The following is a 144,179-nucleotide window of genomic DNA, read 5'->3' as shown; positions in this document are numbered from 1 at the left end:
CGCCTTTCGCTTTTTACATCACATGTGGGTTTTTTTTTTTCACTTGTCGGGGCTCTTTGAAATGCATTAAAATTTCTTCTGCTTTCAAACTACCTTCACGGCTTTCAGAATTTGATCTAGGATGCTCCTAGGTTCTCGCGAGACAAGATTGATAGCATAGGCGTACTGCGAAATAAGGAAAACTATACTGAAACCATTTCTTTCCACGTATTCATTCCTAAGGATGTTAGACCTGCTTTCCCCTCCCGGCATGCTACGGCGCCTTTGTTTGTGAATACGGTGTTGGTCTATATACCAGGTGGGTGAGTGAGGAGGCCGCAATTCTTGCAGAGACCTGAAAAGCCCAGTTTACATAAGACACCGAGGCTATAAAGAATGAATTCCTCTACTAGTAGCGCCATGTATACATAGGACGGCACGTGTTCAACTGCTGAGCCCATATCCCGGCCTCGGCGGCCGCTTTTCGATGGAGGCGAAAAGCAAGGAGCCCGTGTGCTGTGCGATGTCAGTGTACGTTAAAGAACCCCAGGTGGTCGAAATTTCCGGAGTCCTCCACTGCGGCGTCTCTCATAGCCTGAGTTGCTTTGGGACGTTTAACCCCACAAACCAATTAACCAACCATATTCCTAACGCTGAGGTTTCACGCACAATAGATATGTGCATGTCTATCTGTAGAGGCATGACTTCTTTCGGGACGTGCCGGTAGAAATATAAAGCTTGTTTATTCACGGTGAGTGGGTCGTTCAGTTACTTCACTCCATTTTTTTTCATTCGCATGCACCTTTTGAACTCCGTCGCCTCCCCCCGTCATCGCTTGTTGCTCCTGGAAACACCGAGACACGGGAGCGAATGGTACGGGCTAATACAGTTCTTATAGAGTAGCCTCACAGACGTTACTAGCATTCTATCCACAGCTTACCAAAAAATTGTGACCGCAAGGCGTGCTTAAGGCGCTGTACAAAGAACACATTGGAAAGCGTGTCCTTAGTACTCCTGCTTTAAATAGGCTCACGCAAATATAAATGTATATCGACATTTAGACTAATCTATAGTCAAAAAAACTAATAAGAAAAGAAATCGACGCGGATATATCATTCACACCTCGAGTGAGGGTGACCGGAAAATAATTATTTTTTTTATTTCTGTGCCAGCATTGAACACCATGTAGAGCCCAAGGTAGTAGTGGGCACTCTACACTTCATGGAATATCAAGTCTTCAACAGAAACATGAAACAGCTAACAAGGAATAATCTAGAGGCAGGACAGATAAAAAGCCTAGAAAGCAAATTTGTGAGTGTCCCTTATGTATAACTATCATGAAAAATATTTCTTTTACTTGATGGCGCGACAAAAATTACAATCTGTAGCACTATAGTGATCGAAATTTGATATTATTTCGAGGTACCTTGTAATGCACTCACTTTGTATAAAACGATCTACAGCCTCGTCCACTTCTAGCTATAACACAGTCGCTGCTATCAAATCGCCATTGTATCCGACCCGACCACGCGGTAAAGCTAAGAGGCAGGCCATGTGAAGCAGTACGTTGCATCGCTTTGCATCAATATGCGCCTGCGTCCGAAGCAATTTTGCTTTGAAAGGAGTGGCCGTGTTATAGCTAGAAGTGGATGACCCTGTACGTGCATGTAATAAATGTTCAGTTGAACGTCAGGGCATGTGTTGTCTTCTTCATGTTGTTCGTGTTTCCAAGTGCTACGGTCTTCATCACGAACAACCACCTCGCCCAATCTGCCACCCTCATTAATGACAGGTTGAGCAATGATTGCCTGCAAAGCTTAGTGGCGCACATTTCGTTTCCAAGCTTGTCATTTCTCTGCTGTTCCAACATAATTGTCTTTTATGTAATTGGTTTCGAAGCTCACTCAACGCATATTTCCTTTTTCACACTGAATAGTAAAATAATGATTTCGTCAGAAAAGCCATATGCAGCTGATCCGTGCTAGGTGGCTATCAGTCCACGGCTGACAGCGACCTGAGCAGCCCATTCAATGACCCGGGTTTGAACCTTTTTCGCACTCTGCTTACACAAGTGACAGTTTAAAATGCAGGGCACAAATTTCTTCGTTGAAATGTTCAGTCATATTTTACATATTTCATATTCATATATATAGTCATATTATTTTCGGGCACGTAGGGGAGATTGGATATTACGTTTTGATCTGGTTGATGCTTTATGTTATGTAAAGTCCCCAGCGACTCAGGCTATGAGAAACGGAGTAGTGAGGGCTTCGTACATTTGACTACCTTTGGTTCTTTAACACACCGACTAGGCACAGCACACGGGCGCCTTGCTTTTCGCCTCATCAAAAAGCGGCCTCCGCGGCCGGGATTCAATGCCGCCTCCTTGGGTGCAGTAGTCGAGCGCTCTAAACAGTTCACCACCGCGACCGGGTAAGTTTTGATGTTGTTGCTTAAGTTACGATGGAGGAAACCGGTGCATTTTATACGCTCGCTTGAGCATAAAGCCATAATGGCCCCAAACTTTAACGGCGGCTTACATCTCTGCATGTAATGACGCTAGCACGTTATAAATCATGAAAAGCCACAATATTTTTGTGAGACAAAGCGTTTCGTGCTCTAACCGTCGAGCGATGGCTGTAATGTCGCAGAAGCTTTGGTCACGTGATACATGCGTTAACCACTATGTTATACCTGCTTTCAATATTTTAACCCCATCTTATGTAAGCCTGTCCAAGGGCTGGGAACAATAATGAATAAATATGCAGTATTTCATCGCAGTTCTCATCTTACTTACCCGGCCTGAACTCTGCTGCGACCTGATAGCCGTCGTTCGTGCATTGAATGCATAACCACAGCAACAAAGTAAAACTCCAAATTGAAATTATTAACTAAGCATAGGCCTAATAGTTCCGTGCCATGAAAAAAAAGGTGAAAATGAAGGGCATTGTGAAACAATTTTCTTGTATATAAATTTTCAACCGACCCTGGCGCAACATATATATCAGAAATGTAGTTATTCAAATCTAACCTCTTCAAAGAATGAAACTAATAATTGAATGAATAAAGCATGTGTGAGAGTGGCATCGACGAACTTTCTGCCTCTAAAGCGCGAACGCGAATACAGCGAATCTTTGGGCGGCCATCACGGTCGAACAGTTTGTCACGTAGGGTTCCGGGTGGTGTCAAATGATTTTCCCCATTGAGATGTATATATTTTTACAGTGTAATACCTGACATAACGAATATATGTTCCCGATATAGCGAATGTGTTTGTGATTCCCAATATTTGGAATACCCAATCCCCATACCAGATGGCGTTTCTTGTGTATTGGGAGGGATGTTTCCCGTTTGACGCAAATTGTTCTAAGTGCAGTCAAATCGCTTGGGATTATCGGGAGCATAAAATTACTATTTGAGAAGAAGATCAGACATATGTTGTAGCCGCACCGAAGAGCTTTCCGCCCCCAACCCATGCAATCCGAGGAGCCTCAGACGGTTTTTATGGCCTAGCGATTTGTTGCAGTGAAATCTGGTTGGTATGAAACGATCTACCGTGTGTAGATGCACCTGCCTATAAAATTTTATAATTTATATAACGAACCTGTGGACGAAATATATCGAAGGCGGCTGTGATTCAGAATAGCAGTGCAAGGTCCATAAAGTATATTTGCGCTGTTTGAAGCTGCTGTAGGTATATATATATATATATATATATATATATATATATATATTGTGCAACCATAGTTCTACATAAAGAAAGCAACAAAATTCCCATAAAGAAAGGTGTTAGGCAAGGAGACACAATCTCCCCAGTACTATTCACAGCTTGTTTAGAGGAAGTATTCAGAGACTTGGAATGGGAGCAGTTAGGGATAAGGGTAGATGGAGAATACCTCAGTAATCTGCGATTTGCTGATGACATTGCCTTGCTAAGCAACTCGGGAGATGAACTGCAAATAATGATTGATGACCTAGACAGGAAAAGTAGAAAGGTAGGCTTGAAAATCAATATGCAGAAGACTAAGGTAATGTTCAACAGCCTCGGGAAGGAACAGGAGTTTACATTAGGTAGCGAAATACTGGAAGTAGTAGGCGAATATATCTACTCAGGACAGGTAGTAACCGCAGATCCGGATCATGAAAAAGAAATAACAAGAAGAATAAGATTGGGATGGAGCGCATTTGGCAAGCACTCGCAGATTATGACTAGCAGCTTACCGGTATCGCTCAAGAGGAAAGTATACAACAGTTGCATCTTGCCTGTACTCACCTATGGGGCTGAAACGTGGAGGCTAACCAAGAGAGTTCTACTTAAGTTGAGGACAACCCAGAGGGCTATGGAACGAAAAATGGTAGGGGTAACATTAAGAGATAGAAAGCGTGCAGAGTGGGTCAGAGAAATAACTCAAGTTACCGACATTCTAGTGGAAATTAAGAAGAAGAAATGGGCATGGGCAGGGCATGTAGTGCGAAGAGAGGATAACCGATGGTCGCTGAGGGTAACAAACTGGATTCCAAGGGAAGGAAAGCGTAGCAGGGGGCGGCAGAAAGTTAGGTGGGCGGATGAGATTAAGAAGTTCGCAGGGGTCAAGTGGATGCAGCTAGCACAGAACCGGGTTAAGTGGAGAGATATGGGAGAGGCCTTCGCCCTGCAGTGGGTATAATCAGGCTGATGATGATGATGATGATATATATATTGTAGCGTGTGCAACAGCAGCCGCTAGGCGGCAGCTCATCGAGAGTCTCGTGCGCGGACTGGAAGAAGTGGTCTCGTGGCGTTTTGAGAAGAAGCTGAAGTCGGCTGCTGTCTCTCAGTGCTCTCTGGACCTACTCTTCTGTGCCTTCTAGGTCAACCCCCCTATTAAAACCAACCTTCTGGTTACGGGCCTAAACGGCTACGTGACACTGGTGGAGGTGAGGCATTGAATTACATGTCTCGGGCCTCTCATCGAGTCCCAACCGGCTTCCGCTCGTGTCGACACCCGTTCATCGCTGCAGCCGTCGCCTCCGAGGTCTGGCGCCGGAGTTCGCTCCTCTACCTGAACCGACGCCAGCTGATCAGCAGTTCGAGACTTCTGTAATGGCAAAGGCAAGTCAGCACCAGTTGCTGCTTCAGCAGCCTCGTACGCCCAACAGTTTCCATGGCGCTACTGGGGAAGATGTCGACGACTGGATCGACCAGTTCGAGCTAGTGGCGCAATTCAATCAGTGGAGCCCTGCTCAGAAGCTGCACAATGTGTATTTCGCCCTTGAGGACTGCGCAAAAACATGGTATGAGAATAGGGAAGCCAGTCTTCAAAGCTGGGATTCCTTTCGCCAGCAGCTGCGGGACACTTTTTCCAGCCATGACCGCCGTGATCGCGCACGCCGCCTCCTAGAAGCTCGTGTGCAACTACCAAACGAGAGCGTGGCCATGTTCGCTGAGGACGTGACGCGTCTTTGCCGACGGGCTGATCCCGACATGACGGAATCAGCGAAGTTGCTCCACCTGATGCAGGGCGTAAAAGAACCCCTCTTCGCTGGTCTGGTTCGGAGTCCACCTCAAACCGTCGCGGACTTCATCAATGAAGCTACCCTCACTGAGCGAGTCCTGCAGCAAAGATACCGGCGCACGGAGTCTGCCTGTGGTCAGCCCTTCAGCAGTGTGGCCACATTGAACGGATCCACTGACGATCACTCTCTGCGTGAGCTGATCCGCGAGGTAGTTCGCGAGGAGCTCCTCAAGTTCAACCTTGGATCACCTAACCCGACTGCCGTGGCTGTCACCGAAGCCGTGCGGGAAGAAATACGTCAGACATTGTCCCCGCCTGAGTCACCGCCGGAGCCAAGTTCTATGAACTACGCAGCGGCTCTTCGTCGGCCTGCAGTGCCTCCTGCGCAACAGCTTCGATTCGAAGCACAGCCGCCACCCACTTTGCAGCCACCGTTCTACCAACCTTCCTTCCAGCCTCCATACCAGCAGAGCCTCGTCATACAGCCGTCCGCTCCTCAGCCACTATACTACCAGCCTTCCTACCAGCCACCGCCCCAGCAGAGCCCCGTCATGCAGCCACCGGTTCGGAAGGCAGACGTCTGGCGCACTCCTCGCTACCACTGTGGAGAACCCGGCCACTTGTACCGTCGTTGTCCATACCGTGAGCTCGGTCTTCGGGGTTTTTCTCGGGATTCCCCGCGTCCTCGGGTCGGCGAACGCCCTCCAGAAATCGAGGAATACCTCGCAACCCGTGCAACCTCTTCAAGCAACCGTACACAGTCTTCTCCCGCGCGCTACTCGTCACCTAGCCGCCGTGATTTTAATGATGCGCCGAGGCGCCGGTCGCCAAGCCCACACCGGGGAAACTGAAGGCGGCGACCTCAGGGGGGCAGGTTGCTGACGAACGGAACCGATATCCCGAAGACCCCCCCGTGACGACTCAGTCCGATGCTGTGACCAGGATGCCGCCGCCGCCACATGAATCCGAAACTCCCAATCAACCTCAAGCCGATCAAGTTGTTAGCGCCGACCTTTCCGTTCTCGTCGACGGACACCCAGTAACAGCTTTTGTAGACACCGGAGCAGACTTGTCAAAAATAAGCAAAAATTTCGCAGATCGGCTCTCTAAGGTGAAAACTGAATGGCTGGGGCCGCAAATTCGTACTGCTGGCGGTCACCTTATGACGCCGATCGGACGATGCACTGCCCGAGTAACCATCGCCGATTCAGCCTTTGTAGCCGTTTTTGTTATCCTGCCACACTGCTGCAAGGATCTCATACTCGGCATGGACTTTTTACGTGAGCATGGGGCGATTATTAATGTTCCTCGCCGTACTGTAACGTTTTCGACGCCTGAAACGATGACCGCTGACTCAGAAAGACGCCACGCATCTTTACGCATCGTTGACGCGGATGTATTCATGCCGCCGCGTTCGTCTGCTCTCGTCGCAGTCAGATGCGACGATCAGTCCTGTGCTGCCGGTGTTGCCGAACAGAACATAGAGCTTCTGTTACATCATGGAGTCTGTGTTGTACGCGGTATAGTTCATCTGACTAATGGTCTAGCTCACGTACTGATTACGAACTTCGGGAACGAACGGCAACGCATCGCTAAAGGCACCACGGTAGCTTACTTTGAAGGTGTCGCAGAAGCAGCCCACGGCTGCTTTGTTCTTGAGACCAACACGTCTGCCAGCCAAACGCCCAACTTCAACCCTGATGTGAATCCCGCTCTATCACCGGCAGAGAAGGACAGACTCGTTGGGCTACTCTTTCAGTTCCAAGAGTGCTTCTCATCCGCCTCCGCGGTTAAACAGACGCCCTTGACCAAGCACCGCATAATAACCGACGACCGCACCCGACCAGTCAGACAAAACCCCTACCGAGTGTCACCGCGGGAACGCGAAGTCATTGCTCAACAGGTCGACGAGATGTTAAAGGACGGTGTCATCCAGCCATCGAGGAGTCCCTGGGCTTCGCCTGTTGTCCTCGTTAAGAAGAAAGACGGAAGTTTAAGGTTCTGTGTGGACTACCGTAAGCTCAATCAGGTCACAAAAAAAGACGTCTACCCGCTGCCACGCATTGATGACTCATTAGACCGGTTGCGCCACGCGCGCTACTTTTCATCGCTTGATCTCAAGAGCGGTTACTGGCAGATCGAAGTCGATGAACGTGATCGCGAGAAGACAGCGTTTGTCACGCCCGATGGACTTTATGAATTCAAAGTCCTACCTTTCGGATTGTGCTCCGCTCCAGCGACATTTCAGCGAATGATGGACGCAGTTCTATCTGGTCTTAAATGGCAGATGTGTCTAGTCTACCTGGACGACGTTGTTGTGTTTTCACCAACGTTCGAGGAACACCTCCAACGTCTCTCCGCTGTGCTACGGGCTATCAGATCTGCCGGCCTCACGTTAAAACCACAAAAGTGTCACTTTGGCTATGAAGAGGTCATGTTCTTGGGCCACGTCGTCAGTCATCGAGGAGTTCGTCCCGATCCCGCTAAAACAGCTGCCGTCACCAAATTCCCTACTCCATGTAACAAGAAGACAGTTCGCCGTTTCTTGGGCCTCTGCGCCTATTACCGCAGATTTATTGAAAACTTTTCACGCATTGCCGCTCCGTTGACACGTCTCACCCGGGATGATGTCACCTTCACCTGGACGGACGAACAGCAAAAGGCATTCGACGAGTTACGGCACCGCTTGCAGACAACACCTGTACTTGCCCATTTCGATGCGAATGCCGGGACTCTGGTCCACACAGATGCCAGCAACGTGGGTCTAGGCGCTGTACTCGTCCAGTGGCAAGACGGTGCCAAGCGAGTTATCGCATACGCAAGCCGGACTTTGTCCCGTGCCGAATCAAACTATTCAACCACCGAAAAAGAATGTCTGGCCGTTGTATGGGCGGTGATGAAATTTCGGCCCTATCTTTATGGCCGGCACTTTCGGGTTGTGAGTGACCACCACTCTCTGTGCTGGTTAGCAAACTTGCGAGACCCCTCCGGACGCCTTGCACGATGGAGCTTACGGCTACAGGAGTTCGACATGACCATCGTGTATAAGTCTGGACGTCAGCACAACGACGCTGACTGATTGTCCCGTTCACCTGTCGAGGCTGCGCGGGAAGACGAAGAACCAGACTTTCCCCTTATCGCAGCCGTCGACGCGCTCAATGTTTCGCAGCAGCAACGTAATGATCCGGCTCTCGCACCACTTATTGATTTTCTAGAAGAGCGCACTACAGAAATTCCCCGTCTCTTCGCCAGAACGCATTCGTCGTTTTGCATGCGAAACAATGTTTTATACAAGATCAACTTCGCTCCGACGTGAAGAGATTATCTCCTCGTCGTACCAGAGTCTCTTCGCGAAGAAATCTTACAGGCATGTCATGACGAGCCCACCGCGGGTCACCTGGGGTATGCTCGAACTCTGGCCCGAATTAAGAAGAGTTATTATTGGCCAAACCTTGCGGCCGCAGTACGCCATTACGTGAGAACATGCCATGATTGCCAGCGACGAAAAACACCGCCTGTGAAACCGGCCGGTTTACTACATCCTGTTCAAGTGCCAAGATACCCATTCGAACAAGTTGGCATGGATTTGTTGGGTCCTTTTCCAATTTCTGATTCCGGCAACAGGTGGATAATTGTCGCTACAGATTACCTTACGCGTTACGCTGAAACGAAGGCCCTCCAGCGTGGTACGGCAATCGAGGCAGCGAAATTTTTCATCGAACGCACAGTCCTCAGGCACGGCGCCCCGAGAGTTATAATAACGGACCGAGGCACTGCTTTCACTGCCAAGCTACTGGAATCTGTCATGCAGCTAAGCGGCACTACCCATCGCAGGTCAACAGCCTACCATCCACAAACTAATGGCTTGACAGAACGTCTGAACAAAACTCTCGCCGACATGATGTCCATGTACGTGGATGTTGAACATCGGTCTTGGGATGACGTCCTCCCGTACGTCACGTTTGCGTACAACACGGCGCAGGAGGAAACAACGCAAATGACGCCGTTCTCCTTATTGTATGACCGCGAAGTTTCGACAATGCTCGAAGCCATGTTGCCCCACGACGGCCGTGACCTCGAAGTTGGCGTCGAGGAGTTCACTCAACGCGCAGAACAAGCGCGACAGCTGGCGAGGGCACGCATCCAGAACCAGCAAGGTCGAGACGCCCAGCGGTACGATCACCGCCACCGTGTAGTGACTTTCGAACCGGGCGACAGGGTGTGGCTCTGGACTCCGATTCGACGTCGGGGACTATCCGAAAAACTTCTTAAACAGTACTTTGGCCCATACAAAGTGCTCCGTCAGCTGAGCGACGTGACTTACGAAGTGCTTCCGGACGGCTTTTCTTCTACTCGTCGTCAGCAGAAATCCGAGGTTGCTCATGTCGTGCGCATGAAACCGTACTTTTCGAGAGAAAATTAGCGCACCGCCTACCGCATGTTTCTTGCTTTATTTTTTTTCTTTCTGCTTTTGAATTCATCAAACTCGCATTTATTTTTTTTAGAGAGGGGGGTAATGTAGCGTGTGCAACAGCAGCCGCTAGGCGGCAGCTCATCGAGAGTCTCGGGCGCGGACTGGAAGAAGTGGTCTCTTGGCGTTTTGAGAAGAAGCTGAAGTCGGCTGCTGTCTCTCAGTGCTCTCTGGACCTACTCTTCTGTGCCTTCTAGGTCAACCCCCCTATTAAAACCAACCTTCTGGTTACGGGCCTAAACGGCTACGTGACAATATATATAGGGGAAATGAGGGTGCTCGTTATAATACATGAAGGAATGAAGCCAACAGTCGGCGAGGCCAAGGAAAGCGTTGGGGATGGTACTTTGTCTTTTTTTATTATTATTATTTTTTTAATGTTTACTTGGATAATCACAGAAATTAGTAATGAAATCTGTTTAGGGGAAAGATAATTAGACACAAAGTAGAAGAAAAAACAACGTGCCGATGGTGGGATCCGAACCCACGACCTCCGAATAACGCGTCCGGTGCTCTTCCAACTGAGCTACATCGGCCGCTGTCCCCCCTGCTACTTTCTTGGGTATTTATGTTGTCTGTATACGAACCTTGAGAGTGCTCACCAGCGCCACCCTCAGCCATAGCGGCGGACGTGGGACGTCCTTTGTTACCGCCAGCGTCACGTAGAACGTGATCAAGAGCGAGGGCGAAAGCTGTGCTAGAACCCTCTTACGCTACCTATGGCTTCAAGACTGCCAGAACCGAGACCCCCGTAAGCTACAAGCAGATCAATCAAGGGGAAATGAGGGTGCTCGTTATAATACATGAAGGAAAGAAGCCAACAGTTGGCCAAAAAAAAAAGGCAAAGTACCATCCCCAACGCTTTCCTTGGCCTCGCCGACTGCTGGCTTCTTTCATTCATATATATATATATATATATATATATATATATATATATATATATATATATATATATATATATATATATATATATATATATTACAACTAGGTAAATAAACAACTATAATACTTATGTAGCGTTGGCAGAATGTATCTTTTTTTTTTGCTCTTTTAAGCCTCACTATACTTAGCCACTTACTACAGGCACATGCCACCAGATCAAGAAATCACACCGGACAGACACTATTACCTATAAAAGATGTCGCAGCGAGCACAAATCCAAATAACTACTTGGGCAGCATGCTTGCACTTATAACGCTTTGTACCATCAAATTAAGTCTGCATATGTTGAAAGAAGCGCCGGCGTTTTTAAAGCACCCGTGTAACAAATTTCATAAGACTGGAGGGATAACGAGTTGTAATGTTCATCGCGCAATACTCTGACAACATGAAGGCAACGTCCTGTAAAGTTTCGCATGTTTTTGCCTTGCCTACGCGGTTAGCACATTGCCAAAATGCATAGACAGCGCATCGGCCATCTTCTTGCGCAAGAAAAAAGTTGTATGGAGGAAACTTCAGCAGCTGTCTTTAGCGGTGAAGACGGCATTATAGTGAATAGAGTTAAGCAACTCGCAAGTCCACTGCTATGGATAGTGCAGGTGTCTTTCCTTGGCGACCGACACTGTCTGTTCATGAAAACTTCAGTGCGAATCTGATCGTCTATACAGTAGTGCTGGCTGAAGTACGATGTAAAATTTCACTGTCATTTTTTTCGATTTCATTTTTTTCTTGCCTTTTTGTTCTGCGTACCTTCTGGCGTGAGCGCAAAGCTCAACGAATGAAGCGCGCCGCTTCAGCAGTTCAGATTAGGAGCTTAACAGCGAGTTCTATAGCGGGTGAGTATGACAAAAGGCTCGCAGGATAACATGAAATAGTTAAACCACACTGAACAGATTCTGAAAAATGCTTTACTGGTGTTATTTACGTTCACTGAGTACTATAAAACTGGACAGCGGTACCAATAATCATGCTCAGCGGTCACTGTTGAGCAGAATTCGAGCGTCTGTCGACAGCGGCAAATTTCACGCCAGAGCAAGAGCTTCGAAATAATGAATCGCAAGCAAACTACAGCCATTGGAAAAAACGTGGGATTGGAAAGAACGTGGGATAACTAGCTCGCGGCTGATATCATTTGAGATACTTCTGGGCGCATTTCGCTTCGCACAGTTCAGTTCAGTTCAGTCGTTCAGTCGTGTCCGACTCTTCGTGAACCTATGGACCATGTCACGCCACGCTTTCCGGTCTCTCACTATCTTCCTAACATCACATAACTTCATCTGCAGTGCCTCGCGTTCGCTGCCTACCCCTTCTCCGGCGACGCTCAACCTTTCCCAACATCAAATCTTTCTCCAGCGACTCCTCTCTTCTCATCAGATGACCAAAGTAGCTGAGCTTTAACTTTAGAATTTGACCCTCCAATGAGCAGTCAGGGTTTATGGTCGACAATATCGACTGATTTGATCTTCTGGCAGTCCAAGGAACTCTCAAGAGTCTTCGCCAGCACCACAATTCAAACGCGTCAATTCTTCGGCGGTCAGCCTTTTTCACAGTAAAACTCTCGCATCCATACATCACAACTGGAAAGACCATATCACGAGTTATACGGATCTTGGTTGGCAGACTAATGTCTCTGCTCTTTACTAGGCGGTCAAGGCTAACCATTGCTCTCTTTCCCAGAAGGAGGCGTCTCCTAATTTTAACGCTGCAGTCTCCTTCCGAGGTAATCTTGGAGCCCAAGAACAGAAAATCTGTCACAGCTTCCACTTCTTGTCCATTGATGCTCCAGGACTTGATAGGGCAAGACGCCATGATCTTTGTCTTTTTAATGTTCAGTTTAAGCCCAAACTTCTCACTCTCTTCTTGTACGCGCATCAGAAGTCTCTTGAGTTCCACTTCACTTTCTGCCATTAAAGTGGTATCATCCGCATACTAAGGTTGTTGATACGTTTTCCAGCAATCTTCACTCCAGCTGAAGACTCGTCAAGACCGGCCTTTCTCATGATGCACTCTGCATATAGGTTAAATAGGCAGGGCGACAGTATGCAGCCTTGCCTCACTCCTTTCTCGATCGGAAACCAATCAGTAAGGCCATGCCCAGTTCTGACTGTGGCCTCAGGCCCTTCATACAGGTTCCTGAGGAGACAGATGAGGTGAATTGGAACTCCCATCCCTTGGAGAGCTTGCCATAATCTGCTGTGATCTACGCAGTCAAACGCTTTCGCATAATCAATAAAGCAGAAGTAGATGGGTTTCTGGAACTCTTTTGCTTTTTCCATGATCCAGCGAAGGCTAGCAATTTGGTCTCTAGTTCCTCTGCCCTTGCGAAACCCAGCTTGCACGTCCGGAAGCTCCGGATCCACATACTGCTGCAGCCTACCTTGGAGGATTTTCAACATCACCTTGCTAGCATGCGAAATAAGCGCGATCGTGCGGTAGTTAATTGGAATAATCTTTGGCACTGCCTTTCTTTGGAATGGGGATGTAAACTGACCTCCTCTAATCCTGTGGCCACTGCAGGGTTGTCCAAATCTTCTGACATAATGTATGCAGAATGTTAACAGCGTCATGGTTGAGGTTTTGAAGCAACTCAGCTGGAATGCCATTATTCCGTTAGCTTTGTTCTTAGCAAGGCTGGCTAAGGCCCATTCAACTTCACTCTTCAGGATGCCCGGCTCGAGATCAGTAATCACAATGTGACAAAGCGGCCTACCAGGGTATTTCAGCCACAAACAACAGTACACAGCTTTGCGACATTACTTCCTCCTGGAAAAAGAAATGATCGAATTCATGATCTAATAGAAAATGGAAAGATGGCCATAAAGAAAGAGGAGCTTCAAATAAACATTGTGAACGAAGATACAAAGCGTCATTTATTACGCCCAATACGACTTTCGACGAACGACATGAACTATTTTTCGTCATTGGTGACACTGATGGCAAGCAGTCATTCCTCTAGAAACAAGTTTGCCAAGTCGAATAAGTGCCTTCTACGCTCTTAAATACCGGCATGAATGTTTACAGCACGCGGTGGTAAATGACTGACTGAAAGGACCAAAGTACCTTTAATCGCTTAGCATACAGAACGTCCACGGCAAGGTTTTAAACAATGTAAAGAAATATGTGTCAGTGTTAGCTTTCGCAGCGGCAAACATCATTCACTTGCATCTCGCACAGGAGTTAGGTAATGTGCTTTGCAAGGTTCGCAAATACCAACATTTCAGACGTCCTTTATATAAAGCAGAGCCAACTGGCAAATACTAGATGCTGTTTTTATTGCGTCCCGTGCGTTATAAATACATCTGAATAATTTTCATGCCGCAAGCAATACACAAAACGTAGGTACACCAGCTGAAAATGTACGACCTCAAACATTCGTCGACAGAATGTTTCGAACAATCCTGCTAATTTATGTGATCGAGGCAAGCCTAGCCGGCTGGGTCAACGCCGGTGCTGTGGTAGCTTAGTTTTCTGTGAGCACAGTCAGCAGCTCTATATTGTGGGTGTGCGCATATTTTCCGTAGTGGAGGGCTTCGGAGTAACTGCGACTGCCTGGACATCTTTACCGTGCACTGACACAGCTCAGCACATGAACGCCTCTCCGTTTCGCCTCCATTCAAACGGAGCCGTCGGTGGTTGGTTCCGAACCGGGTACGCCACTTCAATAGCCGGGCGTCTCAAACCCTGCGCAACCGCAACGATGCTATGCTATCGGGATAAGCATGCGTGAATGTCTATAACATTATTTTCAATTGCAATAGCTCGACTGTCGTAACCGCATCGGCATTGCGGCTTATTTTGTTTCACTTCGTTTCAAGAACGGGCATCGGATCCTCCGACGCCACAGCATCTGCGTGCTTAAGAAAATTTAATTGTTTGAAGTGACCCACAGCACAACGAGGGCACTTGCTTCTTCTGGCAATTGAATTATACAGATGGTGACAAAGAGAATGTAATCACTGGTATTGTGCATAGACATGGATACTATCATTCATTTACAGATGCTGCACTGTTGTCATACGGTTATTCCATTGTTTAAGTTTGCATGGTTTTGCCTTATTGGCATTACCGTGCTATCATAAATCTAGCTAAATACAGGATCTGCAAACACTTTCCAACTTTTCTAGTAGGCAAGGATGGGCATGGTGACACTTTCATCATCAACAAAATGCACATTCTGGGCCATGCGTAGGAAAAAAAACTTCCTTTTAAGTAGGACTACTTCCTCATTGAAGTTTAACTGTAATTATCATGGTTCTTAAATGGTGCAGTAGTGAAAACCTGGCTTTCTACAGGTGTGCCTGCCATAATTCCAGTGCTCTCTTTTTTCTATAAGACATGTTTCAATGTACATTCCAATTCAACAAAGATATCTCTGCCCGACGGGGTGGTGCTGTTGATAGGGCACTCGACTGACGTGCCTAGGAAGCGAGACCTTATCTCAGCGGCGGCGACCGCTTTTTGAAGGGGAAATAATGCAGATGGATTAACTCAGCTAATCACAAAACGTCGTGCAGCATTAGGGCGTTTTGACAGGATTATGGTTGAAGTGTTTCTCATAATAAACGTTATTTTGAGGTGTTAATCAGGCGGCCACCCTTCCAGATCACACATTGCATGTGTGCTGTAGCACAAAATGTTCCCGATGCGCTACATCTGCAGTGAAGAAATGCGAAAGCCTGTGGGTTGCTGATGCAGATGATACATCGCGCGCCCTTTGTCGGACAGAGTGGAGGTTGCTGCTGCTGGCCCTATTGGACTGGGACTGGTAGGTTCCCGCTGTTTGTGGGGGGGAGGGGGGCTAGCCTGCTACCGGCGATGATATACCTGCTGTAGGCCGAATTGCACCTGTCACCGCTTCAGTTGCAGACGACGGCTGCTGCGACGCGCGTCCTTTTCTCTCCCACTTCTTTTATTGAGACAGCAATACTACGCCAGGTCTAACCGCTCGTCGCTGTGTGTCATGTCCGCGTACGTGTCCCTGTCCGTGGTCCCCTGGCAGGAGCTTTCAACTTCGGTGTCTTGTTTCACATGCACAGGACGGTTATGTCAGAATCAGCTTGCCAGGACCTTGGCATTCACGTTACCCCTATAGGCCACTAAGGCATGTTCATACAGCTTGGGTAAAGTGGTGGTTTATATGTTGGCTGAAGAAGAAGACGAAACAGAAGAAAAAGGAGTAGGAGAAGAAGAAGAAGGCTCGTCCAACCGCAGCTAATGCGTTTGTTCCATATTCGGTTAAGCAGCATTGAACCCTTCAAATTTTTTCTTTCCTTTTCTATTTTCTCCTCTGTCCCCATGAGGCAGCTCAGGTGGCTCAGCTACAGAGCCAGTAGCAGGCCCGTGCATCTCCTTTTCTTCTTCCTACAGTCGCAACAACACAACCAGGTATCCGTTGAACGCCCAAAGTGGTTTTCCGCTAGGGGCGTTCGCGAACGTGGCGTGGCGAGCGGACGCGTGTCACGCTGGCTCTGCCTTCCTGCAGTAATTTCTAGCGGCAAAGGTTATCGGATCGACCAGAGCTGAATAAAATTGTCAATCGGAAGTTGAGAGGACAACATGGTTGACGACTGGACAAATTGGTAAGGGTTCATATTTAACCAGCCAAAGGACCTTGCGGACACCATTTTTTTATCTGTAAGTGGATTGTTCGTCATTTTAGAGCCAAGTCTGCCAGCCATGAATCCGACGCGTTTACTGGAACGCCGGCCGCTTGGCCTAACAAGGGCTAAGGGTTACCGAAGCCCCCGGTTCCGCCAAGTCAGCCGTGCGGCAGCAAACAGGAGGTATGAATATCACTGTGGAAGGTCGCAACGCTGAAGAGGGCGAGCTCGACGCCATGGTTTGGATCACAGTACTCAACAAATACAACCTCGAGGAGAAATGGACACGTAAAGCCAAGCTGGCCTCAAAAGAGGTGAAAGTGATAAACAGCCCACCACCATCACCGAAGCGCGAAGGCAACAGCAAGTGGAGAAGTCTATCGTCTCTAACCAAATGAAGCTTCTAGAGAATGGCCGGAAAATCATATTCAGTTCCAAGGGAGGCGTGGTAGTCAAACAGTGCAATGGACCGAGCACGACCAAAGCCATACGTATAACTGCGAAAATTGAGTAGAACAAGGCCTGTCAGCGCGTCAATAACGAGAAGCAAGGAATTTTTGTCTTCTTCACCCCAAGCGTAGAGGCAAGAGACAAACTGCTAAGCCTCATACACCTGGACATTGAAGGGAAAGCATACGACTTCACAGTTAGCTGGCAGTACCTGACGACTTCTCGAGAGGAGTCATCCACGGAATCGAACTTAGTGCATCACTGCAAAGGCTCAAGCAGGGGATAGCAGAACATGAGGAGAACCCCAAGGTGCTGGAGATCAGATGACGAGGACAGAGCAAGGCTATCATGCTTACATTCACCACCAAGGAGGTACCGGGAAATATCAAATGCCTAGGTGCCATCCTGAACTGTTACTTGCCCAAGAAAACGTATGACGTATGCTATAAACGCAGAGAACTTGGGCGCCACTCTGACGTATCCGAGAGCAAGGAGAAGTGCAGGGCTGCGCCATCCCCAGCCCAACCAAGGGACACGATTGCAACCCCAGCTTCAAGCTGTGCCGTAAGGCGCACCCCAGCGGTGACAAAACCTGCAAGGTCTTCAGATCAAGATACATGGTTAAGAAATGAAAATGGGGGAAGCTCCCGCAACAAGAGGAGGAGAAGAAGAAACTACCAGAACAACACAGCAGGCGGGACGAGAGCAAGACGCGGGCCACGAGCAGGGAGTCACTCCGGTCCACATCCTTACCGAAGTACCGCAGCAGGCCACCACCCCCTCGCCCAAGAACCAAGGGGCACCACCCACTAAATAGGTAGGCCGGGAAGCTGGGAATTCTTATGACTCACACATAATGAGGGAGCTCAAAGAGCAAATGAAACAACACGAAATGAAACAGAAGCAGGCGCAATGGTAGCTTTACGAGGAGCAAACACAAGCTCAGATGCAGGAGCTCGTAATCGCGTTATCGAGCTACAAGGGAGGACAATGAGCTAAATGCTCAACTCAACTTGAAGAGCATCAGGAGGCCATGGACGATAAGTCGTCTGAAACAGAGCCAGAGGCACCTGCACCAGCAAAGACCGAATCAGGTCTTGAGAAGACTGAGGGCAAGGTAGACAGAGTGTAGACATACAGCAACTCAAAGAGGTAGTACAACAGGCGGCCTTTCCTACCCAGCTTAACGCGGAGAGGATAGACCATCTCTTAGCCGAACTCAGCCAACTAGTCATCCAAATGGGAACTAGAATGGACCAACTAGCAGAGAAGCAAAAACAAATCCTTCTGCGGTTGCATCATGGCGAGAATCAACGCTAGGGCAAACACAATATCGCATTGGTACGGCAGGGGCTTCACAAAAAAACAACCTTCTTCAAGCCTACCTTGCGAGGCGCGATGGTCCCGATATCATCATGCTGCAAGAATGTGGAAAAAACGCTAAATTGAGCGGATACAAAACGTACCCAGGCCGATCGCCAAACACTCAGACAGCTACCCTGTGAAAAAAAAAATATCACCGTCATGCAGCATGAGCTAGAATGCACGCAGATTGACTACGTGTTAACGGATTACCGCAAAGGCGGAAAGAATGTAACCTGTTAGTCCTGAACGTTTACTCCTCTCTTAAACTACGGAAAGGCTGTGGCTTCAGGGAGCTCTTTGTCAAAGTGCAAGCATTGGCACAAGGGCAGCAGCATCTTGTAATAGTATGGGTCTTTAATGCGACACACCAAGCATGACGATACGCCCACTACCAAATAAAGGGGATGAAATTATAGGATGCCTTGATACAGTGCAATTTAACACTTCTTAACGATCCACTCGCGTCAACCAGGGAGGGGAACAGCGTGTCACACGACACCTCACCCGACCTGGCCATAATTGGAGCGGACATTGAGGCTACATGTCAGAACACGAGAGAGAACCTAGGTAGTGATCACAGAATCATAAAGCTCGTTGTCCAAAACAGGGTCAAAGACAAATGTGAGACGAAAACTCTCAAACACATCAATTGGCAGTCCTTCCGCAACAACGCAGAGGTTCGCGGGGAGATCACCGACATAGCTGAATGGACCAAAGGCATCAAGCAGGCGTGCAAAGAGGATGGGGAGGAAATAAAATTAGATGATGTGAAGAACATGTGTGTGAGTGGGGAGAATTTGATAAAAGAGGAAGAAGGAAAACCAAGTTTGGAGAAAGAAGAGGAAAACGTGGAGGTTGGCTCGAGGAGCGCGAGGCACGAGCAGGGGAGAACAGGCGAGCAGCGGAGCCGATCGGTTGTGCACGGGGCTCGGAGCGGTGCGTCTTCTGCCAGGCCTGACCCGGGGATCCAGACCTGGGGCCTACCGGCCGCATCCTGTCCTGTTCCTCCTGCTGTCCCAGGCGATCGGGCCCGGGAGCACCACAGCTTTAGCTCATCACCGCTGCTTTAAAAGCAGTTCGTCACAGGCACGGGCGTTCAGCGCCGTGCTGGACCCAGGCACGTCGGGGAGACTCGCCTCATCGGCCGTGGAAGGGCAACCCGAGGCCTCGTGGCTCCACTGGGCCCCATTCGGTGGAATAGTTTTTCGCTAAGCCTGCCGAGGCCCTACGTCAACGACCCCACACGCTTGATCAACCGAAGCGTCTACACCGACTTTCCTGCCTACCCAACGAACTGGTGACTGTAGAAAATTTTGTGTTTAGTCTTCGTCCTACTCTCGTCCCGTCCATGTGCGTGCATAAAATTATTCGTCGTTAAACTGGTCGGTCTGGTCATCTATTTAGATTGCTGTCTCTGAATAAGCCACAGAACAAGGTGGCCAGAAGATTTAAAGAAAATAACCTCACAGATAAGCAGATGAGGAACAAAACTGAGTTCATTGCCTCTTGAGACAATTGTGGAAAAAGAAAAAGGGAGGCTGAAACATAGCTCACGCAAAAAGGGGGCAACCGCAACCTGAGTAGGAGAATAGCAGCTCTCAACAACGACATTGAGAGCCATGTCCAAACACTAAATAGACATCACTTGATTGACATCTGCGACAGACTAGATGTGCAGACAAGCTCCGCCACCACCTGGAAACTACTGTGACACCTCCTGAACCCAGACAACACCAAAGCTGAGACCAGGAGGAAAATGCGGACCCTAACACACAATTTTCGAGGGTTGGAGGAAGACATGATCAACCAGGTAATAGAGAGTTACATAGGGGAAACAAACACCGAAACATTCCCCGACTATACCGGCGAAAACAACGAGGAGCTAGACCAATCAATCACCACAATAGAGATTCACGCTGCCTTAAACAAGCTCAGCGGAAAAACCGCGGCTGTCCCAGATGGGGTCAGCACTAAGATGATAACTCCCTCCAGCCACAAACAGCATTCATTCAAATGTGTTGGGAACGGGGCGAGATACCCGGGGAGTGGAAGAAAGCGAATCTAGTCCTCATCTCCAAACCAGGAAAACATCTCAAACTAGAGAACCTTAGGCCAATATCGTTAACTTCCTGTGTTGGCAAGTTCATGGAGCACGTCATAGAAAATAGGCTCAGCGGATACTTAGAAAGTAAGGAACTCTACCCAGACAGCATGCTTGGCTGCAGACAACTATTTACAAACGACGTCATGCTACAACTCAAAGAATAAGTACTGGAAATGAAGACTAGCGACTAGATAGTTATAATGGGACTGGACGTGAGCAAATTGTTTGACAGTGTAGAGACTCGCGTGGCATGCGCCCGGCACGTGTCCAAGAGAAGGAAGCAGCGCTGGCACGAGAGCTTAGGAACGCTCGCGACCTTCGCTTCGGTCGGACGCTGCCGTCGTCCGCTCTTCAGCTGTTCCTCAAATAAATGTGGCCGCGGTCGCCCCTGCCTGGAAATCTCTTCATTTGTGGTGACCCGGAGAACCGTGCCTTCACCCCGGTGGCATCCTAGGATGGCATATTGGCAAGGCGCGGCTTTCGACCCGCCGCTTCCGATGTTCCGGCCTGCAGGCGTCGGCGGGTGGTTCGCTCAACTGGAGGCTGCGATGTACCAGAACTGCATCACCATCCAGCGGTTCAAGCACGCAGTCCTCTCCGAAATCCTACCACCTGACATCCTCTGCCAGCTTTCCTGCCCTGCCTCGAGTTGCCGGCCATATGATGAGCTGCGTGCTGCCGTCCTGGCATACTTCAGCGAAAGCTACTGCCCGCTGCCGCTCTACGACGTGGTAGACCCGCTTTCGCCGCCGCCAGCATCGGCAACCTCACCAACATCACTCTCGTCTACGGCTGCATCCTCGGGGCACAGCACGCCGCAGCTGTCTCCGGCCAGCTCCCTGCCACTCCTACCTAGAGCATTCGGCCCGGCTACTCTCCCACACGTATCTATCGTCTACGACACAGTAAGCGCAGCCTCAGCTGTTCCGTCCTCCTGTGCCGTCACTTACACTCCCATTATACAAGTGGCAAGCTTTGCCGTCATTCAAGTGCTGGCATGCGAGCCGTGTGAGGCAGCAGCACCGGCCTTCAGCACGTGCCCCGATTTCTAGCACCAAGCGTCCTGCTCATCCTCTGCAATCGCGCTCCATTGCGATTGCGTATCAATGGACTGCGCAGCCACCTCGCTCGAACACCACGCGCTATGCGACGCAACATCTCTGGTTCATGTCACAGAGCCTATGGCCACTCATTTTGCACTTGTTGTGCTCCTCCCGTTTTCCAAGCCCCTATCAAGCAGCAACAACATGTACACTTATGCCTACCGCAAGCGACCCGTGCGTACGTACATCGCAGCCCATAGCCACTGTCTTCATCGTGGTTAATTTTGCCCTGTCGTTCTGCAAGCTTAGGATGGTACATAGTTCTTGGACACGTTCCCTCCCCATAACTGGCTCGCCGCAGTGCTTTGCAGCATCCATTCGGCCAGTTCGTTGTGAATACAAAGCTTGCCTTCAGCGCCGTCGCATGCACCACCGACACCCTGCAGAACTTACCACAACTAGTCCGCCCCGTTCAAAATCAGTCTTTGTCAGCCGACCTTCGCAGCAGGAGGAAGCGACTGAGAGTATCAAACTTCCATGAGAGACACAGCCTGCTTAATTGCTTCGGATCTTGGATACGCATGCAGCGTCCTAGCTTTTCCAGTCAAAACTTCAATTCTGACAAGCGGAGGATTCAAGGTGCTGCCGCACGCTCCTCAACAGTCCCGCTTCCTCTACCGCTACGTTTTACTCAGCCGCGACCTCCTGAACAGCCAATAATGAAACCTGCTGGCCCCTTGGACTATGACTTGGACACGAACTTAACATGTACTTAAGTGTATGGCCTTGTGTGTGTGAAACACTTTATTCGGAGGAAGCTTGAGGTAGCCGGGGCCACCTCACGCAAACACTAGGTAGGCTCCTCATTACAGGAGCCCATTGGCCACCACTGCGGCTCGGGCTCGGTGTACCAGGGCCTTATGGCTTGCCAGATCGGAGCAGCCGAGCAGGGCTGCCACCCAGTCTTCCCGAGTGGGGTTGTGTTTGGGGGTGAGGTTCGGGATTGTCTGACATGCCCACACCATGTGGAAGATGTCCGAAGATTTCTCCCCACAGTGCGGGCACTTTCCTGTACAGGCAGGATCAAAGGTAACCCAGGAAGATGTTGACATTTGCCACAGAGTGCCAACGAACAAATCTAATGAAAAGAACATTGTTGTACGCTTTGTGCGACGTGACAAGCGAAAAGCTGTATTAGCTAAAGCCAGGAAGGCACGTTTTTCCACTACAGACATTGGTTTCGAAACAGATGCTTCGGTTTTTGTCAGTGAGCACCTGACTAGGCAAATCGAACAGCTTTTGGGAGCCGCAGTAGCACAGAAACGAAAGGCAGGATGGAAATTTGTTTGGACACAGGGCAGATAAATTTGCGCAAGGAAGACAGATTCATCAGATATGGTAAGAATCTACTGCCAGGAAGCTTTGAGCAAAATGCAATAGGACCTAAAATGCTTTTTAAACTCCCTTTCGCGCAAACAGCGATATGGCTACCGCACCAGAGTGTAAATACTATAAACCTGGCAATTTCAACAAAGCACTGAAAGTGCCGTCCCACTACTTCAGGGCATTTCACCTAAATGCTCGAAGCATTAAAAATAAAATGGACGATCTGCGCATGTTCTTTGATGACCTACGGGATAAATTTGATGCGATATTATTCACAGAATCCTGGCTTTCTGTTACTGATAGTCCACCGACAATACCAAACTATATTTATCACGGCATCGTGCGGCCCGCAAACCGAGGTGGTGGAATGGCTATGTTCATCAAAGCCACAATTACCTGTGAAGTTGTCAGCGAATTGACATGTATTACACCAAATGTTGAGTGCTTTGTGGTACGGTTAAAAATATTCTTATAGCAGCTGTCTATAGGCCACCATTATGGAAACTTTGCTGTCAAGCCTCCATTCAATGCAAGGAGCCTTCTTAGTTATGGGCGATGTGAATATCAATATGCTTGGCGAAGATTCATCTTCTGAACGCCTAAAAACGATACTTCGCACTTTCGCTTGTTCAAATATAATTTCTTTGCCTACCAGTGTTACCGATACCAGTGCCACACTTCTAGACATCTGCATCACCAATGTACCTTGTGACCAGTGCTTATCAGGTGTGCTTTCCCTTGATATCAGTGACCACCTCCCGATTTTTACATGTTTGCCGACAGTGATCGTCAAGCAGAAAGTCACTTTTAGCTCTACTTATCGGGACATTAGCTCTGCTTCGCTCGAGAAATTTTACACTGAAATAGAAAATATTCAGTGGGAAGCTGTCTACGCCAAATGCGATCCTAGTCAAGCATACAGTCTTTTCCTGGGTATATTCAAGGCCTGCTATGAGAAACATTTTCCCTTGGTGCACAAGTCTAACCGAAGAAAAAAAATACGCAAGCCTTGGATTACGACCACCCTGCATAAGAGAATAAAAGTAAAAAACAAAATGTACCATTCTTTTCTTCGATCACGTGACACTATCCTACTAAAACAATACAAGACATTTCGTAATAAATTAAATGCTGATTTAAGGACTGCAAAAACGTACTACTATCAGTGTCTGTTTGCTGAGATATACAACAACCCAAGAAAGCTATGGCAGGAAGTCAGTAATTTGACCAATAACCTTAAAGCTAAGTGTCCTCTTAATATTGCAGCTTTTGCTCATGGGAAGACTGATATAGAGGCGTTGGACACAATGAATGAGTTTTTTTCTAATGTTGGCGAATACGTTTCCCCAAACAGAGACTGTACTAATTCGTTTTCGAGACTTCACCCAAGGCTTGAGAATTCAGTTATGCTCTCCCCAGTTATTTCCCAAGAAGTCATCAGCTTCATGGCCAGAATTCGAAAGAATGTCGCGGCTGGACTAGATAGCCTGAGCAGTGTCCTTATTAAACATATAGAACCTATTATAGCCAAACCACTCGCATTCATAATCAATCAAATGATTGAAACTGGTATATTACCTTCTGACCTTAAACAAGCGCGTATAACCCCGGTCCACAAAGGTGGAAGTGTTAGTGATATATCAAACTATCGCCCAAAATCCGTTGCCCATATTTTCTAAGGTTTTTGACAATGTTATTAATGCTCAACTTACAAATTTTCTTACTAAATACCATGCTATCAGTGAATCCCAGTACGGCTTGCAGAAAGGAAAATCAGTTGAAATGGCCTTATTACAAATCAAAGACGAAATACTTAAAAATATGGATAGCAAAAAATTCACTGTAGGTTTATTCATTGACCTCAGAAAAGCATTTGACTGTATAAACCATAATATATTACTCTCAAAGTTGCAAGATTATGGCATACGTGGTGTTGCTCTTGATCTTATCACAAGTTACCTCTCAGACAGAAAACAGTGTGTAAAAGGTAATGACCTGACTTCTTCGATTACAACAGTAAGACATGGTGTACCTCAGAGATCGATCCTGGGACCTTTGTTGTTCATTTTGTATATTAATGATATGTGCAATTTGCCTCTTTCACCGAAACTGGTCATGTTCGCTGATGACACAAATATTTTTTTCTCCGCACAAACCGTAACCCAATTGAACACTGTCATAAATAGTTATTTGATCAAAATTGAAGAGTGGTTGCATAAAAACAGATTAACCTTGAATGTTAAAAAGACTAAATATATTATTTTCAAGCCTTATAACAAAGCCTATTACACTGAGCTAGTCCTAAACTTTCAAGGTACACCGTTGCAGCGTGCAACTTCAGAAAAATTTTTAGGCGTCTGGTTTGAAGAAACCATGTCGTGGAACACACATGTTAGCAAGCTGGCGATATAATTAAGCAAAACAGTTGGCTGTCTCTATAGGCTGAGAGAATTACTTCCAGTGAGGCTCAAAAAAGCAATATATTTTGCTAATTTCTACTCTCGTCTTTCATATTGCATTTTAGTTTGGGGAGTTACAACCATCCATAATTATAATAAACTCGAGCGGCTACAAAAAAAGGTGCTACGAATTCTTGAAAACTTTTATGGAAACCCTAGCCAGCTATCTACTGATCCCTTGTTTACTAAATATAGTATACTTAAAGCAACTAAATTATATGATTACAAACTGTCTCTCTATATGCATAAACGTAACCTTCCCAATGATACGCACCGTCCCTTGCATGCTTACAGCTTACGCAGGGAACTAACGCCAGTGCCACATACACGAACAAATTATGGCCGGGCCACCCTTGACTACCGCATACCATCACTTTATAATAAACTTAAAGCCCACGTTGACTTTACTGCCCCGCTTAACACATTTAGACACGAATTAACAAATTTTATGATGAGGCAATGAATAAATACTGCGATGTTCATATTCATTTCTGATATCTGATGTGTGTATAATTCTTTTGATTTTGATCTCATGTACATATCCATTTTTGACTGTGTTGTGAAATCCTCTGCGAGATGCTGCCTGTAGGCCCCCAGGGCCCAGTCAAGCTGTCTGTGACAGCTTTTTCCCTGGGGGCCTCCAACTTGTAGGTTGGAAATAAAGTGGATTTGGATTTGTTTTAAAACCTTCGGGCACAGCAGCGTTTCGGTGTAAAGGCGGAGGAGTGTGCGTTCCTCCACCTTTGTAAGGCCCTTAGAAGGCTTAGGATAAATTGCTTGGCCGAATTGAAATAATTCAGTAATTTCTCGAAACGTGACAGCCGGATTGGGTTCGAGATCCGTATCATAAGGGTCTGAAGGCCTGAGAGTGAGCGCGCGGGCGGCGGCGTCTGCCGTTTCATTGCCTTCGAGGCCCATGTGAGCTGGAGCCCATACAATTGTTCGAGACGCGGGGGCCCCGAGGTAGTCACTGTTTTGAAGGATGCGGTGCGCAAAGAGAGCAATGTACTGCTGTTTAATATTTCTGCAGGCCCCTTTTGAGTCGGTGATGATGACTCGTGAGTCCTTGTCTGCGGCGGCTAACGCGATGGCAACTTCTTCCGCATGTGTTGTGTCTTGAGCTCGGAACGTTAGACCATTCACCGTGATTTTTTGATGGACGACTGCGGACCACCCCCATGGTGAGGAGGCGTCCGCGTAGAATATTCCGTGTTTGTTCCCATAGTGATGGGCCAGTGCCTTCGCCCGCATAAGGCGCCTGCCACTGTGGTCGTCACGTGTCATGTTGGAAAGAAGAGGGCGTACGTGCAGGGCGTATCTCCAGATTTCAGGAATGCGTACGCTCTATTCCCCAAATTCTTGGTAGTTTTTTTAGAGCAGTGCCTTTTGCTTAGACGGCGAGTTTCTTTTCCTTTTTCTTTTTTTTCGACCAATCGTCTAGGGGAGGAACCCTGTAGCGACTCGCGTGGCATATGTCCGGCGCGGGCCGAAGAGAAGGAAGCAGCGCCGGCATGGGATCTTAGGAACGCTCACGACCTTCGCCTCCGGACGCTGCCGTCATCACCTCTTCAGCTTCTCCTCAAATAAATGTGGCCGCGGTCGCCCCTGCCTGGCGATCTCTACAACAGCATCAAAAACCCAGCTGTGCTGTTACACCTCAATCGTCTAAATGTGGGAATCAACCTGTACAACCACATCAAACGTTTCCTCATGGACCGAACCGTGAATATAAACATAGGGGGCACAACAAGAGATAACAATATGCTAGGGAACAAGGAGACACCGCGGGGATCGGCTCTGTCCCCTACCCTTTTATCATTGCAATGATCGGGTTGCCAGAACGACTCGGAAAGATAGAAAGCCTCTGCCACACTCTCTACGCTGACGACCTCACCTCTTGGGTCGACAGAGGGGGGAGTGATGGCCAGATAGAAGACGCTCTGCAAAGGACAGTCTGGGAAACAGAAAGCTATTCGAGACCCATGGGGACAAAAATGCTCACCGGGAAAATCGGAGATGCTAATCATAAGCAAGCAGCAGATCAATATCTCGCTCCAGGTCAACAACATCCCGGTCCCAAGGGTGTACAAGATCAGGATACTTGGTATGTGGATACAAAAAAGGGAAGAAACACAGAAACAGAAATAGCCTAAAAGCCACGACGAGCCAAACTTGCAGGCTTCGCAAAAGGATAGCAAACAAAGACGCGGGGATGAAGGAGGCGACCCTACTTATGCTTACACATTCTCATCATTAGTCGAATCACCTACGCTATCCCGTACTTAAAGACAAACAAAGCAGAGAGAGACATGGTACACATCCTCATCAAGAAAGGTGTCAAAACTGCCCTAGGTTTACCAGCGTGGACATCAACTAGACGATCCTCAACCTAGGAGTGTGAAACACCCTACAGGAAATGTGCGAGGAGACATTCAGAGCCCAATATGTCTGACTAACCGGCAGCAAAACGGGCAGATCTATCTTTAGGAAGCTGGGCTACCAAAATCCAGAATCGCGAGAGGGGATGACCGCCATCCCCAAAGAAAGTGTCATCAAGTTAAGAATACCCACCATCCCAAGAAACATGCACCCCATACACAACGAGGAACGCAGGAGAAGCCGAGTCCAAAGACTCCAAAGCACCCTTCTCCAAAAACCAGGGGTAGTGTACATCAATGCGGCAGAGTACATAGAGGGGCACTACGCTGCAGTAGCAGTCAGTGACAAACGCGAGCTAATCTCGAGCTGGAGCGTAAGACACTCTTCACGAGAGGAGGCAGAGATGGCGGCGATTGCCCTGTCAATCAAAAATCCATCAAGCAGAACAATCATCACCGATTCTGAAACTGCAATCAAAGCCTATGACAACGATAAGGTGTCCAAAGAGGCCGACTAAATTCTGCAAACAGGCAAGAAGAATGTACCGAACGACCTACATAAAATAATATGGGAACCCGCTCATAGTGGACTCAGGGAACTAGATAGCCAACGAGGTCGCCCGAGGACTCACACAATGGGCCCCCGCACAGCCAGACAACTCCCTGTCCAAAAAGCGAGACTTAACCACATACAGAGAAATTCTAGAACACTAAAGAATGGCCAGGAAAACCCTCCCTACCCCCCACAGATCTCTCACAAAGAAGGTTGGTTGGTTGATTTTGTGGGGTTTAACGTCCCAAAGCGCCTCAGGCTATGAGAGACGCCGTAGTGGAGGACTCCGGAAATTTCGACCACCTGGGATTCTTTAACGTGCACTGACATCGTACAGCACACGGGCGCTTTGCTTTTCGCCACCAAGGAATAGCGACCGCCGAGGCCGGGATTTGATCCCGAGCCCTTAGGAACTGTAATCGAGCGCCGTAACCACAGCGCCACCCTGGCGGGGCTCTCACAAAGAAGGTAGCAGTAATCTGGCGAAAACTGCAGACGGGCACCTTCCCAAACCCTTATACTCTACAGGAATGGCATTCTGAGGTGCTAACTTGAAATGCAAAAACTGTGAAGGCATAGCAACCCTAAATCAGATGCCCTTGCCTTGCTCAGCGCTAAATAGGATACATGGAAATAAATAATAATAGGAGTCCTCCCTTCATAGCCAGGAAGAACAAGTCATCCGTCAAGCCCAGGCCGCCACCGGAAGTAAACTGACTCCGGCCGACATCTAGGGTGGAGATAGACGGTGAAAGGGAGAGCTGCATCTTACCAGAATATCATACTTTCTGATGGGTGCAAATAAGGTGTTTTGTCTCTCTCTCTCACAGGAGTTCTATAATTGGTTTACTGCAAAGGAAAGGCGCACCATCTGCAATACTTTATTCTAACACCTGAATCCCTCGGAAAAGTCCAAGCTTAAATCCGCTTGAGACATCGGGTATTTCGAGAATGCTGGCAGTAGTGATGCTGAAATACAAAGCAAGGCGCCCGTGTGCGGTGCGATGTGAATGCACGCTAAAAAAAAAACCCGGATGATCAAAATTTCCGCAGCCCTGCCCTACGACGTCTGTTTATAACCTGTGTCACTTTTGGACGTTTAAACCACATAACGCAAGCAAAGATGACTCTCTGGCGACTCTGTCACTCAATTTTGCACAGCAGGTGTCAACAGTGCGTGTGTTCATATACAAGTACCTATGTGTGTGAGACAAATTCCCTCTAGCATGTCCAATAAAACTTTTTCTGAGCACTTTTGTACCTTGGGGAGCGAAAGTTCCTTCATCATTGGTCTTGTCCTTTTGTTTGCGTGTCGGATGGACCTGTCCGGGTTATTTTTAACCCACCTTGGTACCTGTAATATAATGTAAATATTTATGTTCACATCGCGACCCACATGTGCAATACATACTGTACATGCGATTGTTGTGTATCTTTATATCTATTTTATTTTATTTGGCAAATTTTTCTACACTCTTTATAACTTCATGTATATTGTCATTCAGAATTGTAAATATCATCATCACGAACTGCCAACTTTTATTCTGTGTGTAAATACTGATTTGTGATGTACTTGTTCCTTAAAATCACTTTCCTTTGTTGTTAATCATCTGTATTTTTGTTTTGGTCATTTGTCGCAGCTCATGTCAATCTCTAATGTGAACGTCTAAATAACAAAACTTTTTCTAAACACACAAAGCTCTGATTACCGTCATAAAAGAATAACCTGCACTACTATTACAGTGGCTGGAAGGAGACGTGTGAGGAGCACGCCCAGTCAGTCGAAGCGCTTCGGGAGGATTCCGAGAAGCGTTTCGGGGTGCCTCGGCTGGAAACGCTGATTGGTGGACACGCCGCGGCCTGGCGTGACGTTTTTATGCGAATCATATTACTAGAGCTAAGCCTCAGCTCCTCGAGCGCGGCGGTGTCGCCACCATTGACGTTTCATGACCTACCACGTGATGCGTGACGTCACGACAGAGGAGAGACCGGGCTGCATCTCGCGCCGTCGAGCGCGGTGTCGCCACCAAGGAGAACCACGTGATGCGTGACGTCATGACAGAGGAGAGACCGGGCTGCATCTCGCGCCATCGAGCGCGGCATCGCTACCAAGGAGTACCACGTGATGCGTGACGTCAGAGCAGAGGAGAGATGGGCAGCCGGCTCGCGCGGTCGAGCGCGGCGTCGCTGTCAATGCGCTTCCCACTTCTACCGTTAGGTGCGCTGTAGTAATTCGGTTTTGCGTGATTCGGTTTTGAACAGTTTTGGTAAGGACCGCTTTATGGGCTTCGGTGGTGTAATTGAAGGACCACCGTGGCGGTGATATGGCTCGAAGGGTATACATGACGTGACCTCACAACTATGCCTAGTAAAGACGAAACGGCCGTTGCTGCATGTCAAGCCAGCTGGACATGGGCAGTTTACGGAGAGGCTTTCCCATATGACCGTGTTGTTGCCTAAAAATTCATAATCGTTGATCCCTTCAGCACGTCGATGTTCTAAGAGCTTTTGGTACGCGTACATATTCGCGTAGTGATAATCGATCAACGTTGGCCAGGGGTTCGTCATGTTCGTTGTATGTCTGTAACACAGGTATACTACCGTATTTTCGAGATGAACGAGTCATGCTATTCCCGAGTTTAACCAAGGAAAAACCGTGCATTTCCAAGCCTAGCCACCAATATGCTTCGCATCTGAATAGGCTTAACCTTAGCTAAGCCTCAGCATTTTTTTTTGCGTCGGGCTCGATTCTTAACCGGACGTGACGTCGTCAAAAACTGGGATTGCTTGTTTTTTTTTCGTCCCTAGATGCTCTAGGGAGTCGCTAGGTGCCTCCCCCGCTCTGGCAACGCGCGCGATTCCGGCATTGGGTTCGTGGATCTCGCTGCGGCATGGCTGCGGCGCGTCCGGTCACCGCGGTGCTCGACGATGGCGGGCCTGCACGTTTACGTGAATGCGCTTTTGGCACGCCGATCCGTGCTGTACGTTGGGCGGAAGGACGTTGATAATGGCGGCGACCTGCGGGAGATTGCAAGCACCGTCAAGGTAAGTAAAAATTGAGCAAACTTCTCTCGCATTTTGCTTATTTATAAGTGCTGTGTCGCTTGTCTCTCCCCACGTGCTTCCAGGACCTCGTGCAGCAGCAGCTCGTGGCATGGACGCTCCTCGTGTTCACAAAAAGGAAGAATCGGCCACGGCTATGGAGACCTCCACGAAAACATCCGCCGTCGACAACTAACCGCTGCCTGACTGCTATGCTGAGGTGCACGTCTGCCGTGCGCATTCTCAACCCTGATTAAGGTGCAAGAACGCAGATTTCTTTGTCGAAATTTTTGTCATATGTTGCGCATTCATCAAATCGCTATGTTCATAATGCAACTTTTTTCTACTCTTTTACAGCACCGTTTCCTGTATGCTACGAAGAGGCCGAGGATTTTCTTTGTACGCAGCAGCCATGTCAGGGATCGCGGCATCGATCAGCTCTCCAAGATCATCGCCGCAACCCTCGTAATTGTCTACAGTGGAAGCATCGCTGCAGCATCCAGGGCAGCATAACCAGGCGCTGTATACGACGTAGTGCACCACTGTTGACGGTGCACGGCAAAGGGCCACGGACGAGTGCAGGGCATTGTGTTCGCCACGTTGTCACGTCGCTGCTCATCCAAATGGCCCTTTTCAGAGCCGCCCCAATGTTTCCTGGCAGACCGCAGACCTTCACATTCCGTACTTCTCTTCCCTCTCTATGTTTCACGTGGCTTCGTATCAGTCGCCGCGGCCACCAAAATACCTTGCGCGCTAGGCCTCTTTACCAGGTTATAAGTTAATACACGCATGCATAATCGTGTCAGATTTGATTTATTAAGTGCTGCAGTGCTTATTACTTGCTTCCCACACGCATTCTTCCGAGTCTTCGTGCAGCAGCTGCAGAACACTTGGCAAGCGTCACTCTGCTGCCGCGACGAACGTTAACAGCCCATACAACAGGGTTAACAGCTAGAGTATTTTCAGTGTGGTGCGGCTTTGTTCAGCGATGTTAATAGAAGTATCGACATTTTATATAACAACTGCATAATCGTCTTGAATATTGCTTCACAAAGTACTGTACTGCTTAATTCCCACTTACTTCGTGAATTCCACAGCTGCTGCAGCTAGCACGTGGCCACCGTCGTTCTCTGCAGTGACGACAAACTATAGGCCTCGCGATAGGCTACAATATACAGCGCGGCTTTGTGCCGCTGTGTATTTTTTTTATAAATGCATCACATTTCGAAGGTTATAGTCGTCATCCAAGGATCACTTAACTGGAGAGCACGGGAAAAGGCAGAAGTGTACGCACCTGGATTCGATGCCGTGTACAACGCCGTTTTATTTTTTATTTTTTACGAAAGCATCCGATGCGCTAGGCGTCCTAGACAAGGTTCAAGTGCAGTGTGCCTTTGTATAGTAGCCATGCATGGGCGGAGCAGTTGCCATGTTTTCAGTTAAATTTTGTTGGCTGTTTCTTAAATAAAAATTGTCATTGGTCTCTGTGTCTGTCACTGTCTCTAAAGAGCTACATATTGATGGATTGCACCGCGGCAGTATGGCTTTGTTCCAAGTTTAACATAACAGTTGAGGCCAAATCAAAATTAGAAATTACTATTTCCAACTTGGGTATTGGCCCCCAGTCATCAATTTCGAGTCCAATTCAATGGCAACAGTTCAGCTCTGTGCCAACATTTCGTACAATTAAGAGAGTCGAAATTATGGAAATGGCATGCATTTGTGAAAATCAAACATGCTTCACATCCAATTCACATGTCACGCAATGCTAATATAAAAGCTCAATCATTCTATCAGGGAACTCTATTAAATCTGCTAGAGTATGGAGCACACGTTTATAGAGATATTTTATTGAATTACCAGCACTCGCAAAGGTATTGGAAATAATTTAATCCAGTCCCATTCAAGGAATCAGATGAACAGTAACGAAAACAAATCATACTTTATATATTTTGTTTAGTACCTCAATGAAAGTGTGCCTAATACTAGGCACGCTTTTGCTGAATTTGTAAATAAATGACATAATTCATATTGACAACAGTATTCAGCTCATCATGTATGCTGATAATAGTGTGTTTATTACTGGCTTTGATCTCAATGAGACTGTTTTACATTCAAATTATTCACTTAACAAATCGTTTTCCTGGTCCAATTTTATGAAGAAATAAACACAGAAAAAGTATTTTGTTTTCAGCCTGAAATAAGAAAATGGTGTAATAGATGGCTACCGATCTATAATAAAAATATTGACCTTGTAGAAACTCGCATAAGTCTTTGTGTGAATTTTTTCATTTGAGATAGAAAATTCATATAAATAACGGCAAAAAAATTTCTTCAATGTGTGAGCTTTATCTTGATGTGGTACTGTCCTTGCCTTTAATTATGCAAGTCCCCACAGATGTGGTATTGCAGTTTTATGTGGGCAAGCACCCCAAGAGCAAATATCAATAAAATGATAATTCTCAGTAAATTAAAGGTGTGTTTCTTACATAACCGATATTGACCGCCGGTTGACGACATGACATCTCCTTGCAGAATACAGTATAATTATCTTTAACTATGAGTACCACTTGTTGCATGTTTACTATTTTTCTTGGCAGGACAGTAAAAGCTTTCTTTACTCGAATGCACTACTGCAATTTAGAGCCACTCCGTTTTTAACTCAAAACTCCGACCTCTGGTTTCTACGCACTTTCACACTCGGTGCAACCTGCAATCAATAAAACACAATCTAATGATCTCACTGAATGAACTTAAACAGGTATTCCTGAAATTGTGAAAACAGCTATGAATACACTTTTTAGGGTTGTAAAATTTGAAATGTTACAAAAGTTAAAAAGCGCTGCAGAATCTGCACTCGAGCAATGCAAAAGAACGAATGCTGCTGTAACATTACATCACCCTTCAGCGATGGACACCACTCATTATCCTCTACCACTTCTCAAATATTCACAACTGCTGCGGACATCATTTTGCAGACAAGTTCTGCAGATGCGGTGTGCGGACGCGGTCTGCGGACAGAAATCTGTGAACATAGCGAAGTAATACTTTCGCAATAATAGACCTTCTAGACACAGGGTCTCTAATTCTTGCACTTTTTTTTAAATAATGTGTATTTTTTTTTATCCTACTCTGCAGCTAACGACTGCTGCTCCTTTGTAAATGGGTCCAGGACCTAAGTGCATGAGTTGCTCTTTGAAACATTTAATTTAGCTCTCCAGACTATCTAATATGCTCGAATTGAAATCATTGACTCCAGATAGGACTTTGAAATTAGTTGCAAAATTTTTAACTGCATAGCCTATTGAAATCTAATATGTTTGGGTGTATTTTTACTAGGGAGCGAAATGCATCAGCTTCCTTTAGCACACACACAATGCATCATTGAAATGTAGTTTGAAATCCAGTTTCACCATTTATAAAAATTGTCCATTCAGGTTGGATGTTCATTAGGAATAACAATTCTAACCTGTGAGATGACCATAACTTAGCAGCCCATAGTAAAAATCAATTGCTTGTTTACAGAGAGTTAAAACTACGCAGTTGCGACTAAATATCTTGCTGGGAGGTCATCTGTAAACAGGAAGACATTTGATTATGGAAATTAAATTAGGATTGAAAATTCTAATTGGATGGACTGAAAAGATGCCTAAATGGAATGAGGGCTTCTAGAGAAAGTGTAAATTCTGGAAACTCAGTTGGATAATGCAAGACTCTTTAGCAGGATCTAGAACACACCTTTTACAAATGAACACTTGAAACTTAAAGAGCATTGGCTGATGCTCACCGCCGCAGCTCTCAGAATAACTGACAGCATGGGCAAAACTACAGTAGGTGTTAGTGCAGTATACACCAGTGTTGTCACGGTGAAGTGAAGAGCCACAAAGCTGAGGACTTGTCCTCAGCTTTGTGGCTCTTACTACTGCCAATATAAAAATCGTTCTCAGAGCCACCCCATTGTTTCCTGGCAGATCATGGGCCTTCACCTTCATCATCATGTTTTCTCATTTTTAGTCTTTTGTAGGATGTATTGGGCCTTCGGTGGTCTGTCATGCAACACTGCATGGCTAATTCATTGATTGCAAAGCCGTTAACCAATAGAGATATCTTTTCACTTCATGTGCGGCACAAAAACATCATGGATAAAAGAGGCCACATGTCACTATTCCATCTTTCTTTACCCTTTCTTTCTTTAGCACACTCTTAAACCATTCCTGCAGAAAGCTATAGCTTCTTTTACGCAAAGCGACATGACAATTATTGGAGCTTGAAACATTTTCAAAACGAAAAAATAAATGCATGAGGCGGCTCACAACCATAGTTTTTTGTAAAATTGTGTTGCTTCATAGGCAGTAATTTGAAGAAAACTGACATTTCTACATTACTTTGAAACAACCCAGGCAAAAATCCTATCTGGTGTAACTGGTTTAAGGAACAAACTTCCAGTTCACACCAGTTGGATAACAATGGGCCCCAACTGGAATTCAACTGTGATCAACGTTCGTGCGTATAAGGTACCAATTGCATGCGAGCCTTGCTACCTGTTGATGGTTTACAACTCAGAAAGAACACAAAAACGAGGGCACAAGTGCAGATAATGTGCATGTTTGCAGTCTCTATGACCGGTTGTATTCGTTCCTCTGTATCCTATGAAAGCACTCCATTTCTAACCCCCAATGGTTTAGGTCTGCGACACCTGGTGCAATAACGCGGGGCACCCCCTGTCCTCGTGAACACACCTGAGCGCAATACCATCACCTGCTTTGTCGTCAAGGCTTTCTTCGATGGAGGAAGTTCGTTTTTCGTATCGCACAACATTTTGCAAACCGAGGCATTTTTTTCCTTCATTTCTTAAGACTTCAACGTAACAAGCATACCCCATAACTGAAAATAAGCTATATTACGAGGGGCATGTCATATTTTTTCTTTTCTTAAGGAAGGCGCATTTGTGAACAAATAAGTAGAGGTTTTTGACAGATTAATTGCTAGATTGGGACCACACAAATAAAAGGGCATTAGAAAACCACAATTGATTTGCAAACTTTGAGCATGTAGAAATACTTGGTAACACGCACAGTAACTAAAAAGTGGCAAACTGGCAGATGCGACCAGGATTATAACACGGTGTCATTGTGAACTATTTCGTTTACATCAGGCATAGCGCAGTGCCAGCAAAAGCCTCGAGAACTAGCCAATGTGCTGTATTGCAGTTCATATTTTTTATGTTTCCATAAAATCTTCATAAGGACTGTTGACAACATGCACAAGACAACTGCAATTACGTCGGCCACAGTGACAAAAAATAAAGTAAATACGAACCAGCTAGAATTTTAGACTGAGCGTTCACATGCAAATGTGGGCATAAAAATGCCATTTCAGAAGTAAGCATGCTAATAGCGAAAGGACAACTCAAACACACTGAAAGGAACTGAAGTTACAAATACAAACAAGCAGTCATAATTGAGGCCTTCAACGACTACGCTGTAAAAGACAAAGTTTGCAGAGGGAGAAGCGCATAGTTAAGCCTGCCGCACAAACGAAATAAGCATACCCCTCGATCGATTATAGAAATCGCTTGTGTACAAAAAGTGGGAAACACTGAAGTCATCTTGCTTTGCACAGCTACTCTCAGATATTATAAATCTTGTTTTCAAAAGCGGGTATTGATCTAAAGAGCATAAAGCAAAAAGAAAACGACTCGGAATGCCAACATTTTCATTTTCCGGTCTTTAAGGCTTCAAAGCTGCTACTCGGTTTGTCAGAATTAATGTTTTTTGCCAGCTCACCTTCGAGAGATCATAATGCAAGATCTGAAAGCGTGCACTGACCCATCATATGTCCTCCTCCTCACAATATACAACCTCCTCCTCTCACAGGATAAGACACTCATATATTAGAAATAACTGCAGGCTGGGGAGAGGCTCTACAAAATATCAATCCGGGGAACTCCAATGCTGCCCAACTGTTGGCCTCTTCGTGTCCAGTGCTTGCCACTTTAATTTCAGGTGTCTCCTCAGCCAAGGAATTTCGATGAAATGTGCTTTATCAGACAGGAGGTACGCTTCAGTATACGTACTTTAAGGCTTGAGAGGTTCCTCAGTAGAATAAAGAAATCTCTTCACTTCAAGTGGACCAGATATGTTATGCGGCTTCTGAAATCTCTTTTGATTTAAGGCAGAGCTCGGCATAAAATCTACCAGGGCAGTCAAGCATCACCTCTTTTATTTTCTTCCTGCAATGAAAACCCTCAATCTCAGACACATTCCCCTACCATACTCTTTTTTAACTTCTGGGGCCTGTCTACTGATATTCTGAGCTCATTTGATTTTATGAATTTCTACTCAATAGCGTTACACACTGTGGCCACACATAATCTTTGAGAAAGAGCTTTAAATAATCTAACTTTGCCACCACTTTGTCAAGGTATAGGTGCTTTGTCTGCAAATGAAGTTATGCAGCATTTACTACTTCAGGCACTGTATGCTATAGGTGCAAGCAACATAGAAAAGCAATGTCACAGACTACTGTAGCCTCCATGCAAATAAAAAGTTACCAATTGGCAGTGATGACTTGCAAACATAATACATTTAGTCTCAAAGTGGTCTTCATCAGCGGAGTGATAGTGGGGGTCGTCAGGTTTGATTTCATAGTGGACTGACTTGTATCTCTCATTTTAACAATAACCTTCTCTTAGAGTAACAAAAGAGAGAAAGCATTCTCTTGAGGAAAAGAACTTAGGGCCCACAGTATAGCAGCATGTCAACTGTCTTTCATGTATTTTTCTAACTGCACTTCGTAAAAAAGCATCCGTGCCTACTCATTTCTGTTTGCATTCTCACTCTCTTCCCCTCCCCCCCTTCCCAGCAACACTTCCCTGAGCACTGCACTCGGTGCAGTCCACACACCCCTATGGATAGCAAGGTTTCTAACCCCTCCTTTATGCTAAAAATGCCTTTTTATATCGTGAAAAGCAACACCGCAATGTCTGGACAGCCTGAAATTCAGCAAATACTCGTTTTACTGATCTTTGCACCTTAGTAATGTATAAGAAAGTTTTTACTTATTTTTTTTTTGCTGTTGACATATTGCATAAAAGGTGGCATATGCCCAGAAAATTTTGTTAAAAATTGCCTATATTGCATGCTACCTTTCTCTTTCATAAGTGTTTTGCAAACTGAAGTGGTGGACCACATTAGTTTATTCTTCATTGCATTATGTCATCATTTTGCAATTAAAAAGTGTTCACTTGGATATATTCACAAGTGCTGCTTGATAAATAATTGCCTTTAAATTCTGAGGTTGTCTGAAAGAGATACTAAATGGAAGGAAAAATAGTGGAGCACATATATAACTTTATATGTGTTTTCATGTGTAAGGTATAGCCAAATAAGAATGTGAAGAATTTCTGGACTGCAAGCAATCAATGTAATGAATGACAAATATTTACTCAAGGCAATGAAAGTTATTAAAGCATTTTAATGTTTTTATGAAAAAAATAAATGCAGTGTTTGAATATATAACAAACAGATGTGTGATGGCAGTCAGCAGTCTGTTTCAGGCTACAGGTCCAGTTAAAGATCACAATTGACATATATGAGGATGCAAAACTTGTTGCTGTCAAAGAAATGCAGACGTAAGACACTGTTTATTACATATTACACATGCGAAGGCATGACAAGCTGAAATGCTCCATGCGTTGCATTAGAACAAGCACTAAGTCAATAAAAGATGCATGCATCACATGGATCTCAATTTGACAGCAAATATATGCTGACAATTACAAAACCTATAATGCCATTACTCTTCATGTGAGATACACAACAAAATTTTCATGTTTTCTAAAGGCTACGCACAGTTCTGTACTACTTAAAAAGTACATATCTTATAATGCGCCCCTATCGTTAGCGAAATATAACATGACCGCCTTACTAACAATGTACAGCATTTCTTCTCGTTAGCCTGAAATCCTGAGGCTGAATGTTCTGAAATCAGGTTGTAATAATTGCGCCTTTATGATATGCTTCATCAACTTTATTTGAGGTATGAAGGCATGCTCCAAGTGCAAGATGGGGATTTGCTTTATTAAACTTAATCTAAAACAAGCCCTGATCAATGTGAAATGACTTACATAGTTTTATAATAATCATAGCCCAAATGAGAATAGGATATTCATTAGGCATCTAATTGTTTTTGGCAACAGGTTAACCAAAACAGTGAGAGGTCATCCTTTAATACTACAGCTTATTTAATTTTTTTTTTCCTAATCAGCATATCACTCCCAGCATCACAATTCTGACCTAAAAAATTTGTAGAGTTGAATGACCTAGTATCGTATCTCTATTCCCTTTGTCCTCAAGACTCTTTTTTTTTGCCCCCTACAGTCATCGACTAGCTAGCTATTGCAGCTAGGAAGTGCTTATAATAGCGCCGGCCCCGCGGTGTTGCCGGCCGGCATCATATGCATTCCCCGGCGCATTAGTTTGGAGTGAGCAAATTAGGCCCTTTTTAGCCAATATGAGTAGACTCCGAGCGCATTTCTGGTTAAAACGAATCATAATGAACTATTTCGCTTAGAAAAAGACCGAATTATATCGGAACGCTTGGCAACGGGACGGGCAACCGTTGCCGAGAGCCCGCGCGCCTGAAAGACGTCGCACCGAGAAAGCTATTTTGCAAGGAAACGTCTTGCAGATATACGAAATGTGCAGAAGAACAGGATCACTGCAAACATGGTGTACAGTTGTCACTGGGAAATTCGCCCCGCCGGCCTACGAACAGGTCAAATCGCGTTGGCGAACCGGTCGATTGTTTTTGTCGCCGAAAGGTCGCACACAGATCTAGATAAAGGAAAAGCAATTAAACTGTGATTTCCCCGGCAATTCATGTGCTGTGACAAGGTGGTTCGGAAACTTCTTCGCGGCTCGAAGCGTGCATATGTTATTTGACGTCGCTACCGTTTCCACGGTGTCCGCACCTCACGCAAGCTAGGCCTCGCGCCTCTCCGCCGACGGCCAGCGGCTAGGCACACCGCCGGCCATGCCGCCGAGTTGCGTCCGGGCGCTCTCAAAAGCATTGGAAATCCAGGGACAGTTAGGGAAAACACGTGCGCCCCCCGTCCGGACATGAATCATAAAATATCACGTGACCCATGACGTTGTTTGTTACGTCATATATGACGTCACAAAATTTGGGCCCATCAGCGTTCTCAGCCGAGCTACCCCGAAACGCTAGTGGATTCCGCGGCTATGCGGCTTCAGCGGTGGTAATGGGCGTTTATTATGTCACGGCCCGGGCTTTTTTATTGCGAAGCAATAATACTTTAGCTACCAACTCAGCCCGTACCATGCCGCGGTCGCATAGCCACGCTTGACCTTTCGCGTGACCTCTCTGCGTGACGCATACCATCTTTATAAAAACGGGGCCCCATCTCACGCCGGTGCCTTGCGCGGCGCATAGCTACGGCCGCGGCCTGACTCCCGCTCCTCTCACCAGGGGAGCTGCGCGATATGTGACGTCATACCATCTGTGTAAAAACGGGGCCCCATCACACGCCGTCATCTTGCGCGGCGCATAGCCACAGCAGCGGCCTGACGCCCACTCCTCTCACCAGGACCGCTGCGCGCTATGTGACGTCGTACCATCTGCTAAAAATGGGGCCCCAAACCACGGCCGGTCTCGACTAGGGAGGTGGTGGTAACTTTTATTGCCACAAAATGAAAGGAATTATTTCAGGCTGGGGCGAGTCTAGGGTGGCCTCCAGTCGGGAGCGACCTCTTGAGCTCGCGGGACGAGGGCCAGTTGCGTAGTTTTTCTTGGGCTGGCCAACAGCTTGTCCCATTCCTCCGCTGAGGGAGCTGGCAAGAGTGTCTTTGAAGAGGGATTGCTGGCGCATTCCCACAGTATATGGTGTTGAGTGGCCTGCGTCCCGTCACCGCAGTGCCGGCATGCAGGGCTGAATTCTCCGTTCGTAATTAACGATAATCGGTAGGGGCTAAGCATGGCCTTTGTTTGTAGGCGCCTGAGTGTCGTGGCTTGCGAACGGTCGAGGTCGGGGTGAGGGGCGGGGTACGTGCATCTTAGCTCGCGATAAAAGTTTGTTATCTCCGCGTATGTGCGCGGCGCCTCGACAGGCGCGCCCGTTCCCGATAGATCTCCCGTCTCCCGGTTGGATAAGCCTCGGGCTAGACGGTCGACCCCTTCGTTTCCGGAGTTACCCGCGTGAGCCGGAACCCATACGAGATTGATGTTGTGATTGAGAGATCGGTTGCGCAGAATCCGCGCCCAAAGTGCGCCTAAAAAATTTTTGGCGAATTTTGAACGGCGCTTTTTGAGTCGCTTAGAATAGTTTTGGTGCGGGGATCCGCGATGGCCAGTGCGATAGCTACTTCCTCTGCCTCGAATATGGAGAGAGAGAGAGAGAGAAAGAGAGAGAAAGCAGAGAGGTTAACCAGGAAAGCTTCCGGTTTGCTACCCTGCTCGAATATGGACCTAGCATGAAATGTTATGGCGTTAATGAAGGTTGACTTTGGAGTGGCCATACATGCCACGTATGCTTCGTTTTTGATGTGTTGAGCTGCATCCACGTACACTGCTTGTAGATCGTCCTCGTATAGTTTCTCAAGGGTCTGTGCCCTTGTCTTCCTGCAGGCATCATGTCTGCCTGGTAGCATGTTTTTGGCTATTGGTTTAACAACTAGTCTACTAGTTATGTCCGCCGATAAATGGGATGTTGCGCACACCTCCTCAGTGGGGTGTATGTGGAGCTTGTCGAGAATTACGAGTCCCGCAAGGCTGCGTGACAAGCGGGTCACTTGTGCTGTCTTATGGGCTTCAATTAGTTCAGATAGCGTGTTAAAAGTTCCCAGCTGCAGTAGCCGATCTGAGTTAGCGTATACTGGCAAGCCAAGGGCCGCTTTGTATGCTGTTTTAATTATGCTATTAAGTACGTGTTCGTCCCTACGACGCAGATGATAGTACGGACAAACGTACATGATTCTGCTTATCATAAAGGCTTGAATGGTCCTGCACAGGTCGGCTTCTCTCATACCCCTGCGACCTGTGGCAATGAGTCTCACCAGCCCACGTATCTGGTGCGCCGTGATGCGAAGCCGGCGTATAGCTTCTGTGTTCTGCGTATTATTCTGAATCAACATTCCGAGAACTCTGATCGTGGCTACCGGGGGTATCGGATGGTTGTCAATGTGTAACTGGATAGGTTCTCGAGAATCTGGTTCTGCTTGTGAAGCTTGTTTGTTCCTTATAACTAGTAGTTCTGATTTAGCCGGTGAACAGGTAAGGCCGTTTTCATAAACATATGACTGTACCATGTCGATAGCTCGTTGTAATGACTCTGTAATATCTCCATCGGAGCCAGAATTGGTCCATATGGTGATGTCGTCGGCGTATATGGAATGATGTGTGGGATATCATCTAACAGACGCGGGAGGCCGCTCATAACGATGTTGAAGGGAAAAGGTGAAAGTACGGCGCCTTGCGGTGTTCCTTTCGTCCCTAGTGTAATTTTGTCGCTAGCTTTGTCAACGAAATGAAGCGTAGCCGTACGCGCATTCAGAAAGGCAGCCATGTAGTGGTATGTCTGTTTGCCTACGTTTAACTGTGAGAGGTGAGTGAGGATGGAAGCGTGGTAAACATTGTCGAAGGCCTTACTCACATCGAGTCCCAGGATGGTTCGCGTGGCTCTTATGCGATTTGCATCTAGAATGTCTTGTTGAATTTGCCACATAATTTCCTGAGTCGAAAGACCTGCTCGAAACCCAATCATGGACGGGGGAAACGTGCCCTCCGCATCGGTGTGCATAAGGAGCCTGTTTAAGGCAACGTGTTCCATTACCTTCCCGAGACATGACGTTAGCGAGATTGGGCGGAGGTTCCCCGTCTCGAGTCTTTTGCCCGGTTTAGGTATGAAAATAATTTCAGCATGCTTCCATTCCTCAGGGACGCTGCCCTCTGTCCAGCACCTGTTGAAGAGGTCCGTAAGAGCCTCTACTGACTGGTCCTCTAAATTGCGCAACAACTTTTTGGTGATGCAATCCGCCCCCGGTGCCGAGGTGGTGTTAATTTGGTTAAGAGCAACCCTAATCTCTGCAACGGTAAAGACGCTATCCATGCGAGGATTATCCAGTCCTGAGTACCCATCTGGCGTGGGTATATCCTGGGAGGTGTTAATGTAGTTATCTTTTAATGTGGTCATGAGCTCTTCGTCGGTGCCTTGGAAAGATTGCGAGATCCTTTGTAGGTTCTTGAGTTTGAGTTTGAGTTTATTTTGATTTAGACAAAACTGTCTGGGTGAAGAGGGCTAAAGGTGACACGCGTGGTCGCCTGACTGGGCCCTAGACACCCTGCATTCATGCAGACAGAGTTTGGAACACAGCAAGAACACAGCAAGTTTGGAGCATAGCAAGAGCACAGCAAACGATTTCATGTTGCAATATATACATAGGAAAAAAACACCTTTGTTACAAAACAAACAATACCCACAGATAGGTTTGCTTGACAAAAAAAACACATTTGTTTCAAAAAAATAATACGAACAGATACGTTAATTTGACAAAGTGAAAAGAAAGACATTCCAGAAGAACTTGATCTTGCAAACAGTGTATAATATGCGAACATTGCATTGCTTACACACACCAGCTGGTTTAAACTTATTCACGTGGCATTCTCTGAAGAAAATGACTAAAGAAGAAAGTCTTTGCCTCCTTCCGGAAGGCAGGCAGAGAGGAACAGGTTTTCATGATATAAATCAGGTCAGGATAGAGGTTCAGGAGGTTAGGAATTTGCCAACTGAATAATTGTCTACCATAATTCGTCCGGCAGTTGTTCTTGATAAAAATGGTTTTCCTAAATTAGTAATGTGGCTCATGTTTTGTATATTTGAATATGAATAGTGCTGGATTGCTTTTAAAATCTGAAAAGGCAACCTCTGACAATCGCAGCTTAAATAATGATTCAATGTCCAGAATTCGATTTGGCCTAAAATGTAATGATGTCGAGTCACGTCGTGATAGATTTTCAATAAAGCGGACACCTTTCTTCTGTAATAAATAGAGGCTTTCCATATTTATCCTTGAAGTTCTGCCCCATACAAGCAGGCAGTAATGTAGCCGCGAGTGAACAGTGCTGAAATAGAGCTGATGCCGGAGATAAGAAGGCAACAGTAAACGGAACCGATTGAGCATACGAATGCATTGTGCAACACTGCGTTTAATGAAGCGAACATGACAAGACCAACTCAGGTTTTCCTGAAACTGAACGCCTAAAAATTTGATTTCTGAAACCCGTTCTAGTGGTCGCGACTGAAATATCACTTCATTACTAATATTAACAGCCTTTTTAACTGGAGTAAACAAAATGTACTTTGTTTTGTCAACATTTATTGCTAGCTCATTTGCAATAAGCCAATCAGATGAATTCTCAAACCATAAATTTACATGTGGAATTAAGGAGTCTAAGCTTTCTGCTGAAAAAAATACACTTGTATCATCGGCATAAAGGATGATAGGAGGAGTTTCCGGTAGAGATACAATGTCGTTAATATACAGACGAAACAAGGTAGGTCCTAAAATTGACCCTTGGGGAACCCCAAATTTAATCAACTCAGACTCGGAGGTGAAACCATTGACAACGGCATACTGAGAGCGGCATGAAAGGTAATTCTGCAATAGTTTAAGTGGATGAAGATGCAAAAGAGTGTTTGTCGTGTCATGGCCCGTTGCCTGAAGATGGCATGTATATTACGTGCACTGGTTGCAAATACTCGTACCATCTAGGCAAATGCTCTGGGGTGGAGAAAACTTCCGTACCAAGGGTGCTTCACTGACGTCTAGTTGGATCTGTCCAACCTGTGAACTTGCACAGAAAAGATGTAGCACCGTCCTCACACCAACTGAAGACTCAAATATTTTGAAGAGGTTAAAAGAGTTAGAGGAAAAGGTTACCCTTATCCTCCCCATCGTGTCCAAAGTGGACAATTTGACACAACTATTGAAAACAGTCAGTGACATTGAAACCTCGATAGAATTGCTTTCTGACAAATACGACACTATTTAGAACAAGTTAGACAAGCAGGACTCTGACATTGCAGCCTTAGAAAGTAGAGTCGAGAGCATAGAGCATAGAGCACGAACGGAATCGGTCTTAGTTCTCGTAGGATCCAGTAAATGTCTAAGTAAAAACCACGTGTTCTTGTTGCCCAGAGAGAGAGAGAGAGAAAACTTTATTTCCAAAAGAAAAAGAAAAGAGCAAGGAAAAAAGAAAAAAAAAAGGGGGGGGGGTCAGTAAGTGGAGTCCATTTCAAGACCCCAGTGGCCTGGGCTGCCGCTCTTGCCTGAGTTACCAGCCTACGCTGGGTCTCTAGATCATAGCATTGCAGAGTGGCCTTCCACTGCGCCTCCGAATGGTGCATGTTTATGTGTGGAGGTTTGGGGCCTGTGCACCCCCATGTGACGTGGTAGGCGGTGGGCTGGTCGTTGCACCAAGGGCATATGTCTGTGCAGTGTTCTGGGAATATTATGTTGTATTAATGTAGGTTGGGGTAAGTGTTGGTTTGGAGCTGTCTCTATTCCCGCATTTCTTGTGCATTTAAACCCTTGTGTGGAGGGGGATAAATCCTACGTTGTTCCCGTAGGTACTTAAGTCGCACGCCGTAAGTAGCTGGAACAAGAATGCTGGTTGTGAGATCGGGATTGGTGGCCGCTCGGTTTGTGTGACCTCGAGCTAGCCTATCCCAGTTGCCCATTGAGGCGGTCGCAAGTCTGATGCCACTGTTCTCGGCTAAGTTCCCAAGAGTAAGCCTCGATTTCCTTTTCAAGCCGGGTTAGCCGAATTTTTAAACGTCGGTTGTGCTTATTTTTACGCCATCGAGCATGGATACTTCCTTGTGCTTCAATCATGTGCACTAGCTTAGCGTCCTGGCTGGGACTGCTGTCCTCCAGGGTAACAGTTTTTGAAGTGTTTGCGGCGTCTTGCAACACAGCTCCTTCCATTGTCTTAAATCTACTATACCTTCCGCTGGCCTTTGCGAGCGGACATATCTAAAGGCGTTCCAGTTCAATTTGCTTCACTTCCTGGCGACGCAATTTGCAATGCGTGGCTCGGAAAGTGGTACATAGTACATAGTGGTCGCTTCCTATGTTTGTATTTAGGTTTTCCCATCTCGCATCGGGGATATTTCTGGCAAAGGTAAGGTCAGGGCACGTATCCCTAGTTACACTGTTACCAATGCGCGTAGGTTTATCAGGGTCGACGAGTAAGGTATGCCCTAGCGCCTGGGCTGTCTCCCACAATTTAGTTCCCTTTCTACTGTTATCTGAGTAGCCCCATTCTGCATGGGGTGTGTTAGTCTCCAACAGTAAGCAACATTCGATTATGAGCGGCTACATGCGCCTTACGGAAGAGTGTAGCTATTTCCGTGCTGTTTTCTTTAGGTGGACTATATACGTTTAGAATGTAAAGGGGAAATTGTGTTCGTTTGTTCGGCAGGATTTGCATAAATGTATGCAAGGCCTCCGGTGTTTCCAAATCTAGTTGATTTGCAGTTAGAGTACGGTGTACAAGTGTAGCTGTGATCGGCCGGCAGTCAGCCGACACTTTCTCATTGTATGCTGTATACCCTGCAAGCTTTACTTCTGTATTCGTCTCTTGAAGTGCTATGACTACCGGTCTGTTTGTTTGGGCCAAAACTGCATATACCAGAGCCTTGCGCTTGGCTCGGAATCCCCTGCAGTTCCATTGCCATACTATAACAGGTGTACTAGCCATCGCGTATCGGGTAAGGTTCCGCTCGCGCGGGTTGCAATACGCTGGGTCGGAGAATGCTGCTGGGGGACGGACGCGCCGAAGCACCGTCAGCTGGGCGTGAGAATGCAGTGTTGGCGGGAGGCGAAGAACCTGCATTTGGCGTTGGAGATATCAGATTGCTGGGGGATGCTAGTGTGTTAATCCTGGTTGTAAGCGTGTCGAGTTTAGCTAGGGCAGTTTCGAAAGTAGTCGGAAACTTTTCCATTGTGTCAGTTACTTTGTTAAGCTGTGGTATTAATTTCTGGATAGTTTCCTCCACCTTGGCTAGTCTTTTGTCTATTTTTGAAAATCTCTCTTCATAATTACTAAGTCATCTGTACCTGGCCGAGGTACCAAAGGTGCCTTTCGTTTGTTACGGCGGTTTTGATCAACTTCCATGTCCTCATTGCTGCTGACGTCAACGCGAGCGCAAGCCACGGACGACTTTTCATTTTTTGATTGCGCATTTTCAGTTTTTAGCTGTTTGATTTTTGCGTTAGACTGAGCTAACTGTTGTTGCAGCTGTCGGACTAACTCTGCCAGCTCCCTTTCCTGTGGGTCGGGTGCTCGGCGTTGCTTGTCGTCTGTAAGTGGTGGCGTCTTCCATGCCAAATGTTTGGCAGGTCTTCCTTCTTCTCCGGAGTTGGAGTTGATCCGCCAGCTGCGTCTCTGGGACGACGACCTGCTCCTATCTCTGCTCCCACTGCGTCCACGTAAAGGGGTAAGAGTCGTCTCTTGGTTCCTGCGGCTGAAGTGGTTGGCTTGTGGCGGGGTCAGTTGGAGTACTGCTACTTTGCAGTGGCGGGAAGGATTCATCCCTTGGGGGTGGTTGTTGGTGGCCGCGTTCTCGGGGACGGGACTGGCGGCCGCTTGGCGAACAGCCTGGGTCAGTGGCAGTGTCCGTGGGGGATTGTGATGATTTGGGCCTGTGGCTAGACACGAAGCGGTATTTGCAGCTTCTGCTGCCTGTTGGATGTGAGCATTTGCAGACGATGCACATGGCTTGACAAGTAAGTGGTTGGCCGGCTGGTGGGAAGTCGTGAGTGACGCCGCAGCGGCGGCAAGTAGGTATTCGTGGTTGTGGGCACACGACCGCTCGGTGACCCAGCCTGCGACAGTTGAAGCACGCCTCCGGGCGAGACTTCAAAGGGAAGACTTCGAAAGTAAACCCCATGTACCGCACGTCTCGGGGCAGCTCGGTGTTGGCGAACGTGACGACGAAGTGATGCGCTTTGCCCATACGACGCGCAGCAACGATTGGGAGATCAGGATTGCGAGCGCGGAGCTCAGCCAGGATCTTGGCATTGCTTTCGTAACTGTAGGCTCGGTACAAAATCCCCCGTACTGAATTGTCCGGGGCTGGGGCGTAGGCGGCAACCGGGGATACTGTTTTGTCGATGGTGATGGTGCCGACCTTGGCGTAAGACACTGCACGGGAATTGTCAGGCGTGCTCACTGTGATGGTGTTAGTGGGGTGTATGCGGACTTGGTCGGCAGTAACCGCTAGGCGGTGGTCGACGTTGGCGGCTGCGTAGATAGCAAGTGCAAGTCGTGCGGGGCCTACGGTGTGGACGTTCAGTGTGCCCTATGGACGGAGGACGATCTTGAGGTGTTCCGAGGGCAGGCGGGGCAGAGGACGCTTTTTGGTCAAAGGTGAAGGGCGTTCGCGTGGCCGCGGATTCGGTGGAGTCGATGTCGTGGCTGGCGTCAGGGCCTCGGAAGGTTGTTTTTGGGGCGGAGATGGTCTTCGGTACAGATGTTGCATCTCGAACGCCGTCCATGAGTCATCGAATAACTCCCAGCAGTAATATCGGTGCCTTCCACAGTGTAAGGCATAGTCAAGGTGGTGTTGGGCTTGGCGGGACGCGACTTCGCCACCGCCGCTGCGCGCGAACGCGCCGATGTCGTGAGGCAGCTGATAGGCTTAGCTGTCGCAGCTGTTGCGGCCAAAAAAATTTGGTCGAAAAATCATCAAACTGCTTGCCTTGGTCTGGAGATCACCACACCGGGTCCGGAGCGATAGACGAACGTCCAGGGCAAAGAACGCAAGTGGCAAGAAATACGAAATTTTGCTGCAAAATCACGGAACTCATGTGAGATGCGTCCGCTCACTCCACGATCAAGAGAGAAACCTCGACTATGGAGAGCGCGCTTCTCTTCTCTTACGGCCTCACCAATGGAGTCTGTTTCCACCGCCCGCCGCGCCTCAGTGGGGTCGCCACCGCCCCACTGCTGCGTCTCTGCTACAGCCGTTCACGCGCAGGGGAAACGCGCGCTCGCTCTTCGCTCCGCCCACGTCAGTTGCAACCGGCAGGTCCTGACATTTCACCCCTTATGGTTTACACAAAGACGCCTTCATCAGCGCCTAAGATTTATCGCGTACGAGGAATCAAATATAGTCAATACCGCTCGCGCGCGCGCGCCGTCAACAGTGCGGCCAAGCGCGGTCGAATGAAGCTGGTACACTTACTTGAACATTTTTTGCCCCTAATTTTTGCACTGAAATAAATTTATCAGGCTATGCAGTGTTCTTAGGAAAGCTTTGAATAGGTGTAGCGTGACCTGACGTGAGTGCATGGCAAACTGATTGGCGGAGATTCTGTCAACCGCTTCAGTTTTCATGTAGAGCAAAAGAGGCACCGGCGAACATTCATGGCGCGTCTCAGATTCAGAGTAAAGAACAAAATTTACGCATACAGTTAAAATTGCAGTTGCCTAGTGGAGTGCGCTGTTCTAACTTCGTTCAAAATAAATCAGTCGGTTGAAAGACAGAATATATATCTGTAGTCTCGCGACAGACGCACGTATGTGTATAATAGACGTAGTCGGTTTAATACATAGATAAATAACTTTTAATCAAGGAAATGGGCATGAACAGTTATGCCTAAATGAAAAAAGCAGCAAACAATAAAAAAATTGTCCTTCAAAGTCATGAATTGTACTACATATTCATGAATTCATCAAAACGTGACCTACAGCTAAAAAAAATTCAGTCAATCTTCCTGGCCAGTTTGTTCATATAGGTAACTGACCTGTAGTTCATGTCTGTCACTTTCTTGGCATAATTGACAAGAAGGATTCTGATAAATTTTTCAGATATCAAAGAAGCGGACCTTATAGGCTGTTGTTAATTCCTTCGGGGCAACTCCGCAATGGCGAAATCTCAATTGCGCTGCTTGAATCAGGATTTGAAGAACTTCGAGAGCATTTGTGTATGGTAGAGGCACGATATTTTTTTTTAGTAAACCTTGTCGAATAGGACAATGACCTCTGGTTTCGGATATTGCAGTCCCTCGAATTCTTATCCTCGTAGAAGAGTGTACATGGGGCATGCTTCTTTCGCTAGTTTCAAGAAATATCGCGCAGCGTCACACCCGAGGTCACTGATTAACTTATCAATGTATCCATCGACGTAAGCTAAACTGGCATATGTGACAGTAATGGGATGACAGGAGATGCCATCACAATTCCTTCATTTCCTCGGTTATTGATTGTGGCCGGTCAGAAATGATTTCTTCGGCATCGACGAAAACTGCCTTGATTTTGCTCCAAGCTGAAACGTCCGTACGTCCTGGCAATGTGGTCAAGTGCCGCTGTTACGGCCCTCGCAATTAGCATGTCATTCTCTCCGCACATTAGCCTTTCTTTCCCCAAGAGAGCTTCAATGAGGCCACTATTGAGTTTCCTGGTGAGAACGGAGCCGACACCTTTCCCCAGGAGGTATTCTACCACTTGTACAGTAGACTCGTGATGAACAGCATTCCTTGAAGTGTTTCTTCACTGAAAGTTTCCTTCTTTAACGCTTTAGAAGTTTCTTGGATGCTTTAAATATAGCAAGTGAACTCGTTTGTCAGCCACTACAATCGAGTACCATCAGCTGCGTCATTTATTAGCCTCTTTTTACCGCTTACAGCACAATTGGTGTCATGAATATGAGACCATTTTCTTTGTTGTTTTCATGATAAGCATATCATGTAAAATTTTATTAAAACAGCATTTATTTGCAAAATAAAATAATGCTTAAATACAACACATGTGGTAGTATATAAATGATAATAACATTAGAAACTCAAATTTGCAGTCTTTACTTTGACATTTATACTAATACTTTATATTGTAACGGGTATTGAGCCAAACGTTCAGGCAGCGCCCTGAGCCTAGAAGACTGCCGTGCCGAAGTCCGAGAGCGGTCCGAGCAGCGGTCTGAGTGCGGTTCCAGGCAACCAACTTCGTCGTCTACGCCAACTAGAAACCACTTCATCGTCTACGTCAACTAGCCACTGATTGTCTCCGCTTCGTCGTCGACTATAGTTTGTATCAATATCATGCAAGCATTATGCAACTTACATTACATTTTTATGAAATTATTTTCATCTTCGGTGGTATATATGGACGGTTTCGAATCTAACGCTGAAAGACGTTTTTCCTGTTGCAGACGAGTTGCTGTAATGTTAGCCTTCAAGAAGCTTCGATGTGATCACTCACTGCACATTCAGTTCTTTTTTTTTTGCTATTCGTGCGCAATCTTGGGGAAAATTCAGATTAAAATGGCCAAAAGTAGCTATCATGCCGCAATGAATGTCATATGCTTGTCGAACGTTTGCTGAGCGACAGTGGTTCTTGTATAAAGACTCGGTTCACGTGTGTAGTACGCTGAGGACATGCCGCTGCAGCATCTACCTTCTCTGCCCTTTCATTTCGGGGCTGCATTTACCAAGAAACAAGCGAGCGACAGCGCGAAACCATGCAAAAGCCACCCGCCGCCGCTGAAGCAGATGCGGAGCGAACAGTGAGCAGGTCGCGCCCCTTGCGGCGGCGGAGAGCGTAACTCAAGGAGAAAAGTTTCCATTGCTCCCGCGGCGATTTAGAAGGCCGTAAGAAAGAGCGCGCGCTATCCCTCGAAACCGGCCGTGCCCAGACTCCCGCTCTTCTCGTCAAGCCCATGAGAGGCCGCCTCCAGCCTACACGCTTCGGCAGATTGCAAAGAGAAAGCATCAGCGAGCTACAGAGACAAAAGAAGAACGAGAAGAACGGCTTTCCAAGCGACGAGCTCAAAATGCAGCCAGGCGAAAAAAACGGTCAGCGTCTTCGGCCGCAGAATCAACGGCAGAAGCAAGTGAGGAAGTTTGGCCGACAGTGTGGAATGTGCATTTCGTCAAGCACTTCTAGTTCGGTTTGAATAAAAGATGAAAACGAGTAACATGTGTGTGTCGTCATTCTTGTCTGTGCGTGTTTACCCATGCTAAACATAGCAGAAACATAGCACAGCCAAGAGTATCACCATAGCCATACTAGCATAAGCATAACCAGAGCATCACCACAAGCGGTACAATAGCAGAACCCACGTATTGCTTCGCAATTACCAGGCTTAACCAAGCTAAGCCACAGCCAATTTTTATGTCACATTTTCGTGGTCCTCACCATCTATTAGAATGCAATTTTACTATAACTTATTCAATAGAGTAGGAAACGTTATTGAGTTGGCTCTCAATTCAGAAACAAATCAAGAGGTAACACACACACACACACCGATTCCATGCCTGCTCGTGACGACGCCGGCTGTTTCGGGACTATGAACGCCACTCGACAGGAGCGATGGCGTACCATCCAAACGCACACTTGTAGGAGAAAGTGTTACAGATACTGCGCCTTTCCTACATTAGTGTTTTAGTGGCATCAGTCCAAAGGTTGGTGGTGTTAATCCATTGCGCCGCAAAACCGACGGCAACAGCACTCTTTAAATGCGTTATTGTTCGTTTAGACAATATATCCACAATTTGTTGCCAGGTGGCGTAGCTCAGAGGAATCCCGTCGTCTGCTCGAGTGCGCCTACGGGATATGGTTTGGTAATAAGCCACCCGGTATGGGGCGCGCCGAGGCCATTGAGAAGGAACCGCCTGACGGCTCTCGACTCCGTTTACACATCGTCGGTCTGTCTGTCGAAAGGCAAACTGCGTTGACTACGATCCGACGTTCTTCTCCGCTTTGCCTGGATAGTTTTAAGGAGAAAGCCTTTAATGACTCATACTGACGTGGACAAAGTGTGTCCCGCTTTTGCGGCGGCTGTCGCAGTGCGTTCTTGGCGCGCGTTCAAGTGTGAGATTGCAGATGGCAAGAACGCTAGACAAAATGAGACTAATGTTGTGATTTCTTTTCGTAAATTTTTTTCTTTCAATTGCCTTCAACGTAATTATTTCATGCCTTCAGTGAGTATACGTTACCTTTAGCTTGCGTTCACTGGCACATTTCAGTAATAATCGGTATGACAATGATTGCGCTTAGCAATTATCTTCAGTTGCCTTCACCGTAATTATTTCCTGCCTTCAGTGAGTATATATGTTACCTTTAGATTGCGTTCGCTGAGACATTTCAGTAACAATCGGTATGACAATGATTACGCTTAGGAATTACCATCACCGTAATTATTTCCTGTCTTCACTGAGTGCATGTTTAAGTTGGCTATGCATGTTACCTTTAGGTTGCGTTCAGAGAGACCTTTCAGCAACAATCGCTGTTTAGCTCGCTGAGAGCGTCGTTTGCTCCAGTGCGCCTAAGGGATATGGTTTGGCAGTACGCTACCGGGTGGCCGCACTCATCACACATCCGCCTTTCAGGCATTGTACTACCATACCGCTTACCAAGCGGCAATGAGGCTGCTTCATGAAGCTGCAAACAACAGGTTTGAAATACATGCGTATGCGGTCCATCGTGTTGTAAATGAAATCAGAATTGAGCCAGAAAAAAAAGAGAAAGCCCGATGGAATCTTCACAGACAGCGCCCTGCTGTGATTCCATGCTCCTAGCATTAAACACGGGCCAGCAAACACTCGAACTGATGAAATGGCAGAAAAGGAGAAGAGGAGTAACTTTATTTGATGTCCGACAGGGCTTAACGCGGCCGACCCCAGATCTCCTACGTGAGAACGGTGAGATCCTGTCTTTTCGCCACAACGAGGGAATAGTCTCAAGATATACAAATAATTAAAGTACGCACAATCCGCATAGGGCGCTTATGTTGCGGTAGAGCTGCGAAATTCTCCACTTGAGTGCGACGGTTAGTCTACCATTCGGTCCTTTAGAGGGCACCTCTCATCTGTGTAATACGTATGTGGCACGTTTACCACCGCCTAAGAAAGGCATCCTCACCACAAACAATAGGTTGAGCATCAAGAAAGCTGCATGTTGACACCACTAGCTTTGTTATTAGGGTTTGCATGCGTTGAAGCGGTGTCTGCATCAGTCTAGCCACGCTGCGTCTCTGAAAAAACTAGCGCGATCGTACATTTCAGGAGCCGCTGAGATGCCGGGCAAGGGCACAGAGAAAAAGTGAAATAGCACTGCAGAATCTACACTGGAGTAATGCGAAAGCACGGATGCTGCTGTTGGTTGATTCTGGTAGCTTAATTCACTTCTTGTTTGCCCATTTTAGTTTTTGGTACTCTCGAAATGCGCGCCAAATTCCTTCCTATGCTCTTTTTCGGCTCTACTTCCGGTTGAGTGACGTCAGATCCTCTACCTCAAATTAGTTCACTTCTTGTTTACCCCTTTTAGGAAATTTATTTATTTATTTATTTATTTGATACTGCCAACTGCCTCTTGGCAGTCCAAGCAGGAGTGAGTAAGTACAGTCGGCACTACAAATCAAGGTAAACAAGAATGTGAGTGACAAGAAAACATAAGGAAATGACTTGCAATACAGATTATTGCGCGGGCAAAAGCAGCTTATACAAAATTACAAAAAAGAACATTAAAAAGAACAAAAAAAAAAAAAACAAAAAAAAAACACACACACACACACATCTGCAAACTGCAAAAACAGGAGACTGGACACTCTAAAATTAACATACTTCATTGCAAAGAGTGCACAGCAGACGCAAAGGATTCGACCGAGGTCATATTGGCGACTTCTTGCGGTAGGGCATTCCACTCTGCTATAGTTCGAGGGAAGAACGAGAAGCGATAAGCGCTAGTCTTAGCCTGTGGCATCACAATTGTTTTGCTATGCTTGCCTCTTGTTTCTCTTCTCTTATTAAAATTGATGTAGATGTCGGAATCCATTTTTGTTTGTTTATTAACTATATTAAACAACGTTTGTAGGCGATGTAGTCTACGCCGAAATTCTAATGTTGGGAGGCCGGACCGTGTTCTGAGTTCAGTGACCGAGGCTCTTCTACTGTAAGTATTATAAATAAATCTAAGGGCTTTCTTTTGCACGTTTTCAATGTTATTGATGGCAGTTTTTGTGTGGGGATCCCACACAACATCGGCGTAATCGAGCAATGGTCTAATGAGTGTCGTATAGGCAGCGAGTTTAGTCCTACTAGTGCAATGCTTCAGCCGGTGTTTAAGTAGCCATAGTCTCCTTAGCGACGCCGAAACGACATATTCAACATGAGCATTCCAGGTTAGCTTCGAGTCAATTACTACACCCAGGTATTTAAATTTGTCAACCGGCTTAATTGCTACATTGTTGATTTTATATGTACAAATTAATGGTGTTTTCTTCCTTGTAATGACCATGTGTGTGCATTTTGACGCGTTTAAGTTCATGCGCCAGGACTGACACCAATTATTGATTGCAGTTAGGTAATCATGTATGGCAGTCTGATCGTGCAGTGATTGAATGTTATGATACACAATGCAATCATCTGCGAAGAACCGGCATCGTACCGGGGAATCAAAGGTCAAATCATTTAGATAAATTAAAAAGAGAAGGGGTCCAAGTACTGAACCTTGCGGTACACCGGAAAGTACGGGAGCAGGTAGAGAAATTGAGTTTCCTATACGGACGTACTGTGTTCGGTTAGATAAATAGGAGTCAAGCCAGCGGAGAATTTGTTCATTCTTTAGCACGCATTGTAGCTTCAGTTTTAGTCTATTGTGACAAACACGATCGAACGCTTTCTGAAAATCGAGAAAAAGCACGTCTATTTGCCCGCCCCGGTCCAGCGCTGCCATGACCTCATTGGTAATGTGTAGAAGCTGTGTAACTGTGGATAGGCCACGCCGAAATCCATGTTGTTTTTCGGAAAAGAAACTATTATTTTCTAGAAAGCTAATCACGTGCTTAAAAATAAAGTGCTCCATCACCTTACTAGCGGTGCACAGAAGAGAAACGGGTCTGTAATTAGTAATACTGAGTTTATCTCCGGACTTATAAATGGGTATTACCTTTGCTGCTGTCCAATCATTAGGAAGGACACCTTGCCTTAGACTTTCATTAAATATTATAAACAGATATTTTGCGCACCACTCCGCGTACCTAAAAAGAAAATTATTTGGGATGTCATCGGGACCAGCAGATTTCTTTATATCTATGCTTAGTAGGGACGAAAGAATACCTTCTTCAGAAACAAAAAGGTCCGGAAGTTCACAGCCAGAACCTGAAAATTCTGGATTATTGTCATCACTACCGCGTAGAAATACCGAGGCAAAGTACTCGTTGAACGCTTCGGCAATATTCTGGTTATCACTTGACTCGGTATCATTCACTCTAACTTTGGTGACCGGATCCTTTTTTTCCGTTATGTGCATCCAAAACTTCCTTGGAGCGTTAGTAAAAAAATGGTGCAGCTTAACATTGAAGAAATGATACTTTGAGTCTTTTATTTTGTTCCTAAGTTCTGTGCGCATTGACTGTAGCAGAGAACGGTCGACAGATGAATTGGAACGTGACAGGCGTTTTAAGCGGCGCTTTAGCTGCAATATGTCTCGAGTGATCCAAGGGTTGTTGCGAACCATTCTCTTGCGCTTTGTTGGAATGTACCTGTGCATACATTCTTGGACTGTGTGTTTAAAATGCAACCATAAATCATTAACACTGAATTCCCCCTGGATAAATTTTTGAGAAAAAGTGTCGAAATCTTGTTCTAAGTAGTCTAGTACACTTTCATCTGCCGCATTCTTAAAATCCATGAATTCTTTGTCTGGACAACGTAGCGTTTTTTGCGGTAGATTGCTTCTAAAGAGGACCGCACCATGATCTGATATGCCTGGTAAAACTTCTACAGTAAATCCTGTTTCACTGACAGCTTCAGAGATAAGAACAATGTCGAGGATAGTTCGCGAGTTTGAAGTGACACGTGTAGGTGTTCCTACTACCTGTCTAAGATTAAAAGAAAATGCCAAATCGATCAACAAATCTGCGTGCTGACAAGAAGGTCGAGCACAGAGATCGTCCCAGTTGATCATGGGCAGATTAAAGTCACCGCACAAGATAATATGAGTGTAGCGTTTACTATGGGCGTAAAGAAAATCGTGCAGCGATTCCAAAATTGAGGTGTCTGCATTCGGAGGCCTGTATACTACACCAATAAGAACGTTGCACCTGAACGACGGCACAAGGATCCAAGCCATCTCAACGCAAGTATTGTGAGCAATGGATGTGAATGGAATGCCCTTTTTTATTATGGCCGCGACACCGCCCCCTCTCCAGCCACGGTCCTGGCGAAGTATGTTGTACGAGCTGGGTATTATGTCGGAATCAGGAATAGCATCATGAAGCCATGTTTCCGTTAGTAGCGTGACGTCCGGGTTGTAACTAAGAAGTAGGCTTTCAAGGTCGTCAGACTTATTCACGACGCTCCGGGCGTTAACAGTTAATACAGATAGCGGACTGAACGCATGGGATGATTCCAACGATTGAGATTTAATTTTACTTTTGAGCTGTTTTTGACTGGAAGTAGACCGGGTTTGTCAATTCGTTGCATATGGAACTCCCTTATTCAGTGCTTCGTCCCATCTAAAAGTCTTGCCATTGATTCTAACTTTGTCAAAGGTTAGAAACACCTTGTGTCCTCTGTCTCGGTTTTCTTTCGTCCAAGTCCAAAGGTTTTTCCTTATTGCTTGGACCCTAGGAGAGAAGTCCTCAGAAATGCTATAGTCAGTGTTTTTGAAGGCGCTGCATGCTTTCAGTATTTTTAATTTGTCTCGGTAGTCCGAAAGCTTGAGTATTACTGGGCGACATTTGCCGTCCCTAGGCTTCCCTATTCTGTGGACGCGCTCCATTGACACGTTTGAAACTTTTAGTATGTCCTGAAAGATCTTTTTCGAAACCTCTTGTTCCAAAGATTGGGACGGTTCTTCCGTTGGTTCCGGTAAGCCATAAAGTATTAAATTGTTCCTCCGGCTTCGATTTTCGAGGTCATCTACTTTTAACAGTAGGCTGTCAACAGTTTTCTGAAGATCGTCCACCTTGGCTGTGTAGGTCTTAACAGTGGTCGAAATATCCTCCACTTTTCGGTCAATGGAAGCTAACTTAACAATGCTTTCATCTAAGCGTCGGTTTGTTGTGGCCACGCTTTCTTTAAGCTCTCGCAAGTCATCCATTATTGTTTGCAGCATTATTTCAGTAGGGGGGCCTGGATTTAATTCAACGTCCCCGCAGGAAGCCAGTAAGTTAACAAAACAATGGTATACATTTTTTAGCACATCAATAAACGACCGTGGGCACGGCAAGAGCACACCCACCGGTTTTCTCAAATGGGTACAAGCCACGGCCCGGCCTGGTGCTCGGCTTACCAGGGCTCGTGACTTGGAAAAGGAGCCCGCGCCTTCTAAGCCCAACTCCGTGAGCAGTAAAAAAGGGCCACATAATGGGCTGTTGCCGCGCAAGGCGGACTTATTGTTGTCCGATGGCGGAACGAATCACTGCCACATCGGCGCAACTATTTGGGCCGTGACCCCTTTTCCCAAGCATTTCACCCCAGAAGAGCCGAGCACCAGGCCGGGGGAAAGCTTGTACCCATTTAAAAACCGGTGGGTAACCGGCGGCACCAGGGATCGAACCCGGTACCTCCCGAATGCGAGGCGGATGCTCTACCACAAGGCCACCGCTTCGGTACAATCGAGGCTTACTCACTGGAACTTAGCCGGTAACAGTGACATCACACTTGCGACCACCTTAATATTGTAGCGTGTGCAACAGCAGCCGCTAGGCGGCTGCTCTTCGAGAGTCTCGTGCATGGACTCGAAGAAGTGTCCCGTGGCGTTCGAGAAGAAGCTGAAGTTAGCTGCCGTCTCTCGGTGCTCCGACCCTGCTCTTCTGCGCCTGCTAGCTCAACCCCCTATTAAAACCCAACCTTCTGGTTACGGGCCTAAACGGCTACGTGACACTGGTGGAGTTGAGGCCTTGAACTACATGTCTCGGGCCTCTCGCAGCCGCGTATCGAGTTCCAACCGGCTTCCGCTCGTATCTACACCCGTTCATCGCTGCAGCCATCGCCTCCGGGGTCTGAAGCCGGAATTCGCTCCTCTACCTGAACCGATGCCAGTTGACCAGCAGTTAGAGTCTTCTGCAATGGCCCAGGCAAGTCAGCATCAGTTGCTGCTTCAGCAGCCTCGTACGCCCCCCAGTTTCCATGGCGGTACTGGGGAAGATGTCGACGACTGGTTCGACCAGTTCGAGCGAGTGGCGCAATTTAATCAGTGAAACCCGGCTCAGAAGCTGCGCAATGTGTATTTCACGCTTGAAGACTGTGCTAAACGTGGAATGAGAATAGAGAGGTCAGTCTTCAAAACTGGGATTCCTTTCGCCAGCAGCTGCGGGAAACCTTTGCCAACCACGACCGCCGTGATCGCGCACGCCGCCTCCTAGAAGCTCGTGTGCAACTACCTAACGAAAGTGTGGCCATGTTCGCCGAGGACGTGACGCGTCTTTGCCGACGGGCTGATCCCGACATGACGGAATCAGCGAAGTTGCGCCACCTGATGCAGGGCGTAAAAGAACCCCTCTTCGCTGGTCTGGTTCGGAGTCCACCTCAAACCGTCACGGACTTCATCAATGAAGCTACTCTCATTGAGCGAGCCCTGCAGCAAAGATATCGGCGCCCGGAGTCTGCCTGTGGTAAGCCCTTCAGCAGTGTGGCTACATTGAACAGGTCCACTGACGATCACTCTCTGCGTGAGCTGATCCGCGAGGTAGTTCGTGAGGAGCTCCTCAAGTTCAATCTTGGATCGCCTAACCCGACTGCCGTGGCTGTCACCGAAGCCGTGCGGAAAGAAATACGACAGATATTGTAACCACCTGAGTCACTGTCGGAGCGACGTTCTATGAACTACGCAGCGGCTCTTCGTCGGCCTGCAGTGCCTCCTGCGCAACAGCTTCGTTTCGAAGCACAGCCACCGCCCACTTTGCAGCCACCGTTCTACCAACCTTCCTACCAGCCGCCATCCCGGCAGAGCCTCGTCATGCAGCCGTCCGCTCCTCAGCCACTGTTCTACCAGCCGCCATCCCAGCAGAACCCCGCCAGACGTCTTCGGAAGGCAGACGTCTGGCGCACTCCTCGCCAACGGCCGCTGTGCTACCACTGTGGAGAACCCGGCCACATGTACCGTCGTTGTCCATACCGGGAATTAGGTCTTCGGGGTTTTGCTCGTGATTCCCCGCGTCCCCGGGTCGGCGAACGCCCTCCAGAAATCGAAGAATATCTGGCAACCCGTGCAACCTCTTCGAGCGACAGTACACAGTCTTCTCCCGTGCGCTACACGTCACCCCGCCGCCGTGAGTTTAATCATGTGCCGAGGCGCCGGTCGCCAAGCCCACACCGGGGAAACTGAAGGCAGCGACCTCAGGGGGCAGGTTGCTGACGAACGGAATCGATGTCCCGAAGACCCTCCCGTGACGACTCAGCCCGATGCTGTGACTACGATGCCTCCGCCGCCCCATGAACCCGAAACTCCAAGTCAACCTCAAGCCGATGACGTTGTTAGCGCCGACCTTTCCGTTCTCGTCGACGGACACCCAGTAACCGCTTTGGTAGATACCGGAGCAGACTTTTCAATAATAAGCAAGAGTTTCGCAGGTCGGCTCTCCAAGGTTAAAACTGAATGGCTGGGACCGCAAATTCGTACTGCTGGCGGTCACCTTATGACACCGATCGGACGACGCACTGCCCAAGTAACCATCGCCGATTTAGCCTTCGTAGCCGTTTTTGTTATCCTGCCGCACTGCTGCAAGGACCTCATACTCGACATGGACTTTTTACGTGAGCATGGGGCCATTATTAATGTTCCTCGCCGTACTGTCACATTTTCGACGCCTGCAACGACGACAGCTGACTCCGAACGATGCCACGCACCTTTACGCATCGTTGACGCGGATGTATCTATGCCGCCACGTTCGTCTGCTCTCGTCACAGTCAGGTGCGACGACCAGTCCTGTACTGCCGGCGTTGCCGAACAGAACACAGAGCTTCTGTTACATCATGGAGTCTGTGTCGCACGCGGTATAGTTCATCTGACTTATGATCTAGCTAACGTGCTGATTACGAACTTCGGGAACGAACGGCAACGCATCGCTAAAGGCACCACGGTAGCCTACTTTGAAGGTGTCGCAGAAGCAGCCCACGACTGCTTTGTTCTTGAGACCAATACGTCTGCCAGCCAAACACCCAACTTCGACCCTGATGTGAATCCTGCTCTATCACCGGCAGAGAAGGACAGACTCGTCGGGCTACTCTTTCAGTTTCAAGACTGCTTCTCATCCGCCTCGCGGTTAAACAGACGCCCTTGACCAAGCACCGCATAATAACCGACGACCGCACCCGACCAGTCCGGCAGAACCCCTACCGAGTGTCACCGCGGGAACGCGAAGTCATTGCTCAACAGGTAGACGAGATGTCAAATGACGGTGTCATACAACCATCGAGGAGTCCCTAGGCTTCGCCTGTTGTCCTCGTTAAGAAGAAAGACGGAAGTTTAAGGTTCTGTGTGGACTACCGTAAGCTCAATGAAGTCACAAAAAAGACGTCTACTCGCTGCCGCGCACTGATGACTCATTAGACCGGTCGCGCCACGCGCGCTACTTTTCATCTCTTGATCTTAACAGCGGTTACTGGCAGATCGTAGTCGATGAACGTGATCGCGAGAAGACAGCGTTTGTCACGCCCGACGGACTTTATGAATTCAAAATCCTACCTTTCGGATTGTGCTCAGCTCCAGCTACATTCCAGCGAATGATGGACGCAGTTCTATCTGGTCTTAAATGGAAGATGTGTCTAGTCTACCTGGACGACGTTGTTGTGTTTTCACCAACGATCGAAGAACACCTCCAACGTCTCTCCGCTGTGCTACGGGCTATCAGATCTGCCGGCCTCACATTAAAACCACGAAAGTGTCACTTTGGCTATGAAGAGCTCCTGTTCTTGGGCCACGTCGTCAGCCATCGAGGAGTTCGTCCCGATCCCGCTAAAACAACAGCCGTCACCAAATTCCCTACTCCATGTAACACGAAGACAGTTCGCCGTTTCTTGGGCCTCTGCGCCTATTACCGCAGGTTTATTGAAAACTTTTCGCGCATTGCCGCTCTGTTGACACGTCTAACCCGGGATGATGTCACCTTCACCTGGACGGAAAAAGAGCAAAAGGCATTCGACGAGTTACGGCACCGCTTGCAGACAACACCTGTGCTTGCCCATTTCGATGCGAATGCCGAGTCTCTGGTCCACACAGATGCCAGCAACGTGGGTCTAGGCGCTGTACTCGTCCAGTGGCCAGACGGTGCCGAGCGAGTTATCGCATACGCCAGCCGTACTTTGTCCCGTGCCGAATCGAACTATTCCACAACCGAAAAAGAATGTCTGGCTGTTGTATGAGCGGTGATGAAATTTCGACCCTATCTTTATGGCCGGCACTTTCGGGTTTTGAGTGACCATCACTCTTTGTGCTGGTTAACGAACTTGCGAGACCCCTCCGGACGCCTTGCACGATGGAGTTTACGGCTACAGGAGTTCGACATGACCATCATGTATAAGTCTGGACGTCAGCACAACGATGCCGACTGCTTGTCCCGTTCACCTGTCGAGGCTGCACGGGAAGACGAAGAACCCGACTTCCCCCTTATCGCAGCCGTCGACGCGCTCACTGTTTCGCAGCAGCAACGTGACGACCCGGCTCTCGCACCACTTATCAATTGTCTGGAAGCGCGCCCTACAGAAGTTCCCCGTCTCTTCGCCAGAACGCATTCATCGTTTTGCATGCGAAACAATGTTTTATACAAGATGAACTTCGCTCCGACGGGAAGAGATTACCTGCTCGTTGTACCAGAGTGTCTTCGCGAAGAAATCTTACAGGCATGTCATGACGAGCCCACCGCGGGCCACCTGGGGTACTCGAACTCTGGCCCAAATTAAAAAGACTTCAGTTCAGTTCAGGCGTTCAGTCGTGTCCGACTCTTCGTGACCCTATGGACCATGTCACGCCACGCTTTCCGGTCTCTCGCTATCTTCTTAACATCACATAATTGCATCTGCAGTGCCTCGAGGATGCTATCTAACCATCGCGTTCGCTGCCTACCCCTTCTCCGGCGACCCTCAACCTTTCCCAACATCAAATCTTTCTTCAGCGACTCCTCTCTTCCAATCAGATGACCAAAGTAGCTGAGCTTTAACTTTACAATTTGACCCTCCAATGAGCAGTCAGGGTTTATGGTCGACAATATCGACTGATTTGATCTTCTGGCAGTCCAAGGAACTCTCAAGAGTCTTCGCCAGTACCACAATTCAAACGCGTCAATTCTTCGGCGGTCAGCCTTTTCCACAGTCCAACTCTCGCATCCATACATCAAAACTGGAAAGACCATAGGACGAGTTATACGGATCTTGGTTGGCAGACTGATGTCTCTGCTCCTTACTAGGCGGTCAAAGCTAACCATTGCTCTCTTTGACAGAAGCAGGCGTCTCCTAATTTCATGGCTGCTGTCTCCTTCCGAGGTAATCTTGGAGCCCAAGAACAGAAAATCTGTCACAGCTTCCACTTCTTGTCTATTGATGCTCCAGGACTTGATAGGGCAAGACGCCATGATCTTTGTCTTTTTAATGTTCAGTTTAAGCCCAAACTTCTCACTCTCTTCTTGTACGCGCATCAGAAGTCTCTTGATTTCCAGTTCCCTTCCTGCCATTAAAGTGGTATCATCCGCATATCTAAGGTTGTTGATACGTTTCCCAGCAATCTTCACTCCAGCTGAAAACTCGTCCAGACCGGCCGTCCTCATGATGCACTCTGCATATAGGTTAAATAGGCAGGGCGACAGTATGCAGCCTTGCCTCACCCCTTTCTCAATCGGAAACCAATCAGTAAGACCATGCCCAGTTCTGACTGTGGCCTCTTGCCCTTCATACAGGTTCCTGAGTAGACAGATGAGGTGAATTGGAACTCCCATCTCTTGGAGAGCTTGCCACAATCTGCTGTGATCTACGCAGTCAAACGCTTTCGCATAATCAATAAAGCAGAAGTAAATGGGTTTCTGGAACTCTCTTGCTTTTTCCATGATCCAGCGAAGGTTGGCAATTTGATCACTAGTTCCTCTGCCCTTGCGAAACCCAGCTTGCACGTCCGGAAGCTCCCGATCCACATACTGCTGCAGCCTACCTTGGAGGATTTTCAACATCACCTTGCTAGCGTGCGAAATAAGCGCGATCGTGCGGTAGTAGGAACAATCTTTGGCACTGCCTTTCTTTGGAATGGGGATGTAATCTGACCTCCTCCAATCCTGTGGCCACTGCAGGGTTGTCCAAATCTTCTGACATAATGTATGCAGAGTGTTAACAGCGTCGTGGTTGAGGTTTTGAAGCAACTCAGCTGGAATACCATCAATTCCACTAGCTTTGTTCTTAGCAAGGCTGGCTAAGGCCCATTCAACTTCACTCTTCAGGATGCCCGGCTCGAGATCAGTAATCACAACCGTCTTATGTTGGCTTTGCACATCCGGGTCCTTCTTGTACAGTTCTTCTGTGTATTCCTGCCACCTCGTCTTTATCTCTGAGGCTTCAGTGAGGTCCTTGCCTCGTTTGTCCTCTATCACGCCCAGCTTGGCACAGAAGCTTCCTTTGATATCTTTGATTGTCTTATACAGAGCTCTTGTGTTCCTTAATTGGCTGTTGTCCTCAACTGCTTGGCACTGTATGTTCAGGAAGGCATTCTTATCTCTCCTTGCTATTTTCTGAAAATCCGCATTGAGAACCTTGTATCTTTCTCTTTCCCCCATAACTTTTGCCATCCTCCTTTCCTCAGCTATTTGCAAAGCCTCTTCAGATAACCAGTTTGCTTTTTTGCATTTCTTTTGCTTTGGAACTACCTTAGTAGCAACTTCTTGTAATATATCACGAACATCAGTCCACATCTCTTCGGGCTCTTTGTCTTCTAGATCTGATTCTTGAAATCGATTCCTCACTTCCACAGCATATTCTAATGGAATTTGATCCAGATCATACCTGAAAGGCCTTCTAGTTTTCTGCGTTTTCCTCAATCGAAGCTTAGTTTTGGCAACAAGAAGCTGATGATCGGTGCCACAATCGGCCCCAGGCCTTGTTTTTACTGCTTGTATAGCGCTTCTCCATCTCTGCCGGCATATAATATAATCGATCTGATTTCTGTACAGACCGTCCGGTGAAATCCACATGTAAAGGCGCCTCTTGTGCTGTTGAAAGGGAGTATTCGCCATGGTCAGGTTGTTTTCTTGACAAAACTCTACTAGCCTCTGCCCAGCTTCATTTGGCTCACCAAGACCGAACTTGCCTGTAATTTCGGATATTTCTTCACTCCCGACCTTAGCATTCCAGTCTCCTATGAGAAAAACGACGTCTGATGATGGGGTGCGGTCTAAAAGGCATTGTAGGACCGCAAAAAATTTCTCAACATCAGCTTCTTCAGCAGTAGTGGTCGGTGCAAAGACTTGGATAACTGTTATGTTCAAAGGGTGACCTTGGATCCGAAATGACATCATTCGGTCGTTTTTGGGGTTGTACCCTAGCACTGCTTTGCCCATTCTTCTGTTTACTATGAGAGCGACCCCATTCCTTCTCTTGGATTCGTGCCCACAATAAAAGACATAATGGTCGCCGGATTTAAATTCTCCCATTCCGGTCCACTTGAGCTCGCTGATACCCAAGATATCAATGTTCAATCTGTCCATTTCTCGCTTGACGATATTCAGTTTACCTTGCGTCATAGATCTTACATTCCATGTTGCTATGTGATATATCTCCTTGCAACATCGGACTTTCCGGTCGCTTCCCGACACATCCACAACTGGGCGTCCTTTTGGCTTTAGCCCAGCCGCTTCATTCGTCCTGGAGCTACTAGGAATCGCCCTTTGTTCATCCCCAGTAACATGTGGGACGCCTTCCAACCTGGGGGGCTCATCTTCCGGCGCCATATAAATAATGGTATTGTGACTGGCCATAGGATTTTCTTGGCAGGAAATACTGGAGTGGGTGTCCATTACCTTCTCCAGTGAATCACATTTTGTCAGAACTCTCTGCCGTGACCTGTCTATCTTGGGTGGCCCTACACAGCAGAGCTCACGACTTCATCGAGTTTCGCAAGCCCCTCCGCCACGACAAGGCAGTGATCCATGAAGGGGAAAAGAGTTATTACTGGCCAAACCTTGCGGCCGCAGTACGACATTACGTGAGGACATGCCATGATTGCCAGCGACGGAAAACACCGCCTGTGAAGCCGGCCGGTTTACTGAATCCTGTTCAAGTGCCAAGATACCCATTCGAACAAGTTGGCATGGATCTGTTTGGTTCTTTTCCAATTTCTGATTCGGGCAACAGGTGGATAATTGTCGCTACAGATTACCTCACGCGTTACGCTGAAACGAAGGCTCTCCAGCGCGGTACAGCAATCGAGGCAGCGAAATTTTTTATCGAACGCATAGTCCTGAGGCACGGCGCCCCGACAGCTATAATAACGGACCGAGGCACTGCTTTCACTGCCAAGCTACTGGAATCTGTCATGCAACTAAGCGGCACTACCCATCGCAGGTCAACCGCCTACCATCCACAAACTAATGGCTTGACAGAACGTGTGAACAAAACTCTCGCCTACATGATGTCCATGTACGTGGATGTTGAACATCGATCGTGGGATAACGTCCTGCCGTACGTCACGTTTGCGTACAACACGGCGCAGGAGGAAACAACGCAAATGACGCCGTTCTCCTTATTGTATGACCGCGAAGTTTCGACAATGCTCGAAGCCATGTTGCCCCACGACGGCCGTGACCTCGAAGTTGGCGCCGAGGAGTTCACTCAACGCGCAGAAGAAACGCGACAGCTGGCGATAGCACGCATCCGGAACCAGCAAGGTCGAGACGCCCAGCGTTACGATCACCGCCACTGTGTAGTGACTTTCGAACCGGGCGATAGAGTGTGGCTTTGGACTCCGATTCGACGTCGGGGACTATCCGAAAAACTTCTGAAGCAGTACTTTGGCCCATACAAAGTGCTCCGTCAGCTGAGCGACGTCACGTACGAAGTGCTTCCGGACGGCTTTTCTTCTACTCGTCGCCAGCAGAAATCCGAGGTTGTCCATGTCGTGCGCATGAAGCCGTACTTTTCGCGAGGAAATTAGCACACCGCCTACCGCATGTTTCTTGCTTTATTTTTTTCATCTCTGCTTTCGAATTCATCAAGTTTACATTTATTATTTTTAGAGAGGGGGGTAATGTTGCGTGTGCAACAGCAGCCGCTAGGCGGCTGCTCATCGAGAGTCTTGTGCATGGACTCGAAGAAGTGCCCCGTGGCGTTCGAGAAGAAGCTGAAGTTAGCCGCCATCTCTCGGGGCTCCGACCCTGCTCTTCTGCGCCTGCTAGCTCAACCCCCCCATTAAAACCTAACCTTATGGTTACGGGCCTAAACGGCTATGTGACAATATGCAACTAGGCAACAAGAACACAATTTTTACTTATACAATTTACTGGATCCTACGAGAACTAAGGCCGAATTTCACAAATACCCTACATAGGATCTCGCGATCTTTCCAAGGGACCGACGAAGAGCTCATGACTACAATAAAAGATCAATACATTAACACCTCCCAGGATATACCCACGCCACATGAGTACTCAGGATTGGATAATCCTCAAATGGACAGCGTCTTTACCATAGCAAAATCAGAGCCGCTCTTAACCAAATGAACACCACCTGGGAACCAGGGGAAGATTACACCAGCAATAAGATGTCGCGCAATTTAGAGGATCAGTCAGTAGAGGCTCTTACAGACCTCTTCAACAGGTACTGGACAGCGGGCAGCGTCCCTAAGGAATGGAAGCACGCTAAAATTATTTTCACACCTAATCTGGGCAGAACACTCAAGATGGGCAACTTTTGCCCAATCTCGCTAGCATCAGGTCTCGGGAAGGTAATTAAACACGTTGTCTTAAACCGGCTCTTTATGCACACCGATGCGGAAGGCACGTTTCCCCCGTCCATGATTGGGTTTCGAGCAGGTCTTTCGACTCAGGACATGATATGGCAAATTCAACAGGACATTCTAGATCCAAATCACATAAGAGCCGCGCGAACCATCCTGGGACTCGATGTGAGTAAGGCCTTCGACAATGTTTAACACGCTTCCATCCTCACTCACCGCTCACAGGTAAAAGTAGGCAAACGGACATACTACTATATCGCTACCTTTCTGAATGCACGTACGGCTACGCTCCATTCGGTTGACAAAACTAGCGAGAAAATTACACTAGGGACGAGAGGAACACCGCAAGGCACCGCGCTTTCACATTTTCTCTTCAACATTGCTATGAGCGGCCTTCCACGCCTGTTAGATGATATCCCACACAGATATAGTTCCATATACGCCGACGACATCACCATATGATCCAATTCTGGCTCCGATGGAGAGATTAGAGAGTCATTACAACGAGATATCGACACGGTGCAGTATTATGTGCAGGAAAACGGCCTCACCTGTTCACCGGCTAAACCAGAACTCTTAGTTATAGGGAACAAACAAGCTTCACAGGCATAACCAGATTCTCGAGAACCTATCCAGTTACACATTGACAACCATCCGATACCCCCGGTAGCCACGATCAGAGTTTTCGGAGTGCTGATTCAGAATAATACGCAGAACACAGAAGCTATACGTCGGCTACGTGTCATGGCGCACCAAATAGGTGGGCTAGTGAGGCGCATTGCCACATGTCGCAGGGGTATGAGAGAAGCCGACCTGTGCAGGATCATTCAAGCCATCATGATAAGCAGAATCATGTACGCTTGCCCGTAATATCATCTGCGTCGTGGGGACAAACATGCACTTAATAGCATAATTAGAGCAGCATAAAAAGCGGCCCTTTGCTTGTCAGTGAGCGCTAACCGAGATCGACTACTACGCTATCTGAACTAACGGAAGCCCATAAGACAGCACAAGTGGCCCGCTCGTCAGGCAGCGTTGCGGGACGAGTAATTCTCGACAAGCTCCACATACACCCCAATGAGGAGGTATGCGCAACATCCCATTTATCGGCTTACATTACTAGTGGACTAGTTGTTAAACCAATAGGCAAAAACATGCTACCAGGCCGACATGATGCCCGCAGGAAGACAAGGGCACAGACCCTTGAGAAACTATACGAGGACGATCTACAAGCAGTGTACGTGGATGCAGCTCAACACATCAAAACGAAGCATACGTGGCATGTATGGCCACTCCAAAGTCAACCTTCATTAACGCCATAACATTTCATGCTAGCTCCATATTCGAGCAGGGTAGCAAACCGGAAGCTTTCCTGGTTAACTTCTCTGCCTTCTCTCTCTTTCTCTCTCTCTCCATATTCGAGGCAGAGGAAGTAGCTATCGTACTGGCCATCGTGGATCCCCGCACCAAAACTATTCTAAGCGACCCAAAGAGCGCCGTTCAAAATTTCGCCAAAAAGTTTGTAAGCGTGCTCGCGGCGCAAATTCTGCGCAACCGATCTCTCAATCACAACATCCATCTCATATGGGTTCCGGCTCATGCGGGTAACTCTGGAAACGAAGTTGTCGACCGTCTAGCCCGAGGCTTAACCAACAGGGAGACGGGAGATCTCTAGGGAACGGAGGCGCCTGTCAGGGCGCCGCGCACAAACGCGGAGATAACAAACTTTTAGATGCACCTACCCAGCCCCTCACCCTGATCTGGACAGGGTGCTAGCCACGACACTTAGACGCCTACAAACGAAGGCCATTCCTAGCCCCTACAGATTACAGTTTATTACGAACGGAGAATACAACCCTGCATGCCGGCACTGCGGTGACGGGACGCAGGCCACTCAAGACCATATACTGTGGGAATGCGCCAACAATCCCCCTCCGTTCCTCAGCTGAGGGGGCATGCCAGCTCCCTCAGCTGAGGAACGGGACATGCTGTTGGCCAGCCCAAGACAATCTACGCAACTGGCCCTCGTCACGCAAGCTCGAGAGGTCGCTCCCGACTGCAGGCCACCCTAGACTCGCCCCAACCCGAAATATTTCCTTTCATTTTATGGCACTAAAAGTTATTACCACCACTTATCACTTTTAGTCCTTGGTACTTTCAAATTGTGCGCCAATCCTTTCCTATGCCCTTTTTCGGCTCTACTTTCGTTTGCATGACGTCAAATCCATGACGTCATATCCACTACGGCAACCATTTGTGCTTTCACTCCCACCTTCCTCCCTTTCCTCACGGCGGGGTTCAGGTGTCCACAGAACAAGTGTGGCAGATACTGCGCCTTTCCTTTCCCGTGAATTAATTAATCTAATTATGTACCTAATTACTTAGTGGCGTAATTGTTAACAGCAACATTACCTCAGTCTCTATTATTTGAAGCCACTCATTAACTTCTATCACTTCTCAATTACCTGCAACTGCTGCGGAGACAACTCTGCGGAGCGTGATTCCGTTCTCTCAACGGTAGGGTCCTCTGAGCAGCGTCATCTGGCGACAGATAGCGGAAATATTGTAAAAATGAATAAGAGCACATTTAAAAGCCTGCCGTGCTCGTTGCTTCAGCTCAAGGGCAGCTGAAGTGTTTTATTAAGTGTGACAATTTGTTGTTCATGTATAATTGTTCATGTATACCTCGGAAATAAAGGAAAAAAAAGATTCAGTGGCAGAATGGATTGACATTACTTACCTGACCACTTAGCGAATAAAATGTATGTTCGAATCACGCGTTCGTAAATTTTTTTCCAAATTTGTTTTTTAAATTATATTATCAAAATAAGCTACTAATATTTTTCTGAAGGGTGTTCCCTTTTAGGTTGCATCATGTATGTTTTTATTTCTTAATAGCCACAAAACCTGCCGTGAACACAGCCGCAAGACTACACAATGACAACGCTTACTCTATTTAATAATTTTCAACATAATCATTTCCTGCCTTTAGTGAGTGTATATTACCTTTAGGTTGCGTTCAGACACACCTCTCAGTAACAACGCCGTTTTAGCCGATCAGAGGTAACCAGCGACGAGAAAAAGTTGCGGGACCCTACCGTTGAGAAGACGCAATTACGCCTCTGCGGAAGCGGTCTGCTGACATGGTCTGCGGACAGAAATCTGTTAACATAGCGAAGTGACGCTTTCGTGTTAATAATAATAATAATAAAAAATAAAGAGCATTGCAGAATATACATTGGAGTAATGAGAACGCACGGATGCTGCTGTTGCTTGCTTCTAGTAGCTTAATTCACTTCTTGTTTGTCCATTTTAGTCTTTGGTACTTTCAAATTGCGATCCAATGCCTTCCTATGCCCTTTTTCTGCTCTGCTTCCGGCTGCGTGACGTCAAATTATCTACTTCACAATAATTCACTTCTTGTTTATCTTTGGTACTTTCAAATTGCTCGCCAAACCCTTCCTATGTCCTTTATTTGGCTCTACTTCCGTTTGCGTGACGTCATATTCTTGACGTATTATCTACTACGGCACGGCACCCGTTTCTCTCCGCTTTCACTGCCACCTTCCTCCCTTCCCTTTCGGCGCGGTTCAGGTGTCCACTGAACAAGTGTGGCAGATACTGCGCCTTTACTTTCCTGTGAACGAGTTATTTTAATTAATTACCTAATTAGCGTATTTGCCTATTTCTTTTTTCTGCAGCACCATTACGTCAGCCTCAATCAATTGATACTACTCATTAACCTGTACCACTTCTCAATTACCCGCAACTGCTGCGGACACGATTTTGTGGACGTGGTCTTCGGACATGGTCTGCGGACAGAAATCTGTGAACATAGCGAATTAACGCTTTCGCGCTAAGAATTAGTTCACAGGGAAGTTAAGGCGAAGTATGTCACATTTGTTCTATGGCACCTGAACCGCGCCATTAGGGAAGGAAGGAAGATGGGAGTGAAAGCGGAAAGAGAGAAATAGGAGCCGTAGTGGAGAGCTTCGGAGTAATTTACTCTTTTGATGGGGCTGGGGCAGGTAGGTCACCGCCGCTTGCGGCGGGGGCTAGTCTGCCACCGCATTTTTATCTGTTGTAGGCCGTCATTGAACCCGCCACCGCTTCGGTGGTGGTGGACGACGGCTGTTGTTGTGGCGCGCGTCTTTCTTTCCCTCTTCCTTTTCTTTCTCTCTATTTTCTCTTCTCTCTGCACGAGGCAGCGGAGGTGGCTCAGCTACAGAGCCAGTAGCAGGCACGTGCATTTTCTTTCCCTTCGTCCTACAGCCACAACAACAACGAGTAATTTTGACCACCTGGGGATCTTTAACGTGCGCTGACATCGCACAGCACACGGGCGCTCTTTGTTCCGCCTCCATCGAAATGCAGCCACCGGTGGTCGAGTTGTTGTTGTGGCTGTAGGAAGAAGGAAAAGAAAATGCACGGGCCTGCTACTGGCTCCGTAGCTGAGCCACCTCCGCTGCCCCGTGCAGACAGAAAAGATTTATTTATTTATAGAAAGGGAAAGGCGCGGTATCTGTCTCACTTGTTTTCTGTGGACAACGCAACCGCGCCGTAAGGGAAGGGAGGAAGGTGGGAGTGTAAGTGGAAAGAGAGAAAGAGGAGCCATAGTGGAGGGCTACGGAGTAATAGAGTATAAATAAATGGAAGAGGGAAAGAAAGACGTGAGCCGCAACAACAGCCGTCATCCACCACCGAAGCGAAGCGGTGGCGGGTGTAATGACGGCCTACAACAGATAAAAATTCGGTGGCATGATAGCCCCCGTCGCTAGCGGCGCTGACCTACCTGCCCAAGCCCCATCAGGGGAGTCTGTGAATTCGAACCCGCGTACCCCGGCAGAATTGTCAGGCTTCTTCCCACTTCACAACCGCGGCGGGGCCACAGCGAACCCTTGCACAGCCATCCGGTGGAGCATGCGCGCCACTACGCATTCTTCCGGCACATGCTTCCTGTCTGTTTGTCCACAATGGACGCAACTGTCATCCTGTACAACCTCCCAGTTGTTGTGGCTATAGGTAGAAGGAAAAGAAAATGCATGGGACTGCTCTGGCACTCTAGCTAAGCCACCTAATTGATTGATTTACTGATTGATTTATAGGAAAGGAAAGACACAGTAACTGTCTCCTGTGAACACCTCAACCGCGCCGTAAGGGAAGGGAGGAAGGTGGGAGTGAAAGTGGAAAGAGAGAAAGAGGAGCTGTAGTGGAGGGCTACAGAATAATTTCGACCACCTGGAATCTTTAACGTGCGCTGACATCGCACAGCACACATACGCCTCTTCTTTTCACCTCCATCGAAACGCAGCCGCCGAGGTCGGGTGCGAATCCGGGTACTCCGGCACAGTAGTGGGGCATCTTATCACTGCACCACCCGGCTTCGCTGCCTCGTGCGGAAAGAAGAAAGTAGAGAAGAAATAAAAGAAGAGAGAGATAAAGACACGCGGGTGGTGGTGATGGTGAAAAAATTTATTATATTACATAGAGGTGTATACACTAGCCATTGGCGTTTGCCGCAGCCCGGGCGTGCTGCGTCAAGACCTTTTCTTGGCCTCTAGGCCCCGCCAGGGTGGTGCAGTGGTAAGACGCCCGACTACTCTGCCGGAGTACCTGGGTTCGAACCCGACCTCGGCGTCTGCGTGCATCCGGACAGGGTCGCCTCTCGGGTGGGGTTGGGGATAGAAAAACCCATCTTTGACGCGTGCCGCAACAGCTGTCATCCACCACCTATAGCGGTGGCGGGTGCATTGACGGCCTACAACAGATAAACAGTTTGCTGTGGCTCAACTTGGCTAAACCCGGGGAATTGCGGAAGCAATTGGTCCTGCTTATACATAAACCAACCAGTTCAGCTAAACATTCAAGCTACACCTAATTTAGTCAAGCGTAGCCAGGCGGTATTGCTTTCGGAATTCCCCGGGCTTAACCAAGTTTATACACAGCAAACTTGGCGCAATGTACACTCTCCTTTTCGAGATGTTTCTCTTGTTCTTCTGAAGTTTATTGAGCGCGTCGCACCCGCTTAGTTTCATTCCAACGTTCAGAACTGGAAAGTTGTCCTCACTAGTGTTAAGTGCACTAATTAATCTGATTTCAGACTCCCAAGAGCTAGAACGCTTTCGACAAGCTGCATCTTGTGCCCGGTGTTTAGAAAGCCGTTGTTCCCGTTCTTCAGCAGTTTCCGCAGCCCTTCATCTCTTCCTTGCCTCGCATTGGTGAGCAGTCGTCGTCTTCTGCTTACTAGTCGATGGCATGGCCAAGCGCGCCGCGTGTCCTTTCGATGGAGGCGAAACGAAGAGGCGTCCGTGTGCTGTGCGATGTCAGCGCACGTTAAAGATCCCCAGGTGGTCGAAATTACTCGGTAGCCCTCCACTGCGGCTCCTCTTTATCTGTTTCCACTCTCACTCTCACCTTCCTACCTTCTCTTACGGCGAGATTGAGGTGTCCACAGAAAACAAGTGAGAATGTCACCGCATCTTTCCCTTCCTATAAATCAATCATACGCCGCGTGTCCACCGCCGTGCTCTCCGACGAGCCGAGCTTTAGCCCCTTTTCTTTGCAGCTGGTATGACGTCGCACCGACAGTAGCGCCACTGGTGAACAGCGCCCTAAGCTCGGCGCCTGGTGGTGGTGGTAGAAACATTTTATTGCCATTTGGAACAAATATAGGCGGCGAAGTCCCCTGAATGGCACTTGGGTGCTCCCTTACTGTGTGGGAGACACCCTCATAAGGAAAAAGAAAGTCCTTGAAGAGCAATCCTGCTCATAACACTGGAAATGATCTTCCGTTGGTCTTGACTTGAGGTGCTCTTAAAGATAGACCCCCAATCCCAAATACAAAGTCTCATTCCTGACACCGTTGGAAAATAAATTCAAAAATAAACCGGAATGATAGATTGCCTGCACCTGCGGAGCATTAACAGGCTTAAGCCAATCAAAATAAAATAAACTGGGCCCAGTCGGTCAAAAGTTTAATTTTGTGGTAAAAGCCTGTTGAAAAAATAAAATTGGGCACGGTAACTCGCCCCGCCGGGGTGGTGCAGTGGTAAGACGCCCGACTACTGTGCCGGAGTTCCCGGGTTCGAACCCGACCGCGGCGGCTGCGTTTCGATGGAGGCGAAACGAAGTAGCGTCGTGCGCTGTGCGATGTCAGCGCACGTTAAAGATCCCCAGGTGGTCGAAATTACTCCGTAGCCCTCCACTACGGCTCCTCTTTCTCTCTTTCCACTTTCATTCCCACCCTCCTCCCTTCCCTTACGGCGCGGTTCGGGTGTCCACAGAGCAAGTGTGACAGTTACTGCGCCTTTCCCTTCCTGTGAACCAATTTTAACGGCCGACAGAATCGACAATGCCCTGATCCGAAACCTGAGTGACGACCTCATACAAGAGCTCGTAAGTTTTCTAAACAAACACTGGGAGGCGGAGACGGTTCCCGACCAGTGGAAACACACCGAAGTAATTATGATACCTAAACCTGGCAAACAGCTCCAAATTGAAAATCTCAGGCCCATATCGGTGGTGGTAAAAATATTTTAATGAAAATGATTAGGAGGTTGTAGCGGCGGTTGGAGTCCTCAGTCCGGAACCCCATTGGCGTAGGCTGCTGTCCGCGCTCTTCCGATGAGTTCTTTTTGAACCCTTGCGTCCGAGCTGGTCAGAGCTGCCTCCCACCCCTCCTGCGTTGGCTGGTTATTAATAGTGACAGTCTGATTTCGCTGGCATGCCCACACCATATGGTATAGGTCCGCCTTCTCCCCGCAGAATTTGCATTGTGAGTCAAATGACTCTGGATCTATTGCGTGTAGTCTGCGTGGATTGTTAAAAGTGTTGGTCTGTAGCTTGCGGAGGTGTATCTCCTCCCCTTTGTCTAGTGTCTTTGCCGGTGGAGGGTAGACCCGGCGAGATAATCTTAAGTGCTGAAGTATTTCGGTGTAAGTTAGCAATGGGATAGGAGGTTCCACGAGATCCGTATTGGGTGCCCGGGGGAGAAATGCTCGGGCTGAGGCGTGTGCGCTCTCGTTCCCTGGGATGCCCTGGTGACCTGGTACCCATACTAAGTGTTTATCCATGGGTTGGTAGCCACGGGTGTAACTATCTTGCAGGATTTTAGCTGCTAGCGGTGCAATCCTGCCCCTGAGGTAATTGCGATATGCTGTCTGTGAATCTGTAAGAATGTATTCTGAGGTAGTGTGTGTCGCAGCTAGGGCAATTGCCACTTCCTCCGCAGCCAGTGTGTCATGGCTGTGTAATATTAGTCCATCCACTGTTTTATCTTGGTGTACTACCGCAACGGCCGCCATTCCCTGTTCAGGACCCGCAGCATCGACATAGAACACGCCCTCGCGCCCGCCGTAGTGCCTTTTTATAGCTTCCGCTCGTGCTTGTCTTCTTGGCTGGTGAAAGTCGGGGTGCATATTCCTCGGTAATGGAGTTCCCTTGAATTGTCCTCTCCATGAGGCTGGGATGTCGCTTTTAGGGTCTAGCTGTTCGGGGCAATTGATGTTCAAATCGTTCAAGACTTGTCGGCCAGTCAGAGTCGTGGAGAGTCGTACCACCTGCGCCGTGAGGTGTGCCTCAATCAGCTCGTCTACCGTGTTGTGGACGCCCAGTCGTAAAAGCCGGTCCGTCGATGTCGTAAGAGGGAGGCCCAGGGCCTTCTTGTAGGCTGTTCTGATTATGACGTCGAGGTTCTTGATGTCAAACTTCTTGAGACGAAGGTAGGGTGCCGCATAGACGATGCGGCTCACGACGAAGGCCTGCACCAGTCGGAGAGTATCTTCTTCGCGCATCCCTGATTTCCGCGTCGTTATTCTGGCGATCATCCTGCCGACTTGCTCGCTCACGAGGCGGAGTTTCTGGATGGCGAGGTGGTTGTTGCCCTTGTTATTGATGCATAGACCCAGTATCTTAACGGTCTGAACTTCCTTTATGGGTGAGTTGTCAACGTGGATGTCGATCGTGGCCTGATTTTTGTGCTGGCGGAAGACTAGGAGTTCACATTTTTCGGGAGAGCAGGTTAGTCCACACGCTCGTGCATAATTCTGAACTGTTGTTGCCGCTGTTTGTAGTTGTTCTTCCATCATTCCCATACTACCCCTAGTTGTCCAGATGGTTATATCGTCAGCGTACAGGGCGTGTCGTCAGCGTACAGGGCGTGTCGTATGCCCTGTATCTGATTTAGAAGAGGTGGAAGATTGCGGAGTGCAATATTGAACAGAAGTGGGGATAATACTGCCCCTTGCGGAGTGCCTCTCGTGCCCATCTTCACTTGCGTTGTTTGTTTAGTGCCGATGCTGATGTTGACTGTTCTGTCTTTAAGGAAATCATAGATGTATGAGTAGACTCGCTGGCCACAGTTGGTGGTCTGGAGATTTTGGAGGATTGTGGAATGTTTGACATTGTCAAACGCTCCTTTGAGGTCGAGGGATAGAAGTGCTCGGTCACTGTTTCTGCGTGCTGGATCAATGACTTCGCGTTTGAGTTGCAGAAGCACATCATGGGTGGACAGATGTGCTCTGAATCCAAACATCGTGTGTGGCAGTAGCTCGTTGTTCTCTAGATAGTTGGAGAGACGTGCGTGGACTGCCTTTTCCATGAGTTTGCCTGCGCACGACGTGAGGGATATGGGGCGTAGGTTTTCAATGCTGATTTTCTTGCCGGGTTTGGGGATAAAGTGTACATTGGCTGTTTTCCATGCCTGTGGAATGGTGCCGATGCGCCAGCATTCGTTAACGTAATCCGTAAGTTGCTGCAGTGCCTCCGTGCCGAGGTTGGTTAGAAGTCCGACCGTAATTTTGTCTTGTCCCGGGGCTGTACCTCGGCGCATATCTGCTAGTGCTGCTATGATTTCTTCTAAAGTGAAGTCTTTATCTAGGTCTTCGTTCGGTTCCCCCCGGTATTCTGGATTTGAGGGTTCTGCGTCTCTCGAAGTGCAGATATAGCGACGCGTGAGTTCATCCATGAGTTCATCATCCGTGCCTTGAAAGTTGTGTAAGGCTCGATGCAAATTTCTACGTTGTTCACTCTTCGATTTCGGTGGATCAATTAGGCATCGGAGAAGGTTCCACGTAGTCTTGCTGTCTAGGCGACCTTTGAGGGATTCGCACCTTTTTAGCCAATTGGTGCGAGCGAGGTCCCATGCGTATTGGTCTGCTTGAGTAGTTAGCTTCGCTATTCGAATTCTGAGTTTTCGATTGTGCCTTTGTTTCTTCCACCGTTTTATGAGACTACGCCTAGCTTCCCAAAGGTGTAGAAGATGGTTGTCAACAGCTGGGTGGTCCTCCGTGGTGGCAAGGGTTTTTGTGAGGTTTTCTTTAAGGTCGAGAATAGATGCCGCCCACTCTTCGTAACTAGTTATTTGTTCCGATGTAACTAGTTTAGTATCCTTCCTGAATTTCTCCCAGTCTGTCATTCTGGCTTGCCCACGAGGTTTGCTGTGCTTGTTGCTTTCAAAGATGGTCTGCAGCATGTAGTGATCGCTGCCTAAGGTCTCTCCCGTATTGAGCCACTCATAGTTGCGGGCGTTGCGGACGAGCGTCAGGTCGGGGGAGGTATCCCGAGTTATGCTGGTACCGACTCGAGTCGGATGCTGCGGGTCAGTAAGTAAGGTGAGTGCCATGTCAGCGATGGCGGAAGCTAGTTTCCTGCCTTTAGTGTCTTCCTTTGGATATCCCCATAATGGGCTAGAAGCGTTAAAGTCGCCGACTATAGCTAGGGGAGCTGTGTGAGCTTCTCTTAGTGCTTTGATAAAGATAGCGTCAAAGGCTGCGCGGCGCTGTTTGGGGCGACTATATATATTGAGTATATAGGTGCCCTTGCTGTTACGGTGTTGTGGTAGCAACTTTATGAAGGTATATTCAATGTCGCTGTGTAGGTCAAGGTCTACAGTGGTTGCTGTGCATGATTTGTGGACCAAAATACATGTCGAGGGGTTTGTTTGATGTGTTGAGTATCCTCTGATCTTAGCCTCCATATTTACTTCTTGCAGGGCTATTATTTGCGGCGCATGAGAATAAGAGTCTATGTATTGTTGTAATGTTTCCCTCTTGCGCTTTAGTCCCCTGCAGTTCCATTGTAGGATGGTGAGTTTAGGTCTTGGTTGTGGCGCCATGTTGAGGATTAGAAATGTGTGTCGGATCCTGTGGTGGATCTTCAGGTTCTTTATCAAGTTCAGGGATGACTAGGCGACGATTTCCCATTTTGCCCTGTAGTTTTGTGCCCTTGTTGTGAGAAACATCCGAATATTCCTGAATTTTTCGGTCAATTCTAATCTCCTGCGCTTGCATCCTGATTAGAACTGGTTCAAGTTTTTCCATCATGGGCTTGATGACTGATTCTAACATGCTTTTGATTGTCGTCTCGATCATAATTTGTAATTTATTGGCCATGAGATCTTGGACTGTGTTTTCCAAGCGGGTAATGCGGTCCTGTGTTTCGGTGTTCTCAATAAATTGCGGCATGGGTGCCTGCGGTGCTGCTGCCTGCGGTTGTGGTACCTGCGGCATTGGCGCCTGCTGTGGCGTCTCTAGTGCAGTTTACCTGTCGATAGTGCTAGTATTTAGCTCCTGTGGGTACGGAGGGTGTACCTCTTCCTTGTCCTCCTCCATCGGACATGCCTGTTGTGTCAATGGAGGTAATGTGTTCTTCGGGTTGGCTGCGACGCCTAATTGCTCTTTTAATTTCCTATTTTCTGACTTTAGTTTCTCGATCTCTGCTTTAAGTTGTTTGTAAGCCAACGCTTCGGGGGAGGAGGCAGCTACATCTGCCCAGCTCACCTTGCCGTCGTTGCGCTGGTCCTTGTAATGGGGTCCTGTTGTTTTCTCAGCTGGACGACTGCCGGTGGGGTGCGACGCCTTGTCGCTAGTGTCACGTCCTTTGCTTGATGACCGGGAGCCGCGTGGTCCTGAGTTGCTGCTGTTGGACTGGGCCCGTTGGGTCAGTCGGTCCCCGCTGTTAGATGTGCCTCTGCGGCTGGACCGGTCCCGAAACTTGGCCCTGGACTGGTGACTGTCTTGACCTGTCTTGGATTTGGCTGGTTGTGATGTTCGGTACTTGAACTTGCATTGATTCGACCCCATGGGATGTGGGCCTTCGCACACTGTGCACTTGGGTTGGCAGTCATGGGCTTCTTGAATGTCGTCCTGGCCACACTGCGGACATCGTGACTGCGCAGGGCAAGGGCAGACATCCGCCCGGTGTCCAAGTTTCCCGCACAGCAAACAGGATGGTGTTGTTTTCTTGTACAGGCGCACGGGAAGCGCCTCTCCGTAGTAAAAGACGTGAAAAGGGACCTTTCTTCCTTCGAAAGTGACGGCCGCTTTGTTGGAGGAACCTAGTTTTCTCACGCTCACCACTGGTGCGTCCGGGGAGCGAAGCGCTTCCGTGATGTCTTCGTTGGAAACCCTAGGGTCCACCTGTATTACTCCTTTACATGTGTCGTCAGAAGGCCGGAGGTAGGAGTACACTGCGTGTGCTGTGTCCCCTAGTTTAAGTTCTTGAATTGCGAGGATCTTTCTGATTATTTCGGCATCTCGTACGCCGACGACGATGATGTTTTGTTCCCAAATGGGCCAAACGCTGAGCGCTGCTGATGTGTTATTAATGCCTGCTGCCATGTGCAAGGAGCTTCCGAGAGTGTTGCTTCCCCTGAATTTGCTGAGATCCAGCGTTCCTCTAGGTTTGATTATGATGACTGCATCTTGCTTGTCGAGACGCGGCTGCGGAGGAGGCTTCCAACGCTTGACTTGCGTGCGTGGCGTCTCCTGCAGCGGCGTATCAGCTGCGGCGGTGAAGTGGCCATCTGGCGTTCGTCCTTTCTGCCGTGCCGAGCGGTTGTTACGGGCTGATGCGCGTTCCCACTCTTCTATCTTGCGTTGGATGTTGGCTTCTGTTACTTTGTCGAAAACTGGCGTTTTCGCCTGCGGAATGGTGACGATACGCATTCCATCCGGGTCGTACCCCGTCAAGGTTGTCATGATTTGCGGCAGAGTTTGCCCGCGGAGCCGCGGCGGGCAGCTGACTCGAGGCCTATCTGTTAGGCTTAGCTACTCGCTCGATCCGCTTGAACTTGAAATCCTCGTTGAAAATGGTCCCACCTGAGAAACGGTGGTCTCCTCGTTGTTCTGAAGTGCCCGGGAACAAGTCCTGCTGCTTTTGAAGCGCTTTGGAAATCCTTGTCCGGGAAAGGAGCATAAATTCGGCGGAGCCGATGTAACACACGGCCGTCCTTCCCGACTGCTCGCAGCGCCCCCCCAGGCCCATATCGCTCACGTCGTGCCTCGGCAAGCTTTACGAGCGGGTGGTGATGCTCAGACTGCAAAATTTCATGGAAGATAATAAACATGTACCCCATACCATGTTCGGCTTCAGAGCAAAACTCTCGACGCAGGACGTGCTGCTTCAAATACAAGAAGATGTGCTCCGCAACGTACCCCGAACAGGTGAAAATGTCATAATGGCCCTTGACATCAAGGGAGCATTTGATAACGTCAGTCACGAAGCGATCCTTAGAGGCCTAGACGACTTGGACTGCGGACGAAGAATCCACGGGTACGTCAAAGCCTTCCTGTCAGATAGAACTGCCACCATCGGCATGGGAGACCTTCGATCGAACAAAATTCACGCGCCAAACAAAGGAACACCACAAGGATCAGTCATCTCACCTATCCTCTTCAATATAGCTATGATAGGTCTAGCACGAAAACTAGAGAAGATCGAAGGCATCAGGCACGCCGTGTATGCAGACGACATAACAGTCTGGACGAACACCGGTTCCCTCGGGGAGAAGGAAGGAAAACTACAGGAAGCGGCCTCCTGTGTACAGAAATATCTCGGAGAAAGAGGACTCGCATGCTCGACCGAGAAATCGGAACTGCTTCGAGTGTGGAGAGGCAAACAAAACCGGACCGTCCCAACCAGTGAGAGCCTGAAACTCAACATCTACCTGGAAGGAATGCCCATCCCTGAAAAGACAAAAATAAGAATATTAGGTATGTGGGTTCAATCGAACCAACGCAGTAGTCACACTTTTACCATGCTCAAAACTACAACGCTACAAGTGACACGCATGATCACCCGCATCACCAACAGGCGGCATGGCATGCGCGAAGAGGACACACTAAAATTAGTTAGAAACCTGGTAGTGAGCCGAATTATGTACAGCCTGCCCTACCTGTGCCTCAACAAGAGTGAAATACAACAAGCTGATGCCCTGCTACGCAAAGCGTATAAGACGGCGCTCCGATTACCGCGCAACACGTCTACAGAAAAGCTCATGGCGCTTGGATTGCAAAACACATTCGACGAACTACGCGAGGCGCAGCTTGAGTCGCAAAAACTCAGGCTGCTGCAGACAACGACTGGAAGAGCGCTTTTACAGAGACTCGGATACTGTGAGCAGATGCGAGAAATAGCGAGGACGGTAACGATCCCCGACGAACTTCGCAAGTCCCTCAAGGTAGCTCCAATCCCGAGAAACATGGACCCTAACCTCCACCAAGGTAGAAGAGAAGCAAGGGCCAATTTTATTCAAAAAACATACGCTCCTGAAGACACGACTGTGTATGCAGACGCGTCCTCGAGAGGAGGACAGAACAAAATTGCAGTGGCCACGGTGGTCAATTCGTCTCTACGCGAAGTGACCAGCGCCTCTATCCGACACTGCACAGCCGCAGAGGCCGAGGAAGTAGCCATTTCTCTAGCGGTGGCGGAGGGCTATAGAGCTGGGCGGTCGCTAACGATACTCACGGACTCTCAAACAGCCTGTCGAAATTTCATGAATGGTAGGATTGGTCGTCACGCGCTTCGTATACTCCTCGAAGCGAGCGACAGATTTAAAAACCACGAAGAAAACAAGACCAGACACAAAATTATATGGGTACCGGGGCACATGGGGGTGGCAGGGAACCAAGAGGCTGACAGGATAGCTCGAGCATACACTACTTTCCGAGCATCCGACGGGTCCGCGGAACTTTTGCCAGCACCCAAGGCATACTCGGCCATACTAGAAAACTATAGAGGAAGAAGAATGCGATATCCCCCACCGCACAGTTCTCTCACCAGAGAGGAAACTGTCATATGGAGACAATTACAGACGGGTTCATACCGAAACCTACACATACTAAACAAAATGCACCCTACCATATACGCTGACAGATGTCCGTGGTGCTATGAAAAACCAACACTATATCACATCACATGGGCATGTCAAAACATAGATGTGGTCCCCAAAATTCGAAACCCGAGTGCGGAGCAATGGGAGACTCTGCTGTCCAGCGACCGCTGCGAAGACCAGAAAGGTCTGGTACAGCGAGCCCAACGGGCGGCAGCAGCCAGCGGAGCCCTGGACTGAGGGCAGCCGACCATTGTAAAAAGTGGACGAAGTCGACGGAGAAGACTCTTGTGGATACAACAAGCAGTCATCTCTGAAGACGTCCAAAAACCGCCAAATAATATAGGACTAAATAAAGTTTTTCCTCCTCCTCCTCCTTGTTTATTTTACGATTTTTTTTCCAATAGTAGTGCCCGAAGAATTCACACACACGCAAGAAAAGAAAGGAAAAGAAAAAATGAAAGTAATAATAAAATAATTAAGAAAAAAAAGTAAATAAAAGGATATGAAGTTTTCTACATGACATGATATTGTAAAATAAATAAATAAAAACAAAAAAAACACAAAAAAGGATTAAAATACACGTAGATCTCTGCAGATGCAGGTATATATATATAGGCTGGGTTTGAACTCCAATCTGTGATAAAGAAAAATGGCGAAAAGGCAGAGCAAGACGTACAAGACATAATACAATCGAAGTTATAGGTGCATATTATTTGGGAGAAAAATGAAATATATATATATATATATATTTATATATACATATCTATATATATATATATATATATATATATATATATATAGATATATATATATATATATATACATGAGCTGCTTTGTACAAAATTTGTAAAATATTTAGATTAGAGAAAAGAAGAAGTGATAAAAAAATAAATTAATGATATTAAAGAAAATACTTATAACAGCAGTAATGAAATTGATACTTATATTTAAAATAATAGTAAAACAAATTAGAAGATAAAAAAATTGAAATAATAATCAATCAATAAAAAATTGTTGAATTGGCAAAAATTGAAAGGGAAATAAAAAATCCATATTTTGATATGGTAACCGCTGCATTTCTCAATCCCGGAGAGGGCTAACATGAATGTCAGCCTCATATGGCCTGAATGACCCTCCCCAGAAGAGGAAAAACTACAGCTATGCGAATTAATATGCGCATAGCTGTAATATGCGCATAGCATTAATATATTATGCGCATTAATAACGCGCAACATCTTTTGTCGTCAAGCCAACGTCTCCAGTTGGCCGTTGGTTGGTCATTCGGCAGAATGTTAGGTAGTCGATACACCAAATGTGATGTTATGGGACGTGATGTCAAGTAAAGAAACACATCTCCCTCGGCATAACTGCATGGACAGGCCGACGAGGTAGCGTGTCCAAAGCGGTTAAAATACTTCGGGAAGCGACCGTGTCTTGTTAGTAAAGTAACCAAAGGCATCGCCGGAGGGAAAATTGGGGGTATGTTAAATACGTTTAGTATCCAATTATAAATTAAAGTATTCTCATTGTTGTCCCGTCACCAGGCCTGCCATTAACCTCTTACTGATCTTTTCAATGCCGTACTTACGGAATTTTGGGATTTAGCAGAATATCGAATTGATTTATATGCTTTGGATGCAATTATATCAGTTATTTCATTCCCTACGACGCCCGAATATACTGGGGCATGAAATAGATTTACTGTGCGAATAGAGGCGACCGTTTTAAGAAGTTGTTTGATAGTATCAATTTGTGGGTCTAATGTGGAATAATTTGAAAGGGCATTGAGGAGTGAAAGAGAATCCATGTAGATGTGGACAGGTGTTCGTCCATTCCGATGCTTCACATAACTCAGTGCCTCTTCAAATGCTATTTTTTCGGCGGAATACGCGCTGTTTGCCAATTTGACCCTAAACCGGCTTAATGACAAAATTCGGCCGGTTTGTGTAATTGCTACGAATACAGCACCTGCAGCCGTGGAAGTATATGAACCATCCGGGAAGACATGGAGCGCCGGCAGCGACGCCTTCGCCTCCGCTGCAACCATGTCCAAACGGACGGGTCCAAAAGAAACTACTTCCGATGGATGTTGAAGAGACTCAGTATCTCCTAGGAAAGATACGAATTTTGGCCGAAAGTCGTATCCAATCGCAATACGAATAATCTAAACTCCGCGTTTAACCTATCAAGGTCAAACTGCAACGGAGCTGCATGCATTAAAATTTGAAGTGCCCTCGTGCTTGTTGTGGAGTAAGCACCAGCCAATGCCATTAGCGGAGCCCACTGTACAGTTATCAATCTTGCGCGGAGTCCTGAGTGGAGGCACTCAGTCCACCACACAGGGGAGGTATAAGTTAGAGTTGGCAGAATGACCTGATGGCATAGCCCTCTGAGCTGTTCCGGTGCCAGCGTGCCACTCATGCTCAAAAGGGTTCCAAAACGCGCAGCAAGCATCTCAGCACGCTCCTTGAGATATTCGCCATGAGCTATAACGACAGGGTGCAGTTTATGAAGACTCCATGCACCCAGACAGACGGCCTGAACTTAAGACAGACACCATCCAGGCGAACGGTTGGTGGCGTGCGCTCCATGCCTCCTCTCGGAGGTGAGAACAGGACCCACACCGTCTGCAGAGCGCAGATGGTTACCATGGCTGTCGCCGCCCATGTCGTCACTCGTCTGAGTGCATCCTCTGCCAAAGTCTGTACAACCCTTCTTCCCGAGCCAGGCACAAGAACGACAACGTCGTCTGCATAGGCCTGGAGCGACACGCCCTCTGGCATCGGCAGCTCTAGAAAGCCACGCACCACTATATTCCAGAGGAGCGGTGACAGTGGACAGCCCTGTGGGCTGACCAAGGCGGGACGCGCAACCACGTCTCCCGCCCTGGAGCGGTACACCACCTCGCGGTCTGATAGAAACGTCCGCAGCAGTGCACAGAGGTTTCTCGGGCATCCCCATTGCAAGAGCGATGCAAGGACTAGGGGATGCCAGACACTGTCAAAAGCTCCCCAGCAGTCTATTGATATTAGTAGTGCGTGCAGCCCTTCTGCTCTTATATCTCTAATTTTGGTTATCAGAGTGTAGAGAGCATGAACTGCTCCTCTCTCTTTCGTGAAACCAAATTGATTGATGTGAAGAAGACTCTGTCTTGCCAAGAAGTGATACAGTCGCCCGTACAAGAGACGCTCCAACACTTTGCCCAGTGTAGAATTCATTACTATGGGTCGATATGAAGATGTAACCGCTGACGATGTGCCTGGCTTGGGGAGAAAAATGATTCTCCCTTTCCTCCATAATAAGGGGAAATGTCCCAAATCTAAGGAGGAAGAAAATATGAACATTAAGAAGTTTGGTTTTAATTTCCACAATTCTTGAACTATTATAGGTGTAATTCCATTCAGTCCGAAGCTGTTCCCCGTTTCACCCTGGAAACAGCAAGGTGGACATCTCGTAGGGGAAGGGAACATACTCCGTACCTCCCAAATTGCGATTCATCGCCTGAGCTCGAATCTCCGTATGTAGTGGGAGTGTCAATTTGAGTATTGTCTGGAGCTACCTGGTTGTCTAATAACAATTGGGCCGTTTATAATGTGGATGTTGTTAATGTGCCATTATCCCTCGGCAATGGAGGGAGAATGACTGGCGCCTGTAATTTTGAAAATGCAATTTAGAATGTGTGTCCAAATATGCTCGATTTTAAGGAATCTTTTGAAATATTCCTCATTTTGGAGTTTCGAGCTCTTGCGATGTTGCTTCTGTATGTTCGTAAAGCCTCGTAATAATCTTTGCATAATTGTTGCTGCAATAAGTATATTTTGTTCTTTGATATCGCTTGCGGAGTGCCAAGTATTCTTTTGTTCTTTGATATCGCCTGCGGAGTGCCCTAACCTTAGAATTTTCAGTTGCCAATTCGTCCGTCCACCAATAATTAGAATTTGCGGCGTTCGAATTGGGACAGAGCGGCCGGGAAAATAAATTCTTTCGCCGACGTTCAAAGATTGTATAAAATTTCGATACAACCAATTTTAATGCCTCCGGAGAACCTAGCTGCGCACCAACTACCGCAACGAAAAATCGTAATTTTGATATGTACTTTAATATTCTTGTTGTTCCTTGATGTGTTAGTCTGGGCTGTGTGTTTCGGTTCGTGTTTCCAAATTGTACTACTATATTTCCATGCTCTGAAAGTGTTATGCTGTCAGATACGTGCCATGATGATCCCAAGAGCATTAGCTGTGATGATGCCATGGTCACGTTGATCCAACTGTCTGTGTACGGGTTTGTGTAGGTAGGAGGAGATGCAGGTTCATTCAATATTATTAAACCTGATGCCATTGCAAATTGCAAGGGTTCCCCACCGTGTGAGTCAGACCGATGTTGTCCCCACACGACATGTTTTGCATTAGAGTCCCCCCGCCCTCTATTCCGACCTGCACGTCCTGCGTGAATGTTAATGCATGTGTTATGTCATGTAATGTAGGGGACATGGAAAAATGCGGTGGTGCATAGGCACTTACTAATAAAAATGATGCGGTAGTTGATGAGCGCACAACAGCTACCACTCTTGTGGTTATTAAAACGGGAAACACATCTTATCTCGTGTTCGTTGCGATTATGGCACAGCGTGGCTTAGATGTATGTGCGACAACTATCCAATTTGGAGGAATTCCTATGATTTTATCACCAAATGTGTAAGAGTCTGATGCTAATGCAAAATCATTATTGTCATTTCTAATACTTTCTACTAATACCGGGGTCGCATTCTTACAGTGACCTAAATTTGCCTGTATAATTGAAAAGGCTGTGCTAGGGGTATTTTATCTTATTGACTCCAAATACAGTTATGATAATTTGTAAAAAATGGTGCGACCCCTTGTGTTGAAAATTTGAAAATTCCTCCAAAAAAGAGTATAGCAGGACCACATATATTGACAACAAAGAAAAAATGGAGCTAAAAAATAAAAAGTAAAAAAAAAACATGAGAAAAGAAAAAAGAAAGGGAGAAAACAAACGATACCACTGTATTTGGTTTATTTGTGTTTGCATTGCAAACAAGCCTGTGCAGTATCACCCGACACGGCTGAAAGAAGACCGCGACAGGCGATTTTATTTCTCCCATGAAACGCCCTTTCCCAACGTCACTACCTAATGATTTATAAATAACTGAAGCCGTCAAATGTGACGCGCCTATAGCTAATTTAAAAATAAATGAAATGTGAAAACCCCTGCTCGTGGAAACACCCACAGCCAAATCGAAGAAGTTGTTAGTAGCACTTGACAGCAACACTGTCCCTTCAGAATTAGGTAGTGTTGAATGAGAAAACACACAACTGTAGAGTGGCAGAAAGACCCGACAGCGAAAAAGAGGGGAGCCGAGCCAGTCCTCAATGGCAAATGTTTCTACTAGCGAGAAAAAGAATCTAAAAGCACCAGCTGACATTATATTACTAAAAGTTGGAGTAAGGTTCATAATGCAATATTGAAGAAGTGTTGAAAAGAACAGTAGGAAAAGAATGGTGCTTCTAAGATATGCTTTGGCAGAAGAGAATTGATTAAGGAAGGTTTTCGACGAGCTTGCACAGGTAAGTGAAGAGAGCTCGTCGGTTAGAAGAGAAAAAGAAAAGGAAGCAGCTCCCCGTCTCTCCCCGCTTAGGCCCCAGATTATGTGCGGCCATTATCCGTCCTGGATTTTAAGCACGCAAGACGTGCGCGGCCATAATCGGGCATTCTGGGGAACCGGCTCTGTGCGGTTGCCCCTCCCGTCAGGCCCTGCGGCACACTGCACACGCCAAGGCGGACTCATTCTCGCGCACGGTGCAGTCGGCAACAGCGCGTTTTCCTGCACACCTTTTGCATGCCGCGTGCGCCACGTTTGCACTTACGCGGCAATTGCGCCGAGAGTCGCCGTGGCTTGTGCAGACCTTCCGCAATAGGACCGTGCAGACCTTCCGTAACTAATGCCGACGACCAACCAAGGGTTAGCCTACCCTTTGCTAATACACGTGAAAAGGCGTCTGGCGCCATAGATAATATGTATCTTTTAGTTCCGTCTCGAGCCTTAGACTTGTATCGCCGCGTTGTGGTCAGCGGTCTAGATTTACGCCAGGCTTTTTTGCATCGATGTTCTCTATGACCTCGGCATCCGATACATCCGGATCTGCGCCCCACAGTCTTATGTGGGGACGGCGGCGATCCACAACGCGGACCTGTAACACGTTTCTAGTGACTTCGTTATCTTGGACTGCTTGGGGCAGATCTTTGAGTGTGTCCCTATCTCTGGCCAGTACCGTCACACCATTAGGTGTAGGCCGCAACGTAACCGGTCCGGTACCAGCTTCCTTCGGATTTATATTTGCCTTAAGGGTCTGGATTAGTTGTGCCGGTGTCGCGGAATCTGGCGCGGTAGATGTTAGAAAGGCAACATGGTTCGCTTGCCGCTGTTCCGATGGTTGAGCCTCAGGTAGCTGCTGACATGTGACCGTGGCGTCGCTGCTGCCGGTCGAGCTCCGTAGGATCTCTGCAAAGGTGGGTTGATGAGTTGGAGGCGGCGCAGCCCTGAGGCGAGCCTCCACCGGTTTCGCCCGTGCTGTGGCCTCGGCGGAATCGATCTTCTCCGCATACCACATCGATTGCAGGATGTCCGCGGAGGCCTCGGGCATCAGAGGCCAGCGCCTGGTAGTGGGCGCAGCAGTCGATTACTTTCCCGAACAGGTTCATCAGGAAAATACGTACCTGAAGGCCAATTTTGTGGTCAGGAGCGTTTAAGTAGTTCACCAAGGTCTCATGGTGTTTCGTGACCTTGGCGAACGGCATCATTGCAGCGAAGCCAAGGTTTAGGATCTCGTGTGGGACTGAGCCCACTACAGCAGTATCAAGTGGAACCTGGGGCTCCTCGCTGGAAACCGGAACCTCGTGGCCGGGGCCAATCGCAGCCGAAGTGCCGGCCTGCAAATTCTGCGGAATACCGACAGAGGTAAAGAGTAGCGCTGCAGAAATAGATAACATAGGTTGCGCCTGCGTGGCCTGAAGTAATGTGGCTTCATCGTGCTCTGAGACTGGGGACCTGATCACGGTGTTCGGTAGGAAATGGATGGCTCCGCTACCAATGTGTCGTCCGGGGATTCGCGTCGCGGCGTCTCAGCACGCGAAGTCGGTTCCGAGGACGAGCCCGCAGGAGGTGAGGTGGAGCCCTTAGTGCCTGCGGCCGTGGGGGACCTCCTACTCGACCAGCACCGGGCGCGGCTGGTGCTAGGCCTTGCTATAGTGTTACGCGAGGCTCGCAGATTCAAAGTCCGTGGACCGCGGGAAGCGGCCGAAAAACGGGGAGCGACCCGCAGAAGTCGTCCCCAACGAGCGGTCGCATCCGCGGTTCCGATGAGTTAAAGCCAACCTGGCGGAACAGGACCCGCCGGTAGCCCGCTGCAGGGCTGGCACAACCGTGGGGATGATGTTGCTGTGCCACCGGCAAAATCTGCAGGCTGGAAAAGCGGCTTAAAACCACTAGCGGACCTTGCGGTTCACCCGCGGAGCCCTCTGGAACTCCTGGAGGTGAAAACGGGAGGAGGCTCCGAGGCCGCCCAGAAGGCCCCAAAGGCCGGCGTTGGGCCCAGGAAATCTGAGCTAGGAAGAAATGGCGGGAGGCACGGGAGCGCAGCGCAAGAACGTCTGTTCGCTTCCAGCTGCGTACTACATGCAACACCCTCATAAGGCAAAAGAAAGTCCTTGAAGAGCCATCCTCCTCATAGCGCTGGAAATGATCTTCCGTTGGTGTTGACTTGAGGTGCTCTTCATGAGAGACTCCCAGTACGACTCTGCTAAGTTCGGTGATGGGGGATGAGGAAGGGTGGGGCATGTAAGAAGGATGTGTAGGAAGTGTCCTAGTTCCTGGTTTGCCACAGAGTCTGCATGATGAGAAAAACTGGTCTGGGTATCTGGCATGTAGTAGTGTAGGGTATGGAGCAGTCCGAGTCTGCAAGCTTTGCGAGTGTATGGCCTGCGCTATGGTGAGAGAGGGGGCTAGGGGTGTATACCCTTCGTTTGTCCCGGTAGTACGAGAGAGTACCGCGGAAGGAGAGCAGGCGCTCCTAGGCCTGTAGAGGGGTTCCATTCCTCTAGTCCGGAAAGTAAGACCGCGGGCTAGGGAATTAACCTCCTCGCTGCCGAGGAGGCCAGCATGTGCTGGCGTCCAGATAAGGGTTATGGGGCGCCGGGGCTGCCAGAAGGGTAATATGCGAGCAGCGGTGAGGGATATATAGCCGTCGGCATAATTTAGAATCGCAGATTTGTAATCAGATATAATTTTTGTGGCGATGTAGAGATAAGAGCAAGCGCAATGGCTGCCTCCTCTGCCTCTGTGGTGGAATTGGTGATTATAGAGCTGGAAGTAAGCAGCTTTGCTTGATTGTCGGCTACAGCCAGGACCATACGGGAGCCTGACGTCAATTCCGCTGTGTCCAAGTAGACCACATCTTTGTCGTCGCTACATTGTCTGTGAGGGGCGTGAGCATTGACTATTTTGCGGCCCTGGTCTCGCTCAGGGTGCGTCTTTTTAGGGATGGAAGGTATGATGAGGTTAGAGCGGAGGTTAGGAGAAAGGGGGACACCGTCAATGGGGTGTGTAACTGGGCTAAGGTTTAAGTTGGTTTATTAAGTGCGGGCAGCCACGGAGTTTGATCGGCGGGATATTTGTGCCGTTAATGTAGCCGCTCTAAGTTCTTCGAAAATGTTGTGTGCACCGAGGTTAAGGAGTCGGGCATTAGATGTGCTGGGGGGAAGTGGTAGAGCCGTTTTCGTGCAACTTCGTAGGAACGCTTTCAACTGGTCTCTCTCATTTTGTTTGAGGGGGAGGTATGGGAGGGCATATGTGGCGCGGCTTATAACGTAAGCTTGGGTGAGGTGAATTGTGTTTCGCTCGCGTGTGCACCGTCATGTTCTCCGACGAGCCGAGCTGGGGCTCCTTTCATCTGCAGCTGGTATGAGGTCACTTTGCTTAAGGTCAAACGTGTCCACCGCCGTGTTACCCGAAGGGCTTGAAAAGACGCGTAGTATTGCTCTCGAAATAAAATTCGGTGGCAGGCTAGCGCCCGCCGCAAGCGGCGTTGATCTATCAGTCCTAGCCCCGTAGGGCCAGAAACAACCACCCTTCACCTTCCCTTCTCAGGCGGTCTCTTGCCGAAACGGAGAGGCTTCGCAAGGTGGGGGGGGGGGGGGGCGCTGCGCGCAGTCGGGAAGGATGGCCGTGTTTTACATCGGCTCCTCCGAATTTATGCTCCTTACCTGAACAAGGATTTCTGAAGCTGCGCGGACCCGGCCGTCGAGGCTCGGGTTACTAAGTCGGCCGAAGAGATCGCCGACAGGATGCAACTGGCGGCCATCTGGCACGGCCAACAATGAAACTGAACAATAAATGTTTTCCCCTCCATCCATAAAGCGCTTGAAAAGCATCAAGATTAGTCTGTGTGCTGTGCAAGGTGAGGGAGGGGGGTGGCACTGCGAGCAGTCGGGAAGGACGGCCGTGTGTTAGATAACTTATGCTCCTTTCCTTAATAAGGATTTCCAAAGTGATTGAAAAGCATCAGGATTAGTCCGTGTGCTGTGCGAGAGGGGGGGGGGGGGGCGCTGCGAGCAGTCGGTAAGTAGGGAGCCAACGTGTTTCGCCGAGGCGCCCGGCTTAGGGTGGTGCCATGGAGGAAGGAAAGCTTAAGAGAGGCCCTGACGTCATTTTTTTGAAGCCGGCGCGGACGCGCCGCGATCGGACGCTGCAACGTCTCTTCTCCTCCTTTACCCTTTTTCCGCGACGCTCATGTACCTAGGGCCCTTAGCAACGCTGTTGCTAGTAGCCCGAGTTTTCATAGCAACGCGTCGCCGTTGTCAATGGCACGACTTGACTAACCCTAAATTTTGACGTCACTTCCGCCACACTTTCTCCTCTGCATTGGGACTGGCAAGGGCCTCTCCTAAGTTGTTTCCTTCCTCCATGGGTGGTGCCATCCTTTGTGGGGGCACTTTCCGCCACCCGCTAAAGACCAGTGTTGCCAGATGAGCTAGAGGCGCCATTTTGGTCCCCACTTGAGCCGGCGCGGTCGGGCGGCCGGGCGTGAAGGAGAGTTTTGGCGCTCGTACATTGCGGCGGTCTCATTTTTTTTTCGCTGCTATCTGGAAGAAATATTTTTTCACTGCGGTAAATATTAGGGGATGCATTTTATACAGCGCGTTCGGTAGAAAAGCCGTCGGCATAGTAGAAATAGTAGTAGTAGTACCAGTTGTAGTAGACTGAGCCATGTGCTAGAAATAATCGGGGGTCGCGTAAAAGTCGTATCACGGTAATTTGTGATTCTAGTGATTGATGATTGATTGGTATAAGATAGGCCATGACGAGTTAGTAAAGTGTAAATAATTATTGAATTAGAAAATAAAAATGAACAATGGGGTTGAAAGGAGTAAAAATGCTCAGAATGTAAAGCCAATGCCTGATGCTAAATAAGAAAATTTAGAGCACGCAAATAATAAAAAAATAATTCAAGTAACAAAAAACTGAGGCACCAAAAAAGAGTTTTCAAGAGTGTGAAAATGCTCATAATGAAAAAACAATTCTTGATGAGGCTAATTAAGAAGTTTAGATTTTGTAATTGAAGAATTGTCTTGAGATAACTGGAAAATTGAAAACTTGGAAAAGGGGTTCAAAGGTGTGAATGTGTTCCGAAAGAAAAGCCAATGCTTGGTGAGGGTAATATAAGAAAAATAATTAATTATATATACCTAATTTAACTATTGTAATTAAGAATTGCAATATTCTCAAAATGAAAATTAGTAAATAGGGTTTAAAACATCTCAGAACGCATAGAATGAAAATCGGATGCTTGTTGATGCTGATTAATAGATGTATAGTGTGTAACTAATCAATTATATTGAAATAATTTGAAAAATAAGAACTTGAAAACAGGAGGTTCAAAGGAGTCAAATTTCTGAGAATGGAGAGCCAATGTTTGCTGATGCTAAGCATCGATGTAGAAAAAATAAAAGCAGAAATACACTCAACGATTTCAGCCTTCTCAGAATGGAAACCAAATGTACGCTGATGGTATGTATCGGTGTTTCAAAAGTAAAAGAAACTAAAATAATAAGAACAATAAATTTAGTGAACACATTGTCCATGTCTGTGAAAAGCCGTCAGGTGATACCCTTAATGGTGCAGCTTTCCAAAGCTATAATACATATGTGTGGAGCATATACTGAGGTCAGGATTCAGTCACAACATGACTAGTATTTATAAGTATGCCTCGTGACTCGTTGTAAAAATGGAACAAAGCCCGACTCAGCTGTTTAAGAAGCAACGTACTGCTTCGGAACTCTTTAACTGGCTTGCGTGACGGCCGCATCTTCTGTGATTCTTAGCGTTGCAGAGGAGCTAACATCTTAAAAGCCCCAGTTTAAGCAAAGACTCACCGAGCCTTAGCTTAATCTTATCTTTCCAGCATGTTTTATTCGCCCTAAGGAGCAGAACAGAAAAGGCGGCAGTCACACACGCCAGTTAAAAATTTGGGTGATGTACTGTGATGTGTAGAACTGTAGAAATAAACGCTACTATCTTTTGAAGTCTAGTCATGACTGATGATTCATAGTCGTCATGCAAAGTAGCATGACTCAACACTTTAAAAACTAGCCCATTGCGAGCGATGGAGCGTGTACAACTATACGCATTGCCCTGACTCATAGTCATAATCATGACTCATGATCCGTAGTCGTAATGCAAATTAGCAGTATTCAGCACCTTTCAAAGTCATCATCAGCCTGAATATACCCACAGCAGGGCAAAGGCCTCGCTCATATTGTTCCAATTAAATCTGCTCTGTGTCTGCTATGTCCATCTTATCACTGCAAAATTTATAATCTGGTCCGTTCACCTCACATTCTGCCATCCTCCGTTACCCTTGCGTTCACTTCATGCATCACTGCATTGTAGTGGCGGAGGGGCTTGCGAAACTCGATGAAGTCGTGAGCTCTACTATGTAGGGCCACACAAGATAGACAGGTCACGGCAGAGAATTCTGACAAAAAGTGATTCACTGGAGAAGGTAATGGCAACCCACTCCATTATTTCCTGCCAAGAAAACCCTATGGTCAGTCAAATAGGATTAATGAAAGGGCGCCGGAAGATCAGCCCCCCAGGTTGGAAGGCGTCTCACACGTTACTAGGGATGAAGAAAGGGCAATTCCTAGTAGCTCCAGGACGAATAAAGCAGCTGGGCTAAAGTCAAAAGGACGCTCAGTTGTGGATGTGTCGGGAAGCGACCGGAAAGTCCGATGTTGCAGGGACTCGGAGATATATCACATAGCAACATAGAATGTAAGATCTATGACGCAAGGTAAACTGGATGTTGTCAAGCGAGAAATGAACAGATTGAACATTGATATCTTGAGTATCAGCGAGCTCAAGTAGAATGGAATGGGAGAATTTAATTCCGCCGGCAATTATGTCTTTTATTCTGGGCACGAATCCAGGAGAAGGAATGGGGTCGCTCTCATAGTAAACAGAAGAATGAGCAAAGCAGTGCTATGGTACAACACCAAAAACGACCGAATGATGACACTTCGGATCCAAGGTCACCCTTTCAACATGACTGTTATCAAGGTCTATGCACCAACCACTACTGCTGAAGAAGCTGACGTTGAGAGATTTTATGCAGCCCTGCGATGCCTTTTAGACCTCACTCCATCATCAGACGTCGTTACTCATAGGAGACTGGAATTATAAGGCCGGGAGTGAAGAAATATCCGGAATTAGAGGCAAGTTCGGTTTTGGTGAGCCAAATGAAATTGGGCAGAGGCTAGTAGAGTTTTGTCTAGAAAACAACCTGATCATAGCGAATACTCATTTTCAACAGCACAAGAGGCGCCTTCACGCATGAACTTCACCGTACGGTCTGTACAGGAATCAGATTAATTATATTCTTTGCCGGCAGAGATGGAGAAGCGCTATAAAAGCAGTAAAAACAAGGCCTGGGGCCGATTGTGGCACCGATCATCAGCTTCTTGCAGCCAAATGTAAGCTTCGATTGAAGCAAACGCAGAAAACTAGAAGGCCTTTCAGGTATGATCTGGATAAAATTCCATCAGAATATGCTGTGGAAGTGAGGAATCGATATCAAGAATTAGATCTAGAAGACAGAGAGCCTAAAGAGATCTGGACTGATGTTCGTGATGTAATACAAGAAGTTGCTACCAAGGTAGTTCCAAAGCAAAAGAAATGCAAGAAAGCAAACGGGTTATCTGAAGAGGCTTTGCAAATAGCTGAGGAAAGAAGGATGGCAAAAGTTATGGGGGAAAGAGAAAGAAAGAACGTTCTCAATGCGGATTTTCAGAAAATAGCAAGGAGAGATAAGAATGCCTTCCTGAACATATAGTGCCAAACAGTTGAGGACAACAGCCAATTGAGGCACGCAAGAGCTCTGTATACGACAAACAAAGATATCAAAGGAAGCTTTTGGGCTAGGCTCGACGTGATCGAGGACAAACGAGGCAGGGAGATAAATGAAGCCTCAGAGATAAAGAAGAGGTGGCAGGAATACGCAGAACTATACAAGAAGGACCCGGCTGTGCAAACCTAACATAAGACGGTTGTGATTACTGATCTCAAGCCGGGCATTCTGAAGAGTGAAGTTGAATGGGCCTTAGCCAGCCTTGCTAAGAACAAAGGTAGCGGAATTGAAGGCATTCCAGTTAATTTGCTTCAAAACCTCAACCATGAAGGTGTTGACATTCTGTTTACATTATGTCAGCTAATTTGGACAACCATGCTCCAGCAGAATGTGGATCGGGACCTTCCAGACGCGCAAGCCGGGTTTCGAAAGGGCAGAGGAACTAGACACCAGATTGCCAACCATCGCTGGATCGTGGAAAAAGCAAGAGAGTTCCAGAAACCCATCTACTTCTTCTTTGTTGATTATGCGAAAGCATTTGACTGCGTATATCACAGCAGATTGTGGCAAGCTCTCCAAGAGATGGGAGTTTCATTTCACCTCATCTGTCTCCTCAGGAGCCTGCATGAAGGGCAAGAGGCCACAGTCAGAACTGGGCATGGTCTTACTGATGGTTTGCGATTGAGAAAGGAGTGAGACAACGCTGCATACTGTCGCCCTCCCTATTTAACCTATATGCTGAGTGCATCATGAGGAAGGCCGGTCTGGACGAGTCTTCAGCTGGAGTGAAGATTGCTGGAAAACGTATCATTAACCTTAGATATGTGGATGATGCCACTTTGAAGTGCAGAAAGTGAAGTGGAACTCAAGAGACTTTCGATGCGCGTACAAGAAGAGAGTGAAAAGTTTGGGCTGAAACTGAACATTAAAAAGACAAAGATCATGGCGTCGTGCCCTATCACGTCCTGGAGCAACAAGGGACAAGAAGTGAAAGTTTTAACAGATTTTCTCTTCTTGGGCTCCAAGATTACCCCGGGAGCAGACTGCAGCCATGAAATTAGAAGACGCCTGCTTGTGGAAAAGAGGGCCATGGCTAGCCTTGACCGCCTAGTAAACTCGTGCTATGTCTTTCCAGTTGTGATGTATGGATGCGAGAGTGGGACTGTGAAGAAGGCTGACCGTCGCAAGAATTGACACGTTTGAATTGTGGTTCTGGCGGAGACTGTTGAGAGTTCCCTGCACTGCTTGAAGATCAAATCAGTCGATATTGTCGACCATAAACCCTGACTACTCATTAGAGGGTCAAATTCTTAAGGTTAAGCTCAGCTACTTTGGCTATCTGATAAGACGAGAGGAGTCGCTGGAAAAATATTTGATGTTGGAAAAGGTTGAGGATCGCCGGAGAAGGGGTAGGCAGCGAACGCGATGGTTAGATGCCATCCTCGAGGCGCTGCAGATGAAGGTATGTGATGTTAGGAAGATAGTGAAAAAGCGGAAAGCATGGCGTGATATGGTCCATAGTGTCACGAAGAATCGGACACGACTGAACTACTGAACTGAACTGCCCCTTAATTAAGGAGCTGGTTGTTCTCTTGATTTCTCATTACATGGCGACTAAAATGTTATTACTCGCGTTTGTTCCCTGATTCGTCTGCACGCTTCTTATCTGGTAACATACGTACCATTTTTCATTCTATAGCGTTCTGTGTTGTCCTCAGTGGAACCATTTACGTTAGACTGCACATTTCTGCCTCGGATTTGAGTACTGTAAGTTGCAGGGGTTGTATACTTTGTTCTTGAGGATGCTGGTAGATGCAATTCAAGATCTGAGAATATGCTTGCCAAATACATTCTACCCAAATCTGTTTCTCATAGTAATTCGTTTTCGTAGTCCTGACCTGCTTCCATTCCTTGTCCTTTGCAGACATATTTTCTTATCAATTGCAGCGCATCGCTACCTATTTTAAATTGTTGCTCGTTTCCGAGGTGGTTGAGCATTATCTCCGCATATTATCTTCTGCTTAATAATTTTAGGACCGCCCGCCGTGCTTTAAGTTATTCATCGTTATTTGCAATTCTTGCCCACACTTACATAGCAAGACAAAAACCGCCAGCAAATAGCATAGAGCTGAAGTATTCTCCGCAACAACCCTGCTCCCGATTTCCAACCCAGATGTCACGTACTACTTCGTCTAAGCAAGGTAGAACGAGAGGAAGAAGACGGTTTACACGATATGAAAGAGCACTGGACAAGCGTAAATGCTTGCAATGTCGAAGGTAGTGAATCGTTAGTTTAGGCGCTTAGCTTTAGCGAGCCTTGAACGGCCGAGCAGTTTGGTGACGTTCGCAACTCGCGCGGTAAAACAAGCTCGCTACTAGGTGCACAAGTGCCTTGATAAATAAAAAAAGCAGTAACGCTTGCAAGTGACCACGAACATTCTCCTTAAAAGCAGGTTCTCAGAATTTAATCGTAGAGTAAAAAAAAAAACATGAAACAGAGCGGCAGTTCAATTTAGAGTGCGCATTCCTAAGTTGACCCGCGGAATTAAAATTCATGGATGCTTGGCGTAACAGGGCAGTGATCAGTGCAGGTAGGGCATAAAAATGTCCCGCTTCCCTGTTAGCCTAACCTGACCGAAGTAGACTGGAATACATGAAGCGAAAACATTTTCTCTGGAGCCTATACTGTCGTTTCGCATTGTTCCTAAGCACTATGTCTATTTTATCTCGCCTTATGGTGTGCGTGACCTGAAATAAGTATTTTTGTTTCGGTATCTTTTTAATCAGTACCACCATTAGCATGCGTTTGTGGCCGACGACTATTGAGATTAACGCGTTATGAGCACTTAAGATGAAATTGATTTCAGCTCATTATAATCCCAGTTATCGCAAAATATAGAAATTGTGGGCCGTAGATCACATCTTAAGCATGCATTCACTCTTTTTCTAATGCTGTTGGACAATGCTACTGCCCCTATAGGCACGGAAAAAGTCCCATTGCTCTGACGGGACCGTTCTGAATTGGTAAACAGCTTTCCAAACGCGCGTGTATCCAATGAACGCATTTCTAGAAGCCTGCGCTAGTGTTCACTTTATGCGATAACAAAAGACAACGCGTCAGCGAATGACACCCCCCTTAAAAATGTTCATGCGTTATTGAAAGGCTGCAATACTGATAAAACGACACTAAGCTTATTCATTCGTCAGCAAGACCAAATTCTTCTACTTCAGCCTCGTTCTACGTCCGTGAAACCACACTCGATGGCAGATGCCGTGGCAGGCAAAAATCATTCCCTTCCTTTTTGAATTAGTAACAAATAACCTTATACTACCACTATTGTTATACCTTTATTTCTCGAGTGCGGGTGCGAAGTAGGCATCCTAGCAGTGGCGAACATGTGAACCAACTCTGGAATTTGACTTCTTTTATTCATATGGGTAGAGGTATTAGAGCTTATGTTTTTTATTATATCACAGCTATCGAAATGTGGCGGCTGGACTTAAACAACCGTGACTTGTTTTATTACAAAAGAATTATATGCTTCATTAGCCCGAAATCTGCCCGCACTTGACCACTTAGGACATAAAATTATAATGACGTTAATATCCGGTGCACGATGCCATAGCGCGTGTAAGATTATATGAATATCTTTGAATGACCAAAGGTAACATTCAACGACCTGGTAAGATATTACTTATAACCACCTTGTCACTCATAACTAGTAGTCATAGTGAAATTTAACATCGCTCAGCAGCTTACAATGTACCTTACAGTAAGGTTACTGTAAGGTGTGTATTGAACCTGTACAAACATTATACATTGTCATATATGATTAGGTCAAAATGACAAATGGCTGTTAGTCATATCTGGTAACATGACGTAGCACTTTAGCATGATGCAAGGCGTTGAATCTGTAAAACATTACCTAGTCATGACTGACAGTCATAATCATGAATTATGGCCCACAGTAATAATGCAACGTAGCATGAGCCAGCACTTTACAATGTAGTGTGCTGTAATATGTTAAGCATGTATATTATAGTCATGGTTCAGAGGTATATTACTCGTGACTTGGAGTTATTTTGCAAGGCAGCATGACTAAGAATTTTACAAAGCATATTGCAAAGTGTGGAGTCTGCAAAACCATTATTTGTGTTCATGACTGATAGTCATAATCATGATTCATGGCTCTTAGTCACATGCTAGATAGCATGACTCAGCACTTAAAATAGCCTACTGTAACGTGCAAAATCTAAAACTATATGTGCAGTCATGACTCATAGTCACAGGCATGAGAAATTTTATTAGTTACAAATAACTGTTCGGGCAGTTATAGACAAAGGCTCAAGAGGAAAGTATACAACAGTTGCATCTTACCTGTACTCACATATGGGACTAAAACGTGGAGGCTAACCAAGAAGGTTCTACTTAAGTTGAGGACAACCCAGAGGGCTATGGAACGAAAAATGGTAGGGGTAACTTTAAGAGATAGGAAGCGTGCAGAGTGGGTGAGAGAAATAACTCAAGTTACCGACATTCTAGTGGAGATTAAGAAGAAGAAATGGGCATGGGCAGGACATGTAGGGCGAAGAGAGGATAACCGATGGTCGCTTAGGGTAACAAACTGGATTCCAAGGGCAGGAACGCGTAGCAGGGGACGGGAGAGGCCTTCGCCCTGCAGTGGGTATAGTCAGGCTGCTGCTGCTGCTGCTGCTGCTGATGATGATGATGATGAGACAAAGGCCGCCAATGAGCATACTGCAATCATACTTGGTATAAGATACCCTGTGATATTACTTGGTGTATCCAAAAGTACAAATGATAATCACAATTAACTAATTATAGGCTAATAACTAATACACGAAATTAGTGTACTGGAATACACCTCATAAAAACTATCCTGTGATATATGGCTTGAAGTAACTTAAAGCTTAGGCATTAACTAGTTAACAGTTCTTAATTAAAGCAGGGAATTAGTGTGCTGCAAACATACTAGCTATAAGCTGTCCAATAATATATAACTTCATGCTATAGCCTGAAGTTTAATATTTAGTCAAAGTTAATTAAATAACGACAATTAGGCGTTCTCGTTGAAGCCGAAATTACGTTACGCCTCTAGAGTCCCCATTGTCTTGCTCATATGAGTGTACCTATTGTTTTTGTTCTTATGTTTCCTTACTTTGTATTTTAGGTATTGTTTTGTGCTTACTGCTTCCTTCGAATTTGAAGTGATTATGCTCACTAATCCATGTTGTTTCTCCTGACGCTTGGACCCATGCTTTCTACAGAGTATGCTGTTATGCTCCACTTGCACTCTGTTTTCTTGACACAACTTACATAGTAAACATTTGCAGAGTACGTCTTGAGAAACGTTTCTTGGTGTCCCCACCTGGTGCCACTCTGACGGCCTTTCATTATCAGACAATGCGGCAGTGAAAAACCATAGTCGTACTGCCAGCATATTAAACTGTAGCTGGCATTGAGAGCAAAAATTTCCATGGAGGGAGAGAAGGCCATAGAGGGAGTCAAGTACCCTCCATGGCCTATGAAAAATCCTATAGACCCTAGCGCATTTTCCCGCATGGGGAGCGAGGCGGCCGACCACCATGCATTCTTGAATATTGACAGACCGGGCGGCGGGCCCCTAACCTTAAGCGGCTGCAAAGGATATTCAGTGATAAAACACGACTCAAGATTACCGCTGAAGCAGATCAATGTTTTATTCGGTAGATAAATTACTATCTCAACGTCAAGAAATCGCTTGCCGGAAGGTTAAGACGAAAACCTTTCCCCGCTCGGTGGTATACGCTCAAGTGTACCCGGCCCTCTATTCACCTGCTTGTTAACACTACCGGCAGCACGGCACGCTACCACATACTCTACAAGTTTGCACTGATTCTCATCCCGGGATTGCGTCTTGCTAACGCTCAGCAGTTGAAGGCCGCGTAGCTCAGCTCAAAGCCATACGAGCAGGTCCGAGCTATTGAATGATACTTCAACGTTGCCAGAGTCCAATGCGCCTTGGCCACTTTACGTTGCTTGAATTTTCTTGAGCTAAAATGGTTTTATCCTCCTCGCCTCCCTGCTGTTGAATGCAGCCACTGACCAAACAAAATATTAAAATGGTGTTTTATAGCCAATAGATGTTCCTCATTTGCATGAAAAATGATGTGTACACGATTCACACTACTCCTTCATGGCTTAAACATGTTTTACTTCCTGTGTAAAGCACGCAAGGATCTTATACGATATGTGTAATCTTTGTTGAAACTTCTGTGCATTAACAAAAGATGGTACCTTTTCCTTCATTAATTATTCTTAATTCAATACCTTTGCGAGCGATTGCGATTCATTGCATATTCCTCTGGCCTCCGGTGAAAAGAGAAAGGGACACGCAGACAGGAAAGAAGTGCAGTTATATCATTTATTGCAGTTGATCAAACTAAAATAGGTGTGTCAAAAGCAGTCATGCAGTGACAATACACCTTTCACGATGTTTTACTCCGATAATTGTAATCAGCATAAGTCAACATCCTCTGACTACATACCATACGTCAGCCGTTGTACATCTGTTTCCAATAGGCATCTCCTGTTTTCAAAGTAGCGTATCTGTTTTCTTTTCTTCCTCAAACGCAAGCTCAGATAAATTGTTCCCTTCAAAAGATTTGCTACCGTACAGTCGTATAGTTCGCTCGGTTATCCCAATGAGGAGAAACAAGCCAATAGCCAAAACTGTTGGTTTGAGTCACACCAGCAATGTAAAACGCCCTGGTACGTTCCTGTCGGACCAAATCCTAAACCACTTATCGCCATCACTTCACTGTACCAGTCGCGGCACTCAGATATTACTGTTTTGTTTTAATTACATGGCCTTTTTGGACTGTGTGCCGCCCTTTTCTCTGACGTCTTGCGTTAGCTCCACATTCGCTGGGCTAGAGCACCGGATAACCTGCCTTACGCTTGCCCTCCGGGTCTATTACAAGTCATTAGATTTAGTTAAGGAGGGGATATTTTGAGTTTGAATCTTAGACGACTCTGTTTTGCTTTCTTCTTCTATTTAACGTACCCAAAGTGAGGCAGTTGTGCTGGTTGTTAGTACTGTTTCCAGTCTCGTGCTTTTGTCTGTGTTTCAGTGCTCATCCGGGTGCCTCGAGAAAACTTACTGTAAATATCATTTTCTTGATTTGGTGATACCGTCGAGTGCCTGGTACACACCGGCGCCGCTAGTTACTGAGCGCAGTCGGAAGCAAGTAGGTGGTGCATATAGGTCATTTCCAGTATTTGCAGATACAGTCAAATCTGAGAACTCCTCTGCCAAGAACGCAATGGGGTTTTCCTTGCGCAATGCAAGACCTTCAAAAGGCTTCAAAGGGCGGTGTGGGTAATTGTCGTCACCCAATATTTCGTAATTACTTATCGTGCAGGTTAACTGAATGTGTGAATATTAACTGAATGGGAATAAAAACGCGTTTAGATACGAGCGAGGTGAAAGCTCCTGAACACGTACGTTTTAACTGTATGCACATGTTCTCGTTGCATTGCATTATTGCGAGACATATTTTGCGCAGAACGAGGCACCGCGCCCGATCTTCTCGTAAATGAGCATTTATTGCACAACCGTTCAGCCTGCGCTGAGTCTCGTGGTTTCGCTTTCACGCTCACAATACAAATTCCGATTCCACAGTACCAGCTCAGCCACTGTCCCTCAAATATCTGGCAAAATAACTTGGCGTTGCATCGGGAGGAATAACATGGGGCTAAAATTGGCAACATTTGAAAAGGCCAATGGCTAAACACAGACCGAGTCATTCGATCAAATTTTGTTTTAAAATGAGAAATACCATAGGGACTTTGAGGATAACAGTTTAGGTCGATTTCAGTTCGTCGAATTTGTCGCTGAATATCCTCCCTCAGCCTCGGTAATTTTGAATTGCAAGGGTATGATGGCTTAAATTCCAATAAGGTAGGCACACTTAGGGTCTTTTCTATGCTATAGCTTGTTAATCATCGCCGGATTGTGGTGGTGGTAAAAATTTATTCTCAGCAATTCTCAGAAGAAATCTAGAGCGCACAAAAGACTTCCGCAGTGCCACTTCTACGACTCGAGTGTGGAGGCTGCTTCGATGATGAGCTCGATGTAGTTGTCCACCTTGCGGTCTTCAGAGCTTAGAAGGGGCAGCTTCGGTAGAGCTTTGCAGGTCTCTGATCCCTTTGTGTGGTCGATGCACACCAGTTTCAGCGTCTTGCCTAGCACGCGCTGCATCAAGCCCAGGAAATAGTCCTTTGCGCCCAAGTCCTGGCATGGTGCCAGCACCGTGTCAAGGCAGTCAACCAGGTCTGCGTAAGCGCTGCAGGAGAGGATAAAATATTGCGCCGAGAGAGATGCAGGGGAAAATATAAGCGTGTACCTTCTGTACATAGACACACAAGTCAGCGTCTGTGGAGTGGGAGCCACATTTACTAAATCGAAATACAGAAAAAAGGGACACATAAGCTATAGCTTTCAATGTGTGACTCTGCAGCACTAATAGCTTCCCATTGAGAATTCTGCTTGCAGATTCTTCTTCGACTGCATACACTTTCTTATACGTCTAATTACTAACCCTTTATTCTGTTCCTATAATACATCACAGATACTGATTAGTATACATTATTACGTGAAAGGGCACCAGACATAGGTATAACGCCATCAAAAAACAAGCCATATGTATGCACGTGGCCTCGTGGTCTAAGGGTAGCGCGACGTAGGGTAACAGTCAGCCTGGAAGGCTGACATTGACATCTCCCTTCGTTCTGAAATGAAGCAACAATTTGGCATCTCCTGCTAAATTGGTCATGTAACAAGGTCGCATGACGTCGGGCAACCCCACGACTAATAAGCGCCCTGCCTTGCCCGCTAACAGCTACGAACTCATCATAGTGCCACCGAAAACGATTCTTTCAGAATGTAGCATTTAAACCTATTGCGTTATGATCTCATTGTAACGTGTTCACTAAGGCCCAAGATTATCTGTAAGCTAAATAACTTAACTTTTCCCACCGCTGTGCATCATATTACCCATTATGTTTCCTCAGAGCGTGCCGCTCATCGATTTCACTGATATTCGTGCCATAGTTCTTATCGCTACATGGTACTTGCACGAATAACTGGATGGCCAAGTAATCATTTTAGAAACGTAATAACAAAATATTCTCTACTTTCGAGTGCGGTCCACCACAGCGGCCGAAAGTATATCCTAATGCGCTGCGAAAGACAACGCATCAAACTTGCAATGTGCTGATGGCTGAACGCAACCGTGTTGTCTGACCCTAAGGCAAAAAAAAAAAAGCGAAGCACACGTAAGCTCTGCCTTTACGCTTACAGCACGGCTGTGTTACTGGCTCTCGTCTGCCTCCTTTTCTCTATCCTCACTCGCGCACGCGCGGTTAACTACTCGTTTAAGCACTTATTCCTAATATCTGTCTCCAATGTAACGCTCATACCCAGTACAATACATTCGTTACCTACCACATAATCTGCGCGACATAGGGTCATAGGCATATAGTCTCGTTCTAACCAAGATGCACAAGCGTGCCTGCATGGCTTAGGACCAGCGTGCTAGACTCGGGATCAATGGGCCCGGGGTTCGACTACGATCTCACTCTCCCGCCTCACGGGAGCTATATGAGACAGCACTTGGGTGCAGCTAGCGTGCAGCACATGCACGCTACCTTCTTCAGATTTATTTTATGACAAACCGCGTGAGGAAGCAGCTGAAGGCAGTAAAGTACACTGTTTCGTGTAAGTCTCGGCTTCTGAGCTATACATATTCTCCGTTTCTATAAAAATCGCGAGATATCTAAGATGAGAAAGTATCCGAAGCCAATAACTTTAGTTCATTTACATGAGCAATATCCAATACTAAACCATTTTTACTGTTACAAAAAAGCTGTAATTGATACCATTTCTCTCTTCGTGTGAAACCAGCATTCTGTGCCGTCCTCGCCAAACGTAACTACGGATTATGACTTGTTTGGTAGCCGCATAGCACCTTCGTTTGCAGCCCAGTATAAATGTGGACAGATACCGAAATCTGTTAACATCGATATTTATATTTGCATATCTTTTGCTTGTAAGAAACGATCCCCGTTTCTTGGTTATTTACGAAGATGCTATAGCTTGTTCTGAACAACTTGATATAAGAGCATCGTGTGCACAAACTCAAGCTTTCAGTTAGCGCAGTTATTACATTAGAAAGTTCTTTTCGTCTCGCTGCAAAAGCTGCATCATGTCTTTGGTAGCACGTATGACTTGTTTTTTAGGGCGCAATTTGAGTAAGGTCATTTGTTCACTGTTTTTTGGAAGTTTTGAAAGAAGGCAACAAATCCCGGTCTTTTATAAAACTGACCGAGACATAAATTCATCAGCCGAGGGCAATTTATGAATTGCTTCCGACAGGCAATATCATGTATGTGACCAAAGTAAAGTACCTGCTCCGTCGATGCGCTCAGAGATTTGGAGCTTGGTTAGTCTTACGTTCACCGCTTGCGAAATCCATTGCTTGCAATTGGTCACTTTCGTTAATCCTTATTGCAGGTAAGGTGTCTTACAACCAATCAGTTAGGGCACGTAAAAACTGCTCGAGCGTTCGCTACTCACCAGCAGGTGTGCGGGATGACCTCTTTAACGGGAGCCTTGACAACGGCCCTCTGCAGACTGCTCTTGAGGTTTTGAAAGCAGGCGTTGATCTTTGACCCAGCGGAATTCAAGCATGGGATGGCCTTCTGGTACTCTGGGAACAACAAAGAGTCAGAACGCATTGTGGAGTATGATGGCATCGTGCCACTTTTTTTTTGTAGATTTTAGGAGACTTCGAAGCCATCGGGCTTTTTCCGTGTGCAGCATCGTTTCTCGCAATTCTTCTGCGCATTTACTACGTTTATTTTGTACACACAGAAAACAAAACCGTACATCCTTTTCAGCCTGTACTTTTGACATGCGCTGGCAAGCAAAGTTCTTTTTTTCTCGTAAGTACTCACACGGGCGAGCAGCATTACGTAGAACCATCACGCTTTCTCAATGATGTCAAGCGGATTTCTTGAACATAGAAAGCTGATGGAGACATTTAGCGAAGCGGCGACATGTTAGAGTAGACGCGTGCCGGGTTACCGAATGCCTCCTGAGCGGAAGGTGTTATATAGCAGTGACCACTGAGCAATATGCACACCAGAGGTCGGGAAAACCGGCGTTCATCTACGCTATCACGTCTCCGATATGCTGAAGATGTTTATTGTCAAGATGATTTGCATTGCAATTGATATTAGAAAGACGGAAATGTAGGAAAATACGGTTCAAATCAAGCTTTACAGAAACTAGCCTGACATGTTGTGTGGACGTTTTGCCAGTTGCTTTTGTTTTTCTGATGTGCTTAGTTACATACCCCTGTTCATTGAATAACAAATCCAATACTGCTAATTTGCAACTATCAAACGCTTCTTTTTATACACCGGTGTATGCTTAGTGCCGCATGCAAATGATCAAAATATAAACATCGCATTCTAGTGCATTTCTTACCAGCAAAAAATGGGAGCTAGCACTCAATCTCTTTTTGATAAATGACGGCGTGGGCCTGGCACTATAAAAATGCTGGCGAAAGTGTTTTATGCGAAGCATATACTGCTCATTTTTTCGAAAAGCCTTCGCGTGGCAGTAACCCAAGTTGCAATAAAATTCGCACCGGACAAACAACGCACCTGATTTCGTATACAACTGCGACGGAAGTGTGTTCAGTGCACCGTTCAGTAATTTCGTGCTAGTTCTATTGCTTCGCTTCCCATGCAGCGTCCATGCACAAGTCAGGTTGGATGCTTTCTTCCGCAGGGGATAGTACCGACGTTAAATGTACTTTAAGTAAGTGTAGATTACAACTGAGAAGTGAGACACATATTGTAGATTACTTTCCCCAAAATCAATGCTAACAAAAAAAAAAACACTTCAAAAAGTGTTTTAGAAATAACAACGCGCTGCTAAAGACCTTTTTTAACCCGAAGCACTAGCATTCATCTAATGTCTTCCCATTCTTCTTAGTGAATGTTACGACGTTGCTCTCTCCAGACAGAGTTTTGTTGAATCAGTGGAAAAAATGTCTCTCTTGTAAAGAAAATGTCTTTCTTTCCTTATTGTTTTTTTTAGTTTGTTATGTATATGTAACCTATATTGTTTGATACAGAGCTTTGCTTAGTGAGTAATGTGTGTTTTTGTATGTCTGCATGTACCGAATCAATTCTTTTTATGCGCAGATTTGTCGCAGATAAAGCGAGTGTCATCATGGAAGTCCTAACTCGATGTGACATCGCAGTATTCTTAGGTAATCTCGGCAGTTTCTGTATTCTGTAAACAAAAGCAAAGACTTGGTGACAGCCTCCATGGAGATATTTCGCAGTATCTCAACACTAAACCATACACCGGTAGCTACTAGGAAAGTGCATGTGGCTTGTCATTTTTCCTTACAAGAGAAAACATATTTACAGAATGGCTTCGAATATTACATTTGAGCCTCTTGGCCGTGCAAATTCCCCCAAGAATGTTAGCACCTGTGTGACTGCAGAGTGAAGCCTACAGACTAGTAAACATTCACAACGAACAAGATACATTATTGCTCGGTGAATACAAGCTCCCCAACACAAAGCGTACTTATTAACGCATGGCAAATTCGAATACACAAGAGACCAGAAAGATCTAATTGTCCGTTGATATAAAAGCTCTGTCACCAAGGTGCGAAAAAACGCCAGAAAACTTGTCCCATAAGCAAAAATGTCTTCTTAAAAGAACAGCATCCCTGTTTTAGGTGTGGCTAGAGCGCGGCTTTATATATTAGGTATTCGGAATGACGTACGCTTGTTTGACTCCGATCCGGTAGTACAGGAGACATTGATGGTCTCCTGAATTTCTTTTAGGGACAGCAACAGCCCACTCTGAGGTAGACCTTCCAAGCAGTCTTCCACGTACCGCAAGGCGCAATCCGTCTGCCGTATCTCCTTCCTAAAAATGTAAGAAGTATTCATCGGAAAGCAACCGATTAAGACAATGTGTTCTGCTGATATCCCATCATGTGAATGAAATATCCAATGATTGTAATAAGAGCACAATAACCTTAGTCCTCGCAGTTTTAGACTTCGTATACTTGCTTTCTATTTTTATTTTATTTTTGCTGCCATTTGTAATTTTTCAGTCACTTCTCTCTTCTGTGCAACGCATGCAAATGACAATAATGTATCCGAACTAAAATAATTATAAACTGTTCACTGCCATGGCGCATAAACACAACAGATAAAATAATATATATAGGCAAAAAAGGCGTTCTTTTATAAGGGCATGGCTCATTATGAGCCATGCACGTTATGAGCGCTTTCTTCCGCTGTATCACACGATACTAGCTTGCAATGATGCACTCCAAAATAAGAATATCTACCAAGAAAACGCAAGGAGCGGATACCCTCTCCCTTGAGATTGACACTCATTTATATCTATAAGCTTCGCTTTATCAGCTGGACGCTGGGTTCGAGCCTCAGCTCAACAAAAGGGGCCGTGTCCGCCTCGCATGCCCCTCTTTCCGATTGTCTGATTGACATACAAGTGAGGCCAGTAAAAATGACCGGTCCAGATTCTTTGTCAACTATAAGAATAAAACAAAATTGATCGGAGACAATTTAGCCTAAAATGAGGCTTCGTATTTGATACGTAATTCTACAGTACATGGGCCCTAACTAAAACACTCAATCAAAAAGTAAAGTTCTGCAGATACTCGTAGTTTCTCTGTGTGAGACTGCTTGTTCTTTAATTACACTTGTTTAATTTGTCTTTGTGCCTTCGTTCTGTAACTTGCAGTTTGCCCTTGTATAGTTTTGCAAAAATAATTCTCCTTTTCATCCTTATAATCTGCATCACCTTTTTTGTTTCACCGGTGCCGAGTCACCCCGTTTTGGAAAGGTTTTTACCTTTCCGAAGAGATGGAGGCATTAGAAAATAAGTGACTACTTCTAAGCGATACGAGCATACATCCGTGAAAACGACTGTAGCTGCACTTTCCTCACAAAGGATTACGTGCACTTCACTGGAGGTATACGCACGTGCATTTATCCTCGAAAGCTTTGCCGGAGGAGGGATAAGAGACCATGTTGCCATAGGGGATATAGTCGTCGCCGCATTTACGGAGGATCTCGAGTTTGCAGCCGGTCTTCTGCACAGCTTGGCACGCCACTGCTGAAATAATGACAGAGAGCATGAGCCTAAACAGCGTGGGATAAGGCTTATCAGGTCATTAATCTTGCCTCTGAAACACTTCACTGCAGAAATCATTTCCTAGACGATAACATTACACAACATGACACACCCATACACAACTGTCGCCACGAGGGCTCAGTGGTTACGATGCTCGAATGCTTAACTCAAAGACGCAGATTCAATCCTGGCGTCGGCGGCCGCTTTCCATTAAGGCAGAAAGCAAGGTGCCCATGTGTAGTTTCTCAGGCTAAAGAACACCAGGTCACCAAAGGGCGCGGAGCCCTCCATTACGATGTGTGCTTCATAGACTGATTAGCTTTGGGACATTAAACTCTGTGCACCCAATTAAGCGTATACACAACTAGGCAAGAAAATCATGTGCAGATGGAGGCAAAGAGCAAATCTACTTCACGGAAATAGCTAGAGCACCTCAACATCAGCTTAGGCTCGCTTAGACAAGTCTGCTAAAACGAATACGTTGACTGTTGACTTCCATATTAGGAATCCCATTTCCTGGATAATAAGATTAAGCCTTTAAAAGAGAAACAACTGAGTAATAGGAACCTGTCGTTCGGAAAAATTTATCCCATATAATTGGGCACCTCAGTGAGGGCGAGGTGATATATTTATCGTGCGATGAACCAACCAAGACTAGGTCTCTAGAGCCGAAACTAGTAATGCCATTGAGACTTTGAGACGCCGAAAACGTATATAGAGAAATTAGATTTTTCCAGAGGCTTTCGCCGTCAAACATAACACTAAATGGCGGATTCACCGGCTTTAAATTCTTATGGCACTCCAAGGAAGAAACATCATCATCATCATCATCATCATCATCATCAGCCTGATTGCACCCACTGCAGGGCGAAGGCCTCTCCCATATTTCTTTACTTAACCCGGTTCTGTGCTAGCTGCATCCACGCGACCCACCTAACTTTCTGCCGCTCGCTTTCCTTCCCTTGGAATCCAGTTTGTTACCCTAGGCGACCATCGGTTATCCTCTCTTCGCACTACATGTCCTGCCCGTGCCCATCAGCTCTTTTTCATTCAAACGCACATTGCCCTTTTCCTTATATACATGAAGGCCATTTAAGCAAGGCTCAATTCGACTGTGTGTGCCTTTAGAGTGCACACAAAATATTTCACTTGTCTTTAGAAACCAATCCTTGATTGAACATTCGGATAACTGAACAAGGATTATTCGCTCTATTTTGAAAAGACTTAGTAGTGGACAAATCCCCCAGACTCTTTCCAAATACGCGACACAGAATTCAACAGCACTATTCGGAAAGCATCTCAGGTAATCGCGAACTATTTTAGCACGTCTGCAGTATGAAAATGCGCCATCAGAATGTCGAGAAAGAAGCCGCAAAAATATTTTGCATGCGTAGTATGCGACGAAGGGCACTTGAGGTTGTAAAAACACCTTTTCAAGGAGCGGCTGACTCGAAACTTTGAGTGTCTTTTACTGCCGAATAAAATATCAGGCACGCATTGTCATACCAACTTCGTTCTTTGTAGAAATCACCAGGCAAGCGGTTTAGCCATTACATTTCGATCCTGAATTGACTTACTCTATTAAGTGTACGAAGGTTGAGCTGCGTTGGCTCTCAAATATACTCGTCTCTTTTTTTCCTCAATGTCTGATGGAAAACGTCACGAATTCGCGACGTATTATTTCTAAGCCATGTACTCATTACTAAACAGTATGTGGATGTTATTTCAGTAGCCAGCGCTTTCCAGACAAAATGTTTGGCGGTGCAGTGAGCTAGCCATGTGAATACAAATGGCGTAGGAACATGCTGCTTTCAGCCAAGTCTAATCTTTTCCTGGTTCTTCACTTTCTGCGCCACAGTGCCTGGAAAATAGGAATCCGTTTTTTTTTTTCGGAAAAATTGTTAACTACAGCTGGGCCTGAGAGAAGTGTGTCTCTCTTTGCTGGTTTGAAAATTTGCGATTTTGTTTTTCACATACCTGACTGATAGCACGAAGCGGGCTTGATTTTAATAGTTGCCAACTGGTCAGTATCCATTTCTCAAACATTAAATGGCAGTAACAAACTTTTGGAACTTTCCTTTGAGTCTCGTGCATAACTAGCATACGTTTATGGTGATAATCTTTATTTCTTCCAAAAACTAGATTTTCATCATCATTATCAGCCGGACTATACCCACTGCAGGGCGAATTTCTCTCCCACTTTCCTCCTATCAACCCAGTCCTGGGCTAGCTGCACCCCCTTGACCTCTGCGAATTTCTTAATCTCATCCACTCACCTAATTTCCTGCCGGCCGCTGCTACGCTTAACTTCCCATCGAATCCATTTGGTTACTCTTGAGACCATTGGTTATGCTCTCTACGAACTACATGTCCCCCCATGCCCGTTTCTTCCTTCTGATATCTACTAGAATGTCAGTAACTTGAGTTATTTCTCTGACCCACTGCGCATGGTTCCTATCTCCTAACGTTAAACCTACCATTTTTCATTCCATGGACCTGTGCATTGTTCTCAACTTAAGTAGAACACTTTTAGTTAGCCTTCACGCTTCATTCCCATAGGTAATTACAGGAAAGAGGCTACAGTCTTACATGTGCTTTCCCCCTTAAGTGATACCGGTTTTAACAAGATTTTGTACAGTAATGTTGCAATAGCTTTTTTGTTAGACTCGCAACTTGCGCCGTGTGGCTAAGCATGGGCTAGCGATATTGCGCGCGCATTGTTTTCGAGTAGTATGCTAGTTTTCTGTTGTGGAAACTTTTGGCGGCATGCGATATTCACTGCACCACATTCCTCACAGTTTTTCCTCACATGTGCTGACGACCATAAGAACGAATGTTATGAGGCGCTTGGCATCTAAGAGAAGCCTGTGTCAGGTGCACACCTATTTTAAAACATGCGAAACTTCTATCAGAACGGTTGGATTTGTGCTTTAGTGCTAAAACAATTGGTAAGTGATTTAGCACTCGCTAATGCGAAGTTTGAACGTTGCTTTTCTGTTATTTTAGTTTCTCAGGAGAAGATTTGTTAGGTACGTTTCTATACGTATCCACATATGCACTTCAAACCTACTTAATATTCTCCCCCTTATCCCCTCTTCAAGTTGCGCTCTGTGCTTCTCCAGTAGTTGATTATAAGAAAAGAGTCGCTTTCGTGACGCAGCGCCGCTACTCTCATGGTGCCGCCACCCTTTTCCAACGACCTCGCCTCGAGAGGTGCGAAGACGACGTACTCGCGTTACTCTCCTGCGGGAACATATTCAAGCGTGGATAATTTTCGCACTCTTTAAGCGCCTACTTTAAGCTTATACTGCGGCCCCGATGACGACTTCCGTTTGCAGGCTCCCCTTTCCCATTGACATTCCAGCTCATGCACCTTGCTAATAGGTACATCCTTGCACTCTTAATATGCGCACCAACTACATCACATTTTATATGAATTTTATGCACGTTATAGCATACGTTCGTAAGCTTCCATCTAATGTGAAACATCACCCAGAAAAGCTTCCCTACTTTAACCAAGCCGTCCGAACGCCGTTACGTGGCCTAGGGTTAGCATATGTTAGTCGAGATCGAAAGGCACCGTGGTTTATTCCCAGGTCAACTCTAAACTTCCCAGCTGACAGCTGCCGAGTTGCGATTGAAAATTCAGACCATGAATAGCAAGACATACATATTTTAAATTCATGTAAACTGACAAATCGCACATGCAGGACGTTTGGCTGGGATGTTCCGCACGCCAAACGTCTCTTGCGCCGGGGCCTGACATCGTTTGGGAACAGCAACGTATAGCCGTTCGATTTTGTTTTGCGTACATACCCAGTCTTTGTTTCCCTGTGTAATGCTTGTTCAGCAGTCGCCCGGATGGCTTCAGCTACTGAACTGAACAAATTGCCGCACACTCGCGATAATTAGCAGAATAATAAGAGTCCTTTTTATATAATATATAATAAAAGGTGAATTTATTACTATTTCTATAAGTGATGAAATTTACGAAATAAAGGTTACCATTTATTTGATGTTCCGATATTTTATTTTGTTATCCATACACGTACTAAGGAAAATGTCGGAGTATGAAAAACTGAACGGTAACTTTTATTGCGCAATTTTCATCCCTTATTGAAATAGTATAGCACGAACCTTTCAATATCTTTCTTATAAAAATAACACTTATTATTCTGCTAATTGTCGTGAGTGTGCGGTAATTTGTTCAGTTTACTGGTTGAAGCCAGCCAGGCGAGCGCTGGACAAACGTAACACAACAACCATCACTTAAAATAATGGATGCAGAGTTAACTTGGCGCTTTCGCAGGCCGAGCTGGACCATGAAGCTGGACACCAAGGTTGTGTGCGCACGGCCATTGTCGAGCTAATGTCGAAGAGCCTAGCGACGAAAGTCATGGTGATGAAAACTTTGCTTGAACATGCTTGCTCCATTTGCTTTCGCCACTGCCTATCGTCATTACGGTGTTGACACGCGGGCCGAAGGCCGATGGTCGGGAGGTACTGTTGAACCAGTGGCCTTATAAATTCTTTCTATGCGTTGGACGATCAACACGTTTAGGTCACATTTTGTGGGTTCAACTTTTTCGAATGAGTTATGCTCGGTTCTTTCAGAGCAATTTTTCGACCTTATGTTGTGTTGTTCGATTGTAGGAAAATTAAGTACTGGTTTTCTCAGAACACACATTCATGTTGCGAAGGTACATAGGTTAGTGGGCCATAACGAAACGTAACTTGCCGACGTCTCCTTTCAGTGGTGTAAAACCATGGTTTGAGGTATGAATTACGAGCAATGTTCTTAGTGACGTAGATTTCGCTCTATCTTTTAGAGTAATGCTTCAAAACCAAAACGTTAAAGCAGGTATGAAACACTATAAGTTAAGAAACAGATAAGAGATATCTATATGTTACCGCATCCTGTGCGTAAACCTTTATTGTGTAGCATTATGTCGATTTTTTTTTCAAAATTTGTGGAAGCAATGTTTTTTTAGCTTTCGCAAAGGTTTTCGTTTTTGAACTATACCAAATATTGACCGCTTTCTTATGTATTCCGCACTGAACCAGATCACAAAACATCAATCTATTAGCCACAACTGCTAACGGCTCTTTTTATACCATTAACGGAAGCCCCAGCAAAGAATGCTTACCTGTAAGAGACGCGACGAGGACTAGAAAGCCAGCAGTGCTTTTACCAACCATCTTCTCAGTTTGTCTCTTTACGCTACGCTACTGAGAAACAAGTGGTCGCCTATTCTGAGGCCCTGCTCCGTACTGATGCACCAGAGGAAAAGCCAACGCCTAGAAGATCGTCTGAACTGGCGATATTCGCAAGGGGAAAAACAAGTGAAGAAAAGCGTGACCACACCACTGTTTCCCTCGACTGTGCAACCTTCCCCTTATTAGTATGCAGGTCCAGTACCTAGCGCTGGCGAGGGTTGCGGAAAAACAAATTCAAAAGAAAGTTCAAATGCGGCCTTTCACAGGTCAACGGCTAAATGTCTGTATGCAACCGATCAAAACTGTGTTTCTGGATTTAGCGAGAGCGCTGACGTCGAAAATGAGGCCTCACAAATACTGACATTTAATCAATTCGGCGCTTAGGAACTTAATCAGAGCGTCGATCTAGCGCAGCTTATACTGGATTACATAGGCATAAGGAAATGTGTTTCTTTTGCGCTGTTTTTTATTTCTACTGGTATTTCTTTCGGAATTATCTTGGGGGGTTTACACGGTAGGGTGCGTATAAAGCAAGATTGCCCAATCTCTAGACTAAGCAGTTCCAGAATGGAAAGCAACTCTATAATTAAAAACACAGAAATGGGTGTGTGCACAGATATATACAGCTGAAAAAGTACAACCCAAGTGCAGGAAATACCAGCTATAAAATTAAAAACAAGTAAAGAATGTTTTAACGCCAATCTTATAATCTCATCTTTTTTTTTTTTTCGAGAAGCGCCTCTAGCAGATGAAGGCCAAGCAGCGAAAACGCGCATTGATTAGCAGGCCATGAACTGAGCCAAGCTAGATTTCAAAATTTCAAGGCTGTCTGGTATGCAAATCACAAATGAGGCATCCGAAGCGTTCAGTTCGTGTTCTGTTCGGGGCAAAGTAAAACTAGTACGCAGAAAAAGTACGAAAATTTCTTAAAAGGTAACAGTGGAACGTTTTTCTCAAACTGCATTAAATATAGTGAGAGCAATCATATCAATTTCGAACAGCGCAGCTTAGAATCACAAGATAATCACTGTAGGTCTGTACGATGAATCATGTCAGTAGGCGAATTATTGCGTCTGCAACAGTTCAGTTCAGTCGTTCAGTCGTGTCCGACTCTTCGTGACCCTATGGACCATGCCACGCCGCGCTTTTCTCTCACTATCTTCCTAACATCACATAACTTCATCTGCAGTGCCTCGAGGCAACAGTTAAATATAAATTACGCAGCTTTTCATTGCGCACATCTTAGTGCATCTACCACAGTGGTAGCTGCTGGTGGAAACGACGTAATGTTACCGTGTCTTAATTTTCGTCGTGTCCACGAAACGTAAGGTACGCAAGAGGTACGCGACATAGCGGTAAGTGGAGATAACTAGCTATTCCTTTTAGGCTGTGCTGTAATGTGTTCTCACTGTTCTAATGCATCTGAAGGTGTACCCAGGAGCATGACCACCGATTTATATTGTATCTTCTAGGATTTGGAACACTGTTGTGCTCTTGAGGGAGCGCTATAACGTATTCTAAGAGCGGAAACATTTTAAATATGCGAGGTTTAGATAAGCAACGCGTGAAAAATTACAAGACATTTACCTGCTCCGTTTACTTTTGCCCGCACCTGTATGCCAATAGGTTCATCCCGGGAGGATAGCTATGGGAGGCCGTTTGCCATTTGAAAGCTTTTTTAGTCGTCTTTTTTTTTTCGGTGCAATGAGAAGTGTGTTGTCAGGTTAGAGTCGTATATGAAAGTGACGTGCAGACCTACGTATCCCGTTAAAGGCCGTAATTCAGTGCTATCAGAAGAGGGGGGGAGAAGATAGCAACTAAATATGTCTTACTGAGAGCCACGAAAGCCGCATTCTAACCCAGGCAGCACACCAACATCGCACCAATCCCGGCCCAACGTCGACAAAAATTGGTACCAACATTGGCGTAACACTGGCTTTTTGAGAAATTACTACATTTTTATATATTGGTCCGGCTTATATGCCAACATTGCACCTGTCTTGGCACTGCCAACATAGGCTATCAGCTGGCCGTGCCCCTAGTGTCACGTATTGGCATGCCACTAGTATTCATTGGCCCAACTGACATTGGCAATAAACCGGCCGTGCCGCTAGTATCATATATTGGTATTTATTGGCATGCAACAAGTATTCACCGGCACACGTGGCCTGCCACTGTTAAGCCACCTTTAGCCATGCAGTTATTTCACCCTTGCCCTTACTGCTGCCATTTGCTTAACTGTCACTCTGATAATTGTGGTTTTCTTATGCAGTCATTTCCCAATACCACCTTGCATGTCATCTCCCTAAGGAGCCATAAAAACCATGCAATTAAATGAGGCAAGCAAAATATTTTCCGAAAACGTTTTATTGAGAGCTCATATACATGTAAATGCCACAAGGACATCAGAGGGCCAAAATGCAGTGCAGGAGGCATTGGATACAGGGTTAATATGGGAGAGGCTAGTAGGTGTAATTGGAAACAGGGCACTAAGCAGCACATGACCAGGTAGTGCAGGTAGAGGTGATTGGGTGCAGTGTGCATTGGTCATGATGGAAGGGGCTGGACATGTTGAGCAGGGTTGATGCACTATAGCCTTGTAGTGCGAGAGGTGTTGCAGGAATAGGAGGCTGAGCATGGGTGCATTTCAGGGCAGTGTCCACCATGGATGGAAAATGGCAGTGGACTGTGTTGAGCATGATATTTGGCAGTGAAGGGTCAATGGATCAAGTGATGAGGTTGAGGGGGCGGGGGAAGCACATGGCCCAGGTAGTAAGCTGGGCACCAAGCAGGAAACAACCGTTCAGGAACAGTTTGTTGAGGAGACTGGTCCGTGGGTCTTACAAATGACATCTGCACAGAAGACAAGCATATATCACAATAAGATCTAAACTCACCTTCTCAACACTTATCCAAACACATATTTGAAGTCTGGGTGCTCTATACGATCGAGTACAAAATACAGAACCCCGCTATAGTAAAACCTCTGATATAGTAAAGTGAAACTGAAGTCCCAGTTCATCTTCCATAGGCAACTGTACATTTTCCCCCTTTATAGTAAAGATGTTTTTGGTAAAAATCGGTCAAATTGCTTCTGACCCTGGCGACGACTCCCGCGCACTACCTAGAGTCGCGAAGACAAGACTTTTTGTATTTGAAAACAGAACAATAACCCCGAGTGTTCGTTTAGGTGGCTTTACTACTAGCCGTAGCAGCAGTCAGATGAAGCCTACTTTACAGAAGCCTTGGAGCCGTGAGGGAAAGCGCGCAGCGCGAAGAAAAAAGTAAAGCTGTCTACAAACATAGCAAGGAGGCAGCGTGTTCCATTCAGGAAGTAAAGGGGTAAACGTGCAGCAAGAAATAGGGAAGGGAAAGAAATGGGTCAACATACACTGCAATGCGCAGTACAAATCATGAGGCAGTGGTGGCAGAAAGTGGAGGTGCAGCGAGTAAGGTCTTACAGCACTTGAGTGCCATGCGAATTTATTACTTATTGCCTTTTAAAAGACAGAGCAAAAAGGGACACCATGTTCATGCAAGGCTTTAGTTTTTACATGAAATCGAACTTGGTTGCATTCGTAATCACGTCTTCATGCTTCAAAGGTACTTCCACAAGATGTAGAGAAATTTTATAATGAAAAATTACACAGAGATGATAAAAGCGAGATGGAAGGTATTTAGGTTTTGTTTTCATTAAGCAACAAGACGTGTTCAGTAAGTGCCTATTTAACTACTAGACAGCACTTTCAGGACCATGTCATCACAGACCACTGATACAGTAAAGACCATGATATAGTAAATATTTTCGCTGGCCTCAGTGGCTGTACTATAAAGGGGTTCTACTGTATATATTGAAGGCCTATTGCCACACATTCTTCTTTTAGAGCACTTTGCGACAGGTTTCTGGGCCTGCAAAGGCATGCAGCATCTTATGACGTAGGGATGATAAACCTATATGCAAAATATTATCAATTCCAGATACAAAAGAAAGATATTTGGAAGTAAAAACCCGCTTCCGGCAAACCGATAACTTCAGGTAGATGCTTAGTGTTCATATAGAATTACAGTTCCTGAAAATCTGACGGTTCAGGCTCCAGAACTTTCAATTTTTAAAAAATTCTTAAACATTCCTGCAATAGACAATATGGATTACTAAGCATGCAAGACTGGATGATATTAAAGAACACATTAAAGAATATTTTTCTGCAGTACACCAGTTACAGGCACGCATACATTACTGCGGCCAGAATAAAGAAATAATTGCCCTGACAGAGTCAATCAAGCTATCTTCAATCGGCTAACTGAGGGAGATGTGTAGATCGCAGATATTCTCAAGGCTGTGTACGCATATAATATTCTCGAGATAACCGTACCATTTCAAGTTCCAGCTTTTTAGTTTTCACAGCTTTATTGCTTGCTGCATTCTACTATAAACAATTGCCTTAATTGTAATGTACCAAGGAATAGTTTTCATACAGTGGTCATTATAAATTAAAAATACCAGAACAACATGCACACAAACAAGAAAAAAAGAACGGGACAGAGCGCCATTCACAACTGATTTATTGTGCAGAATAAAGTACATATATATCTCACTGCTGGCATATGCGCAAAGAACCCATTCAGCATCATGTAGTTAAAGATAAGATATGTTCAAGAAGCCCATGCCTCATACCACAGCCTCTTTCTCTGAGAAAGCATTTCTTGAACATAGCTTATGTTAAACTACATGATGCTGAATGTGATGTAGCTGAATGTGTTCCTTGGGCATGTGCCTGCAGTGAGATATATATGTACTCTGTTCTGCACAATAAATCAGTTGTGAGTGGAACTCTGTCCCGTTTTTTTCTTGTGTGCATGCATTGTTTTGGCGCCTTCAGTTTATAATAAATAAACACGAACAAGCCCAACAAGAAGTTCTAGTAATCATACAGTGCATGCTTGTTCAGCTAAAATTATTACAGGCAGCCTGCAATGAGCAATTGAGCAAGTACTAGAAATTTACTTTGCATAGGCAGGAAAATGTTATGCTAGATCTGAGTACAATGATCTTGTACTTCCTTATCAGCTAGCAGCCTACCAGGTATGCATTTTCCCTCATCACAGCTAATCATATGGCCATACCATCGGCAACCTTCCACGTGCAAGATTATATTCAGTTAGGCATACATGGGTGATTTTATGTCCAGGTAACAGGTGTGGTGCTCGGGCATCTGATTTCTTAAAACCAATTCATAGTAGTTGTTGGTATAGAGAATAGTAATCTGCCTGAATATCTGAGGCCAAATATTATTTTCATTGCTTAAGCACACCATAAAATACAATGCTTGATGTGACTATGGGATCATAAAAAAACGATACATCTAGCATGACAGTGATTTTTCACTTTCACCCTATCACAACAAGTTCCTTGAAAACCCAGTTTAATCCTGAGCTGAAAAATTTGTCTCGCACACATTTTACGTTTCAGTATCTATAAAATGTTGCTATTTTGTGAATATATTTCAAAAACAAAATTTCTTAACACTCACAAATGGTTTTTTTTTTTCAAAAATGGACAATATTTTGTACTCAAATTAAAAATAAGATTGTGTCTGGAGAAATAGTACTGTTTGCAGAACAAAACAGCACATACGCAAGAAAGCACCAATATTACTCAAATTTATTGTGAAATACACGAAATGAGAGTTCACCTAAAATTACAAGTACAATAGCCCTGTTTACATGGACTCGACAGCACCGGGTTGAATCAGCGTTGAGTAAGCAAGGTCATCATTCTCGACCCGGCTGATGTCTACATGAACTCGCTTTCTAGTGAGTAAGTATCGTAGCAGAGCGTTGCATCGAGATTCGAAGTTATTGTGCAAGTTCTTACTCTTATTTGATCCCATTGCCTTTTACTATCGAGAGCTTCGATTATTTTTTATCGTTGATGAGCGCTAAAAAGCATTCATTTCGAGTGACGCTCGTCGCCGCTCCAGAGGCTTTTTCATAGACCAGAGTTCCCCATAACTAGACTCCCTGACTGGACAGCGTCTACATGCCTTTAGATAAGCGGGTCAAGCGAATTAACCTACCCCCTGCAAGCGAGTTAACGCAACCCGCTCCGCCGCCTATTTTACTCGACCCGACTGTGTATACATGAACCCCAGAACTGATTTTTCACTCGACAGATGTACTCGACCCAATACTGCCGAGTTCATGTATACAGGGGTGGAACGCACGTGTAACAAGTAGCAATGCTGCTAAGAATCCAATCTGCTTTCTTCTGGCTCCCCATCCAGTTTTCTAAAAAAATATCTTGTCTGACAAAGAAGGATATTTGGAGTTAAGCAGCTAAGCAACACAAGATCCATATGCTTGCTCCAACGCATGACTCCTCAGTGCACTTACAGTTGCAATTTGCTTGGTCATGTGGCAGTTCACTAAACCGTCTGACTAGACATGACAATCAAAAAAATAATCGGCGGATCATTTCTACATTTATTTAGACATGTAAAAGCTTTTTGGTTGTTGACTTAGCATTTAGAGACTGCGGGAGTTTGGCAGTATTATACGTCTTATTTCGTTTGGCAGTTGCAAGGGGATGTAGAAGAAGAAATATGAGTAGGGAATATAAGGGGTGACAACATCCCGAAATGAAACTAATGGACCAATGATGCACACTGCGTATCTTAAGTGACGTCACTGGTAACATCAAACACAGAAAATCGTCCTTGAGTATGACAAATTTGAAGCCCAGGAGGTGAGTTGGTTGTGGGCAAGTAGTTGGTAAAGGGCAGTCCCCCTGAGAGGTAGGCGGCAAGATCACTGCCACCCATTATGGGGAAAGCCCTAGCAAGCATGCAGGCAAAGGTGCACAAATATAAGAGCAATAAATGCACAAGGAATGCACGCCTGAATGAGCAGCTGCACTAATAATTTCCTTTTGTCTTGCAGCCGACCCCTCCTGCACTGTAAGCTAGTCTGCTCTGTTTTCCGAACACCGAAGCATATGCAAAAACAAACAGAATGTCCTCTAAAATTTACAAAATTTGCACGAGTATTGCATGATGATCTCCTTGCTGCAAACGTCTTGCTCTAGGGTTACAGAATAAATTCATTGCAGCTGAGAATAAAGCGAGTTGGGAGCTAATGGCAAATCTCAATGGCTCGGGGAGAGAATTAATTGTAATTGTCACTTTGAGCAAAGTAAATAGCCTGGTTTAGATCAAAGTAATATTACTTCTACATGACTGAAGCCAGTGTAGGCAACCAGAAATGTACAAGCAGTCAGTAACTGCATGTCTGTATGAACAAATACATACAGTACAGGCAGCAGTAATGAAGGGAGAGTGGAAGGCAAATAACCTGAGCAATACTTAATGGCTTTCTTCTCTGAAACCTCAATACAGGCTTCCTGCGAATTCTTGTAATGCAAGCATAATCAAGTATGCTGAATATTCCATCACTTAAAGCACCTGCTCTCCCGTGTTACGCAAATGACAACTACTTCGTCAGTTCAACAAGCTATGTCTGTTATTGTGCTATTACACCACAGGTTCACTCAATCATGCCTCAACTTGAAATAGTCACATACTGTTGAAATAAAGCAACGAAATATAGCACCAGCTATTAAAGCACTGCCAGGGACATAAAGGATATTATTTTCTGCATACTGTGGGCAAGACTTCTGAACAAGTAAGTCTTGAGCTAAAAAGCTAGAAAAAGTCATATACCATGCAATCATATAGCGAAAAGCCAGCAGAGCCTTTTTTAAAGCCTTTATATAAAGCAAAACAAAGGCAATGTGTCATACCTACCGAGGCAATGCTTCCTTACACACAGCATGTTTCATGGCAAGGCTCCCACAGTTGTTGACAGGTTATGCAGCACCAAAATGATGATGATGTTGTCTGCCTCACATTCACATTCACGCAGCACTCCTTTGATGGCAGGTGATTGCTTGTGCAAAAGCAGTGCGATGATACAAGTGGAGCAGCTGGACTGCGGGCGTTATAGAGCAAAGAGCCCTAAATGCAAGGAAAAAAAGTCTCCATTAAATCGATGCCTCTAAATCATGATAAAAGCATACCACGGCTCTTCTCTGTTTAGTTAATCTATAATTTCAATTGAAAGCTGTCTCAAAAAAGTACTAATTGCAACTCTATGTTACACATGGTATAACATAGCTGTGCCAGGCCGGTGGGGCGATCAGTTAGCATAACGACCGGAAAATGCATACTGATGTTTCATGCAGTCTTGATGCTGGAGCAAAGTGTCATGGGGCGGAGAACAAAATTAAAAGCATGCACGGGCGCCAAACGTGTGCTACACAACCGACGCGACTAGAGGTGTGCACGGGCATAAATTTTGAGCCCGACCCGGGCCTCATGCTACAAACCCGAACCCGGCCTGGAACTGAAATTGTCTGAGCCCACCCAGCGCTCACATTGAAGGCTCCCGCCCTGCTGGACATGCTATAACAGACCAGTTGCAAAACCTACAAGTCGGCTTCCCTATGAGGCAGGAATTCATGCACAGTGGCGACAGAACCTGATTCAGGGATAATAGTTAGGTGCAGTACATGCATCTACCACAGTCCACGCTGCTTGGGATGCAGTTCCCCACGCACAGGCCATTGTCAGAGAAAGGTTTTCAGGCATTCTTAACACTGGAATAAAGGGGGGAGCACTGTCACCCTAGGGGTGAAGAAAGAAAATTTAGAAAAGGGACACTAATCGGAGAGGGTAATAGCGGGGCGACAATGGGCACGCGAATGATACTGTGACGAATGGGCAAGAGGTGCGGGAATTACCCTTCCCGTCAGGCGATGTGCTAGCACTGTACCCAACTATTACCCCAAAGTCTATGCCACCATTGTGCAGGAATGTCTGCCGCACCGGGAAGCTGACGTGTAGGTTTTGCAACTGATCTATTGCAGCTGAAGCAACGATACAGAAAGAAAAAAATAGGCCACAATCCCTGGCGATGCATCGCGCGACGACGACGATAACGCCTGTCGCTGCCGCTAGTGCACATCGCACAGAGCGAAGGACCTCAGCGACAGAGACGCGTTTTCAGCCTTGCTTTGTTAGCGCCGCCTCTTCGTTTAGTAAATGAGTATAGTTACGCTATATCCAGTTTCTTGCACTACTAAACAGCAACACAGATGAAATTTCTTGAAAAGCGTCGAGCCCCCCCTCCCCCCTTCCCCCCGCCCCCCCAAAAAAAATGGTCCCAGCGCAGCGGCGTGCTACTATACTGCGATGCAGACATGATTGAAAGCAGTGGCGTTTTTCTGCAACTTTCGAAAATTAGCAATATCTAGCCACACTAGCCTTTTTTGTTTTGCAATACTACCTTACCAAGCTTTTACTAAACCGTCTCGATGCGCTCATATATGCACGGATCAGACGAAATGAGCGTCTGCAGGATTTTCGCTCATACCGGACAAGGGAAACAAACTTTGCATGCAAAAAAACAAACAAAAAAAACAACGAAGGTGAGTACCCCAAAGCCTTTTGCGATTGGCTGCCTCGCGAGCTGGTTCCAGCATCATGAGCGATTTCTAAAAACTCAGAACCTGGGCGACAGCGCCGAGCGGCAATGCTTTAGCGGTCCTCAGCTCACTGCGCATAGTGCTGCCGCGCGACTCATGCGGTTAGCGTTTTATCGCACCAGACACGAAAATATATGCTTTTGCCCAGACTCCACCGACTCCGCCCGAGGTCACCCGAGGGAACCCGAGCGGCCGAGCCAAGTGACGGCTATACGCCGTTCCAGCCACTGTAACGCCGTGAATATCTGAAGTTGGCTTTTAGGGCTACGGTGCGACGCAGTTGTTTACTTTAGGAAATCAGTACTCAGCAAAACAGCAACGGTTTAACTTTAAATAAGCTGCAAAATGATCGGAATCAAGTCGCGCATACTTGAGAACCACTTTTGAAAAGTTAACAACGTAAGAAATATGCTAAAAGAAGACAAATCTCCCTAGCACATGGCTTACGCAGCTTGCAGCAACAATGAAATGTAAGACAACGCTTGTAATTTAAAAAATGCTCAATCTAAGAGGCTAATATTTTGCTCCAATATACACAAACGCTTTATAAAACCTGAATGGAAAAATTTGAGAACTTACATGGAATATTTCTTGAAGAAAGAAGCATTTTCCGTGCGCGGTGCCACCGAACGTCGAGCCGAGCGAACGAGCAGCCGTTGGACGGACGAAAGAACGGAGCGCCCTCTTTGAAACAAAATACAACTGCCGCCGTCATGCCGGCTAAGCGATTGTCGCGTCATCCTTCGAGCTTTTTAGTAATCGCTTTTTCAGCAGATCGATGGTCTCGGTTTTGTACCCTCCGTTTAGCAAGCGTTTCCTAGATGACAGGACTTGAATCAGCCTTGAACGATGCGCTGCTGTTGCTGCTCATCTATGTAGGGCTCTGTACCAGCAGCGAAGCGCGTCGTCGTCCTGGAGAGGCGCCTAGCTGTTTTGTTTACAACACCCAAACCTGTTCAAGTTGTATTTTGTGAATGCTGTGTTCTACTACGAATAGTTTGCTCACTTTTAGCATACCAACGAAAATGCTTTCATACAATAGTGCTCAATCGAGTGGAATATTTCAATCACCCTGAAATGAGGATTTGAAGCAAGTTTGTTGAAAATTATTGAGCTAAGCATCTCAGTACCACGACTTGCCACCTCTTTATAAGGTAGTTGCATACGATGCTTACATTTTTTCTCATATATCCGCACCGTCAGCATCATTCTATCTGCTAGATTAGTCGTTTGTTGGCCCGATTCATTAGGCGCTTGTTTCTTTCTCAGTTTAGTTTCTTGCGTATATTTTATTGACCAAGAAAATGCGGTAAAAGCACATTTCTCTATGCAACCTGTTGTGAGAGCCCGGAAATGTTTGAAAGAAGTCTCCAGTCTGTTAGCGTTTGTCTTTTTATTACTGCGCAATTCCTTCCCCTGGGCGGCGGCCGTCCGCCCCTTGGACCCTGAGTGGTGCGTCGACGCGTCCACCGATTTGGCGCACCTGCGTGGATTTCGACGCGCGTGTGCAACCTCGGACCTTGCTCGCATCGCATGCGGTGAGAGAGAGCGATCGGGGAACGACAGGAGTGCGAAGTGCGCGAGGACGGGGTTGAGCGGTGCGTCAGCACGGAGAGCAGGCGTTGGAAAACTGTGCGAACGAGCGTGTGCGAAACAAAGATGTGTCATTGTAATCCAGTTGTCAATATACCCATTGTACCTTTTCGTATTTTATTTGTGTTTCCAGTCTTTTCTTTCACATTTTTTTTTCGTTCAAATGCTAACAAGTCAGTTTACATGTGGGTATCTTTTCTCCATACAAAATATTTGTAAAAAAAAAAAAAAAACTACCTTCCCCGCGCACGCCTGTAATTGTTCCACCACGGAGGTAGTTAGAGAATAAATAAGCTTTGATACCGAATTAAGCTTAATTGTAAAACAACGACTGCTTTATTTAGTTTTTGAACTCTACAGTTATTCCTTGTTGCCATATGTAGCGCAAGCATTGTATTGCAGTGAACGACGACGGAATCGCGAAATTGGGGGTGTGAATAAAAGCGGAGACACGTTACAGACTTCTTTTTTTCGCACTTGTGCGAAAAAAAGAACAAACAAACGAGAAATTCTAAAATTATGCTATCCATGCACTTGGCATGGCGTCGAATCAAAGCTGTTCTGCTTAGCTGCCGCTCTTGTATACTGGCCGCTACACGAAGCTATTTTGTGTTCCTATGAAATTCAGTGTGACAAAGCCCCCCGCGGATATATTTCGCGTTTCCAGTTCTTGTGAAATGTGGAAGCCGGCCCGCCGCCGTGCCGCGGGCGACTCTATAGCTGGCTCTGCGATCATTTTTGCCACTGCAGTGATTTGAATATTCGCGGCTTGTTTAGCAAATAGCTGGCGTACTCGTTTGCCGAATGAGTGTTTCAAGATAATCATAGAGCATTTACCAGTACCGTATGTGTGCGATATTCCATCAGTGATTAATGCGCCATGGTCATTGTAGTCGTATTTTTGATTTTACACGTATGGAATGGTCTACTCTTGCAAACCCTAAGACGTCAGTTACGCTAGCTGCACGTATGTCAAATAGGTATATGAAAGAAATAGAGCCTTAAAGTATAGCGGCTGACGCACTGCGTCGTAAATTCCCGCCCGGGCGGCGGCCGTGTGCACCTTGAACCACACGTGGAGCGTCAGGGCCTGCGTCTTGGATTGCATCGCGCAGCGTGTAACCCGACAACCCCACCTGCAGAGCGCATCCACTCGGGCAAGTCGGCGCCGCTGTTGCTGGCGCCGTGCCTCAATGTTTTTCTTCCTTTGTTTGTGATGTTTTCAATGCACCCTAGCAAGCAGCGAACAGAGCGTCCATATTTCGGCGCGAGTGAGTGCCCTCAGTGGACTGGAACAGAAGTGCGCGGTGTGTCGTCAACAACAGCGGACGGTTGAGAAAAAACAAATGTGCGAACGAGTGCGATGAAGAAAAGTAAAACTGTAACCCAGTTATTTGTTTCAGCATAACCTTAATATTATTCATACTGAGATTGTACGTGCAGTGTTTTCTCTCCATTTTTTTCTAATACTTCACTTCTTAGAGCGACAACGAAGCAGGAAGCGTCGATACGATTTGTCATATGTGGGAACGTTCATGCATGTGCGGACCGACGTTTAATTTACCGCTCAATGACCCAGATTTAATTTAGATCACCATTGTTGAATCGTTTAAGCGAAAGTATGTGCTGCGATGCTTCGTATTCGTATAGCTTGAACGGCCAAGTGTATTTTTAAAGTGTATTTCGATGGAAGCGCGCTCGCCATACTCGATCTGAGTCACGTACGAGCCTTAATAGGCCGACGCTTATCGCTCATTAATTGCATCGCACTGCATGCGTGTCCTGCGGTAATCGTCTGTTTGAAGCCACTGTTGTTAAAACTGATACACTCGGGGGCAAAGAAATTTGCTAAAACTTTTGGAATTCTCTTCACCCAGAGCAGCAGGAATCGCCACGGGAGCAGCCATGGAAGAACCTAGACCATTGCCGAATAGAATACAAAAAATAGCAACCATTGCCTATGCACGATATATGACATGTCGTTTTGATTCTTTCTGATCTCTCGGTCGGCGTGGAGCTATTTATCGCCGCCGCCGCCCGGACCAGCAAACGGTGGTGAACTTATTTGATGCCGTTGACGATCGTCGGTCTCATCCAAATTCGTCACAGTATACATGTGGATTGATTACAGTGCCAGCTTAAGTCAATGAAGATCTAGTGTAAAAGAACATGGTGTAATCCCAAGCAACATCAACAACAGCTAGGTGGAATTAAAGCAAACACGACGGAAACCAGCACCGCGGAACTATAACTATTTAAACATAAGATTTCCGAAGCATTAAAAATTGCAAAGGTAACTTGAAAACATCGATTATAACAGCACAGTTAACGACTCCAAGTATTAAATGAGCCTGCCAACCGCAAAGGCACGCTAATGCGGTTTCCCACGGAATATTTCCAGCCACATGCTAATTTGCATCTAATATTGACCAGTAGGTGAAATAGACAAGACAATGTTGACTAAAGTGTATGCCAATGCATCTGGCGGGACATGGTAACAGAACTAACAGTATTGTCCAGCATATGCCATATAATAGCCAATGTCAGTGGAGTAATGGCTAATGCTGTTCGATATTGCCATCCTTATGAAAGGGCAATGCCAATACCGTTGATATGTAAGGTATGCCAGTGTATATCTGACATTGGCGGGCCATTGTAACAGAGCTGACATTAGTGTCCAGCATATGTCGAATATTGGCCAACATCAGTGGACTGCCGGCTAATGCTGTCCGCGATAGCCATCCTTATCTCATGGCAGCGCCAACACCGGTGATACGCCGGACATCCAGGCCCATCGTTGCCATCCTTGTATAATGGTACCACCGATATTGTGAGGGCATCGGATATGACGGGCCAATGTTGTTATCATTATAAATAGGTACGAACAATATTGGTTACCAATGCAATCCTCAGGGCCAGTGTTGGACGTGTTATAGAATGGCACAACCAATACCAGCCATAAGATGGCAACGCTGGGCCTACATAGGGCTGATCTCTGCCAGCTCACTGACAATATTGGCCCGGGCTGTTGTGCTGCCTGGGAATAGTTACATCAGTGCAATACATGATTTATGGGGCACAACCACGGTAGCTAATTATTGGGGCGCTATACTGCTGAACCCAAGGAAGCACGATTGATTCCCACGGCTGTGGCCGCTTTGCGATGGAGATAAAAATAAGGCGCCCATGTGCTGATCTACATCTGTGCACGTTAAAAAGCCCTAGATGGTCGAAATTTCCTGAGGAATCCACTACTCTGTATCTCATAGCCTGAGGCGCTTTGGAAGGTAGAACCAGATAAACATATCAACCACGATTTATGGTTTTGAACAGATTGACCCTGCAGGGCTGCTTATTGCATCAGTTGAAGACTGGAATTCTCTCCCTGTTGGTATATTTCAGTCGGATGCTTTAATAGCAATGCTAAGAAGACGTTTTAAACATTGTTAGAGTGAACGGGATGTCTGTTTTTAATTTTCTCTTGGACATAGTTCTATTGTGTTGCTTGTTATATTTGTGCTTCTATTCAATGCTCCTCCTGCTTGGAACAAAGTGCTGGCCTACAGTATGTCGAAATAAATAAAAATAAAGATTGTGCAAGAGTTTGAAAAAAGCTAAAGTTTTGCTTCATTTTGCATTTTGATTTATCGGTTCAAAATGAAAAATTAAGCAAAACAGAGACCAACTCAAAACTTTTGCACGATCTTTATTTCCTGGGTCACCCGAGTTCGAACCCGACCACGGCGGCTCCGTTTCGGTGGAGGCGAAACGAAGTGGCGTCCGTATGCTGTGTGATGTTAGCGAACGTTAAAGATCCCCAGGTGGCCCACGACAGCTCCCCCTTTCTCTTTCCACTTTCACTCCCACCTTCCTTCGTTCCCTTCAGGTGTCCACAGAGCAAGAATGACATAACTGCGCTTTTCCTTCCCATGAACCGATTTTTTATTTTTATTTAATGGGTCAGTGAAAAGTAGCAATCCTAATGTCGCCTTAGATTAGACTTTTGCAGGGCACCGGACTACTAAGAGAACAATTTTTGACAATTACTATTTCCATGGACAAATTGGGAGCGCTCACTTTACCCGATGTATAGCAGGGCTATCACTAGTTGAATGTTCTTGTTGGTTCATAATTTTATTTTGTGATCCCCGACGGAACGCTTCGGAAAGCCCAAGTATAATCATATCAAATCGTGTGTGACTGTTATAGTCTTCAGAAAAATCATTTATGACACAAAAAATCTAAATTCTGGCAAATCTTGCCCGGTCGGGGAGCGAGTTCGGGTCATAACATATATCGCGAACCATATAATTCTTTAAAATAAATATCGACGTTTAAGCTGCCATACAAGAACCTAGTCCATTAAAGGACACTCTCTAGCATTTAAAAACCAGTAAGGCGTAATTCTTCTCCAAAATTCTTATGAATGAGATCACTGATCGACATTGCCAATATTCATGCTGAGTTTTAGTGGATAAAACACTTCTTAACCAGTTCTGGTAAAGATGCATAATTATGTCAAATATACTGAGACGGCGCTGGGGGGGGGGGGGATAAAATTGATCTTTCGATGTGCACGTTGTCCCCCGGCCATCTGTATCGGGCCAATCCACTTTCGCTGCTATGTGTGTTCGATTCCTACACCCCGTGGCCGATATATGGATGCAGCTGGAGTCTAGATCGTGAAGGTACGAAGTCCCGGGATTTAAAACGCACTCTAGCGGATTATTAGCGTACTCCCATCCCCGTAACCCGTTTCGTGCGTGAGGCGGAGACATTCAGGTCCGGTGGGGTGTGGACTAGGAAGGTGGAGTCGTGTTCAAAACCAGAAAAAAAAAAAATATTTACCCTTTTGTGCGAAGAGTGCAGCACCGAGCCGCATACGCGTTGTTTTTGATGCTTCATAGATCATGTCCTATAGCGGAGACTGTTCGCCTGTGGCGAACTAAGTCAAGCTCAGTCGTTGATGTCTCGAAATTATTTTAAAGCTTTAGGTGTTTATATGACGGTTTCAGCCCTAAAACATGTAATAGCCGCACTTTCACGCCTAATTCTTTCCAAGAGTGACGACTGCTACCTAAAAAACAGAAGTGTAGCTTCCTTCATTCATTCGACAATGTTTTGAAAATCGGCAACTCGGCAACCGATCCCTAGTGTCAAAATATGAGGACTGGTCCAAAAGCTAATTGAAACCAAAAGCCGTGTCCAGCGCAAACTCTTGACTGCTGAAGACACCGCGGCAGTAGGAAATCATCTCCTGCACTTCTGGAAATCCAGGAGATAAGATGAAAAAAATCGAAACGCAACCGTAAATTTAAAATTAGACTTGTCTGATTAACCAAACAGATGTAAACATGCACTTGGTCTCTAGGGAGAACCAGCTGACATTCTAAATTCGGCTTCATCTGGGGCACCCTCAACGCGAAAGGTGAGTGGAGCTGTAGGTGTATTGTTAAGTTTAATAAAACCAAAGGCGAATAGAGTACAATCTTGAGCAAGGCACTCTGTGACAAAAAGACAGAGGAATGACTTGCCGAAAGACTAAAGGAAATGTACTTACGTACTGCAGTATAGGAAGACGAGAAATTTGTAATGCCCTCCGGAAACGAAAATTCACAATCGGACGCAAACGGCCCCACCGAGAAAGATAAAACAATAATATTGAATTTGAAGTAAAGGAGGACTCCTGGAGGGGACCAGATAATGGCCGGCTTTCTGGTCAACGTCAGTGATTGCTGTTGATTTTACTGCCTAAGTTATACAACTGATGTACAGCCATATGGGCATTTACAGCCCCGCAGCGGTGGTTAATTTTTGACTGCTACTGCTAGTCCGGAGGACGAATGTTCAAAGCAGTCGGCAGCAGCCGCCGCAGAATGTCAGTGCTCGTTAACGAACAGCAGCTATCAAACTTTCAGGAGTCCTCTACTTCGGTGTCCCTCATACCCTGACTTGTTTTAGTCCGATAAACCGCATGGACCAACATCTCTGTTTGGTATGTTTTTCTCCGCAAGTTATTATTGCCTTGTACATTTAAAACTTTTATTTGTTGTTTTAACAACCACCAGCAGGCGGACCTATCACTCTGATATTCGCGTGCAGACACACATCATGCTGTTTTCATGTTCATACTCAATATCGCGATACGCCCCTTTGATATTTTTTTGTAGCGCGAAATGAGCCGATATTAGTTTGGAAAGACTGCAGGCAAGCATTACTGTTTCTGTAATATTCCCTACTTTTCCTGGATTTCTTGGCCGGATTATGTAGATGTTTCTGAGCCGAATTTAAATTGAGCACTGCCGAATGTAACAGGAATCCTTGGTTCAACAACCAGCGAGCACGACTGCGGGTATAACCTAAACCGAGTTGTTTTATTCTTTTGAGTGCACAAGTCAATCTGATAAACAGTTGATTTCAGTGCATTCCAAGTCTTGTCGATGGTTGCGTACGGCCTTTTATCTGCCACGTGACATCTGGTGGAGGTGCTCAAACTCAATGTGTCCACGCCCCAGAAGATGAAGCTTGACTAATGGGTACAGCCTCTAGTTTTTCGAGAAGCCACATGAGCACCCTACCCCATCCCCACCTTTCACGGACGGCCTGAAGATGTAGCAGAATGGCTTGACCTCTTCCAGCGGTAGGCGGGATTCAACTCAAAAATGAGGCAGCAATGTAGAGGAAAGTCTACATTGTCCTTCAAGGATCTGACCTAGTAAGGTTTGCAAATCATAATTTCTCGGAAAGATTAAGCCGCATTCAAAGCTGAGCTCTTGGCGGCTTTCACAAGCGCCGTCCGAAAGCTGTCCGAAAGGAAAAAGCGAAAATGCTCCTCCAGGCTAGGTTCTAGCTTCGAAATAAGACAGTCCTCAATCATGTTGAATAAATGAAGCGCCTTTTTCGCTTAACTTACCCAAAAAGTACAGAAAATAAGAAACTGAATTCCGTTATGCGAGGTGTCGGAGAGTTTGTTTTTAGTGACCCTGTAAGGAAAGAAGAACCGTGACCGAACTCGAAAGAGAAGCGTCCTCCATTGAACCGAGCCTCTGCGCCTCGACACTTCAATCTGCACTTCCCTACTATTTTCTTTTTCTTTGTTGATTTTCTTTCTTTTTGGCGTTACAAAGATTTCTTTTTGCCCATATTTTATATTGCTTTGCACCCCTTGTGCTTTTGGCGATGGGCGCTGGACAAGGTAATTTTTCGTTTTTTTTAATTGCCAAAGTTAACTTCAGTTCAACCGCCCACCGCAAGTTGGCGCAGCAATCCTAGAAACAGCAACCACCACCAATGACTTACCGGAACGTATACCCGAAATGGTCCGACAAGAGCTTCGCTGGCTACCACCACCATCCCAGCACCCTCAGCAGCTACCTACGCTCGATGACATCATCCGTGATGAAGTGTAGCAACAATGCTACCACTGGGTCCAGTTATTTGATCATAATTGGAAACTTATAAAGCTGCACAAGGAGATGGAATGAAGCACAACCATACGACACAAAAGTAATACTAAAACTGTTTTATTCCTTATCGAAGAGGTGTAACTTCATATGAATATCCCCCTGTTGAACAATTTCACATTCCTTTTTTTGCCACGCTTGTCATGCTTGTTTACTCTGTTACAAAGGCTTATGAACTTGTTTTGATGCCCAAAATACTGCATTTATATCATCTTTGTTTGTCACCTTCTTTAATCCTTGCGACACCCAAGGAATATACGGAATGACAACCGAGCACCTCAACGTACCCCGTTTGGAGTACGTCGCAGTACACATCTTGTATTTGGAGCAGTACGTCCTCCGTCGAGAGTTTTGCTCTTATGCAGAACCTGGTATGGGGCAGACGGTCAGTATCTTTCATATACTTTTGGAGTCTGAGCGTCACCACCCACTCGTAAAGCTTGCCAAAGCACAAGAGCGAGATGGGCCTGAGATTTTCAATTTGGAGCTTTTTCCCAGGTTTAGGGGCCAATACTTTGTCTTATTCGTGGGGATTGTGGTCACTCCCAAATTATGTGGTCGAGGGTCCCACTCGGTCCAGAGTGTTTGCACTGATCATGGTCCATAAGGTCTTGTAGTGCGTGAAATACCCAGACCAGGCTCATGAAGGTATTTGTTTGTAGCTGCCTCCACGCGACATCTCTTTTATTTAGGCTAACATCTGGCGGAGGTAGCAGTCTACGTCACAATTTATAATTGTCGTTAATTTCGCCGGATCGCCTGGTGACGTAATCACAAGTCGGGACGTCATTACCGGATGTGACGTCTTTTTGACGTCACTTCACCTTATCAAACACAGCCAGTTGTGAGGTCAAGACGTCACTACCGATCACTGCGTCAAGCCGATGATGTCATCTTGTGATGACATCATAGGCAGTCATTGTCATTACACATGACTATTTAGACATGACTAACGAAGAATTAGTTCTAGTTACTGATTCGCTAGCCATTTATTTTGTACTGGTTAGTGACTAGTTAGCCATCAGTTAGTACTAGACCACGGATTTAAGCTGCATCACTGGTGTAGTCATCTTGGTGTTGATGACTACACCCCTGATGTAGCTCCACAGATGTGGTGTAGGAGACTAGCATTCCAAGGAGCAAACAAATGGAGAATTTTTTTGCAGGAGGGAAGTAAGCGGATGGGCAATTTGGGCGTATCCTTGATTGAAACGGCGAAAATATGAACATAGCCTCAGAAAGCTTCTCAAATGTTTTGCTTTTCGAGGTTTTGTAAAGCTTTGCACAGCAACAATTCTTTGGGGGTCGGGCCGAATACCTTCCTGATCCACCAAAAATCCGAGCACCAAGGTATGCCGTTCACCGAAGTGACACTTTTTAGTGTTCAAATTTAGTCTGGTGTTTTGGATACAGTCCAGCACAAGACTAATTCGCTGATTATGCTCCCGAAATACCCTTCTATAGATGATGTCATCTAGCTAGCACATGCATACCTCCGATTTTAAACCACGCAGATCTATGTTCATAAATTGTTCGAATGTCGCTGGTGCATTGCACAGTCTAAAAGGATGACGTTAAATCCATAATATCCGCAAGATGTCGCAAAGGCTGTCTTTTCTTGTAGCGACGAATGCATCAGAATCTGCCAATAGCCTGACCGACGATTTACTGGCGAGAAAGTGGAAGCAGATTGAAGACAATTTAAGGCATCGTCGATACTTGGAAGAGAATAAACGTTCTTTTTTGTAACTACTTTTAACCAACGATAGTCGACACAAAATCTCCAGGAGTTGTCCTTCTTCACCAAGGTGACGGGGGCTGCCCAAAGACTGGAGGACTCTCGTGTAACACCTTTCTTCAACATGTCCTGGACTTGTTCGTTAATTGTTCTGCGCTCGACTGGTGATACTCGGCAGGGCTTCTGTCTGATAGGGATCGCATCAGCAGTGTTGATCTTGTGTGACATACGTGAATGTGGTGGCGTAAGGTGCCCAAAGGCGTAAGGCGCCAGAGCTTCACATACCTCTTGCTGGTAGGATGACGAAAGCGATTTATGATCCTGGTTATATTCGCGCTGTAATCAGGATCCACACGACGGTACGGATGAAGAGACACAGATGGAATAGAAAGGACCACATAGCCGTGAAATGTAGCCAAGCTGAGGTCAAATGGTAAACAAACGGCTTCTGATGAAATGTTTACAGTCCACATGAGGGCACAACCATCTAAAACGTCGACGACGCCACGGAGCACTAGTAAATGTTTCTGCACGACATTATTCCTGTCAGCTTCAACAAGCACAGAATGGGTGCCTGCTCGCTCAGCAGAGCTGTGAACTGGCACAAATATTGCAGCCATCGACATCGTTCGAGACATAAAATGCGCCGTCCCTAGAGCTAGGTGTCTCCTCTACAAAAGCAGACAGAATATTATGGCACAGAGAAATTTCGCCGGCTGCGCAATCGACCGGTGCTCCACAATCACGCAGAAAATTAATTCCGAGAATAACATCAGGTGTGGTTCTTGCTAAAATTACAAATTCAACTCGAGATGTTTCCCTGCTAATGACCACTGACACGCAGCAGAGACCCACTGGACGTAAATGTTCTCCCCCAACACAGCGAACGCTAGCACTTAAGGTCCCAAGCGAACATTATTGCCGGTTCAAGGTGATTTTTAAAACTGAGACCCATCACGGAAATCGTGGCACCAGTATCCACTAAGTCTAACGTATTTACACCTTTTCCAATAATATGTTCTTTGTTCTTGAACATCATAGTACGCAGAGGAATTGGCGAAGATGACCGTTTCGCGACCTCACCTCCATCGGACGCTCATGCTAGTTTCCCGATGGTGGCGTAGGCGAGCATCGACGTGGGGACGGGACCGTACACGGCGCGGGGATGTGGTGGGAAGCTGCGGTCAGAAGCGGGTTAATCAGTCCGAAAGATGCCTAGGCAAAGCTGTAGTGGACGAGGTTAACGCCACTCAATGTTGTCGTGGTCATGAAAACCTACCCAAGGGCGGTTCCAAGAACGTGAGGCCTGCTGTCGCGCTATGTGCCCGCGGCGCCCGCAGTTGTAACAAACGGGCGACTCACGAAAAGCGTAGGCGCTGGATCCAGAGGAATTCGGCGGTGGTTGAGAGACGAAGGAAGCTGCATGACGCTATTTGAATGTGGAGGAAAGCGGCTGGTCACAGGCGAACAGGCGCGCTCACTGCCTTAGGAGTAGTGCAGAAGTTCTGGTTTACACGCCAATAAGGCTGGATGTTAAGCCTGCTGTGGCTGAACTGCGCATTCCATAGGTCGCGGGTCAGCACCTTGCAGGTGCTTGGCAAGCTCTTCACTCACAACTCTTCGGACAAGAGAGGTGAGATTGTCGTGGGCAGTTTAGTCAACGCTGGCAACTATTGGGACGTTGGAGAGGCGTCCAACTTCGGGTACAATACGCCGCAGTTTTAAAGCTTCAAATGTACGGCTGTATTGGATAGCGTCCGAAGTACGTGCTAGGGTTTCTTTTGTGATAAGGAAATTAACATCTACGGCGAACCCTTTTGATAGATGCCCAACACTCTCTTGTTTCGGCATGCGGTTATTAACAATGCTTCAGAGCTTCAGGCCTTCCTCTATGTATGTCATGCAAGTCTATCCAGGCAACTGTGCTCGTTGGGAAAGAACTTGCTCAGCGTTGCGTCGTTTTGATGTGGAGTCTCCAAAACAGTTGTTTATCTCTTCCACAAACTTGTCCCAGGCAGAAAGGTTGTCTTCATGGTTCTCAGACCACAGAAGCGCGGTGCCATCAAGAAAGAATACGATGTTCGCGAGTTGCGTGGCCGTGTCCCAGCGATTGTATTTGCTGACACGTTTGTAGTGTGTCCGCGGTACTTGACTCCTTATTGGCCAGACCAGAAAATGTTCTGGGCTGCCGCTGTTGAGGCCACGAGCTGCATGGTATTCGGCGCTCCTGGCCTGAATTAGAAGCAGCTCCAGTTGAGCGGGTAGAGTGATCTTGTCTGTTGTGGTCGTGGCTCACCATGGCTGTGAGCTTAGGAGGGAGCCCGACCAAGCGTCTGCTTCATCTCTCATGTTCGAAAGGTTCCAGGACTACCCAGCACCTCCACCAAGTTGTTACGGGGAAATGGATTTAATATTTACAAAATGTGTGTTGAATGCATGAAATCTAAGCACAGTGTCTCAAGCACAGTCTCAGTAAAGCTTGTCCGCGAACGAGTCTACGCGCAGCCATTTTGTCCTCCTCTTTCACATGCGCAACCGTTCACTTCGTCCTTCTCTTTCACATATGCGACCGTAAATTTCGTCCTCTTTTGCATGTGCAACACCGCATGGCGCAGTGTAACACCGCACATACGTAACAATATTATCCTCCCGAAAAGCAAAATTTTGTATGTATGTAAATACTGATTTGTGATGTATTTGTTCGCTATTTGTGATGAATTTGTTCGTTACGTTGTATTTGATGTCCACTTTCCTTTGTTCATAATCATGTGAATTTTCTGTTTTGTATAATGTCTAATGTGAAATAAAACTTTTCTAAACACAGCTTCAAGCCTTCATCCATTCTATGTATTTTGTGTTAGAATTTTTTTGTGGTTACGTTCGTGGAACCATTTGGTTCCCGCGTACAACATGCATTGAGCGGGCGTCCCTGCGTTTTCACGTCGGCGGCTTCCCATGAATTGGTCGCCATGGCACCTGCAAAGCCAAGGAATGCAGCGAAGACATTGGTCTTCGATATAGTTCTATCTGCGGGAACAAGTCCCAAGACTGTCGTTGACGCGACGGCCTTAATAGTGGATTTACCTGAAGTCTAACCTGTGCAGCATATGGGCTCCCGGTTTTTCAAGTGACAGTGAAGAGCATGGCATTCATGACCCTAATCGTCAACGCCGGCTGCCTCGTCATCGGCATCGCATCTCAACTGTTCCAGTAGGGCCACAAGTGACCATCGTGGCCTGCCTGTTTTTGCTGTCATACATTTCTCACGAAACACTCGTCCAGGTCCTGAGCCAACGTGGCAAAGTCTTGTCTGTCATTGCAAGTCCTATGGGCTCCCGTAAGGGTGTTCTTACTGGGACGAGGTATGTGCGGATGGAGATGTCATCCACGTCACCTGTACCCAACTACATACGCGTCGCTGCCCGTTACCTTTGACTACAGAGGTACGCAGCGTGTTGCCCGGAGGTGTGGCTCCTATGATCACTTTAAAGCGCAGTTCTCAGCGCCTTTTTGTTGTGCGTTGGTGTCCGTGGTCACCAAGGGGAAGATTGTGTCCTGCCCGGCCGACGCTGTGCTGATGACCACCCGACCGTGACATGGCCTGTGGCCCGTTCCTATTCGGACGCGGCGGCAAGTGCGTTTCCCCCGCTCACACCCGTGAAGACTACAGTGCCGGCCCCCTCTCCCAAGCCATCTGTGTCAGTTAAAGGCCAGAAAGAGATACAAGTAGACCCTGTGGAGGGCCACATCAGAAACTGGGCTGAGTTCTACTCCTAGAACGCCGGTAGAAGAAACGGCCAGCAGTTGTGACCTGACCTTTAACAAGCATACGGACGGTTCAACGGAAGTTGTGGTTGCATGCGCGACGGCTGATACCACAGGGGAGCCCAGATTCTCGGGCAAGCCTTTTGTTATCGAAATATATCCTTCCAAATCGTCGCCGGAACCGCTATGCCCGTCTAAAGTTCGCGGCGTCTAGGAAAAACATGGAGTTCGGGAAAAGAAGCTGCATTCGGCGTCTAAGGCTCTGGCACCTCAAAAAACCATGGTGTCCTGGGTACGCCGGCTGGAGGTGACATGAAACTTATGGCGACGCCAGCAAAGGCTGGCGTGTAAAAGATTCGTGGAGCCTTAAAGAATCAAACGGGACGCGTGAAGAAGCTACCGGCACTGCGAAAGGACTTAAATGAGAAATCCGCGGCTGTGAGCGTTTCCAGGGGTTCTTTGAGCCTTGGTGTCGGACACTCCCCGACGCTTTCTACATTCAGTGAATGCGACATGGACATGGAGCTCCAGCGAGACGCAAATAAGCGATGTGTTTCGTCGTCCTCAGGATCGGCCACGGTACGAGAAGGTTGCCGGGAGGCATACCCTCCTAAGAAGTCTCATCCTTATTCTCGAGGACCGAGAAGCCCCGCTTAATGTGAGTGCAAAGCACCTTCGTGGTGCCACCTCAGGTCGTGCATCTACCTTATTGGCATCCTAAACTAAATACCCGATATGGCATTAGGACTCACACTTCTTTCTTTAAATTCCCAAGGGTTTCTGAGCAAACGGAAGCAGACAGAAGTAGGCGTGTTAGCTTAAAAACAAAATACGATATCTTTTATCTTCAGCAAACAAATTTTACTACTCTTTCTGGCGAACTTGCTTTCAAGAGCCGGTTTCATTTGGAGTGCTTCGTTTCGTTCGCTACTTCGGGCTCGAGTGGCGTAGGAATAGTGACGCTGACCAGATGCCTTTCACGCGACCATCACTTGACATATGACGGGCTAGAACGTGTGCTAGCATTCGATTGTTTTTTCTCGGCTTCGAGGTTACGCAGGGGTAACCTGAATAAATAAATAAATAAATCTTGTGCAATTATGTGCCGGTGGACGCAAGCCTTACAAATACCTTCTTTAAGGGGTTGGATGTTTACTTGCTGGACGGCAGCCACGTAATAACAGTGGGCGATTTTATTTGTGCCTTAGACTCACACGTAGATATTCAAGGACCTGGTCTAGGGCGAGCGACTTGGAACACGTGTAAACTGAAGAGTCCGGTTCTGAACATTGCCCTTCTTGATGCGCGCAATCTCATACACGGGTCGTTTTACTGTTGTACATGACGTCGTCGTTCATCGGCGAGCAGGATATACAATGCGTATGCGCCGCAGTCCTTTCTACATGTGTTATGGGTATGGATGTTCTGACCTTGCCTCAGACGCCGGTTCACATTTCTGACCACCGGCCAGTATTGCTCACTCTTTTTAATCGTAGAGCTGGCTCATTTCGTCCGTGGCGTTTTGATGTGCTCGCGTGAGAGATTCTCACGAGCTTGGCGCGCTTCGCTTTGTGACAGTGCTGAAAATGGTTGGGATATACTCAAATCAATTTGGCGCATGCATAGTTCGGTAGAGGTTCGCGTACCAAGGCGTCGCGTCTTTGAGGGGCTGGCCGATACGGCTACGAAGCTCCGCATTGCGTATAGGGCGGGTTGACATTCCGCTCTGATGCGCGCCTGGTACACTAGTTACATAGCCGTTATCAGTGCCTTTTTGGAGCATCGTCCCTTTCGGACGTGACGTGGCGTACATCCCGAGACGCTTCAATTTGCGCAGAGAACTTATATCTGTAGCTCAGTGTTGAATGGAGGGCTCCCCTCTGCGTCCAATCAAACTGCTTTGCTGTATGCGTTTCTTCGCGCACTTAAAAAAAATATAGCTTCTTGTAGGGGTTTCAGAGACGCATCCAATGTTAGCTGGGTTGGCGCTGGTGAGCACTGAGATGCATGATCTGCATTGCGCAACCCTTAATTCGAAAGAGGTCACGACAGCCTTAGAGTCAATGAAACGCGGGTCAGCTGCTGGGCAAGCGCTCTCTATAGAAATTTAGTCAGGTTTCTGGGAACTTGTCGGTACAGTACTGAGCAATGCTCTTCGCCAGTGGTTTGAACATTTAAATTTTCCGGCCAGTGCTCGGACAAGGCAAATAATTTTGATCCCAAAACGTGATTCTGGGTCATATCGTCCTGAGGAATGGAGGCCGATCAATCTTCTAAACGTGAACTATAATGTTCTCACAGCCATGGTGGTTCAACGCTTGAGGAGTGTGATGGTCTCCACTATTAGTTGCCACCAGGTGGCACCGAGCAGGGAAATACATAGGTTGTCGTAGACCACTAGTGACATTATTGATTGGACATAGAGGTGCGTTGCTAGTGGCATCCTTGTTTCTATTGATCAAGAAAAAACGTTTGATCGGCTAGAACATGGCTAATTTGTCGGCTTTCTGGATGCTTTTCAGTTTGCGCAAAATTTTATATGTTTAATTAAAAGCATCTGTGATGGCATTCAAAATACCCTGGCGATGGATGGGTGGGAAAGTGCTCCTTTCACCGTGACCCGCGGTGTCCGACAAGGTTGTCTCTTTTTGCCTCTTTTGTTTGCTTTCAACTGAGAGCCTTATATGAGGGCTCTCATTAGAGACCTGAATATTCGTGGCCTTTCTCTCCCAGAGTGTCAGACGCTGCTAGCATAGGCTTACGCGATTGTCATTACGTTGTATGTGTGTGGTAAAGCAAGCCTGCAGCGCTGCCTTCATTGTTTTGATAGATACGGCAAAGTGTCTGGGACTTCTCCCAATTTTGAAAAAAAATAAAAATCTTTTATAGGCAGGCTAGAAGCACGCCTCAATGGCGCCCTACAAGCTACACAGAGCGACGTAATCCGCATTCGTGGCATTGATTACGACGCACGTTGGATAGCATATTCGTTATGGTGTTTCGTCTTAGACGACAGGCGCAGCAAGTTGGCAACGACTGGTGCTTTTGAATTACCCATGCTGGAGATAGGCTACGTTGTCCACATTGTTTTCTGAGGCCGCATACGCACATGTAACGTATTCTCCTCTCAGGAGTTTACGTTCCCTTCAGTCTGTTGCCAGCTCATTTTTGGGGGGCAGGGCACACGAAACTGGTATGCCGCGCGGCACCCAGCCAGCCGCATTCGAAGGGTGGGTTCGCCTTCCCTTCTTTGTCTGTCTGCTGCCGGCTGCTGGCTCTACGCTACCTTCTTCGTTTGCTGCAAGAAGATGAGTGCTCAGCACAGGTGCTCGCCTACTATTTTTTAGGCACAAGTGATAGGGAGCTCGTCCCAGACGTACCGCTCAACAGGGGTCCACAAGCTTTCCGAGATACCAGTTTTTTATTCGTGTATGTTGGGCTTTCGGCACCACTCCCGTAATTTCCGGATTTAGACATCTCGGCGAACTGAGTAGCAGAGCGAACGGGAACGTTTCTTCTTCCGCTAGTGTCTACAGAGCGCAGACGAAGGGCGTGTTCCATTTCTTCGTTACCGCTTATAGCATCGTTTCTGCCAGGGCATTTACGTGGCTTTATGTGGCACTTGGAGTGGTATTTTTGTCCACATGAGACTGGCTGCAGCGATGCGGCATTGTGCGGGCAGCGCATTGCCCCAGCTGCCCACTTCAACAATCTAATCGTCACATGTCCCAGCAACGCGTCGTTGCTCGTATATTTTGGAGGGTGGTAGTTCATGAAGTTTCAGATGCCTTTACATCAATCGATTTCAGATTAATGGTAGAAATCCTCGCGGTCGCTTCGCACGATT

This window comes from Amblyomma maculatum, chromosome 10 (assembly GCF_055883805.1).
Source record: "Amblyomma maculatum isolate TAMU_Amacu chromosome 10, ASM5588380v1, whole genome shotgun sequence".
Classification (NCBI taxonomy): domain Eukaryota; kingdom Metazoa; phylum Arthropoda; class Arachnida; order Ixodida; family Ixodidae; genus Amblyomma; species Amblyomma maculatum.
Note: the sequence above shows the minus strand (reverse complement) of the source record.